The following is a 121,896-nucleotide window of genomic DNA, read 5'->3' on the forward strand; positions in this document are numbered from 1 at the left end:
GCGTTTTCACGCAAACAAACCACACGCATAACAACGGGTGCGACCCGGGCGCGAAAATTGGGACCCCACCGTGATAGAAGAGCCGGAAAAAAATATGCCCACTTGGTGGCTCCGATAAACAATAACACGGTGGCGTAATGTGGCCCTTCACGGGGCTAAATATGCCACCTGCCACCTAGATTTCGGAATGGATGGGCCGAAATTGAACGCTCAAATCATATCCGTGCAAAATCCTACTGGGTGGGAAATGGCGACAAAGACAATGTTACGACACCGCCAGAGGACACCACCGAGAGCGCTATCGCTTTCGGAGTGTGAAAGATGCACACGCACGCGAAAACAATGCTCCCGCGGCTGACGGTGCGTAAGTCAGCGACAGCAATGCACCTGGCGGTAGGTTGTTTTACCAGCCGTTGGGTTGGCTTGTTTTCCCTCTCTCTCACACACACGACCGTCGCATGCACCGAGTCGGAACGCGTATGCAGCTCGAAAAATTGTTTGCATATTATTTCTGCAGCCATCAACACACCCCAAAAAGGCGTACGCAGAGAGCAGAGTCTATTTACAGTCGGGCGTGTGCTAATTGTTTCTGTAAACGTTTTCACTCATTGCGTGTGTTTTTTTTTGTCTACGACTGGCCGGTTTAAGGCTGCTACCTGTTCAGTAGCTGCCACGGTGCATCTGCCACCGTGTGTGTGTGTTTGAAGGAGAAAAAATGATCCGATTACGAGGAAAATCGAGGGAAAACTTAAATGAGGGCCCTTATTCAGATGTTTTGTTTTTTCCTTTGTATGTACAGTCTAGGAAATGAGTTATCAAAAATGCTGCTCGCAATAATATGAATTCTACGAAACGAGCGCTTTTCCCAGATGGGGAATAAAACAACCCACACAGACACATGCATATCCGCACGCGTAGAAACGCGGGGTTTACGCCCTATTCACTCGTTTTGTTTTTCATTTTCAGAGAAAACCCTCTAGAACCGCCAGTGCGTTCATTGCCCTCTGCAGTGACACTTGTCCCCGGAAAGGATCGGTTCTTCCGCACCGATTAGGGGTTGAAAAACGCACCCTCCGAGCCGCCACACGGAACAGCGCAGCCCGTACACGTGCTGTGCATAATGCAGTTTCCGCCCGTTTCCGTGGCCAGCCAGCAACAATCCTTACCGCCTTGCAGCCAGACAGCGCGCTGCACCAGGAGGGATGAATAGACACCCTTTGCGCTCGTTCTACACGTTGTTGCTCTCTCGCTCTAGCGCGTGGTCCTTTGCGCGAACGCGCGTAGGGGAGGAACGTGAACGCGCAACTGCACTCTCCCTAGTCCTGGCACGGTCGGCCCAACGACGAGAATGCGCCGTACGTCGGGATGTGATTTAATGATTGCAATTGCCGTGCGGAACGCAACGAACCGGAACCAATACCAAAACCGACCGACCGCCGGTTCAACCCGAAGGGCACAAGGGTTGCCTGTCTCTCTCTCTCTCTCTCTCTCTCTCTCTCTCTCGCTCGCTCTTTTCGGAGGCATTTACGCTTTCCCTTTCGCTGCGAGGACGACGTCAGCCGGTGGACGCACTGCAGGCCGGTGCAACGCGTCCGGCAGGACCTGCAGGATCTTGCCGTGCGCTCGAAACAACACAACAAAAAGGGGATGGCATCCTCGGCACCCTACCGCGTGTCGGGTGAAAGTGAAAGTTATGCCCTGCGCTACCTAACGGCGGTTTATCGCCGGCAGCCAAACGAGGGTCCGAAGCCAAAGGACTCGAATGGCACCCGCGGGGAAAGCAAAGTTCACTGACCAGCAGCTAGCGCTTTGGGTGGGAGCATGTGAAGAACTCGGCGGTCGCACGTAAACGAGCGCGCGCGAGAACAAATTTTCACCCCAAAACCATAGCCTACTGGCGACCGTTCGTTGGTTTCGATCGCCTGCGTCCAATTTTTCAGCCCATTTTAGCCCTCACCGTGGAAACGCAATTGGCTTTGGAAAACTGCAGCACACAATTTGTTATTCGTCTTTTTTTCTATTGTTGTTGTTGCTGTTGCTTCGCATCCTGCCGTTGTTTTCATTAGCATTAGCTGCTTTATTTTTTGCTTCCAACATATAACTGCTCCGATCAACCCTTCGCGAGCGAGCAACCTTCTTGCACCGGGTGGAAAAGCGACAAAAAAAATTAGTCCAATTCATATGCAAATCGCGCTGCGCTGCGACGCGGAAATGAAACGAACGTCCGCGGTAGTTTGGGGAAAGAAAAACGCACGAAAGAAATGCTCGCGGAAAAACCCCCCGAAAAGACGGAAGACGGCAGCAAACAAACGACGCACCGAAGGGAAAGCACGGCAAAATCACGCGAACCGCACGCGGTGATGGAAGAGAAGAAATAGGAATGAACACACACACACACAGAAGAAAAAAAACCTCCCAAACCAAACCGGAAACCGGATTAACGATGCGTGTTTCAGAACACAGAAGCCTCCAGGCCACGGGCAAGGCCGGCTTGCCGTAAGGAAGCAAAGCGAAGCTCCTTCGTTAGCCCTCACCGTGCGTGAAAGGTTTGTGTGCGTGTGATGGTTGCTTTTGTTTGATTTAATTTTCGCCGCCCTAGCCGGCGTGGCAGGAAATTAGAATATGAATTCTGATGTCACGCCAGTTGCCTTCGGTTGCGGCAAAAGAAGGAATTAGACGCCGGCCCAATTTGCGCACGGATTGCATTTCCGGCGTGGCGCTAGCGCAAGTGGCCGCAGAGGTTAGCCCGTCATAGAGCTCCCGGGCTTATCGGATAAGATTGTATCGCCTTGAAGGTTAGCTGCGAAGACAAACCGGCTACTGGTTTGCGCGAAAGGATGCTAATGGTTTTTTTTCTTCCTCCCCGGTGCAACAGCGAGGTGACGCGAAGCGCGCTTGCGATGTAAACAAATACGCTTTATTAAGCACCTCTGTTGGGTGTTCGTATAAATGGCTCGCGGCGCCATCACAGAACACAAAATAGTTTGGCAACAGATTTCACGCCCCGGACCGTTTTGGCACACGAAAATGAAGGCTTTAAATTCCCCCACCGGCAGTGGCGTTGCGTTTTGCGTATCGAAGCGATTATTTGAATGTTTGTTTCATTTTATCACTCTCTCCACCGTACATTCTCTCTCTCGCTTTCTCTGGATTCTTCTCTTTCATTCTCGAATTATGTTTGCTTTGTGCATAATTAAAAATTCACCCGAATCCCCGCCATTCTATGCGCCTCTGCGTTTGCTCAAGTGATTTCATTTCTTTTCCCATTTTATGTTTATGCTCCTCTTTTTCTTCCTCCTTCTCTTCTGCTTCTTCGGCAACCCATTATACTCCAGCCCCAAGTACGACTCGTTGTTGTTTGGAGTGTTTCGTTTCGTTTGTCCAAACGCACCACGCCAACCCTGCTGCTGCTGCTGCTGCTGCTGCACACAGTCCACTGCCCTGTCCCAGGCGTCCGAAAATCGACGAAAATTGCATAACTACCGCCTAACAAACTACCACCCATCCCTGGCACCCACACCCCCCCAATAAGGGAAACGGCACGTCCGCTGACCTCGACGTGACGCATAAACATTTCGCGAGGGCGGCCGATACACCGTGTTATGATTTGTTGATTTCGGTGTCTCCCTTCTTGTCGTTTTGTTTTAGGTGCGCTTTTTTTGGTTGTTTTTTTTTCGGGACGCGTTCGAAACTCACCCACCTTTCCGCTTCCCCACAAAACCCGACACTTGCGTACCTACCTCTAAAACGTCGACGAGTTGTTGCAGCTGCGATGCGCTTTTCTGCGTTGTTGATGAACGGCCCGCGATCGTGGCACACTTTTTTAATGCGCTCTCGCTTCGATCGTGATCGATCACGGTGCACTAGCGCTTTAGCCACTCGTACACGTACACACACGCACGCACACAAGCACACACGCGAACGCACGTACACGGCCACGCACACACGCGCACGAGGTTGTTATGTGAAACAAACTAAACGAAAAACTCCGCTCCGAAAGGGTTGACAATTTTGAGGCCCAAATCGAGGCTAAACTAGGCGCGCGCGTGCTATCTGCTTTTGTGCGCTTTCGCCCTCTCTCTTTCTCTCTCTCTCTCTCTTTCGCTCCTGCTTTCTATGCTTTTCCGGAAAATACCACGATGGTTGGGGGTGTGGATCGGATGCACTCCGGGTGTTTGAATGCACCTCGCAAGGATATCTAGCTCACGATAGCACGATCGTGTAGATGAAAGATGGCTATGGATACCTTCCTTTCTTTACTTTTCCTTTTCCTTTCCTTACTTTTTGTTTACGCCGAAAGTGTTAATTTTGAATAAAACGCAATGCGAACGAAAGGTTCTCACCCTAAGCCTCACATGTGCGGTTTTTGTTCGTTCGCCACGGGGCGAAAATTCACGTCGATCTTGCAGGGGAAAATAGTTCACACCGTTCGTCGAATCAGATGTCTGTCACCTCAATTCACCTCAATTTTCACTGCCCAGGTTTGTTTCTCTGCTTTTCTTTTCTTCTCTCACTTCGTTGGCTGCACTACTTTTTTTTTGCTAATTTTTATTTTCTTGCTCCCTTTCGATGCACTCGAACTTTTGAATTTTACTCACACCTCACGCTTTGCCCGAAAATTACGCCAAAAAGGAGGGAAAAACCGAAAATCCCGCGCGGTGTTTCTAGTCGACAAAAATCGGCAGTCCACGCTCGTCACTACACCGGGTTCATCGCGCTATGATCCCGCGCTTGGCCACCTTGAATCGGTGTATCCTTATTACCACCACCGTGGCCCGTTACCCGTGACCACTGGGGACAGTCCTTGGCGCGTCGTTGCACCCGGTTCCATGCAATTCTGCTGCATCTCGGTGATCCCACGCGTACAACCGCGTCGCTCAAACCGTACGCTCGTTGCGCCAATTTTATGCCGCACCACTGCACTGGGAAGACGTTCGTTTTCGGAACCACCTAGCTCGGTGCTTATGGGTATCGATTTCCGAATGCTTCACGCGGACACTTGCGATGATGGCGTTCTGTAGCAGTGGAACAACACACGGTTGGGAAAACAAAAGGTGCTCCCTCAAACGCGTGGTGGCGTTGCGGGGCTAAAATGGACAATTTCGAACTAAACACAATCTCCAAACGGTGGTACAACGCGCACCCGGAAGTGGCTCGTTCACGCTAGCCCAAACTAGTGCACTTTTGCCTGGTCAAACTTCCGTCAAACCGCGGGATGAACTGGCGAGTGTTTTAATGCGTTGTTTTTTCTTCCTTTTTTGTTTTGCAAAACTTCGTTACAATTTTGTCGCGCCCTCGGGTCGAGAATTTGAATTTCACTTCGTATGACACGATTTTTTTTGTTTGCTTCGTTTGATTTGATTTTTGCCTTACACCGGAACGATCAGTCGAATTGTGTGATAAATGAAGCTCCAAAGAAGTGGGCCGAAACGTTTTCTTTTTTGTAAACAAAACGCAAAAAGCTTATCGAAAGAGTGTTGCGACCGAACCGGGACTTTACTTTACTTCGTTTGCCTTGGTTGTGTGGATGCGGGTATGTGTGTGTGTGTGGGGTGGGAGGATGTGGAAGTTGGGTGTTTTTTTTTCTCTTAATTTTGCTTGCAGACTTGTCCGAAAAAGTTTGGATTTTTTGGGGGATTTGCCGAAAAAAGATGCACCCTCACATAGCTGGCGCGCTTTGGCCTCGCAGTTCCATTCGAGGGTTGCGAACGCGTTCACACCTGCCGGGACACTGCCGGCGTTCGTCTGACCGGGAAGTTCCCGCGCTGTTCGCCACGTTCGGGCGTATGCACTAATCCACCATCACTGCACTGCATCGGGGCGACCTCGAACTCGCGCGATTTATTTTTCCGTTTTTGTAACTTTTCCTGCGTGTTTTTTTTTGTTTTGTGTATTTTGTTTGCTTTCGCTCGTTGTGGGTTTTTTATTCCCTTTTCGCGGTTCACCAGCCACGTTCGGGGCTATGCAAAATTTGTGCGCTGGCTGCAACTGGGCTGCACCAGCACCGCGCTCGACGCTCGAGTCACTTCGAATGGTTGGCCACCGTAGCGACGATGCACCGCGGCGAATCCTTGCAATGCACTCGGCCGCTCAGCACGAGCCTGCTGGCCGATCGCTACACTGCACCACTGCACCGCTGCACTGCACCACGCGTTGCATCTACCTGCCCGGTTGGAGCGAGATAGCGCACACTTCACTGCACGCAACGAGAACCGGGAGAAAAGCGTTTATTTATCTTCCTTCTTTTTGTTCACACTTTTGCGCTTATTTTTTTTTTTTGTATGTTGCTTCGCTCCTGCTGATGCTGCTGCTACTGCACACGAGGTGCAGCGAATTTTTCCCGATTACTCCTTGCTCTCGCTCGCTGATTTTCTTTCCTTTCGCTTTTTGCTGCTCCTACCTCACCATGTGTGTGTACGAGAAGTTTTTCCTTCCAGCTCACAGCACTTCCTGCCACACACTGTTCACTTGCACGCGCACTCTCTCTCGCTTTCTCTCTATCTGGCTTGCTCTCTGTTCCGCACTGCAGTTCCCGCACTTCCTATTGTTTCGGCCTGCGGCTTTTCCCGCTCGCGAAGGGACGGAAAATGCTCGCTTTTCCAGGCGCTGCGCCTCCGCTAGCAAGCGCTTGCCGGGTGGGTTTTTGGTCCTCCCTTCCGAGCTTCCTGCACGATGGTAACCGCAAGCCGGGGAAAAAGTAGAGAAAAATGGAAAAGAAACAAAAAAAACAATCGATTAGAACATTGGCCGGAATGGATCGTTTCACTGCATCGCGAAATTATGTGAGTTGGGCTTTTGGACATTCCTCCTCTAAGGATAGAGTGGTTGCAATTTTTCTTCTTGTCTTCTTCTTCTTCTTCTTGCATCACAGGGTGCAAAACCCGCACCTTGCACTTTGTCAATTTTTTGGTGACTTATCAGCAAATTTAACGAAAAAAAAATAACGAAAGAAAAAACTAATGAATGAAACAAGCACAAAACGGGCCCATCAATTTAGTGCCACCTCTTTACGTGTAAAAAGCAGTGTTTTTCTTTTCACAATCGGCTCGCTCTCGTGGCTTCATATGCCATTTTCACTTTCTTGCACCATTGTTTTGGGGCACTTTAAAAAAAACCCCCATTAATTGCACTTATTTGTCCCCGCAAAACACACAAACACACAAGCCGTGGCACCGTGGCAGAAACGATGAGTTTTCCCTCGATTTTCGCTACCGTCCGTGCTGCAACTCGCCAACTCTAGTAACACCGCACAGGTTTCGGTGCGTACACTTGCGCCAGCGATCAACGGTGCAATCGTTTCACGCGAACCGTTACACGCAACAGCAGCAGAAAAACCATAAGAAAAGCCACACTTCCGCCTACTGATCTTACCAGAAAACAGCCAAAATTGCGCTTCTTTTTGCACGCAGCTCTCGTGGAAAACAGTGCACCGGGGATGCGTTTTTGGGGGGTGCGCTTTTGCTTCCTGTTGCCGTTTGTGGTTGTTGTTGAATGTTTCCGGAGAAAATGCGAATCTCTACCGCCACTCTGGTATACGTTTAACGTGTTTTTTTTTCTTTTCGCCAAGCACCAAGGTCCTGCACCGATTCCAGGGGTTTTGTGTGTTTCCGCGGGTCAGCGTTAAAAGCGGCAGCACGTACTGCCGTAACCCGGTTTCTCGTATCGCGCTTCGAAAAAGTAAAGTCGCCCTCACGGACCGCCGCCGCCGAATTTCTGTATGTTGCAGCTCTCGCGCGCGCACTCTGTGCCCAGTCTCCGCGGTTTTCGGTGCGGTGTTAGTTTGTTGTTTGATGACGACGATGCTCGACGCGCTCTCGAGCACCTTCCAAAAAAGCCTGCCTAGCCGAACAAAAGCCGAACGGAGACGAACGTGAAAAGTCTAGCGCTGCGTTTTTCGGGGGTCCCGCCAGCGGAGGGCGCGCGGCCGGTCCCACAACATACCCAAAAAACCCGCGGCCATGGTCCCCTTGCGCTGTCCGTGTGTTGGTTTCCGAGGACGGTTTAGTTGCGTTGCTGGTTTTATTTTTTTTCTTTTCGTTTTTTTTTTTGGGATTCCGTCCTTGTGTGAGTGAGTGCGTTGCTGAATGCTGCTGCTGCTGCCACTGCCACTGCCACTGCTGTTGCTGCTGCTGCTGCGTTACCACCCCATTTGCAGCCCTTTCCGGCGCTAACAACCACCCCTTCGGATCGTGCTTTCTCGCTTTGCTATGCGCGCTCTCTCTCTCTCTCTCACGTACGTGGGTCACTCGCCGCCTCGAAACCTGCATCGATGTTGGGCACGCAATCTCCTTCCTTCCCCTCCCCCCTCCCTCCCACCCCTTGACACCCTTTACGAACATCGGTGGAAGCGAGATGGAACCAAAAAACATCCCCCCACCCAGATGTGGGTTGCTTTTTCGGGTTGCCTAGCTCAGGCGAAGGGAGTGTGCGAGTGAGAAAGCACACCACCGTAGTGAGAACGGGATAGAAAGAGAGCGCGCTGGCAATGCAAACCGCACATAATTTTTGGGAGTTTGTGCATCTCGCTTGCACCACGAGGCGATGCTGCTCTGACGCACGCGCGCTCGCGCACACACACACGTAAGGGTCTCGTGAGATCCTGCCGGTGATCCGCAACCCCGTCCGCTAACCCTGCCGCACTGACACACACACACACACGCACGCAAGTCCGAAAGGGGTGGCTTGAAAGAGATGCAGCAACAACACACACGCAACGCAATCGCACCCCTTCGAAGCGCCGCATGTATTGCGTGCGTACGGCCAAAAAGTGCGTTCGCGCGTGCGAGCGAGACCGAGGCGTGAGTGCACCGTGGCATTTCGCTTTCATCTAAGCAAGCGCGCGCTGGTGCTGTCTCAGTTTTCGATGGGGTGTTTTCTAATCGCTTCCTAGAACAAGGCGCACGCAAGCACCGGCCTCAGGACAGATGGTTCGACGCCTGGTTGAATGTTGTGCAATTTTTCCAACCAAATCCTGAATATCAATATTTCCGGGGAAATGGTTGGTTTTTCGATTATTTTTATCTTTTTCGATAAGTACTTTGCACAAGAATGCATTTATGAAATGTACCCATATATCAGTTTGAACTTTCCATTTTTTCATGAAAAACTAATAAGCAGTTCAATAATTGATTTACAACCGGAATTTTATGCATGATTTCACGCACAACACACTTAGAATAGTGAAATCAGATTGCTATTTTAGATTTTTTAAAGAAACTTATAAATTAATAAAATAAATTCGGCAAAATTAATTCGATCACATATTTGAAATTTTCAATTTTTTTAACTCATAATATTTTCTGCTTTACATTTTTTTTTTCAATCAATCATTTTTTTTAGAATAAAACCTATCAAATAATCTGCTTTGGCATCATATCATCAAACGATCCCAAATTTAACACCACCAGCAGACCCACAGTGCACCCGTTGTTCGGTCAAGGTTGGCGTGAGTACCCTCGAAAATCAGCCGAAATTTCATTTGACCATGAGCGAAGGAGGCCTTCCCCACTACGCGTGGACCACGCAAGGGTCGCCAAGAGTGCCCTGAATTTTCCCCTACTGCCCGTACTGCTGTTACTGCTGCTATTGCTGCGTGGCGACCGAAAGGGGAGCTGCAAACGACGCGAACGCACGCAAATTGCACAACCACCACCCCTTTGCGCGGGAACGGCACTCACGCCGGGTGAGTGCGGCCTGTGAACTGCCGAAAATCGCGCCTGCCTATGTATTTTCCGCTGGTGGTGCAGTTTTTTTATTCACTCTGCCATCCCTCACCCGTATTACAACTCGACGTCAGAGGTTGCGCGAGAGCAGGACGGCAACAGCGCAAATGCAGGCGCCTGGTGCTTCATGCGAGTCACTCTCCACCAACGTCAAGCACACCAGCACGGTGCACAACTACAGCTGCATGAGAGTTGCGATCTACGCACTACCTAGCCACCGTAGCTGCGTTGCCGTAGCTGCGTCATCTCACCGCAGCCCACCCCCGCTTCCGTCTTATTTACGGCCATTTTTCCGTGGCCATAAATTTCGCCAGCAGCCTGCTTAATTTCGGTACGCTTCACTCCACCACCATGCTAACCTACCAGCGTGGCACCCTACCAGTGCGCCTAACTAATACTAGTTTTGGCGTTCCAATCAACCCCGATCTTTTGCCGCCCCAGCACCATTGGGGGTTGTTTTTTGGCAGGAACCTCTGCCGCGTTTCCACCACGCAGGCCGTTCGCACGATGGTGCACATTCTCGTTTGCGTGTGTAGCCTAGCGACCATTTTGGGCGCCGCAAGGAGCTCGCACCAGCAATCCCCCACGGGTCCTTTTCCATCGTGGTATCGGGGCTCGCTCGAAGGGATGATTCGCCATTCGCTAGCATAACAATTGCATTCGATACCAACCGATTGCAACGAGGGCGCAACTGCGCGCGTTCACTTGCGCCGTACGTGCAGAGGGTGAAAAAACAAACCCGCTCCATTTCGGTGCGTGTGCGTAATACGCACTTTCGCACACAACCGCCGGTGCAGTGTCCTTGCGGGTGTCTGTACACGCACACGCACGGTTGCCATTGCGCGCGGGCTTGCATCAGCAGCATGGAGCGCGTACGCGGAAGCGCGTGGCAAAGCGCAACCGCTCTCAGCTGCGTTCAGCAAACGCTCACGCGTACCAGCGAGTGTGCGTACGAGCTCGAGCTGAGTGGTGAGTGATCGAAAAATTGCGTGAGCTACGCTCCACGGCCACCGGGGGTGAGTTTGTAACTCAGCATGCAAGGGGTGTAGTGAGTGCCACGGGTGATGAGTACATGCGTGAGTGCGTTATGTAGCGGAGCTCGGGCTAGGGTAGTTTTTGGCTGGTTTAGGGGTGATTTTTTTTTTAATTTTTTTTAGAATTTTAGCAAAAATGACACAGATTAAAATTTTCACAGATATTTGAAAGGCATTATGTAAATGTTATTATTGAATGAATTGAGGTTTAAGTATGACCCTCTGTGAACCGTGGCTAGTCAATACGAAGTACTAAGCTCATTAAAGCATTCTAACACACGATAACACGATATTCAATTACTGTCCCATCCGGCGGTCGAAAGGTCGAGTTACTAATGCGATTAAAAATGGATTGATTTTAATCATCTCTCCAATGTCTTCAACGCACGCACACACGCCCTCGCAAGCTTTCCCGTTTGGCGATAGGTAATCGTGAAGGTGAAGAGTTTCGGTTCTTCGATCCCTGTAAGAAATACCACCCCTCCCCAGCACCAAACGATTTGTTTAGCAATGATTCCAACTCCATGTTCGTCCGAGCCGCGGCTACGCACCCGCACGATAAGAAGGCGTCGAAACGCATCGCAACCCAGCGTGGGCAAGGGCCGTGTGCGTTTACGCATCTTATCGGTCGTTTTTGGGTCAGGCAATCAACCGTAACACGACGTGCGATGGGCACGGTTTCATGCGTACGATTCCTGGTTATTTTGTTGGGCTGCGGAATGAAAAACAATTTTTTCTTTCGAGCAATCGAATCCCGTCTCGGTTACGATGGTTTCTATTTTACTCTTTCACTACGGTTCCAAATGGTCTGGAGCTAGTGCTCTAACGTAGGAAAATAAATATATTTCGCGATGTTTTTCAAACATTTATCAAAAAAGACGATCAAAAGAAGTAAATAGTACAGATCAGACTATAGCAGTCATTTGAACAGTGGAAGAAAATTATAAAACACTGTTCCCCAACATTGGTTTAGCCCTTTAAGAGCTCCTTTAGAGGTCCTCTCTCTAATTTCAACTATCAAAGAGCTTTAATTGGGTACACAAAATGGTAGGCTCAACGAAAAAATCAAAGATCAACTATGCTGCAACTCCAAGACTAAACCATATTTATTTCCCACAAAATCTCATTTTCTAACGTATTCTCTCACCTCCATTCAATGCAACCTTTTGGCACATTCGCAGGCTCACAAAACGCCAAAAAAGCATTCCTCCGAACAAACAACCAACAGTGGTAGAAGCAAACAAAAAAAAATCCACACAGTGCGTTCACATCGGAGACCGGGGACTTTAGATTCTCGGTGCTATCTCTCGGACGAGCTCTGCTCCAAACCATTCCCGACGTCAGCTCCACGTCAACTCCTTTGATAGATTTTTCGTTTCGTTCCCAGCACACGCAAACGCACACACCCCACTCTCGCCCGTCCTTTTGGAGGAAGCTGGCCCATTGACTTCCACTAGAGTGGACCTGAACGAGCGAAACCAACCCTTGGGTTGTCGCAAAAGCCTAACAAACGGTGACGGCGATGCGTACGACGGTGCGTTCGGTGTGCGTAAGACGGTCGAGCGCTTGACGATGGTGCGATTTCGAATGACGATGGCAACAACTTGGCGACTACGACGACGACGACGACGACGACGAGGGCACGGGTGATGCAAGTGAACGTTAGAGTAGCGAGCGAACGGGCCTCAATAGTGCTTGTTTGCAGACGGGGGAGGGTTTAGAATGTCAAGCCTTTTACCACAAATAATTAGTGCGCTCTCGAGAAGCACCCATTATCTGCGCGGGAAATTATATAATAAATCAAAGCCGCGTTGCGTTGGGCTTCTTTTGGTGTTCTTTCCCCATCGGCGAGCGTTATATAATGCTGCATAGCGCTTTAGAGGCATGTTCTTCCGCTATTAGGAAGCTTGTCTGAATAAAGCTCGACTATGTACCATTTCGGCGCTGTATTTGGTGATTTAAACTCATAAGGAACTACCACTAAATGTTACTCATAAATTCTTATTTGTAGCTGATTTGTAGCTTTCAAAAAAAACTCCATAAAATGGCAGCTGAGTAATCGAAATCTTCATCACCAGTTAACTTTAAAGCCCTTCGTGTTCGACCCAAAAATGCCTCAAACTCCGAATATCTGCTTCCGTTCGTTTCTTCAAGCTGCCAGGAAATGCCACACACCAAAAACCGCGTTCACCTAAAGGGCCCAGTAATCGATTAAACGTCACTAGCGTATCATTAGAGACGTACGGCAGCGATGTGGCACAACGCGGGGCACACGAAACGATGCCTGGAAACAACTGCAAGCCTTCGAATTGGTTTGGCAAAATTTGGCAAACACTCCCACCCCGCCTGGGGCCTCTAGTTGGCATGGCATGAGGAAGAAGAAGAAAAAAACGAAGCCCGGACTCCAAAATCGCACAAACCGATCGGCAGGCAATGATTAAAAGCGAACAGCGAGCCTCCCGAACGACGCGCAAAACCTGGCCGGAAGTGGTTGTCCTGGCGCACCCGGCGCCGTGCCCAGATTATGGTGCGGCCGAAAACGCCACAACGGTAAATAAATAAAATCCCCGAAACCGAAGAAACGAAAGAGCGCAGCGATCGGTGCACGACTCGGGGCAGCATTTAGTTTTTCAAGTTCCTTTTTCCCCCATCGGTAGGTAGACCTTCGCCGCCGCTAATGTCACTGCCAGTCGAAAAGCGGCACTTCCCGTTTCACTGCCACGGGACACAAAACCTTCCTGCCGATGTTGGCGATTTATTCTCTTTTTCTTTCGCACATTCACTCTCTCTCTCTCTCGCACTCTCACTCGTAGAACCTCCTCAAGGAAGAACGTAGCAACGGGCAAAAATTTCTAATTTGTCGAAAATTCTTCTAACGCACGACCGATCAACCCCATAAGCCGTTCTAGATTGATTGTTTAGATGAGGCCTGGCGAAGGAGAGCGCCAGCCTGCCGGCTATCCAACCGGCCCCCAGTGCTGGGGGGGCGGAAGGTCCTTCCGGCTGGCTTTCGGCAAATCAATCGACCTCCGTGAAGTCGGCCGTGGCTGGGGTGGGCTGTGAGTTTCCGGATGCAGGAATGTTTCCAATAACCGAGCAGCTATCTGCCACCCTCGCCTCTAGAGGACGAACAGGACTTGAGCAAGGTGACGGTAAATGAGGCTCAGATTGCCCCCTGTCTCTCCATATCCTTCTCCAACCAACCCACCCGTTCGGTAGTGTTGCGCTTTTTGGTGTAAGTGAGAGTTTTCGAAAGTTTCAATCAAATTACGCAAGTAAGAGCGACGGTCGTCTAGGGCGCTAGGGTGGAGGAGCTCGCAGTTTGATTGAATTGAACCGAACGCCATCGTTGCCAGGTGTCCTGAAGCTGGGGGCAGGGGCGTCGTAGGAGACGCACGGCAAACTGCCAGAAGGTTTGCTAGTTTAATAAGGATTCGGCTACAGAATTCAAACGACGCGCACTCCTGTCCCGGTGCTCGAGTTTTTAAGCCGGCGAATTGGTGAAATCGATTATCAATTTGGAATTTTCTTTTCCCGAAGAGGAAGGTTTGGGGTGCTCTGGAAAACACGCGTCACGGTCGATCGGTTGGTCGGACGGGAGTGAAAGTGGAAAAGGAGCTTTAGTGAGAAAAAAAAAGCATACACATAATTCCATCAATCAATTTCCACCCGTTTCAAACGCACGCGTTCGCGTCTGCGTAAGTGCTGATGGGCGGCTTATGGGATTACGCGATATGAACCCATTAGGTTTAATTTCAAGCGCCGCTCAATTTCAGCTTCCTCCCTATGAGCTATCGTATCGAATCGTATGCACTCCACGCGCGTGTTGAAGGTGTTCCGAATATCGCGTCGAAAACAGTCCATACGCTAATGAGAAGCAAATACTGGCAAATCAAATACGTCCTTCTAATCGTCATGATTGCTTGAAAAATCACAGCAAAACAGAACGCCGTGCTACGCGGTTCGAACGCGAGAGTGAATCATTGCCATCTCGCCCGCCGGCGTCCATCATGAGCCAGGATTTGATTCGTGGGGTGCTATTAATTGTGTCGAAATAAATTTAGAACGATGCTCCCGTCCCATGCTACCGGGTGCGTTCTGTTGGGGCTTTTCCCCGAAGCCTTTCCCCGAGCGGCAAGACGAGGAGAAACAAAGAAAAACCTTTCATCGGGAAGCATCCCTCTCCCGCACTACGATACGGGCGTAATCTATTTTGCTACACTAATCCAAAGATTCCGGCAGAAGGAACTGGGTAGTGGCTGGAAGCGGAAAACACTATTAATAGACTCTCGGACTCGATGAATTCGGATGCCCCTTGCTGGCGGTGTGAAGCGAAAACAGCAGCTCTAATCGTTTATCCCGACCTCTCCCAAATTCTACATTCTTTTCTTTCCCATGCCAATGCAAGCTGAAGGGTTTGCTTCTTTTGAGCAGAGAAAAAGAGTAAAATAAAACTCGCTGTTTTTTCTCACCCATGTTTCGAGCTACTGTTTTGAGGTTAGGATAATATCTCCTATGCATTATTTAAAGCAAATTTTAAGCGTAACGTTTACTATTCCCACAAATAATAAGCTTTTTCCCCCCGAAAACACATTTTGGCGCGAAAAGTGCTACTTCCCTACTTGCAATTTGAAACGCCGATCGCTCACCATATGAGCCACCAGGCGTCTCCATCGCACCACATCGATCCTCGTTGGCGCGATCGTTTCAGCTGGTGCCGCGGCATCGGCAACGAATTAACGTGCTTTGGTGGTGGCACTATTTTTAAAACATCTGCGTAAGGGGACGCAACGAGCGTTGCTCGCTTTCATATGCGTGTAAACCCCACACACAACCACCCAAAATTGTGACTTTTTCCGTTCCTTTTTCGCTATGCTACCTAATCGCTTCAGCAGTGCGTTGACCGCAAAATTTGCGCATTCTCAGCCATCCCACACACATTCGCGGCTGTCGGTGGTGCAGGTTTTAAGCGTTTTTGTTTTTGTTGTCTACTATTCACGATCTTTAGCATACAAAAAAAACAAAATGATCCTGTTCGCGATCTTTCTGACCACGCTGTTTGGAAGCTAGCTTGACGTTTTTCTCTTCATTCCACCATTATTGCTTAATCGTTGACACCCTTTTAGGGGGTTCAGCGTTCTGCTCTGCGTTCTGAATGGGGCCACTGCCAATTCCCGGCTGCTCCAACACCATCGATCGACGCACGCGATCCGCGATACGATCGTGCTGCTGACGTGGCGCGAAGATGCTGCTCGCTCGTAGCATAGCATACAGAGTTTGACAGAGTTCTCGCAGCATAGCATGCTGCGGTCACTAAACATAGCTGGCAACAGCTCGTAAATGATCCCCGCCGTCCACCATTCCAATCGCCGACCACCATCCGATCGCGTATCGTGCGTGCCTTCTGCTTGGCGGCTGCGTTGCGCATCGGTCCCGGGGTGCGTTTCCGTTGCGCAATGTGATATTTTTAACCAATAAACCCATCACGGAAACGACGCACCACGGAGTATCCGTAACTGACCACACACCGGGCTTGGTTGGGTGGTTTTGTTTTTGGCATTCTTCATTAGGTGTACGCTTTCGGCGTGAGCAATGAATCTTAAATAATCTTTTTCTTTTTGTCATTTCAAACATGATGTACTAAACGAATTAAAAGCTTCTTCCTGGAACAAGGACAAAGAAACCTCGCACCAACGGTCCCTATGAACTCTGAATTTTACTTTGCTTGCAGAAACTACGAACAACGGAGCAAAAAAAAACAGAGTCCCAAATCAGGTGCGCTGCCTCCGGTTCCGTGCTTGCGTCTCCGTTCGTTCGTTATCATAAATTTCAGAAGCACCAACCCGTGCTCGGTAGCGCGTACGCGTGTTCCCGTGGGTCCGGCTGGGCCCCTCGCTGCAGCATTGTATTGTATAATTTAATAACCTGCAATTAGCATCATACGATGCGCGGGTGGCGAACCGGGAAGGGCTAATAAATTAGATGGATTCCAGATATGATAGCTCGCACTGGGCGAACGATTCGCGATCTACCACCCAACGATTTCCACCCACCAGGCACACGTCATCGTGGTTCTCTCTCTCTCTCACTCTCTCTCTTTACGCACACACCCTGTTGTCGAGTGTCTAGTGGCGGTTATTATTTAATTTGTACCTCAACCGGCCGAGCACCGACAAAAAGGGCGCCATCTTCCGCCGCAATGGGTGTGTTTCGGCTTGACGACGCGCATCGCGCAATAAAAACCTGCGTGGTGGCCACCTACGAACGCCCCGTCGAGTGGTATCGGCACTTAACCTTCAAAATGGAAGTTCACGGCAGCGAAGGGCTTGAATCGGCGCCGTTAGTGCGATAGAGAGAGAGAGCGAGCGAGCGAGCGAGAGAAAGAATGAGATGGCGTGAGGGCCGTGGCAAAATGGCCCTCGCTAGACCACACACTATTTTTAAGGTTGCTGCTCGCAAACAATCTTGCCCGGCAGGTTTTCTGCTTCTCTTGCCACCTACCACTGCGATCACCCAGCCGCCCCGTATCTCTACGATATTTGCTTGTCCGCGACTCTCCGCTCCTCAAGCAACCCACCCATTTTTGGCTGGGCCCTTTTTGGCGGAGTTATTTTTTTTTTCCCCGCGGAGTGCGTATACGCAACCGAAACACCGAACGCACCGAAGTGTGCAACTGAAACCGGTCCGCTCGGGAATCGCTGGAAGCTGATTCCATCCGCTGTGGAGCCGGCACCGCAAAACCTGGCAACGCTGCATCTAATCTGCCCGCCGTGATCGTCATCTGGCGATCCTCGGGGCGTGAAGATCCGGATTAAAAAAAAAAAAAAGGGGCAACCGATGGTGCGGACAAACAGGTTCGCCAACGCAGCGAAACGTGCGTACACGCCGACGACGACGTCGTCGAGTCGAGGATCTAGTCCCTAGGCGTTGTAGGTTTGTCGTTTATTATTTTTTTCTTTCGCTCTAGCTCTCCTTCCAGCGCGCCTGGCATTCTAAGGGGTATTCTATTGCGTGTGCGTGTTCATGTTTTTTTTTTCTTCTCAACTTCTTCTTGCTTTTCCTCAATGCCTTAGGTCCCAAAGGAACGCGAGATGCGGTTTTTTGGGCAGCTGGCAGTCCGAACTAGAAACCGCCTCCCAGGGGACTAGGCCACCCTTGGCCTGGACCGAAACCCGAGCGCCGGCATTCGGTGATCCTCATTTCCGGCCGGTTCGCTTGTTTTCCCCAAACCACCCTTACGTGGAGGGAGAGCAAGAGCAAGAACAAGAAGAGCAAACCTTACGCATTACGCAACGGGGTTCGGAACCGGACGGCATCAGCAAAAAAAAACTAAAAACAGGCTGCCAAAACGAAAACCAAACACAAAAAGGGGATACCAAGAGTCGCGGGACCGAGAAGAGAAAAAAAAAGCAACACATTGTGCGTCCACGCAGAAAGGCCGAAAGCAAACGCACCCGGAATGGATTGGGATTGATAATAAATGGAATGGAGCCGAATAGACACAGAGTGTGAGAGAGAGAGAGAGATCGAGAGAGTCCCACCGCAGATGGAGAAAATGGGAAACTTGGCCGAACCGGACAAAAAACGCACAAAGTCCCCCTTCATAGAACGGCCGATAATAAACCACCCTCCCCCACTCCCAAAGGCACCCAACGTCCTTCCACCCTTAGATTAGCTTAGAACAGAGAAGCCAAAAAAAAAACAACGAATTAAATAAATGCTAAAAACCGAACAAGCTCAACCGATCGGGCGGGAGGCGATCGTGGTCGAGAATTTGGTATTCATTAGAGACCGAACCCGAAAACGGCCGAAAGGGAAGCCGATATTTGACCATAACTGGCGCTGCTACCGCCCGCAGAACCGATCGGAAATGTTCTCAACGTGTCCCTTCCCAATTTTGCCCTTCCATCGCGCGGCAAGGCAAATTGGTGGCAAAATACAGCCAACGAAAAAAAAAAAACTAAGCATCTAAGTTTGGTTTGTGGGCGATCGCGTTAAGGGATGCTTCTTACGCCGGCCATTCGCGACCCTGGTGCTACACGTGGCCCAACGGCGACGACTTTGGCTTTGGACGAACACGGGCCAGCGTGACCTCGCGGGCGATAATCGGCTGTAAATTACATATCGCAGTCGCGGCCACGATAGCCTTGACTTTGACGCTGGTGCGTGCTTTAGCGCGGTGTGAGCGGAGATGCGACCAGCGAGGCTCGTTGTTAAGCCCTTTCCGTCTCGAGTCGTGGGCTCACGGAGCGGCCATAAGGGCGCTCATTAGTATGGGAAACGGATGTGCGCATCGTCATCCGGGCGGACCTCGGCTGACGACAGGCACATTTTGCTTATCGTTTGTCCATCGAACCAGCGAAGAGCTCGATGAAGGGCCCTTTTTACACGGCAACAACCGCAAAACCCCGGGCGTTGATATTTTCATTTTCATCACGTGTATTAGGGATTCGCGGTGAACACAAACGACACAAGCAGATCGTTCGAGGATCGTATGAATGACATTCTTTTCGTTAATTGAGCCTCGCAGATGATTCTAATCACTGAAACCGAGCCTAATTATGCCCTGAGTATCCGTTTCCTTTTGCTAGAGATAGAGAGGCTCATAAAGGGTACGGAATTTGCGGAGAGCTAGCATTATTTATGAATTTCATTTACTTCGCCAACCGAAACGTGTCTAACGATCGTTAATCGTCTGTAGGTCATGATGTATGAATCTGAAGGTTTTGTGGCAAACTACTACATCTTCTTATCGTGCTTTTTCTTCTCTCTAGTCATATTAAAGTGTTTTAAAATTAATTTAAAATCAAATATTAAGCTATTAATTAGCCTCTTGATCAAAACGTTACTAAGCGCACTGACTGAAACTTTCAAAGATCGCTCGATATCATCTTGCTTTGCAATGATTTTCGAATTATGACCGAGTTTATCATCCCCGCAACCGTACATTCTTGGCGTCCTCCATCGTGGTGGGCATCGTTCAATTGCGTAAAACAAACCCCCACAGCCCGCCTCAGCTGCATTATCGCATGGGACACCGACTGCTAACGGCATACGCTTCTCGCATTAGCCCTCCCGAAGCAAAAAGAAAAAGAAACACTCGGCCGGACCCAGGCCTAAACGAGGCAAACAAAAACATTAACATTTAAAAATATTTCACCTATCATTGAATAAAACCGCGGCTGCCGGCACCCGCCGGGTTGCACCCGCCGCAGAATCACCGTCGGTCGCGGCTCGACAAGCGAAACGGCCACGCAACCGAACGTAGGAGGCTTCCCGTGGCGTTTGTTTTCATTTTTTTTTTCGCTTCTTCTCCTCTTTTCGGGGTGCGTTGCGTTACGCACCGGTCAACGAAAAATTTATTGGCACCCAGCTCAACCCACCCCCACGTTCCAAGCCCCTCCCCCCCCTCCCTCCCGTTTACGCACCGCAGCTGAAGCCGATGCGCGAAGTCGGCGTGGCACGCAAAAAAACTCACCCATACGCAGCCGGTCACACAGCGCAGCGCAGATGTCGCTGCAAAGTTTCAGCGGCACTGAGCGGCCTGAGAAAGTCAAACGCACAAACGCACCCCCTTTGAAAACCTCCCGTACCATCAACCCTCAGCTAACCTCACCCAAAGCAGTGCTCGACGACAAAACGCAATCCAACCCGCGCGCAAGCGGACAGAGGACGCGCAATCGAACACACGCGCACGCCGGTTCCAAGATGTTTTACTAATCAGCTTCCAAGTGTGGGGGCGAGATTGGAGGGTGGTGTGGCTGAGCCGCGGGACGTTGCGTGCGGTGGCGCGAGTGTGCGTGCGTACGCACTGCGAAACGCACGCACTACGCCAACGGCGCAGAACACGGCCCACCGGTCGCGGCTTTTTCGGCTGCCCCGAAAGCAGTGCAGATCATAGGAAAAGAGCAGCATTTATCTTCTTTTTATCGCCCCTGCTCTCGCCTGTGGTCGTGGGCTGTCTCCGTCTTGCTTACCCAAAAAAAAAAACCCACGCTCGTGCGTCCTTTCTTTTCTATCGCATTTTTAACTATTTTTTTGGCCATACATCTCTTGCGCGGTGCAAACTATTGCCCGCGCGGTGCGTAGGAATGTGCGTGCACGAGCTTCGCGACCGCGTTGTTGGCGCAACCGGTTGAGGGATGGGGGTTTCTTTTCCGTTTTTTTTGCCTTCTTTTTATTGCCCACCCTCGGGAAAAGGGACCGCAGGACCGGCCGGGGACCGGGGTGGCGAAATAGACGGCCGCACTCGCGAACAAGAGGCGAGACGCATCGCGACGCATAGGCGCGCCGAGAAGTGGCCTTTCCTGTGTGTTGCCCGGCCCGTTGAATCTCAATCTCGCGAGCTGAAGACACAAAAAAAAACAGCACACCAAATCAAACGAACAAACCAGTCCCCCTATCCTATTTCGGCGGGAATGATTTTCGAAACCGCAGGTTTGCTTTGACGGATGCGAACCGAGCACGGCGATCGGAAGGGTGATGGTGGTGGTGGTGGTCGCGGTAAGTCACTTGACAGGTTTGGCCGATGTTCTGGCTAGTTTCGGTGTCCCCGGCAGGCAAGGAGATGAAAAGTTCTACCCCCCGGTGTCCCCAGGTGCCTTAGATAAGGCTTAGAAGTAGCACCGCACCGACGCGTTTAGCGTCGCGTGAAAACCTTCGTCGTGAATGGCGCTCGATCAAACGGAATCGATAGCCCTAATTTTGGGTGATTTATGATGTAAGACTAGCGTTTCATTTACATTCCTAATCCCTGCGGGTACTAGGGTGTAGGGCTGTTTGGGAAGGGACCCATTTTACGACCGAACGTACACTTTGGTGGTGTTGTTCTCAAAATTCAACATGAAAACGATCATCCAAGCAGTCTAGCATTTGGGGTTCTATCCTTGGACCTGGCCATTTTGTCAAAGCACTCTGCTCTACTGACACGATAAACTCTGCAAAAGGATACCTTTGGGGAATGGTATCGACTGCTAGACAATGTCTCTCACCTAGATCTAGTCTTCAAATTTGTGGTGTGATTCTCTGTGAGCAACCGTATTCTCAGACACCTACTGTTGGATGCGCTGGTGTAGGGATTAATTCTGGCCAGCTATATCTCAACCTTGATGGTCTACGCGCTGATCGTAGTACTCGCACCCAAACCAAAGACCTTGAGGTGGCACACCACGAGCTCGCATTGTGTGTAAGCTCAGCTCAGTGCTCGGGATAATATATGAGCTTGTGCAGCTGTTCAACGCGTCCCATGGCGCTCTGGCGTATGTGCACCATGGCCGTTTGCCTCCCAGTCCAAGAACCAGGAAGTAGACATCATCATCACCATCATCATCATTTGGTAACCTTCAGTGACGGAGTGGTGCCATTCCGTCCGGTGTACCATTACGGTAGAACTGCACACCGATGTGGTCCACGGCCACTGGTCATGCATTGTCTACTAGAGCCACCAAAAAAAACCCTCGAATCCCCTACTTCTTCGTCTTGCGCGTCGTCCCGCGAAGGAGGAAGGAAACCGTTTCTAACTGATTGAGCCTTGAGAATGCTCGTCGGTGCTATCACACCAACACACGATCGCCACTGCGCGATGAGGAATGTTGGAACTACCAGCAGTACTAATACGTCCACGGTTTTGCAGTTGCTCTCTGCAAACGTTGGAGTCAACCCGCTCCACTGGAGATGTGGAGTTGTGGACGTGTACTTCGCCTGAGGCTGCATGTGAGCTCCAACTATCGGAACCATGTACAGTACTACGCCAAAATGATCGGCACTCTGTGTACTGCAGCAGTACATGGCGAGAAATCGCACTGATGATGAGTTCATCGCGCATCATCAGCGCCAGTTTTCACTGACCACCTCCTTACCTTGGTGACCCGCGATCGGTCCATTCGAATCGGATTGGGTCACGCACATCGTACGCACAAGTCGCGCCTTTGTGGTCGTAAGTGCGTACGATGCGTCTTTGCGTCCATTGCGTACACGCACCCTCACGCACGTCGGTGAGTGACGGTTGCGCGAGTTCCTCGTTTGAAAACGCGGCAGAGCTCAACTCGGAGCGATTTTGGGGGATCGGGCCTATCAGCTCCATGACACCCGCCATTGGACTGTGTTTGTACGGGCGTGCGTACGCCTCTACGGTGATCTGATTTGACTTTCGTGTAGCTCAAACCCTTCACTAGACCGATGCTTCATCAAATTTGCTGTAGGTTGGCCGTACGAACCTAGCATTGCGAGGCCCTCTGGGCTCCCCAACAAACTTCCCATCGCAGAGTGGCATGGCGCGTTTCGAGGTGGGCTCCCAAAATTTGCTGCACTGTTGCCAACCGTCCGTTTGCCCACCGCTGATGCGAGATGCGACGTCAGCTGCAAAAAAGTGGCATTCACAGGAAACTTTACGTCCTCCACCGCCGGCCTGGACATCCCCTTATCCGCCACAGTTTGGACTTGCAGGGACAGTTCCTCGGTTTCCGAGGGGTGTGTGGGGTAATGGAGGGGCACGGAAGGGTGCAGGAGGTGGCCTGTAGCGTAGCCAGTAGAGTGGGGAGCATTTTTAACCTTGAAAAATACTTCACTCACACCAGCTCACACAACTTGCAGGCATCGTGGTCGTGCGATCGCTAGGCGAACCTAGCACATTTTTGTCGACAAAACCTCCACGTACGAGGGAACAGGGGGTTGGGTTGGTGCCAAGCGGTTGGCCAAAGTGCGCCATACTGCACATGCCTTGCGGGGAAACGGTAGTGTCCAGGGTGGGCATGGAAGTCCACCAAAGTCTTCCGCAAGTTTTTGTCTATTTGAACGTCAGACTGCGCCACCAGAAGACTCTGGCGACTTCCTGCAGTCATGGCGTCGTTCGAAGACTTCACATGATGCAGAATCGCAGGTTGGCCGAGGGGAGGAAGAAAATGGTAGTTGAGCGGGGCGAGCTGGGGCTGACATTTGTGTATACACATCTGCACACGCACTACGGCAGTTTTCTAATCGCAATATTAGATCGACCGCCGAATCGGACCCACGTATACCATGATCCGATGTACTTTTGAAGCGTACCATGTGGGTTCTCGGAGTTTTTCGGGGTGCGTGGTGTGGCTTTGGACGCATCCAGCCACGGAAGGGGTGCCAGGGTGGCAGTCCCCCCGAGGGTGGAGTGGAACTGCGTAAACTAGATGTGTTGGTGCGTACGCTGGGGCGTGTGTAAATTTTGTGGATGCGTTCGAATAGGGGCCTCTCGAATGGTACGGAGGTTTGGAGCTGTGAAGGAACTCTGGTGGTGTTCGTATCAACATGCGCCCGGTGTTGGTCTGAAATCAGCCGAAAATAATAACCCATGACACCGCTGCAATTAACGCATTGTGGTGGTCTTTTCAAGGTCACAGATAACTTCGGATGTAACAATGCCTTTCCTGTCTCGCGCATGAAGGGGGTTTTTGCGTGGTCCGCTTGAATTCCACCAGCAGGGTGCAGTAGTTCTACTGGAACTGCTGTTAATGTACAGCTTATATAAGCGAAATTCAGCCAATGCAACATGGAACATGAAAGTGTATTGTAGTACAGAAAGGGGAACTCCCATAGAACTTGGGGAATTTAACATATTTTATAGATTGATCCCAATTTTAGAGACTCGTCGTTAGTGATCACCTAGCCGAGACTAGATTTCGTTAATGTTTTACAGCCTCATGTACTGGAATTGCATAATTACGTAATGATCAGTAGCTTCCGAGTACGTAACAACCCACAAACACAGAAATCTTGGGAGAACCCATGACGTCTTACAAAATTCAGCAGAAAAACCTGAAGAACTTCGAAGACCCGACCGTGGAATAGCTCAAGTTCACATTCTAGCTGGCTAATGCCACAGTAAATCTTCGCTGCTCACACGCTTGCACACAATTTCAAGGTTGAACGTGGTGTTATTCTAACTTGACAACCATTCCACCCACCTGGCTCCCTCTCCCAGTAATTCCACTCCACCTCTGGCATCTTCATCTGACGCACTTTTTACGCATCGCATCGCGAGCTTGGCCAAGATGTTGCTGCAGAACGGCAGAAGATCTTCCCAATCGCAGCAACCATTGGATGTGTCATGCCGTTTTGTACACCAGAAGTAGCAGCCTACTTGGCTTGGCATACTCTTGGTAAACCTCCCCTCTAGGGGAACACTAACGCACAACCTGTCAAAATGCCGCTACATCCAAGACAGCCGGGACGGACGGACGGAAAAAAATACCAACCGGACTTTTAGCACCACATTACGGTACGCACCGACGAGAGGACGAACCTTTGGGCCTGTTGCAGATGCGTGTGGGAACGCATTTTATTTTTAAAAACCAACCTCGTTTTTTGTTGTTGTTGTTGTTGAGTGCGTTCACGGGTGCGTGCGTTTACCAAACGCAAGCGCACCGCGCATCGTTCCAAGGTCAGCGGTCTGATGACCGACCCAGGGTCAATCGTGACTTTTGGTGAGCTGGTGCTCAGTTGGATGGTGGTATTGTTCCTCAGGGAGCTGGTGGTGTAGGTATTTTTATTACCCTTTTTATTACCAACGCAGCATAACCTGAAGCAGGTCTCATTTTCTTTGTAGGTTGCTCATAGATTACCGATTAAAATGTCTGATTTCTATTTTTTGATATGATTGAATTTTAATACATCTCTTATATGCAAACCAATATGATCCTGGAACAAGAACTGTACTTATTTTTCTCGTTTTATGGTAAGAACTAGCTCTACCAAATGTTTGGAAGTATCTTTTAAAGAGATTTTTTTTGTCCAGGAATGATCTGATGGTAGGTATGCCGAATCGTTCGACCAGAAGCAGAACACGGGTATTTGCTATTGGTATGATTGATTTTGATGACAGATTTTTAGTACTTTTATTTCGATCGACATTGTTTTTATGCTCAGTAAAACCATACCAACAGGCGCGTAATGTTTCCAGCCATTTAACCCGGAAATAATCCAATCGCCTAGGGATGCCCCCGCCTGTAGCTTCCACACGCGTAAGAGGCACTTTTTCTCCATCAACGACCAGTAAGTGAATGATTTTATCCACAACCCTTGCCTCCCCCCAAGGCACCTCAAGCGATAGTTTGCGAAACGTTCACCCCGAAGCACCCCTTCTCTGCCACCCTTCCACCCTCTGCCACCCTTCCCGCTGGGGCGCTCGTAAATTCCATATTTATTGTCATCATAACCGTCCCTTCGATACGTGTATCCCCCCCCCCCCCCACCCCGGCCTAGTTCAGTGCAGCTTTACGGAAAGTTCACGGTCAGGGTCACCCTTTGGCCTCGCGCGAGTTCACTTACGTGTGGGAGAAAACAACGAAAAGAGCGAAAATGAAAATGGACACCCTTCGTTTCTCTCATCGTACCCCCCCCCCCCCACCTTCCCACACGGCCAGCGTAATGACAGCCGAATTAGATTCCACCAGCAAAAATGGCGCGAATCCATGGAGACTTCCGTTTTCTCGGGTTTAGTGTGGTGGCATTTAGTTTTGCCCTTCGCTCCTGGGTTTTTTTCCCTTTCGCTATCGTCCTTTCCGGGTGTTTGGCGTGATAACATCGAGAGCGTTGGCTTGCGATGACGACGTACGACGCCGCTAATTCGGTTGCCCTGGCAACTGGCTCTCGTCTCATCCGCTTCGTTTCAAACCAATCCCCGCAGTACGCCTGCTGAGGTTCTCGCGTTGTCGGAACATATTTTACGCACGGCAGGCAAGGACACACGCATTAAGCGCATCCCAATGGGGGTAGATGGGGGAAACCGGCTAAGTGGAAAAAAGGCGAAAAAAATGGGGTAGAAGAAGAGGGTGAGAAACAAAAAATCCTCCCACACGGATGTGTTCCCGAAGCGAAGGATGCAGGCCTAGGAAAGGAGCAAATCTAATGAAAGCAGTGGGGGAAGGGCGACCCATCGGGTCACTAACCAACTGACCTTGAATACAGGTTGCAAGGAGCAATGACCATGGGAAGGATTTCGAGCCGAACAAACAAGCGACCGCCAACCGACCGCCGCATAAAGCGCACCGAAAGAAAAAGGCGATAAAAAAGCATCACACGCAACAAAGACCCGAGGCAACGAAGACGACACCGTGCGTAGCAACCGCAGCAGCCCCTAGGTTTTTGGGAAAACACATCCTAAGGCGGCGGTCCTAGGACGGCGTAGAAAGGACGCGCACCAATGGTGGAATGCGGACCGCGGCCAGCATTACGCCGCTGCGTAGGTACTCAATGTTTAAGATATTTGCAAACAATAGACCGGTACCGATGGTCGGGCGCACTTTCCTTTCCATTCGCTTGCTTTCCGTTCGGGCTGGTGTCTTTCTTCCACCCGACCCGCCAAACCACTGCGTACGGCTGCCATTCATTTCGCGCACAATGAAAGGATAACGCACCGAGAGAGGAGGAAGGAAATGATTCAACGCGAGAGAAAGAAAGAAAGAAGAAAACAAACTCCCCAGCGCTGCAAACAGACCGCTGCCGGCGCGATGGGTAGCACTGGTAGAGCGGGAAAAATGCAAAAATGCTTTCTAGCGTCATTAGTTTGCGCTTCGCACGCACATGTTTGTCGGTTGGATTGCGTTTCCTGTGTTTTCGGCCACGCGTTTCAACGCAGGGTTTGGGATGCTGCTTTTTTGTGCTATTTTTTGCTTCTGCTTCTTATCTACTTATAGAACGCGTTCATAGAATAGGGATGCTCTTTTCTACTGGTGCTTCTATTCCATCACAATTCGCATACTTTCTTCTTTATGAAGAACATTTCATCGCTGCTTTTCGGCACATTGCGCGCGCGTGGGAATATTTTATGTTTGCTAACGCGAATTCTGCCGTTGCCGTATGTGAAAATAATTCGAAAAAAGAGCATTTAGTTTGATTAACAGCAAATCAATTTAACTTGCCGGAATCCTGAATGGGTTTTAAGCATGTAAGCTGTTCCAGTTGGCTCGTGCAATGACTTATAGTCCAATGTATCACGGGTTGTTTCATAATGTCCTTAACATTTAGCCCTTTTTAAACCTCATCCCGAGCATTTAGTGCTGCAAAATTAAAGAAATCTGTTCAACATCCTCAACTGGACGTCCGCTACTCTATACGCTACCTCATCTTTCCCCACCACTCGCCATCGTGCGTATTAAATTAAAGTGCTTTAATAGCATTTCGGCTCATATTGATTCCTACCATTATACCGCCAAACAGGACTCACTCACTCGTCCCCGTATCGGTTGCGATGGACGACGAAGCCACACCGGACGCACCTTGTATCGTCCGCATCATTCCGGATCACCTTGCGCCGCCATCTGGTGTCCTGTCCACAGGTAAGGACCTTCCGGCTTCATCCGCGCCACATCCTCATCCCCGTGTGTTATCAGGTTTCAGGGTTGACCCTCGTTAAATTTATTTTTCTACTCCAGCCGCCCAGTCGCACTGTACATAAACTTTTTTTTTTAAATTCCCCCCTGGTTCGTGCGTGCGTATGTGTCCCCTTTCCAGCTAGCGTACGCATTTTGGAGTGCCGGCGAAAAAAAAGGGAAATAAATAAAAGCGATCACCAAACGCCAAACCTGGCACACGTGAAGAACCACTTCGGCACGGGCACCAAGGACCCGAACCGGAACGTGCGCCGGTGCGAGTTTTCAATTAAGATGACAAACGCGCCCGCGACTAGACGGACGAATGGAGCGATTTTTCCTCCGATTCTGCCATCGTTCCGTTTTGGGGGGAGAAAAATTGGACGACAGGTTTTTGCAGGTCGAATGATTTGATGTGATTTTCGCAAACACGCTCACACACACCCGCGCGCGCGCGCGCACACAAGGATGGACAAAAAATTGCCATCCTCACGTGCGGTGAGGTGCGAGCTCCCACGAGCACTAGGCGTCTCCATTAGGCGTCCCACCACGGTGGGAGTGAAACTTCACTTCCGGCGCGTCGAGGTACCGAGGCTTTTTCCGCGAAGTGATTGCAGCCAACAAATCGGGAAACGAAAACGTACCCCCGAATCCGTTCACATCACCGTCGCGAACGATGATTTACGGTCGAAACGCAACAGACAGATCGAACGTTATGAGTTATGGGCGAGGTGACGTGTAATGGCTTCGGACGATGAGGTGGGCAAGAAGTGAAGGAAACGGTCCGCTTCGGTAGCTACCACTCGGCTGCGGCCATAATCGATCCATCCGGGAATGGACGAACGAACGAACGGGAACCCCCTGGTTCCAGCGGGGAGCTAAATTCAATTTCGGAACACGGCCGTACGCAGGGCGATATTTCAAACGACCCGAACGCACAGAGCATGAAAAGTGCAGTCTCATGACAAAACTCCCTCCCACAAAGTATCGGGGGAACGATGGGGAGAAAAACTGCACCAGAACGGCCGAGCAGGTCGGGGTGATTGTATAATGGCCATCAATAAAATAAATTGAATAGTTTCTACGACAGCTTTAGTATTCATTGGCAATGCGGCGGCGAAAGTGACACGACAATTCAATAGCGCAATACACCGGAGAAAATTGCAAATAATTATGTTTTGTCTTACTAATTGAAACGAATCGTGACTTACCGTTTCCTTTTCATACACAAGGTGAAAGTAAGTTATCATTGGCTTACCATAAAAGAAATCCTTACAAATCGCTATGAATTTACTGATTTATACGTGAGTGAAATGAGTTTCAAACGTTATGGTTAATACTTATATTGATGCAATATTGGCTTAAAATGTTTCTTCAAAGCATAGAAAAAACTGAATTTGTAATGAAGCAGAAAGTTTCTTCCAATAGCAAAGCCATCGTGGAGTTACGCACGTTTTTCGTCCTTTCCTAATTAGAACTTAATTTAAAAGGACCTACACGCATCGGTTGGATCGGAAACCCCCTGCGCTAGGAAATGATCAACCCAATGGCCAAAAAACAACCGCACCCTTTGAAGCCCAAAAAACATCCGTACGGGGTAGCTTTAGACATAAATTTCCTGCCGCCAGGTACGGAGCCGGAATCGATGGCTTCCCTGGCGCCACTCAACCCAGGCCCTCCAACATTGTGCGTGCGGTCATCGTCGTCATGATTGCAAATTCTACTCCCCAAAACGGCTCAAGACCCCTCGAATCTATCGTCGAAATCGACCCCAGGAAATTCCTAGAATTCGCACTGGCGCTTCTACAGCGTGTACGTTCCCTTTTTTTTTCATCGCGTTGAGCCGCTAAGCCACCACTCATGCACGCACCGGACCGGCAGTGTGGCGTTGCTCTAAAGCACCCCGATTGGTAACAATAAAAACCACATGTTAATTAGCTGCACGGTCCGCAAACCGAGGTGGAGCCTGAAGCTTGGGTTTTTGGGAGCGCGCGCGGTTAAAAACCCACCATCGCAGGCTTGCTCTAGCCCTCCTAATGGACCTCCTTGGATTCGGCCACAAATTCATGTTTTTTACACGCACACACACACACTGACCACCGGCACTGGGGTGCCCTCTTCGAGCGCTTGCAGCCCATGGCACGCACATGTTTTGAATACCGAGCACCAAAAAAGCGGACCTCGCCAGTGATGACCGAGACGCGTTTGCCCATTTCTCTGCCCAGCGCAGGAAAACGAAGAACGCAACCCCGTACGCAATGTGCGTGTTCTCTGGCCTTCCTTTGCTTGCTCCTTTGTGTGTCCTCTGTTTTCCGCTCCCCGTGGAGAACCCAAGGAGAATGGCAGGGTCATCGACCTAGCTGGAGAAACCTTTTTTTCTTGGTGAATGTTACACCGCCACCGAGCAGGATCTCCAAACCGATCCTGTGGTTGGGGTTTGCCCCACGCGCGAAGGCTTCCCTTCCATCGGCAGATTATCTTACAACGTGGCCCTTTACCACGCAAGATCGCAGCCATGCGTCAATCGATCAAAATGTCCGCTTTTTTTTTGCGGTCGACCCTCCCTCGGGGTTGAGGTTGTGACGATTTATGGCAACCCGATGGCAGCGAGGATCCACGCACAGCCATATCCGTGGTGCGTAATTTTAGTGCGTTGTCCTAATGATGAGCCCGGAAAAAAAACCCTCCAATCGTCCCTTTCCGAGAGGACGATGGGCATCGTGTTTCCAGGAACTGGATGTGTTCGGACGAACGTAAAAAATTACGCACCCCTCGAAAGGCAAAAGGAAACCCTTTGCTTTGGGGAGTGACTTCCTGGAACTTGAAGCTACAGGAAGGACCGAAGCGGAACATGTTGTGGGAGAAAAAAAACACAACATAAAACAAAGGTAAATGATAGTTTTTTCGGGCCTTCATAGGAGCCCTAAAAAGGATCACTTCAGTGATCGCGGCTCCGTTCTGGGCGATTATGCGTAAGGTCCTTTGCGAATCAGGTAAGACATTAATTTAATGAATGTGCGGTTGGGTCCTTCAGCAAGCTTATGTGATATTCTCTCACGATCACGGCTTGGTGAACAGACTTTGAATGCCCTGTGATCAGTTCCAATTGTAAATTTACTTTGTTTCGATTAGCATTACGTCATTCTGGCTCGTTGAGACAAAAACAATATCGAATAGTACCGAATGGTGCTATAATTTGAACATGCCGAAGCAGTTACATGCAAAAGCTCTCCGAATACCTTTTATCAACAGAAAATGTAATTTCATTGCATAATGCCGTTCGAAAACACTCGGATATTCGATTGCAGTCGTGCATTAGAAATCAAAATGGTTGCTTTTTCGTTCGATTGTATTGCTACCTAAGTTACCTTAATCGATGACTCGTTGTCACTTCCGAAATGTCGTAGAGCTGTAACTGGTTCTCCCTAACACTTTAAAATGCACAATTTAGAGCGGATTATCAGTTTGATACACAAGAAAAAAAAACGTTTCAACGTGATCGAGTTTTTTGTCGCCTTGACGCACTATTCTAATCTCTCCGCGGCAACTAATTTTGGAAACGTATAAAATGGTTGCATTCAGCCAACATTTGGCTGCGAATGGCTAGAAATTGGCTCGACCCGATAACAAACACATCATCTCAACGGTGTAGAACGCCAGCAGCAACAACAGCAGCAACACCAACAGCAACATGAAGAACAATAAGAAGAGCAACTCCCGCGAACGCATCCGTACGCGTGTGATCTCCCACTGGGCTGGATCGTGGTGTGTGAGGGTTTCGGTGGCCACACACAACTACGCACCGGAATACCAACCCTCCCCCCCCCCTCCCACTCCGGGAAATGGATCGCGAACGCATTCGCAACCCGCGAAGACGCAACGGGGGCTGACGGTACACGCACACAGCGGCGCGTCACGCATTCGGAACGCATTTGCGCCCCGACGCGATTAGGGCCGATGGACCGGGGGCCAGCGTAAGGGTTGCGAGGGCCAAAAACCCTGAGGGGCCCAAACTCCACGAACAAGTTGATGGCGTCGGGCGACGCTAATAGGCCGATGCCGTGCGGATGTGTTGAAGGTTGCGGAACCGAGCGGCCGCGCGCGCGCGAGGGTTTTGTCAGGAAGGGTTTGCGGGAGCACGGAGCGCAAGTTGCTTAGAAATAGGAAAAAGAGCAGCAGCAGCAGCAGCAGCAGTGAAGAGGAAGAACAAGATGTACCCATTCGGAGGGTTCGAGCTGCGCGCGCACCACTATACGCACACGCATACACTTTTGATAACGAAATCGCACAATCTGACGCGTGTGTGTTCTTCTTTTTTTCGTGCGTTTTTTCTTTCTAGAGGGTCGGCATTTTTTTTTTCGTTACACTCGGTATTATTATTTTTCGTCTATTTAACAACCCCGCGCGATCGCCCCGCCCTCACCATCCCCCCCCCAACAGGCCATCGGTCATTTGACGGCGATGATAGGTTCACGCGGTCTATGCGGTTTGGGGGCTTCTTGATCGCATCTTTGCCCTTTTTTTTTGTCGATTTGGTTGGTTGTTTTCGCGCATTTTTCGTTTGCAACGGGGTGCGTTTTGGTGGTCACCCCGTCCCCCACAAAATGGCTGCCATCCCGCGGCTGACAATCGATGGCTGCCGGAGCTATGCGTTCCAGAAATTGGTGGAATAAATTAAATTTCACCACTAATTTGGTTTGGATATTTTATCAGGCATGGGGGAGCGTATCTGTGGTTATTTTTTGACAAATTTATTGTTATACATAGATTATATAGATTATGTCCACTCTTTCGATAGGCTCTTTAAATTATGCTATTCTCATAACCATTTTTCACTTCATAACGGATTGAGAAAATATATTTCAATCTTGTTTGTTTCTCATTTTATAAAATTTTGCATCTAATCCACATCTGTGAAAAAAAATAGTCAAAGTTTATACTACTTTATTTTTTAATTATTTTCATCAACACCACTCTTAACACCTTTCGTCCGACGTAGTAGATTGCTTGCGCAAACCGAGCTGATTTCCATGTCGCTAAAATGTTTCGCAACGATTTTTCCCCTCCATCATTCCCAGCCATCTGCAGCCGGCAGTTATTTTTGCAACAAGTTCAAGTTCATCCCACCACGGCCTTATCATTTTTGCAAGGATTTTGCGAATGGAAAAGGGGACAAACCCGCCATCATCGCTCCCCGTCACGACCCCAAACCCGCGCGGAGTGAAACGACCACAATAATTCACAAAAGTACACCGACCCAGTTGACTACCGCGAACGCCTGGTGCAGCTTTCGGTGCCGTAAGCTCTCAATCCACCCCAACCCACCGTGAATGGGGCACATTTTCTTGCCCCATTTCACCCAACCATCTCTGCGCACTGCATCCGCCAAACGATGGCAACGGACCAACACCCGAGGTAAATAAACTCCACTCGTGCGGCCAATCGGGCACGGTGGCAGGAAGGCAAAAACAACCCACGGGACGAAGTCCCTGAAAAACAACCCCCTGACCCACACGCAAACACACACACATAGCCCACCCTTTGCGTAGCGCAAATAATTGCGCTTTTCAACCCGTAAGCAGCAGTTGCACTAGCGAGTTAGAGAAAATAACCACACGAAACGCACACGCACATGAACCGGTGGCGGTTGCGAAATCGAAAACCGACGCAAAATACTAGCGCGAATTTTAATTCCGCTCTTTTCGCTGGTTTTGTTTGGTTGTTTATTTCTCTGGCCCTCTCCTCCGTCTATCTGTCCCGTTCCATGGCGCCTCGTTCGCTCACGCCAGGCCACAATCGTCACCGTCACATGACGCAATGCGCGCCAGGACACATGTGTGTATGAGGGGTTGTTTTTTCTCTCGGCTGCTGCTTCTTCTGCTTCTTCTTCTTCTTGCGCTTCTTATCAGCCCACCCTCCACCGGGTTTGCGAATGGTACCATTTCGCGGAAACTAGGTGATGTGGGGTCGCCACAGCGATAGGGAGCCAGTCGCGTACCCCAACCCGGTGGTAAGCTCTTGGAGCCATTGAGGAAATTGGGGTTGCTTTTGTTTGCATTCGAAAGAGTGCAATCAACCCGGGTGCCTACTGCCAGTTGAATGACTGATAACGCGCTTCAAATTCGCGCAATTCCCCTGCCCCATGGGTGCGAGCCGTGCGAATTGGAGCCCTTTATTCCAGGGGTCGTGTATCAATCGGATCAGTGCACGCAATTCGGGACGGTCTTCGGGAAGTTAGCTGCGCAGGGTGGCTTTTGACAGGCGCATCAAATTGTGAGCGCCACAAGGTGCAAGAAAACAATGTTCGTAATGTACTGCGTAGTATGCAATTTACGATGATGTTGAAGAAAAAAAAAGGCAACTCATGCTACCAGCTGAAACGGAATAGACAAAACAACCGAGCTAGCCTGCAGCCGGTGCGTTTTCTATCTTATCTAAATCCGAGCATTCCAAAGAGCGGTTCGTTGTGCAAAAGCAACCATTTTTTGTGGATAGAAAACCTACGACTTAGTGCGTTTTACACGCATGCATTGAGGTTTTCGTTTTTTTTAACTAAATTTAATACTCCAAAATAATTGAATTCGATTTCGAAATATCCGTCATTGGGCGAAACGAGAATTGCAATGAGGATTTACTCACCAGCTCCGATCCGTAGAGCTCAGACTGTGAAAACCAACCGAACCGCTTGGCTTCAAAAACCATGGCTGAGTATTTGTCAAACCGAAAAAAATAGAACGACTTCTTAATCACGTTCTAAAACGCACATCCAATGGCAAAGAAATCGGGGACACTTGCGCATCCAAACGCATTGCCACGTAATCTATTAATACGTTCGTTCTGGCGGGGAGATTTGCTTTTTACGCTTGTTTGTGAGCTGGTTAGAACCCCCGCACCAAGTCCATTTCGTTGTTGTGTACGTTCAATTCGTACCATTAATTCGGCTATCAATTAGAGCGTCTGCGATGCGTTACGTCGGAATTCAGCAGCACTAGAAAGCCGCCACCCGACGATCAGTTAAAGAGCAATAAGAACCTCGGTGCTAGAAAATCCGTCTACAACGCACGCAAACGGTCATGCCCTGGTTGATTCTTTTTTGTGTGTAATATTTCAACATTCTATTTTTTTTTGTGTCGCTTCACGTTCGTATTCTTAGCAAAGCTTTGTGTCATCGCCAAAGCCTGTCCCAAATGGCTGCGCTAGCGAAGCGCAAACAAATCTCACCCAATAGATATATTTTTACCCTGCGTGGCATCTGACAAACCGCAACCTAGCTGAGCCTAGACCTTCTTCAAGTTCGTCCATCAACCTGTTCCTACTCGAGATCGGTGCAACTAACACCAACACACCCGACAACTGGTTTCCCCGGTCCTCCGGTGCGTGTACACGGACACGCACCACGATCGTACGCACCGTGACCAGCGACGATCGCGCCGCGTTGGTTGCGTTTCGCATTGAGGAACGCGGGTTTCTTGGCGTTACTCTTCTTAGCTCCCAACGCGCGATGAACAGCATTTTGTTTGCCCGAAGGCAACAAGACAAAGCTAGAGAAGCTAGAGCAAAAAAAATACCTGGGAAGGAAGAAAAAGAACACACAACTAATCTACGCGCCCGCGAGCTCGTCTACGCACCACAGACAAATCAGCTGCAGACGCGAAGGTCATCGAATAGCTGCCGCGCGGAAATTCTCGTTCGCTTTGGCTCGGTGCGTTGCGGACGAGCTCGCGTACCACCGATCTTGCGTAGATTAAATGAATTCAAATTGATCGAATGACCCATTTGTGGCCAATTTCCATGCGCTCTTGTATGGTAAGCTACAGCCACGGACCGAAGCGACTGCGTGGCGTGTAGGAAACGAACCTCGCAATTAACTGCGGTGCTGAGCAGGGGGTGAAAAATAAAAAAAGCGGAGTCACTGTAAAGTGATGGAATAAAAAATAAACCAAGACATCGTTCATGTTTTGTACGCGACGTGTCTTCAATTTTTTGGATGCAAATTTAAGAAAAATATCACTACATTGAATTGCGCGCCGATGGAGACGCCCAGTACTTTGAAGAAAATATGTTCATGTTATATTTTTGGGTATTATTAATATTTTGATTGCGAAAAAAATTAAAAAATAACAATTTTACTTTATAATATATGTTCACAATACTTCTATATTACAAAAGGATTCCTTTTAAAAAATGTTTTTTTAATTTATTTTACGCATTGTAAAGTATATAAGTATGTAACTCATTAACTCTTTCAAATCCCAATTTTTTATACTCACATTTGTTACATATTTGTTTCATAAAAAAAATCAAAAACAAGCTTTTGTAAAAACTGGTTAATGTATCAATTTAAAATACTTTTTGAGAAGCTATTGCTAAATATGAAGTGGCTTTATTAATGTTAGTTTTTCATTATTGTTCGTGAAACAAGCGTTTTTGTTAAAGTCAAAAGAGAAGCTTCCTTGCTTTAATCGTAGCTGTGAAAAATGACCAATTTCCTCTCTCCTAATGTCATCAAACCTAGCTCTCTAATTCAAAAATTCTTGCACAAAATCACACTGCCACCACGCAATGCGTCTGTGCCAGCGCAACGTTCGCTAAGCGCTCAATTTGCGACCCAAGCCAGCGCAGATCTGAACGCAACCCGACAGTTTGCCAAACTCTGGCCACTCTGCGTACGCACCTCACCGCGTGCTTAGGATGTCGCGCAACAAAACCCCATCCGCGTTGCGTTGTTGCGCGAACGATAAGTTCGAGAGATTGAATGGAGCTAGCGCTAGGCCGGTCGGTAAAATAGACGAGCAGGACGAGCTCGGTTGGGGTCTCTTTTTCTCTCTCACTCACTCAAGGGATGAAGAGGGTCCGACGGGGTGGGGTTTTTCTAATTCGCACACGCACACCCGCTCGAATAGCTCATGAGGCGTATGGCGCGGGGGCATGTGTTAGCGGCGTTGATTAGAATTTGTGTACCCTCCAGCTGAGAAAGTGTGCGAGCCGGTTTGAAGTAAAAAGTGTTGAGGGTAGGCTCGAAAAAAACAACCCCCATCCACAACTCGTGTGTGCGAAAAGAAGGCAACCCGGGATGAACAAACAGTGGGCAAGCACTGGGAAGTGAGAGAGAGAGAGAGAGAGAAAGAGAGCTCGTGTTGAGGCGAATTTTTGGGGGGTAGAGAAGAATTTGTCTACAAAACTGCAGCTGTATGCGTGCGTAGGTTTCGCGTTTAGAAAGCAATCTTTTTAAACCCATCCAAAAGAACAGACCACCGATCGATGGGTGAGAGAGAAAAATTACGAACAAAAAAACACGTTGCTAGCAAAAACAGCAAGAGTGGAGCAAAAATGAAGCAGCAGCAAAAAAAAACAACGAACACCATCGTGATGAACTTCCTTTTTCGTCTTCTTCTTCGTTTTTCGCTGTTGATGCTCCCACTCGCATCGCGGTTTGGGTTGCATTTAGGAATGGGATACGATGGGGCCGACCAGGAGGGGGAGGGGGAAATCGTCCAGAATGGCAGCAAATTGGGAGGCAGCGTAGAGCAAAGAAAACAATCTAAACGAAATACCAACCCAACGCAACCCCTGGAATAGAGCCACACCAAATGGGACCCCACGATGGGCGGCAAATTGCAAGTGGGAGCAATTTTTCACCACGACCGCAGATCAGCTGCAAATTATGTTTACGAAACACCCACGAAAACCCTTAGCTGAGGGTGTTTCGTATGAGAAGGGAAATGGTTTCAAACAACGAAAAAAAAGCGACACGTAATATTTTGCCCTCTTCCGGTCACGGAAACGAACGCAAAAATTTCCAGCACAGTAGGCCAAATCCTCAAGCGCTAAGCAACGCGCCCTTTCGTGAACGCCGGAAAAAAAGCAAGCAAAGAAAAGCACCCAAAAACCCCACCACCATCAGCGCTTCGGTTTGTGTGTTGCTGTTTTGGGGCATGGATCTTTTTCGCTTCCTCTTCCACGCCCGATGATAACGCAAACGCAACGTATCGTACGCCTTACAGTACGTTTTGCTGAAAGGAAGAAAAAAAAAACAAGTATAACAAACCTCACGACGAAAAAGACGACCTGCAGCGGTCGGTCATTCACCCCCAGGGGACTCTGGGGTTTGCAAACGCGCCCGTCACTGCAATGCTGCGGGGTTTTTTCGCGCTGGGATGGTGTTACGTTCGCTTTTGTGCCCCCACCCGCCACCCGTGGGTGGTGGATGAGGTGTATGGGAGGAAAATGAGTGGAGCCCCCTTGGCTCGAGCCCGCAAGGCTTATTACTCTTACTTCAAGGGCGGTACCAACCTGATGGTCTCTCGCTGATCAGTGCATTCCCCGAGTGACGCGAGATACGAAATCGTTCAAGGTTACCTTCCTCATCATCTCCCCCTGCACCCCTCTACACGCGAGGGGGTGGTGGAGGTGCATGGGGGGGGGGGGTGGAAACAAAAGGGGTTGAGATTGCCAAAAGCCAAAGCTTTTCCCTACCCTTTTTCCACCCACCTTACCGGATGGCAATTGCTGCAAAATGCAGAAAGATTGAAGTCTTTAACTCGCTGCCTCACTTCGCTATCTCGCTTTATTTTCCTATCTCTGCCTCTCTCTCTCTCTCTCTCTCTGTTTCTTTCCTCGTCTAAACTTCTAAGACTTCTTTTGCGACTTCGTACGCTATCCTCTAGCCGGCCAAGTGTTGATCGATGTGGTGGTGAATGAGCACACCCCATACCTCCACCGACCACCAGCAATTCAAGAATCTCGTCTCCCCTCATCTCACCCTCCCCCCCTCACACCCAAAAGCCCATGCGATCGTGCTTCTAAACAACGAAACATCCCGAAACGGGCCGAGAGCGCTTAGAACGCGCGTTTCTCGCATCTTTGTGCAGTTTTAGTTTTTTTTACTAGTATTTTTATTATTATTACATATCCCCCCATTCTCTCTCTTTCACTCTCTCTCTCTCTCTCCCTCACTCTCTCTCTCTTTCGCTCTCATATCTGCTTTGGCTGGTGGAATAAAGTCGCTTAGACCTAGACAAACGCAGCAGCATTAGATCCGGTCCGGACGATCCCGTGAGTGCCTCCATTCCCATCCCACCAGCGCGCGCCCGTGTGTGTGTGTGTGTGTATTGGACGGGGGTTCGTTAGCGATCTTTCTCTTTTTTGGCGATCGTACCCCGGGGTTGGATTTTTGGCTTGCGTTGCCTAATAGCATGGCCACGCTCGCATGCATGGGAGCGACTAGAACAGCATAGCGCATAGGCGAAAGCGAGAGAGCGAGAGAGAGCACGCGCTAGAGTTCTAGAACTCCATCGCAAAACTATCGAACCTCCCTCCTCCCACCTGACCCCACCCACTCCACTCTCCCGGTCGTCCATTCAACCAACCACTGCAGGAGGTAGCGCGGCCGGCCACCGTCAACAGTTTAGTGCTGGCTGGCTTTTAATGGTCATTTCAAGGACTTTATGCAACGACCAATGACCGCAGCTGACGTCGGATCGGGCTTGGGCGTCATCGTGCCGCGTCCGATCACACGAACCGGACCCCACCGGGTTCGCCCCCGGGCCGAGTTTAGCCCTAAAGTGCGTGCCACGATAAGAATGCTTGAGGCAGTTTGTCAGGGGAGGAAATGGAACCGAAAAAAAAAATAGTGAGAAAAAAAAAATAATAATAAATCCACCAACAGGCACCCGAGTGCGAACAAGATCGAATCGCACTGATAATCGTGTGTTTGGGGGTGGTTGGGTGAGTCGCTCCCTGGCGAGGAAAACTCAAAATGGGCATTTCACCTACCGCCGTATGCCCGGCGCTTAGCAGCACTCGAGGAAAGGCACGGCAAACGCACGGAAGGAAAACTGCACGAACGGGCGGCAAAAATTTACGCTTCCAAAACTACCGGAGCGCACGAATTACGCAAATGTCCGGCCACGCTAGCACCGATTTGCTTTGGCTCGCTATTGTCGTTGGTTTTTTTTCGTTTTTCGCTCCATTTTTACTTTCATTTATTATTTCTTTTTCTTTTCACCTGCCCATTTCAGCCCTCCGGTAGGGCCACCCTTCAGAATGAATAATCGCAATCGTAAACGCAATCCGTGCGGTTTTTTCTCCCACTTTTTTTTGTTGCTATTGCTCGCGTTTCTTTCAAAGGGCACCGGCCCTGTTCCCGTTTCGGATCGCTGCGATTGGGCTGCGAATTTTGCGTGCAGCCATTTGCACCGGTGGCAGCAGCAACAGCAGCTAACCAGCTGGGTTTGCGATAAGCACCGCAAGTAAACGAGCCCACGGCCAACCACACACGCACACACAAACACTCACCAGTGGCCACATAAATCACCTCCATCAATTGGGCAGTGGCCCTCCCGTGTGAAGGTAGGACCGATCGTGGCGAGAAAGGAAATTTATTCGCCCAAAAACTCACCAAAAGAAAGAACGAAGCGGGTTGGTTAAAAAGACGGATGATGGCGGCAGGCAGGTTTATCGGGCCCGAAACGTAAGCGAACCTTATCACGCGGTCCGGTATGCGTATCGGAGGCTCACTCTTTTAAGTGCAGCAATTTTATGAACCGCCCCCGCGTGGAAAACTCCATTTTAATACATCCGATCGATGCTGCACCTTCCAGATTTGGCCGGAACTGGCATTCGAAAAGCTGGAAAGAAAGAGAGAAAGAGAGAAGGCGAGTGATAAAAAAATGACGCATTTATCTGCACTTTCGATGGGGCGAAATTTGCGCCCCCCCACAGCACCGATTGAAGTGCGCCGCTCATTAATCATCAATAAGTACCGAATAATAATAGGTAAAGGGAAAACACACAGGAGTCCACAAACCGGCTGCTTAGAATGTCCGGCAACGGTTCCCCCCACCGACCGCGGTCATTTGCATTATATTACGCAACGCGCATCGTATCGCGCCCAAGCATCTACTGGGGGCATTCAACAATGTTTCCTTGGGCGGCTTTCGGAGCACGAAAATCATGCGCAACGCCGGCTGCATGGCATGGCCGTTTGCGAACGAGAAAAAACTCCAGCAGAACCAACGCTCACGTCAAGGGAAAAGGGAGCGCGAGAAGAGAAAAAAAAACGCCTCATAATAAAAACAACCAAGAAGTTCCTCGAAGAACCCACCTCGGGGTGGGTCCTTTTTCCCACCAGGGTGCGCGACATTGGACCACCCACTCATTATGCGTATGCGGCCGCCGCGTGGCAGCGGTGGCGCAGTGTAACGACCAGTGTTCCCGATGCGTGCAGCAAACGTCGTCCGGTGAACGAAATTGGGCTATAAATTATTTCGCCCTTGGGGCGACGTGAGGAAGCGGACGGGCACGGGAGCACAAAAAAATCCATACCTCGCGCGCTAACCCCGGCACCCGGAGTGGAGTTGGGTGGGGGTGGAAAAATGCGAATGTAAAGCTGCTGCATGCGTGCGAACGAAAGAGAGAGAGAGAGAGAAAGAGAGTGATAAAAAGCACACACACACACACAAAACAGTAACCCATTATCATGATTTGGGCACATAGAGCGCCTTCTTCCACCCGCTACTTGGTGGAACCTTCACGTGCATGTGTCGTATGGATTGGAAAGTTGGTGGAATTGAAACGTGCGAGCTATGAGTGTCGTGGGTAAAATACGATGCTCTCGGTAAATCGAACGCGACTAAGGATAATGGAAAAGAAAGGACACAGAACCACAGCTGTTTCCCTGTACAAGAACCTTTGAAATGAGCTTCCTGAGAGCTGGCATTCGATGACAAGTGTTATCACTTGAATTAGCTAATCATTTTTCTCTTTAGCTATGCAGCAGGCTATGATGAAGTTGTAGACATTTGATCAGGGTCATCCTTGATCCTTACTCGTATGTCAACCCTTAATCTTGATGCATCATTTGTTCAGCTTCGTTGTATTGATAATGAATTTCACTTGTCCTTGATATTTCTGATTAATACTCTATTTTTAGCTTTAGTTGACACTTCAGCAATATAGCAGCTTTTACAGCAGAATTGAAAAAATAAACAAACATATTAAAACCACGGTGTTGTCTGATTAAATGCTCGATCGAGATCGATAACCTACCAAACATTAACGGGAACCAAAACCCACAGCCTGCAAACGCGTTCCCGTCACTTTTCAGCCCACCTGATCCTCACACACACACACATTCTGGCTTGTATTTTTTTCTTTCACATTTTTTTCTTCATCCCTTTCCTCCATAGCCACCATCCCCGAGCCGGCCGATTAATTGCAAAACCCGGCAACCCGGTTGGGGAATCGGGCAATCGGGCTTCAGCACCCAAAACACGCGGCACCCGTTGGTGGGGGCTGGGTTTCGACCCGCGGAACGTTTCATCATCATTCGCCTCAAATTTTCACCTCACCGACTCCCTTCCCCCTCCCCCCCGCCACTCTTTCCCGCGTCTCCCTAGACGGGGACCTTCTTGAATTGCAAATTGTAGAATAAATATTAGTTTTACTATTCTCGGAAGTTATCCGCCCAGTGGGTCATAGCTCGGTCGGTGTATTTTCTGTGCCATATTTTTACGTGCGTTCGTTTCAACCCCGTTTCACTCCACACACCCACCCCTCCCACCGCCACCCAAGGGGACCCGCCCCTATGCTATCGTTGGAACGGGGTTTGGGGCTAAGCGGGGCCCGTGAAATTTGCGCGCCTCACTCACCTCATCCAGAATGTTTTTGCTGCCTCACCCGTGGCGTAAGGAAAACGAAAACGACCCATTCAAAACGGGCTGAAAAAGGAGAGAAGGGGGATCGGGTGGAGGGGGAGTGAGGATAAAAATGCGAATACACACGCAGCAAAACTGCTCGATGCCTAAAATATGCCTCCCCGTACAGTTCCCGGGGGCCAAACTAACATGCACCGTGTAATTATGTTTTCCTCACCCCCATCGATCACGTGGTGGGCGTATGGGGTAAGGAAGGAGTGGGAGGGGAGGGGGGGGGGCGTATATTTCGTTTCCATGTGCCCTTCCCGTTCCCGGACAAGGACGAAGCACAGTTGTAAAGGGGGCTTTGTTTTTCCTTGGCAAAAAAACAAAAAACAAAAAACAAACAAAGCACATTTCTGGGGAATAATACGCCGTGATCTAATTCCAGAACGATGGCACACCGCGTGATCGTGTGTGATCGGCCTAGAATGCAGATTTGCAGTGAAGCTCTCTGTCGCATGCCACAGCTGGAGGCACCATTTTTTTTAACCATGTTTTTTGGGAGGGACAATTCGTAAAAAATGTATATTTCCACACGAAAAGTTGTTATTCAAATTCATCCCGAACCGTCATCGCCGGACATCATCGCTAGGCTCCGGGTCCAAGTCCTTGCCGTGCCGCGTCAAATAACGAACCGGTGGCATAAATTAGCGCCCCCTCCCCGCTCATCGGTTTTGGCTACCCCAGTGGCCAGCGTTTTTCGGTGCCGCACCACCAACGCACGAAAGAAAGCCGTTCCGAGAGCGAAAAACGCGAACGCAAACGGAACGAAACCACACCGTTCGTGAACGCACGGGGACGAACAATTTCGCTACCGTCGGGCACCGGTTCTGGTTCGAAATGCAAATGGCCACATCCGGTCACAGGACGTAGCGGACGCACCAACGCCCACCCCGTACCGTAAGGAACCCCGTGCTTTTAACCCCACCACTTTTGGGGGCGTTTTGCGAGGCGCTATCTCGCTCTACCCGCGCACCGGAAACCAAACGGACCGCGACCGCGACGATGGAAAGGGATCGTAAGGTGCGTTCCCGGAGAGAGAGAGAGAGAGAAAAAAATGGCTCACTTTCCACCGCTCCGTCCGATGGTCCGTGCTTTCACTTTCACATCCCCCTTCGCAGCAGGACAACCGAAGGGACACGATCGGTACGCCGCTTGCAGGTATTATTAAATCTTATATCCTTTAATTATGCCGTCCAGCATGCGAAGGGCAACAGCGGAACTGGCCCCGGGTGAGCCCGCTTTGCGTGATTCGCTCCCGAAACGCACTCGCGTACGCGTCCGGTCGCCCGCGTGCAAATGCGTGTACCCAAAGTTGCTACATCCGGTCGAAAAGGGAGCGTGCGTAGGGAACCCCGGAATGGTGGGTGGGTGGATTATTGAAAGATTTAACCGGGGCCATATTTTTTGCGCTCTTTCTCGCTCTTTCTCCTTCGGGCTTCTGACGGTTACAGCTCCATCGCAAAACGCACATCAAGGAGCAACCGAATTATGAGCTAAAATACGACAGGTGAAAAACATCCCCCATGGGAAGCCTGGAAATTCAGCACCCACGCAAGCACCGGGATTTCGTGCATTTAATTAAACGTACGTCGTTACACTTTTCGCGGCTCAGATTCGTATGCAAGTCCGGGAAACTCGTGGTGCGCGCTGAAGCATAATTTAGTGCTTCACCATTTGCATTTCTATGTCCTCCTGCAGGTTTTCGCGATTGAACTCGTCTAAACTTGTACGCATTTTCACCGACGACGCCGGGTGGTATCTGATTTTCATCCCTTCCTTTCGAACCATCCAACATTCCAACCTGTCGCTTTGGATCGGTCGAGTTTGCTCCTTCAAGCATCCTTCCAAATAGAAGCCTTTTCCTTTTGCGCCCTCCCCGGGGTTAATGAGAAGCAATAACTTAGGGCGCGTAATGTGCGGTTGTTGTGTTGTACGCTAGATCGTTACATGTTTCAGGTGACTAGCGTTGGTCATGCTAGTTTTTACAGTGAACGAAATGATTCATAAATTCTTCTGAATGGCACTCGCTTACATGGAGGAGCTATTCATATTGCTATGTTGTAAAGGACGATATAAACAGGCAGCTAGAATAGGTTTTTACACGCAAAAGTAAACCACCTAACCATAAGCGGTAACACAAAAAAAACTGAACTATTTTCCGTATTTTAGTAAAATAAAAGCTATCTTTTTTGTAACATTAAACTGATCCACTGGCGGTGTAGATGCGAAATAACGACTGTTTTAGCGTAAAAAGGATAACAAACTATGCAAAGCGTTGTCCGATATCAGACATAAGTGCACTTTTGTTTCTTCTCAATGGATTCCAAACAGCAATATCGATAATTCAACTCACCGATTGCAATCTGCCCGTCCAGCCAACGTGGAGAAGGTGGACATTGCCCAGATTCCTCCATGGCGCCATTTGCTATAAATTGCTCCCACTTTTTTCAAACGACCTACGGGACATATCGACCAAATGCTGCACTATTTACGAGCACCAAACCCTTAGCCGCTCTTTCCTTGGGAGAGCATTTCCTCACGCATGCATCAATATATGGGTTTTAATGTTTGAAAAATAAAACTCACCCACACGGGTTTCCAGGAACCCACCCTGTGGAACGCATTTCCATGATTCATGGTGGGACCTGTATACCGGACCTGCAGAATATTAGCTCCATTATCATCGTTCCAGCGCAGTGGTTTATCGGTTGTTTGGGGTGGTTTCGTCCTTTTCAAATCACCAGCCCTTCAGACAGTATCGGGTGGTGCCCTCTGCTAGGACATGGAATTTCCGTAGTATGAAAATTGCAGCGATTTGTGATACCGAAAGAAAATGGTCGTACCATTCTCCCGGGCCGTAGCTTCGTAATTTGAATAGAAAGCAATAAAAGTCAAGCGACTACTAATGAAACGAGTATAAAATATGAACTAGGATTCTGCTCGATAGATGGTGGCTCGAAAGATTATCTTTTATTATTTTGCTTCACAGAAAGACATTTTCATCATAACAAAAACACAAGACATTGCAGCCATTTTGATGCAATTGTTATAATTAAAAAGAGAATTGTAGATTGAATGTAAAACTATATTGACACTAGCATAGCATAACTATACTGACACTAACATTCTGCGCTCCGTTTTCTGTGGCGCTCCTTATCAAATGTGAGCAATATTCATTCATGAAGATTATACAACAGCTGCCTGTATTATTTTGCTTTTAATTTCTACTACCCTAACCCTATGGCTGTACGTCAGCGTTCGGCAACCTGACACATATGGAAAGCTTTCGATTGTTGATTTATATGCATTACACCCAAGCCAAACAAAAACATAAAATCTTTGCTCTTCCACTTTTTTCAAATCCATCCAGGTAAATAACTTGATTTCGAAAGTATTCTGTACAGTCCACATCTACATTTTTTAAATTCACATTCTGCCTTTTACGACCTATGTATTTCCAAGAAAATTAAGTGGCTGAGTTGGCAACAAAGCTGCTGATAATTTCTCTCATTCATCATTTAATCGTTCACCCGATCATACTTTCAAATTGATGTGACAAAACTTGTATTGATGATCTATCTATCTATCGTAACAATTTGTATCGATAAGCAAAAAAAATCGAGAAAATTGCTTTTCGTGATTTTTTGAGAGGTGTTTTCACAACGTCCGGTACTAGACTTTGCTGAAAAAAATTATGCAATAATATAGCAGCAAAGACCGGCAGTATCTCATATAAATCACACCCCATACCTCAAATGAACTATTCCATTAAATTCAACTTTGATCAAGAAAAGGATTTTTAGCTTTTTGTGCTAAAAAGCTTACCGATCGCTGCCATTAATATTGCTGATGGGAATACCCCAAGCGTGAATGAATATTCAAATTCCAGCTACACGCTTCCGACTGAATGCCGTCCAATGGGAGCAGCATTGCCCAATCGCTCACAGCGGCACAGAGATAACGCGTTATGCTTGCGTTTCTTGACCGACAGCATACTTTTCCGACACCATCCCACCCCAATTCTGCCCCTTTTTCCCACGACTGGCCCACAAAAGCCCGCGGGTTGACCACCGCACCGCTTATCTTATCAACTGCAATTCGCGCTCGACGCTCCACCGGCAGCGCTGATGGACGTCAACTTTGCACGCACTTCCGCATTCTGCCCGGAGCGGCAACGTAGCACGGCCCTTCAACCGAGGCCATCCCCTTTTTCGGTGTGCCTGCTGCACGCGCACGCACGAACGCTCGCCCTTTGCGTGGCCCTTTGCTCGTCTCGCACCACCCACTTCGCTTCCACGGAAATTACATCGATATCAGACCCCGACCTTGGAAACCGACACAAGTTTTACGAGCTTTACAAGCAAGCTATTCTTCTTTTTTATGTTTTTTTTTTGGGTGTCTTTTTTTTCTCGTTTTGATAGCTCCACGCCTACCCCCATTCCAACTCGGTTCTAGAAAAGCAAACTCGACGCTAACGAGCTGCCACCATCATCGATAGGGACCGCGAGGAAGGGCCTACTACTACGCTTGTAAAGCGTGTTACAAATTCGCGGGCGATGTAACTGTGGAGCCGTAACGTTACGTGCGCATTTTCTAACCTCAACAGCCCACGTGCTCCACGTGGACGGTTTTACTTGTTGCGATGGTGACGCGTCAGCGTTACCCACCCTGTAACGGCTTGTAACAGCCCGCGAATTGACCGTGGCCCAATGCTAACCGGTTCCGCGAGCGGGTGGTGAACGGCAAGATGGTCGAATCTCGATCGACTTGAGCCCTATTTCCTGCGTACGCACGCATGTTTCCGCATCTGGTGGGGAGGGCATTGCTTTGCGTTCGTTAAAATTCATTCCTACGCACGATTTGGTGGACGGTGGAGGTGAACAAAAAAAAACACCCTACCTTCCATCTGATGCACCTATGGAGGAAATCGTTCGCAGCATCGACGAGCCGTAACCCTTCGATGCGGGAGTGGGAGCTCACAAACACCGACACCAACATGACCGTGGAAGCCCTTCAGCCATCTCGGCACCTTGACATTAACGCAAGCGAACGTGCTCCCCAAAAACGCTGGTGCGTACGAATTTGGATTAGCTTTGGGCGCATTTTCATGGACGCACCGTTTGCTCTCGGTCTTCTTTTTGGTATCACGTAACCAGCCCTGGTGCAACAGTATTGTAAAGGCCGCTCGCGCTACTGAAGGTCACGCTGCGTCATCAAACGCATCGGTGCGTAAGCGCGCCCGAAACGCAGCTAAGCCGGCGCTACGCCAGTACAATACGCACCCGAAACTAGTTTCGTGCGTTTGACATTGGAGGTGGTTTTGAATGTCGCTGGGTGCGCGGTGTCAAGCCCAAATCGAACCACCAACCTGCAACGAGCTAAGCTAACGGGGGTCCCTTTCACAAAACAAAGGGGGGTGCTGTGTTTTTAGGTCTTTAGCATAAAATGTGATCCATTCGGAAGGGCTATTTTTGGGCACGTGGCGATAAATGGTTGAGTTTTGAGTGCCCGTATCTATCACGCGTTGATTGTGGGAGGTGGATTCATCCAAATGGCTTTAAAGTTTTATTTTTTAAGGTTCTGTTTTCCAGATGCAATATAAAAGATCCAATACATAATGTGGTTTTAATGCTGTTTTAATCGACCTCCTTTAGCTGTTTGAATACTCGAGGAAAACAATCATAACCAGTAAACTCTCTAATGAAGAACATTTTTTAGAACAGTAAATTCAACCTGATACACATGCCCTTTGGCATCTTCAGCATCTCTGCACGTCAACTCAGGTTTGTGGCTTTTTTTTTACCCTTCTTTATGCCTCGGATGCACCTTACCGTGGCGCCATGGAAAGTAAAATTTGAGACCCGTGCAAACCCTGTGCAGGTATTTGAAAATAAAAACAGTGTGGATTAGCACAAAAAAAAACCATGCACAGTTTCTAAACCCCTTCCAAACACACTGGCTAGTTCGCGCACCCATAAATCAGCGATGGTTTTTCTCTCCCCAATTCCCGGTATCACTCTCGGCACTGATGAAACGAACGATGAAAACGAAACTATGGAACATTTTAGCGAAAAGCAAAAGTAGCCGAAAAAGGTTCCCGAAAACAAACCCACGGCCCGGGCCAGCAGGTGAAGAAGATGAACAGAATGTAGAAAACTCGCTGTGATGGACGAGTTGCGCATCGCAGTTGACCTTGAAATCGACTTCGTCTATGCGACCGCCTAGATTCACCCCGTGCATGTACGGTTTCCTAGGGAACGCTTCTGAGGGGCATTGCGTTTTTTTTCTTTCTCTGCTTCCCTGCGTTTTCGGGATCGATCCGGGTTGCAAACGAAACCGATAGTTTTATCCCTCAGCTATGCAGTTTCCCCCAGTTTGCGGCTAGTTCAAGGTGATTTATTTTCGGATCAAAATGTTAGCCCTTCCACTGGATTTGCGCCGCCTTTTGCTCGATGCCAAAGTTATGCGAAGGTCTAGAGCGAGCAGCCGAACGAAGAAGGACCCCAAAATGGGCCGGAACTTGTGCTGCATTATTTGAAATATTCACGCTCACCATGCAAATGTTGCCAAGTTAAAAGTAGCAAAAAATTCATGTCTCATCAAAGCGCAACATAATGAATAGCAAATCTACCGCTCATAGAGACAGCGTTGCTCCCGCTCCAAAGAGTTCTGCACCTTCTTGCGAGATGGAACCTGAGCCGTGGCAGCATCAGCAAAATTCGTCGTGATTCGTTAGCCAGCCTTTCCATGAAACGATAAACATGCGCATAACCACACACACTCCCGCAGCCGAGATGGAACTGATGGAAGGAGCGAGCGAGAGGAAAAAATAAAATAAAACGCACAAAATTGCCGAGTGCAATGAAATCGCCTATGTTGATGACCCAGTTCAAGGATTTTGCCGCACGCCCATGAATATGTATGCTGCTGCGGCAGCTGCCACGCACGGTTCCGGCTAATGCTGGCACCGCTAGAGTCATTCGGTTTGAGGTGGAGGATATGTTGATGCTCCAGCGATCCCCCCCACGGTCCCGATGCTACTCACTAGCATGCTAGCAACACCCTGCACAAATTACGCTGTAGTGTACGGGGCTGTTAGTTGCTTCTACATACGCTTATGCTAGACCAGATGATGGCGCAGGTAGCGAGGCAAATAGTGCAATATTCCCGGAAATTATGCTATGCTCTCGTGCAATAAATGCTTTAAGATTAAGGTTTAAGTTTCTGTTTCAATATGTCTATGTCTGCAATATGTTTACTTGTCGAGCTTTTCAACGAACAAAATGGCAAAAGGGGAAAATTGTTACACAAAAAGCATCAGATCAAAGTCAAGCAAATTGTTTTTTTTTTGCTATGAATAATGCATCATTTGTAGCAATATTTTCACCTAAAATATGTTCACGCACATTGCTTTCAGTGTCCATTAACAAATGTAATTTAAACTCTTGCAGCAGCACACGCTCGTTGAAAGGTGAAATGTACGAAATAAATCTCAAAGTGAGCTGTAAACAAAATATGTAAATCATGTACACCTTCACCAGCGGCTAGAATAACGCCATGAGCTGCAGGTAGATCGAGGTTCGATAAGCATTTCCGCTAGTTTCGCATTTTTCACCGCCTAACGATCGTCACAAACAACGCTCTTGATGAACCCTGGCCCGTGTTGCTTGCATTGCAAAGACGGGTTGATATCCCGGAGCGAAGGAGCTACAAAACCCCAAACGGAAAGCCCGCACATACACACACACACACACACCACCCAGAGTGATCGTGCAGGGGTAATATCAAAACCCATCGCATACGAAAAAGACGCATCCGCAAGCCCATGACCACGAAAACTCGTCGGAAGGTCAAACCAGTGTAGAAATGGCACCCTCCAGGGGTGGTGCTGGGAAAAGCGTTGGAGCAGCATGGGCCAGGAAGGGACACCGACCTCCCCCCTCTCCAGGCGTGTGCCAATCACAGTGTTCCCGCAAACATTTCGCATCCCCCACCCCGTTGGGTGACTCGACAGCTCCCAAAAGCGAACGAAAACTCCACTGCAATCCACCCAAACCACTCCACCGGCGATGCGCTCCCAAAATTCGCCATCGCCTACTACGCTTCCCATCAACCCGTTCCACGATCGTCAAGGAGATCACGGCACGGGAAAAGGTGGTTCGCAAAATGCTAGTGCAAAAATGGGCGAAACAAAAAAACACAACACCCCACCCGCGGCCGGTCAGTTCCGGGCCTTCGCACCGTGAATTGGGCGAAGAAAACCCATCGGTGAGAAGAAAACTCACAACCCCACCAACCAACCATCATGGCCTGCTGCTGTTGCTGCTGCAGAAGAAGTGAAGTTGCCATTTTTTGCAACGGCCTAGAGATACACTTCTGCGGACGGCATCGTCTCTAGGATAGTCATATCCGGAGGTTTCCCGTGGGCGCTCGAGGGTGGAAACCGCGAGCGAGGCTTAAATGACGAAGCAGCTTGCGCGGATGCTCGCTAGACCCAACCAGCAACACCAACAGCAACACCAACAACAACAGCAACGGCCAAAAAAAAACAGGCGACCCCCCAAAACTCCCCCTAGAGCGCGATCCCCACGCAAACCTACGGACGCCCGAAAACTGCCGAATTCCCGCGTGCGTCGGTAGGCGTGCGAAGCGAATGGGCACAGCCAGAATCCGAAAATTATTAAATCATTCTAATGCTATGCTCGCAGCGGGGCGTTTTCTTCTTCGCGTGCCGTGCTTCTTCACCGTTCGCGTTTCTTTTTCGATCTAGCCTCGTCCCCCTTCGACCCCTTCCTCTCGGGGGAGAGCCCTTCTAGCTCTAGCTTCTAGTTCTAGCTGCCCTCTGGCCGCGTGGTTTCGCGCTAAGCAACGCGTTCCACGTTGCGGTTGCTGCGTTTGGTTCGAGCGCTGCGTTGCGCTTTGCCATGCGTGTTGCTCTGCGCTCGCCTCGGTTGCGTTTTCGCGTTCGCGTTCGCGTTGCCCATTTTGTCTAGTTTTCTAAGGTTTGTTTTCGTCTTCGTTTTGGACTTTGCGCCTTCTTCGCGCAACTTATTCGCCCCGCGCTTGGCGTTTGTTCTGGCGTTTTCGCGTCCTACCTCGTCGCCGCGTGGGTCCTTCGCTTTGTGGCCGTGCTCATTTTGTAGTGCTTTTTATGTGTTTTCTTCGCTTCCCTTTTTTTTCGCCATTTTCTAGCCCTCCACCTTTTTTTTTTTTGAATCCGCAAAGGGGTGATGTGTGTATGTTTTTCATGTCGCGCGTTCTCTCTTGCTTCTCGCTTTATCTCTCTCACATTCACCAGCTCCTCGCTCCTCGGGTTTATTGTAATGTTTTTCGTTGGTTCATTTTTCACTTCACCGGCCACACTTGCCGGCCTTTCGGCACCACCACCCCACCCGGGGGGGGGGCCAAGTGGCACCTGCAAATGTTCTGTTCATTTGCCTATTCTCGTGCTTCGTTTCTTTTCTTGTTTCTTCCTTGCCGAGGGCATGCTCCAGCAACCTACCACACCCGGGTGGCAGCGTTCCAGCAGGAAGGGAAGCGAAATCGTTAGCGCAGCGAGTCAACTCGACGGTGTTGCCGACAGCCAGCCTCCGGCTTCTTCCAGCTCCAGGTTATGCCATTGCGCATTTTCGCCCTCGAGATGTACTTCTTTCGCTTCCTTCTCGATGAATTCCGGCACCTTCACCGCCGGCGTGATTGCAGCGTTGCAGCTTCTTGGGCGTCTTTTTCCCTGCGGAATCGTGTGACGGTGCCTAGCGTTAATTATTGTCCGCCCTAGCGCAGCGAGTGGCCGAGCAACGAACGTCGGGAAACGATCGCAGGCAGAGAAAATGTATGCAAATTTCGTTGCCTAGCAAAAAAAATAAACTCTTGAAAATGGAACTATGAAAAGCCGAACAGACCGGAAAGCGCTCACATGTTCCCCGAAAAAAAAGCTCCTAATGTTGCAATAAACTCTCGGCAACTATCTACCAATTCGTCTTCGATGGTAATAAAAAAGCACTAAGCGTGTAGGAAGCTTAAGATTTGGCTATGATAGATTCAAACGTTGCTGCTTCACATTGTAGCGCTTTACCAGGCTTGAGAGAGATGTTTGAATGCAACTTTTGCTGATCCTTTGAAATAGAAACACACAAAAAAATACGAAACATTCTTTTCCGCATATCGAGCTGATAGATTAAAATTTCGACTACCCACTGACCAGGCGCTTGAGGCTTCAGGTTTTTTCTTTCTTTTGTTTGGCCGAACCAGTTGCCAAACCTTTCTTTGACTATCTTTCTCCAACTCCAACGAAATTCTAGCTGCCCAGCGATCGAACGGCGAGTGATTTTATGTCGCCCGAATCCGACGCCGAACCGATCGGCTGCTGTAAATCTTTCTGACGGAATTCCGATTTTATGACGCCCCGAATTTACGAGCCTCACGAAGAAAACCCCTAGTTCCCTTCTCGTAATCCCATTGAGACACGGATTCCGAGGTACCAAACCGCCACCAATCGCTTTTCGGCCGGCGGAAACGATGCAAATCGTTTTTGTGGTGAAAGTGTTTTACGAGCTGGCTCTTTCGCCCCCGTTCGCCTCCTTCGCCGGCCGTGTGCAGGACACTCGACCCCGAATGGGAGGAAGTCCGTTTAATTCCACTTTACAGCTCCGGTGCCAAATTTTAGAACTGAAGATTTCATTAGAACACCCCACGGCACCATTCTGCTCTCTATTCGATGACGAGTTTTGATTCCTATGATTTATAGTTGAATTAGGAGGTGCTGCTTTTGTGGGTCCAGCGCTTTTCGCGCTTTTCGATCTGCGTCTTTTTTATCCTTTTGCTTTTTTTCTCACTCTCTCTCTCTCTCTCTCTCTCTCACTCTCTTTCTTGCGATCAGCACTCCTGGAACGTCCTAGCATGCTGGTGACGTTGACCTCGCCGGGTTTTTGGGGGTGTTTCTTTTCAAGAATGACATCCGTCATTTTTGTTTGTCTATTTTTTTCCGAAACCTCTTTCAGCTTTTTCTCCGCTCAACCCGGTGGAGATCGACGTGCAGTACGTTGTGGCTCTCGGTTCACCAAGCCACCCACCCACCGATCACCCAGCAGCCACCACCTGAACTTGACATTCGGCGAAACGGGGAGAAACGTCCACCATATCGTCGAATGTAATCAACTCCCCCGAGCGTCGGCTTCATCCCGTCACCGTGGCGTATCTTAGGCTGCAAATCTCCCTCCCAGGTTGATGCCGGGAGGCTCAAGCAACTCTAATCTTTTCCTTCTCCCTATCGTCTAGGCGCAGCAAAAATAGAATAGAAGAGAGCGAAGAGAAAGAAAAAAAAAACAACCTCGTCATCCCGCGAAAAGCGCATAAAAGCGAACGAGCGCAACCCGCGGGCAGGACGCGTAGAACGCGTACGGCCGGCTCGTTAGTCCGTCCACGCGAACATAAAAGAATGCTGCCGTTGGTGCCGTTGCATGGTGGAAGCGAACGAGCATCGGACACAGCATAGTAAATCTCGCCTCCCTCCCAGCAACAACAAAAAAAAACAGCCCCCACCGATGAGATGACCCGATCCTTTCGCGGATTCACGCGTGCTGAAGATCGGTCGCCCGTGATCTCGAGGGGCGAGCGAATGTGAACGACCTCTCGCGGAATGGAGTTGGATAAACTTTGCCGCCACCACGGCGAGTCAAAAGTTCGCAGCCAGAAATTGCGCGAAACCCCCTTTCGGCCAGGAACGGCGAGGGCCGGGAAGCCTCGCTGCCGTCCATCAAAAGCGGTGAACTCGTCCCACGGACCGCGAAAACAAGCGCGCTTGCATCGGCCATCTCGCGTCTCGTCGTACTTACGGGCGACTGTCGATCGATCTGGCAACCTGTAGGTGTGGTTGGGGGATTCATTTTAGTTTTGCTCGTTTTTTTTTTTCCTTCACATGTACTCCTTGCTGGCTTTCGGCATTCATTTACCATCAGTCATGCCACCTCCATATGAGCCCACTCTCTCTGTCTATCTTTGCCACCCGGGTGATGGAATGCAGGGGTGAAGCTCGTGAAAAACGGCCAGTTTTGCGCACCATCATACGATTGATTTGAAGGCGGTAGGTTTCTCTACCTCAATCGAATGATATTTTCTTCAGCAAATTCAGCAAGCTTTACACGAGCTGCATGATCCTAGTTACATCTACAAACGAAAAGAGACGCATTGCTTGGTGACTATTATTTCTTTCTATTGATCTGTTCTCGCTCTGTTCCACCGCTGGCTAAAGATCAAGCTCTATGAATGCACAATTAAAAAGCTGTAAAATTGTAGCTTAGCTGTGACAAGAAGCCTAATGCGCCCCACCTCAATTCGCTATGATGTGTAAGCGGTATAAAATCAATTAAAGTATCACCTCGGCGATTACCATGCACGTGACTATTTTGCAAAAAAACAAAAACTCGTTTCCTGGCGTGCCAAGCCATATGGTCCCAAAAACCCAGCTCAAGAGGTTTGGTCGCTTTTTCGCATTAGCATTAGAATAAGTATGAATTGCTCAAAGAAAGCGCGTACCGTTATTGGGCAAACAATCCGGCTGAGATATGTGCAACGGTTGAAAGAGGCGCGGCCCTTCGGAGCTGTTGACTTACCGAACCGCAAACAGCACACGCAGCAGAAGGCATTTGTCACAGTTTGACGATTCGCAGGCCCGCACGTCGAACAGGCCGGGTATGTTTCGAATGCTGTTTGCCGTTTACCGTGCGAAGACACAAAAAAAACGAGCTCACGTTTGGTTCGCAAGTTTTATAAGGACTGGGGAAACCTGTCCAGCCATCGATCGCACGGCTACTGTGTTTCATTATGAAATAGCAAAAGGCCCTCCCGAAGCTGGAGAGCTCACCCTCCCCGAAAGGTGGGTGGAAAAATAGAGAGTGCGAACAACAACAAGAAAAAAAAACGCACCACTTTCTGTGATTGACATTTTTAATTTCCTGTACACGCCAACGCGGCTTCGAGATGCGATCGGGCTTGGAACTGCGTGGTGCCACACACCGATTTTGCCGGTGCTTTTTGATGTCGTACCATGGAGCGAGTCCTTCCCTGTTTTTCGCCGAAGGAAACACAAACACACAGGCTCACAAACGGAGGACCGTGTGGGCATGTCCTGCAACAGCCGGGTGGCGAACGTGCGTGGTGTGCATTTTCCTTAAAACCAGGGGAAAAAAACTGTGCAGTTCTCCAAACCAGGACGTCAACCGAGATGACTAAATGGGAAACGTGGGATGACTTTCGATTTTGGTCGTTCACTCGGTTGGTCGTTTGGTGGGGCGTTGCAACACTGCAATTTTAAAACACCCGCACTGCGGCACACTGGAGCTAGGAAAAGGACACAGGTGGTTGAAATTAAATTTGTTCAGTTAAGACTCGTCTGTACGTTTCGCTTTCGTTTAGCTTTAATCAACTCGTTTAACTGTTCATTTTTACATTTGTTAGCCGATTTATCTCAACCATAAACCTTTGACAAATCGCGAGACTACTCAGGGCAATTATGGCCACCCATTTTAGGCCTATACTACGACAGTTCCGTAACAAATTATGATTGATTCCGGGGACATATTTTGCACAGATCAATTTTTTGGATGTTTTTTGCCAATCAAAAATGCACCGCGCTATTGGGCTGCTTTCAATTACGCATCATCGCGCACGGTAACAGATTGCAGTAGAGCGTAAATTGCCGGTCAAATGGAACCGAATTTTCGATCAGTCTGCGACACGCCTACACACCGTTGGACGGAAAGGGATACTAGAGTGAGAAAATTGAATCTCAGTTGCATCGCGCCAAACGGTACGAGCAGTGATTTATGACGCCGATGACTGATAACCGGTGGGGAAGCAATGTGTTCGATTTGAAAGACGCAGTTTCGGGAGTGGAAATTTAAATTTTCATGCCATGAAAAAACCATAGAGTGCACGATATATTACAAAAATAAGTACATATTACTAACATAACGTAGTGATCGATAAATTGGACTTTAAAATAGATTACCCTTTTCGTTTACTGAACGTTTTAAGATCTTTCTAAATACAAATTGAAGTATCATAAGTCAAAAAAAATCATATCGCATTTCGTACCGCAAAACTTTACCGAATGATGTGAAAATTGTGCGTAAAAGACATTTTTCTACCAGCTACCAGGCTGCTCCATCGCATGCACGAAAGCAAATGCGCCAACGCAACGCCACGTCAAACACCCAAGTAGGCGACGCACGATTTGCAAACAGAACCAGAAAAAAAAACACTCAACCAAACCTCGCAACACACAACAAGGTCATTGACATCGCGCTCGACCACCGCGGGCCGCGTTTCCCGGGCTCTATCTATCGCTCTCAAAAGGCCACCCTGCCTGCCACATGCACATGTTCGCCTGCCGTCATCATCCACTGCACGCTAATAATTCCATCAACCCTGTGCCACTGCATCACGGGCTGCGGCCTGGGTCAGCTAGGCCTAAGCAAGCGAACAAACATCAACAAAATGGCATAGAGAGCGCGCACGAAAATAAAAGAGAAAAAAAAGGCAAGAATAATCGCAAAGCAAAACCCACCAACATCGCGAGCGGGCGAATAAATAACAAGTGGCCCGAAACACGCGATCGCGCGCGCGAATGGTGCGCGCGTTTTCCGCCCCGGGAACGCATCTAATGCAAAAATGCGACCGCACACGATGTGGTGGATGGGGGGAGTGCTCCCAGAGGTGGCGGGGGGGGGAGGGGTGGGACATCGTGCAAGATACGAAAGCGCTCTCGAGAACGAGCAAAAAAGAAGTAGAGGGCGAACGTAAATAACAGAAAAAAAAATAAAGACCTTAGAAGAAATTGCGCCCCTTCCCAACGCTGCGGGGTCATTGAACCGGTCCTAAACAGCCGGGTTGCACACAGTCGCAGCAGCAGCGGGTGCAGAACGAAGAACAAGCGCGAACGAGAGAGAGAGAGAGAAAGAGAGATAACAACAGCAACAGCAAATGGGCAGCAAACCGCATGCTGATAGGCTGCAGGCGTGTGTGCATGTGAGCTGCAAACTGCGCCCAACCGGCGGCCGAAATAGAAAATTTAGAAATCGTGAGTGAGCGCCAACCAATGGAAGAAAAAACATATAAAAAGAAGACGCACATACACACCAGCACTGGGAGTTTGGGCAAATGTGGACACAACTGGGCGGAAGGAATTGGTGTGGCGAGATAACGTCCCGGAAGAGCCAAGACGGTCCGGAATCCGGAGAAACTGCATACAGACCCGAAGGGGTGGCTGGGAGGGTGGTTTTGGGGCGGTGGGGGAGGGGGGGCGTTAGTTAGTTGCGTTGTTTGATCTGCTCCCTTGCTTCGTGGTCGCGAATTCGCGGGCTCATTTATTAGCGCGTTCTTCTTTGCGGCCCGCTGGGTGGTTCGAACGAAGGAACCAACTGCCCTGCAAGATGCCTGGAGCGAATCAAAGCCACCCCAAACTTGCCGCATTGATTGTTTTTTTTTTGTTTATGTTTTTTGTTACCCCCAGATCCCTTTGCACGTCCGTTCGTATAATTTGCAGAAGGAAACGATCGTTCATAATTTCGAAACCGGATCGGAACCGGTGATGCTGGTAATTATGCTGCTTTCAATTTCAAGCACTTGTCTACGTATTAGTCCCGTGCAGGGATTAAACCAGTCGAAAATGACCCACCCAAAAGGTGATCAAATGAACCTAGTCCAACAAGTTTAGCGCAATGACTCAAACATCTCATACATGGTATGTTTGTACGTCAACTCATGCCACTAACGCAGCATCAGCGCACCCGAAGATCGTGTGCTTTTTTTTCTCTCTCTCCCCATTCTGCCCGATCCAAAGCAAAATAAACAAATCCTACACCGACGACGAGCCAGCGAACGAAACGTAACATGATGCAGGGGTTATGATGTGTGTGGCAGGCCCCAAAAAGAGAAACCTCCCACCCGATCGTCAATGATGTAACTATCCGGATCGGACTGGATCGTCAACCCTGGCCTGGGGCCTGCCAGCGGGCGTGTTTCCCGGTTGGCGAAAATCGACGGCGAAAAATCCGCAACACGCGATGGTTGATGCGTGGGGTTTTCGGGTTTCTGCGCGTTCTGCGTCAAGCTTCCAACCTCCCAACTACTTGGGTGTAGCTAGGGCAGAAAAAAAAAATTGCACAAAAAATGGATACCATGCAATTGCACGACCGGCCGCCCACCGGCACTGGTAGGGGGTTGCGCACCCTGGAATCCATCTCAAGCGTCACGGGGGCGTGTATGTGTGTGTGTGTGTGTACGTGTGTGCGGGTCATGTGCGCTGGTGAAGTTAAGGAGATTAGAAATTTACGCTGATGAGATGGCGAGTGTGCAGAGATGCAGAGGAGTTAGCAAATAGAGCTAGAAAAGGAGAGAGAGAGTGCGAGAGCGAGATGGCTTCACTCAGCTCGCTAGGTAAGTAGAAGCAAAAATCGCATACTCACCCCGTCCCGGTTGGGGTCAATGGCACCGCGGCCAGCTAGCGAGATGGCATTTTATTTTTTGGTCATATTGCCGTTTATGCGACTGGGGGTCCCTTTCTTTATTTTTTTTCCTCATTTTTTGCTTCTTCACCCGCGTTCGCGATTTTCTCAGCAAGGGCTTGCCGGGAATGGGTGTGAATATGGTGCGCGAAGGCACGATCGTTTCCGTTTGCAGATTCGCACCAACGTTATGCTTTTCTGCTTTATCTTACCATGCAAATGAAGGTGAAGAAGAAAGCTCAAGTTGCGAATTCGCCTCCACTCTTCTAGCCAAAGTTTTTCATATTTCATTTAGCGATTGTAAAAAAAAAGTGGCCAATATACATATGGGGTTTATATGGTTTTTAGCAATATTATTGTCGTTATTGACATGTCGTTAAATAACTGACATTAAAAATAAAAAACGTCACTTATTTATGAACAAAACCTCTAAATCCACTGACTAAAAAATAATATCTTTATTTTCTGCATGCATCTTTAATGCATGCAAAAGCGCTATCGAAATAAAAAACTTGCAATAGAATGTGCTACATAATCTAGTGAAAAATGTCTCTTTGCAAACACAAACGCCTCTAAATGTACCCCCACGTGGCATGTGGCTAGCTTGACCATTCCCTTCAACTACGACGCAAGACGCTTCAGCCAGATGCCTTCGAAGGGCTTTAGAAACATGCAGGCAAGCAAGCAGCAAAAAAATGAAGAACAAAAAAACACCACACCGCACCTTAACGCACAAACATCCCCTGCAACGATCGGGAACTGCCGAACCGAATGGTCTCTTGAAAATCCATCAACGCCACGAGAACGATTACAAACCGGGCTGTGCGTGTGTATTTTTTTGCTTCTTCTACTCCTCTTTTGGTTATAGCTGAATAAATTAAATTCTGCAACATTACTCAACCACACTCCTGGGCGCTGCCGGCACCAATTCAAGGGCCCAGCGATAGCCCTAGTCTAGTTCTAGCAGACTGCCCCCGGGAAACGACGCGAGGGTCATTCGTAGCCGAAAGAGCACATGCTCTTGCAGATGACCGCGTCGTTAAAAAGAAACCGAACCTCTTCGGTAGGGACACCACATGCCCAAGGCGCTTGACCAACTGCACGGAACACGTTCCATTCGAGGCAGTTGACGCTAAGGAAACTGACGAACAAGCGTCCGTGGGTCGTCATTTTTTTTTTGCTACATTCCATTTGTGTTGTTCCTCAAGATAATAGGAACGAAAGAAACAAAATAATGCTAGATGAAAGAGACCCTAGAGTACGTGCATACAAAACACTCTCTATGCCACTCTTCTATATCCGTGAGTTTTAAGGAAGCGCTTTTCTCAATTTTAAACACGCTTTCAATGCAACGCGCAAACAAAGGTGTTATAAAATTAAAGCATGTGAAGAATTATCCACGAGGTGTACAAGTGCATGATAAATTGCCCCCCACTGTGTTGGCTCGACCAGCTTCGTAATCCCGTGCGCTAATGGCGCCATCAGGGGCATTAAAATCATATTCCCCCTAGAATGCACCCACTGCTGCGGGCGGACCGCTTCGGTGATTAACGTGCTCACCACACGTGCTTTAATAATGAACAATTTAAAACGATTTATGTGCGAACTGCGAGCGAAACCCGCGCCAAACTGCGCCCAATGCGTCCCGTTTTTCGCCTTGTTTGCACATGCCGCCATAAGCTGCCGGTCTCGCCGGCGGAATCGCTGTTAGCGCAGGCTGTTGCCCGCAGTTTGGTTTGCATGCGTTGCTTGCAAGGTGAGCTAATACCTATGTTGTGCGTTGGGATGCTCGGCTTGCCCAAAATGTCTACCGTTGCCATGGTAACCTGCGACCATTTAACACGATGCAGTAACAGTGTGGCAGCTCCTTCTTGATACAGCAGTAGGCTTTAGGTTTTTTGATGAACTTTTTCTCAAGTGGATCCCGACACATTTGAGGTTAAATTTTGCTATCTCTTTAACGCAACGGAGATTCAAATTATTCAACTCAAATTAAAGAACATAGATCTAAGCAGTCGAAAAAGATGAAAATTTTTTTAGTTTTCTTAAACGAGTAATAAATGACAAATCTCTCATTAAATAAAGTAATGTAATTAAAAAATAAACTTCTTCACGACTTACATTTACACGTTTAAGATCTTTTTGACTTTACTTATCATAACTTCCAATGAGCGTTACCTCATGTAGTTCTACTTCAAAAGCATCCTTAACAGCACCTCATCGCCACTCCCAGACCACGTTCTGAGTGCAATTCTAACGACATGACAATTTTTCCAATCAAGCGACATAAACGGCCTCGCGCTGCACAATACGCTTCCGCTTCTTCGCGGGTGGGCGAAATTTCCTTTTATGTGACAGTAATTAACTGTTATTAAAAACATGTTACGCACTTCATCAGTGTAATTAACTTCACTTTGGGCTCGAGGGAGCTTTCATCCTTCGTCCTGCACCCTGCGCACCGTTACGAAACGCACCGCGCGGTTCTTCGATGTGCGGAGTGCAGAAACGCGCCTCATATTGAAGGTGAATAAAATAAGAAAAAAATATATGCGTACGTTGGTGATCCTGAGGAAAATAGACCCGTCGGAGCAGCTCCCGACGCGCTTCACAATTTCACTGCCGCTACATGGTGATTCTCGTTTTTCGCCGAAATTAAGGAAGAAAGCTTTCACCAAACCCAACGCCCCAAATCACCGATCCTCACCGCCAACGGTGGGCGCGCTCGTTTAGTTTTATTTTCCCTCCCGTGCAGGCGGAAAAACATGCGGTCTGAAGGCCGTGATTACGGTTCACGCGGGGGAGGTTTCGTCATTCGCCGATTGCACGCAAATGCGAACGGCGTGTCACGCAAGGGTTATTACAACCGCCTCCGGCCGCCTTTAAGGCACATTACGAGCCCGCTTTGCGGGCGGCCAAAGAGTGGAAATAATTTTTCATTTGTATGTGCGTAACGCCACCGTTCGACGGCACCGATCGAGGGCGTTCTCGAGGGCCTTCCACCCGCTCCGGTGCCTTGAAGTGGGTGTTGGAAAGAAGAATTGTGTGTTTCATTCGAAGCTAACACTTTTAATTGGTGGTGGCATTATGACGGGCGAGCATGACACCGTCATGGGGCCAGGTTCGGTGCCATGTGTGCTTACGAATTTACCGAGAATAACGTGTTTACCGTGGAAGCACCGTGATGGGTTGGGCAGGGAAATCGATTTCGTGCGCTGACGATCGGTTTCACTTTCATCGCGCCACCCAAACCGCGCATCACCGGGCGGGCGGTCCTTTCAAGCGAAAGGCCCACCTTTCGGCGAGGCACACGAATTACACGCAAGAAACTGCTCAACCCGTCGTGAAGGTGCGCGAAGGTGGAGAAAACTCCGCACCGGCACGGTTTCCGTCGGTTGCCCCGGGTTGCCCGGGGACGTGCGTTTCCTGGGCGATTTTCCGTCCGCAAATTACGTCAATGCAGCTCAAGGCAACTCCACGGTCGGTCGAGTTCGGTGCCCTGCTCGGGTATGGGGCTTGTGGCACCTGTCCACTTGCGTTTCGATCACCGTGTGCCATTAAACAACCGGCGGAATCTGGGCGGTGGTGCAATCAATTCACCGGAAGTACGACACCCTGCAATGATCTCCGTGCGAACGAACGGGCACATTTTCCATCCATGCGTACGGAGGCGCACTCGTCCGTGACCGCTCACGTCACGATCGTGGAGCGACTCCTTTGCCTGGCTGACGAAAGCCTAGGTGGAGAAGCTTTAAGAGCATGAAGAGTGTTTCGAGGTCCTGTAGGAAACAGAACAAGCTGTTTCACATTATTAAAGATAACAATCGTGGTTTTTTGCTTATACTAGGTAAAATTTGGCCCGGTTGCAGGATTGCGTATTTGTATTATATTTACGAAAGCTTTTGTGTGCATGGAAAAGGAGCGTTCGCTACTTGTCATGGTCAGCCCAAGACCGTAGCAGTGCAATCAAACGAAACGATGCAAAAAGATGCAGATCATTTTGAGTCTGAGTAGCTACCTAAACACTAAAAACAGATGCTTTTACTGTCCTGGTTTCATCAGAACATCGACCGACAGGTAATTCTAATCCTCATTGGAAAGACACGCCAGTACCGCGTGCTTGACGTCAATATCATCTAGTTAACTGGCGAAAATATGGTTCTACAAACAAAAACTACATTGCAGTTACTGTTACTGTTTCAGTTATCGGTAAATGATGCAATCGTAATGATCCCGTTATGCATAAAGAAATGCGTATTTAGCTATCTGTTAGGGTTGGCTATTCGATCGTGTTAAGTTGGTATAGCATCTCGTATTTGTGAATCATCTGGTTTTCAAGGCAATGTTTTTGTCTCGTTTGTAAAGCACAATCTCTGCGTTCTCGCATTTGCGTGCTTTAGCGAAGAGGATTGAGTTGTTTGTACATCGGTAGTGTGAGAATCTAAAATAAAGTTCGATGTTTAGCAGATATACTACATGATCTGTGGAACTCCTAGCACAACGCACGAAGCAACCATCGATCATCACCATAGTAACAAAATACGAAGCACCCCAACATGCACGGAGCGTGAAAAAGACAAAAAGCTTAAAGCTATACCCAAGATATCCTACCAACTATTTTTTTCTGCAGGCAATGCGTCGAAGCTCACTCACTAAACACCTCACTTGTTTGCTAACTGGCTTGCTCGGTCGTACACTCGCAAGGCTTCTTTTTCTTTGCGAAATAGGATGTAGCCTACTATATTTGAACACTCCACAGAGTCACTTCTAATATATTCAAAGGTTAACCACTTCTTTATAGGCTATTTCTTTGTAGAATCACATGCCTTTCAGTAAAATACACTAGATAAAACCGTCCACTTCGAGCAGCAGCGATTGTAAGCACTCGCCAGGCAACTGGATTGTTTTGATTTGGCATGCTTTGTTTTGATTTTGCATTGGCGCTCGTTTTCCAGCGTGTCATCTCCCTCACAAAGCGTTACGCGAACTGTCACCCTTAAGAACGTTTATATATAGATGCTACGCATAAAATGCTGCCTTTTATCGTTTTTCATGACGCATTTATGTAATCTTTTTTGAATTTTGAAGGCTTGATGAAGTGATGAAGACATGCTTATCACGAATATTATGTTACACGGCTGGAAAAGGACCTTCCCTTCTGCTAAATTCATGCAATTTCGGCACTTAAGCAAAAAAAAATCAAGATAAACCGTTGCAAAACCTGTTCCGTGGTTGATTTGCAGCTTAAATATGCAACCGGCGCAAGAACCCACCGCGGCGAACCGTTTCCTCGATCCAAGGCGGGAAGCTTCACAACGGAAGGATAACTGGCACCGCATTTCGCGCGCATTTTCTCACGACCCAAAATTGCACCTCTCGGTCACCATACGAAGGCTTTTTCGCTTTTTATAACAGCAAGTACCTGGCTTTGTGCATGCCGCATCAAAAAGGTCCTGGGAGGAGACATAAAAAAAACAGATCGTTTTGCATTCGTATACACGGGTACGCCAAAAAAAATGGTGAGGCAGTCGAGCAAAAAAAAAAAGATCATATACCCCTCGAAAAGTGTACGAGGACAAAAGGAAATCCGCGAGTCCTGTGGTATCGTTGCCAATTCCTTGAATTCCTGTTCCACGCAGTCCGTTTCCTGCAATGCGACGCTTACCTAAAACCGTGAGAATATTATGCATGGAAGGACATAAAAGTGAAAGTGAAAGGACGAGCCGGGATGGATTGAACAATACTAGCTATTTTTTCAAGCTCATGTTGCTGATATGCTTTCGAGATCTCAATGGACATTCGCAATTAGTTTTCAATTATGAAATGATGCTTCCAAACCGAAACCAAGGCCCGCAAATCCTTACGGAACCGATACCCTGGCGGCAGTACAACATCAAACAATTTTTCCCAATATTAATTTCCACGATTTTTTCGCTCGGTTTAACCGGGTTTCCCGGTGCGTTTTCATTTGTTCCACACTCAAATGGCCGTGACGAGACGAGAATGGATCAGCAATGGGAGCAGCAAAAAAACCGGTTCCGTTTCGCTAATGCGATACGGTGGAAAAAATACCGTGAATCCTTATCGGATGTGTCCCCGTAGGCATGGGGAGGCATCATTTTGCCATCGATTTTTAACGATATGTACAACGTACGATGCTGTTTTTTTTTTTCTCAATAATTATAATTTTATTCATTATCCGCACATATCCCGCACACGGTCACTAATGAGTGGAAAAGCTTTCTTTTCTACACTGGCGTCCATCCGCGAACGCTCGCGCTGGTGACCATGTGCAGCCCATAAAAAAGGTCCAGCATTTGTAAGGATGACTGGAAAAGAACCGTCGGTGAAAAAAGACCACTCAAACCAAATCCACACCACCCGCGAATGGACAAAACAATCGCCGGGTGCCGATGAAAGACCGGAACCATTTCGATTCGATTAGAAAGGGGATGATTCGCTTTGTTTTTTGTTTGTATTTGTTTTTGTTTTATCAGTCCTGTTTGGCCAGCCCGCCAAAATCGGTGGATATTCGTTTCATGTTTCATCAACCGTAACCATTATTATTATCCTACCGAGCGTCCTGCTAAGCTCCCCCTTCGGTGGTTCTCTCCAACCCTTCGGTGACAAGAGCATTCGCGCATCGGAAAAAGGGAAAGAAAAAACAAAGAACAATCACCATTGAAGTGTCTGAAAAAGGATCAATCCCAATCCGCTGCCCAAAACCGCCGGACAGCCGCACAAACCGCGGAAAAGCGGAAAAACAAATGAATCGCTGTTGCGTTCGCCTTTTTTTTTGCTTTCTTTGCAGCCTTCCATACTCCGCTGGCTCTCCGTTCGTTCGTTCACTAATTTTCCCGCACGCGAGCGAGTAATAATTCGACGCGCATTGAATATCGGCACCGGCTCGATACGCTTCCGCGCGGAATGAACAGCCGGAAATTGCTTCAATCATAGCCGCGAGCTCAAAACCCCAACGGTTGCTGAAGGTTTATGTCGAAAGCGAGAGAAAGGCTGTGTACTGTTTTCGGTTTTCCTTGGCCCCGGAAACGGATCGAATGTCCGGCCGGTGTGCATTCAGGCGATCGCACCAGATGCCAACGGTGTGTAGCGTAATGGCGATTTACTTCACGTTTACAATTTATCTACTTGCCTTTCAACCGTCCGCTAGAAACAGGAGTTTGCTCTAAAAAAGGGGAGGCCATAAGCGATGAAACCGTGGCGTGACTTTGTAGCTGATTTGCATAAGAAGCACTCTCGAGGAAGCGCTCAATCTGGCCCCGGATCAAGTGCAATTGAAGGCGATTGCGCGAAACGAGAACGTCGAGTGTCATCTGCTATCATGCGGTGTGGACAAGCAAGGGATGTTTATGTTGAAACAACCGAATGTAACGGATATGCTCTACTTTTGTTTCCTCTGATTTGAATCACCTTTCGCGGGATAGTTTGATCCAAAGAGTAAACTTCTCAAATGAAATCATGCAAGTCAATCCTATTATGATTCTACTTTTACGCACACACTAAAGCCATAAACAATAAGAAAAATACCATAACATTAAGATAACTTCTCTCTCTCTATCAACGTTTTAAATATGGCCTCATAAAACACTAGCTTACTTAGGGAGGCCAGGAATCGATCGGCCAAAAGAACGGCTCATCATTATTGCTTGCTCCAGGCGGGCCGTACACATAAATCCACCAACCACCCACTACATAGCTCGAGCCACCTGCCCCAACCCCAACCCCCCCACCCCCACCCCCTCGGCTACGCGCAATTGACAACGCGTCCTTATCGTAATTGGAAGGCGTTCGGGTGGCGTTCCCGAGCGCATCTCGCGCACAAACGTGCGTTTCCCGTGCTGGACCGTTTTTCTTCGTTTTGGGCAACGCATCACGGTCGTAATTATGTGTCGTTTCACTTTCGCCCTCACCGCGGGAGATCGGTGCCAGGTGCCAGTCCCCCAGCTCGATGCCCTTTCGGTAACGGTTTCGTTTGGAAGCGCAGTTGTTGGGCTCAGAACGGACAATCGCAGCTACCAACACGTGCCCGACGTGAGTGTCTTGATGGCACTCAGGAGCACCGTGGGTACATAGCACTTTTCCGGCTCGTCCTCGACGTCCTCGTTGTCGTTGTTGGGGGTGGGAAAAACGGCTCTGGCGGAAGATTGAGACGTTTGTCCCGTGCAAGGGATGCAAGGAGCGCAGCCTGGAAGGCGCAGGAGATCGAGAAAAGTGAAAGTCCCCAAACCGGAGCAGGCATGATATAAGAGCGCCGGAACCGGCGGGAGCATCAGCAAACTTTCCGCTATGCGTTATTGTTCGCTCGAGTGGAAGCGGATGTGGCGGAAGGAGCCCTGCCGCCCCGAGGGGCACGCACGCACACTTGTAGTTATATACATTTTAATGATTTTTGAAGTACCATAGGAGATGATTTTCCCGGCCTCGGTTGCCGTCGTCGTCGTCGAGCGCCTCGAGAACCTCAACCCCCGGGAAAAAGGGATGCGCCGGCTGCGCACGGTCTGAAGAAAACCCACCACGCTCTCTTTCTCTCTTTCTCTTTCTTTCTCTCTCTCTCTCTCTCTTTCTGCACCATGCTGCTGACTCAGGACAATCAGGATGCCCGCCCCAAACAACCGGTGTCAGGCTGCTGGACGTCCTTCGGTGAAACATGAGCGAATGCTCTCGATTGAACGAGGCTTCGAGATTTCTGCCCATGTACGTGCCCCCTCCGTGGGTGAGGCAGGAAAACCGCCCCACAAAAAAAGGGACAGCCGGACGTTTAGCCATTGTTCGATGAGCGGGTGACACGGGCGCACACACCTTTATGGCACGAACTAGCTCACCCCCACGTAGGAGCCCCGAAACGTCAGCCTAAGCCCGCTTATCTACTGATTTGCCGAAATTTATCTGGTGCGGGATGAATTTTCGAAGCCCTTCTGCCACCCACCCCTCCTCTGCATGGTGTCCTCCTTCGTGTCGCCACTGGCAACACCGCTAATCCTTTCTTCCAACCCGCGCCACGTACATAGCCCGCGAGGATGCAGGATAGGGTGCCGGGTTGCGAGCAGCAGCGATTAGAAAGGCACTTCTCCGGGCGGAAGTAAATACTGCGCACCACCTTCGTAACCGTGCCCACCCCCACGGTTGTCCTTTATGTAGTTTTTAAATCCCAACCTCCGGCCGATTGTTTCGCCCGATCGGAAACGGCTACGAAGCGCGCGCACACCACAGAGGGTCACGATTGGGAAATAGTTCGCGCTGTCCGGGCGGTGATAAATTATATACCCGGCACCCGCCCGTTGCGTTGACCGAGCGGACGAAAAATTAGGTGGGAAATTGTCGCTCGGAAAGGGTAGATAAAAAATGAAAAATAAAGCCGAAGACGTCACCCACCCACCGCCGGGTTGGTGATGCGCTCCCGTGAAGAATGGCTTCGTTTTTGCTTTGATTAAAATGATGAGCACACTTCAGCCGAACGCCGAAACGCGGGTTTTGCGGGAGATTAATTCGATTAAATTCACCGCCACCGTTCACCCTGTTTTTGGTGGTGGGTAACTTTGCTGCCATTCTAGCGGTTCCTTTCGCTCTTGATTAGTTTGGGCGACTAATTGGATTCCGAAGAGGTTCGCTTCGGCAGGAAGACGGATTAAGCACTCAAACGGGATTTGTAAACGCAAGGACTCAGAGCAATCGCAGTAGCACTGGTTTTTTGGATGCATCGAACCTACCAGAAAACGTGTTCTCGCTTTTCCAACAGAAAGTGGACGATTTTCCGTAGACAACGGCGCACAATTTAATCATACGTAAAAACGATCGAAGGACAATGCATGAAAGAAAGAAAAATACTCGAAAATCGGAACATCTCGGGCTCTCGAGAAAAATCCACTTCCATTAGCGGGCCGGTTGCAGTGAACGGTCCACCGGTGACATGTTGCTAGAACCGTCGCTATATGCTGTTGATTTCATCTAAAGTTTTTCACCTACCATCTCCTTCCATCGTACACACCGTTCGGCCCTTCCAGCCGGTCCGGCGTGTACATTATTTTCCACCGAAATGTATCTGGAACATCCTTCAAGCGTACATCCGCTTGGCACTCGTCGTCCTCGCCGATTCCGTGTCCTTTTTTTCCTCCAACCAGAACGATCGTACCGCGAAAAGGGCCACGGCATGCGACAGCAGCCAGGACTTATCGTGGTGAGGGAAAATAGAGTGAAACCGGTGGGAAGCCAGCCAGCTTCGCTAACTTTCCGGCACATCTACTTGAGCCGTACCATCGTGCCATCTTACTCGTGAGCCCGCCTGAACGTCTCTGCTTGAGCGTGCTGGCTCTGCATTTTCTGTCTCGCTTTCGTCGCCCTTTTTGCCACCCCTGCTCACCGGAGGGTGGCTCGTCCCGAGTGGCAGCCTACTCACCTACTAAGCTTCTCTCTTCCCAGCGCGGTGTCGTCCTACCCGGGCGCAACATCCTGGCCGCTGGTGACCCACATAATACGCGCACCCTCGCAGGATGCACAGCGGCACCGGCGGCATCGCTGAAAACCTGCGTTTCCTTGTCGTTCGCTGGCCGTGGCCGTTTCCTGCCCCGGGAAAAGGAAAAGTAGGAAATTCGACCCCCGACTCCGTGCGCCTTCGTTATCGTGACCGGAATCGTCTCGAGCGGCCGAACCTGGGGGAGGTGGGGGGTTTGCTCAAATAAGTGTACACAATGGGTTGTGCCGGAGCGGATATTAAGGTAAGAAAAATCTGAATGCGTTAATTTGCGTTGTTGGGTTAGTTGGTGGGTGAGAAATTAAACGATGCTTCTACGAAAATTAGCGTTCCTCGTTTTTCTCATTCGAGGCATTTTTATTCTCAATTTTCCTAAGCACCAGTAAAAAACTGCTTCTTTCGATGTTAAAAATTTAAGTACATTCGGGTTGATGATTGTAAATTTATTATTGGGAAAAAATAGAAACCGGTTTTTCTCCTTCATCATTATTCTTCTTCCGATATAACAAATAATGTTATTCGCCAAATTTCACAATCTTTTGAAAATTATTTAAATCATATGGGACTAATAAAAGTTAAAAACCTACTTAAATTGCAAAATTTCTCTAAAACATGTATTTAGAAATTTAAGACATTATAGCGATAAAACTCTAGTTTAAATAAAAAATTCCATCCTTTACTGTGACTGTATTAGAACTATTTACTAGTACTATTAGATACTAGTTTAATTTCAAATTATTTATTTATAACTGAAATTAATGAAAACTAATAAATAATATTGGAAAAACAGTGATTCTGCAGACCAGCTGTCAACCACGGACAACTTACTCTCTCTCTCTCGCTTTTTTTCCAAACACTCACCAAAATCAGGAACGAAAAATTCCCACACGCAACTCCAACGGCTCGGCATCACACACTAGCCCAGCCAAAGCGGCTGCCCATAGTTCTGCCGGCGCGCAACGGGAGAAATAAAACAACGTACGCCGCGTCCGCGCGCACGATGCGAAAAACGATGACAGTTTTATCGAGCAACCTCCTCCCCGGGCGCCACACCATCCGCAACAATAACAATCATCCAGCAACGCTCACGTTGGCGGACGAGAAACTCGCCGACGACGAACGCAGGACGAACTTCTCGAAAAACCCACCCAACCAACCATCCGGCCACCCACCGACCCGGCACCGGTCGAGCAGCATCCGCGGGCGCGCTAACGGCGAAACGAGAGCCCTGAGTTTTCCCGCGCGTCCTGTGCAATTTTCCGATGGGAAAAGTTTCGTACCCTCTGCTGCTGCTGCTGCTGCTGCTGTTGTCGGTGCCGGTACCGGTGTTGCTGCAGCACGCGGCGCTCGTCCTGGGTGTTTTGGGGGAGGGGGGGGGGGAGGGGAGGGAACTCGGTGGGTGGAGCTGTCCCCTGGTCGTCGTCCTCGCCTTCTTGCACGCCAGCCGGGACAGCGCTAGACAACGAGCGCCTTGGGAACCAACCCGTACTGGAGAACGTCTTCGGCCGGAAGTTGTTGGAGGTGCGTGTGCGTGGGAGGATGGGAAGAGAAGACGCAACCGGGTGGGTGGGTGGACGGGTGGAGAGACATTTTTCATTTCCTGCTCCAACGTCACTACCGAAACAGCGAAAGTGAAACTAGCTCCCCCAAGGAAAGAGGTTAGCGCATGAAAGAGAGCGAGAGAGCGAGAGAGAGAGAGAGAATGAAAGGAAAAGTGAGCTTGGTTGAAGGGACGACGACGACGGCAAAGTGGGGGAGCTTGTGCAAGCGGGAAAAGCTTGGCTCAGAAAGAGTGAGACAGAGAGAGAATCGGGAGGTGGGGGGAGGGGGAAGCTTTTCCGAAGGACGCCCCACCACCCGCGCATCCATGCAACCACCCACCGAGCGATGGATGGCGCCAAAAAGTTCACTTTCACTTTCTCACGTTCCGTGTCGGATGCCCTTCGGGGGATTCTGGAGACGAACCCACCACCCACCCACTCCCCCTCCACTTGATCCCCCTAGCCCTCCCTTGCCCCTCCTCAATCGCCCGTGTACGCACACGCACACACACACACACCCACCCGAAGGACACACCGCTCTCACTTTCGCAGCTCGCTTTTCTCGCCACCGCCCGAGGGGTAGCGTGTGAAGGGGCTGCTTTCTTATGTATTTTCTCGACAGACCCCCTTCCGCTGGGTGCGCGCTTTCTCCGTGTCCTGCGTAGGTGTGTGTGGGTGTGTGAGCGATTGCTTGCTCGCGCTGTATGTAGCGAGACGGCGGCCTGACGACGACGCTCTGTGCAGTGGGAAAGCATTCGGTGCGCCGGTGTGGAATGCAGGAACCACCGAACCAGCTGGATGGGATGGGAGCTTCTCCCACCACAATCCCACCCACCCCCCCCCCCTCCCCCACCGCACCCCTCCCCCAACGGCAGCGGGTTGGATGTAGTTCGGTAGGTCGCCAACGAAACCGGTCGCCTGCCGGGTTTGGCCCCGGTGGTTAAGCGAAATTTCGAAGACTATAAATTTTCCTCGCAACATACATTTTAACCGAGCCAGCAAAAAAAACTCATGGGGAGCCCTTGCCGAAGGGGTGCAGTGGGTGCGCGGGTGGCATTCGCTCGAGCGCAGGTGAAGGAAATCATCTATCGGGAGGACGAGGGACCCCCTAGAGAGAGAGAGAAAGAAAGAGAGAGAGTGACCGTGTGTGTGTGTGTGTGAAAGAGAGCGAGACCACAGTGAGTGAGAACGAGAGAGGAAAAAGGACCTCGAGCCCGGTGTCGTGTTGGCGTGTTGGCAATAAGATGAAATCCTTCGAACGGCCGGAAGCGTTTGCAGCGGGTGGTCGGTTGGTTGGTCGGGCGAAATGAAAATGCACACGCGAAAAAACACTCGCTCGCTCGCTCACACACTTGCCCGCCGGCTGTGCGCGTTGCCTTCGAGAGCGGGTTAGTCGGTCGAGCACGTACCCGTCGACTTTGGTGGGGAGATCGAGCACGGTACGAGGGAACGCCGGAGGCACAAGGACATCCGGAAGCGTGAAAGGACGCACGCGGGTGGCCGGGTGTAGAGGTCGCCGGATCAACGATTTTGTCTGGAATTTTCCGGTCGCCCGAAAAGGCAATAAAAACGGATTCGCTGCCTCACCCTGTAATGGGGATATAATTCAATGCAACTGTGGGATGTGGCGTAATTTCGGCTCCGGCAGGATGCTTTTCGGGACTGTTCCCGTTTCTGTGTCAAACAATACGAAAGCGAGATAGAGGGAGAGGGAGAGCGAATGCGCAAGATGGATAGATTTAAAGGTGCCGTCAGCTTGTTGTGTCCGGGGTTGGCATAATGAATTGGTGAATATTAACGATACGCTGGCTGCAAACGTTCGTGGGTATAAACAGGTTTTTATAAACTACGGCAAAAAAGGTGGTTAATCTCAAATTAAACTGCTACCAAAAATGTTATGTTTATTATCAAGACTTACGCCACAGTAGTTGTAAGAAAGCACGCTTTGCGAGTTGTGCTTAGACTTTAAAACAAATATTATCACTATAAATCAATGAGTAATCCTTTCCATGTCCCGTATGATTAGCTCTATGCCAAAGTGGCTAATTGTTAGCAAATTGGTTGCAGCATTTTAGGCGCACTCAGTTGCATGTCCTTAAAACTGGCGTTAAGGTTATCGCGCTCTTAAGGACAACCCGCACGCGAAACGGTTGTTCACAATTTTACACCCACCGCCCGACAACCCCTACGACAGGAGCAATTTTACATTAAAGCACAATTACGCGCTCCGCTTAGCGAAATTAGCCCGACACAGGGCACACTTGGCGAAACGGCGCAAATCGGCCACCATTACGCCAGTTAGCGCAGCAGCAAGGACGCGTGTGGTAGTTACGGCTCTAGCTGTGTACTTTTTCGTCGGTGTTTGCATGTGGTACAGCCAGCAGCCACTGGCACACACCACTGACACAGTTCCCTTGCAGCGGCGTTCATTTTCCCAAAAGGATTGCTCATCTCGTCCCTACCGCCAGCGTCGCTCTTTAACCAGCATCCCGAATTTTTCCCGCTCGTCCTGTGAATTTCACTACCCTTCGCCTCATTGCACCACACGCAGGACAAAAACCGAACGCACCCCCACGCCACCATCGAACCCCGGCCATGCCCCGGGTATCGCGTGGTAGAATGAAAATTCCGGTTCCACCGCAACCCCTGAAAACTAATTTTCAAGAGTGAATAGGCAAAGTAGGCCCTGCCTGCCTACCACGCGGCCTCGATGCAGCCTCCACCAGCGAAGCCTTACCAATACAATCGTTTGCACATGAAATTTTAAACAACTTTCACTACTGCCGCCACACTGCCACCGCCACCAACCAACCGACGCAGCCGCCTGCGCTTCGGGAGGAAAAATCATTTTTTCAAACCCCAACCGGTTTTCGCCCAAATACACCCTTTCGCCAGCCACACACACACACACACACCAACACGGATGCCTCTGAAGCCACTCGAAGCGGTGCCGTCGTCAGCGTCTGAAAGCCTTCGAGGCACGGAAATTTGTCCCACCCCGTTTTTCCGGGCACGGGCTCCATCCCCGTAGGGCTTAGCGCACGGTTCGCATGGTTACCATGGTGCCCGTGTGGCAATAGTGAGCTAGTTGAAGGTTCGGTTTTGAAGAGGCCTCCCGGCCTGCTTAGAGAACCCGACCCACAGCCGGTTGCAGCGTTTGATAGAATATTTATCTGGCTTTGCTAAGCTCGCTAGTGATTCCCCGATGCCGCACGCGCGTTGCCGAATCCTGGAACACCCGGGACAGGAAGCCACCCCCAAAATGCAGCCTCGTCCTTTACGGGGAGCACACGGTTCTAAGCTTACAATTTATTAACAATTTATGCAGCGTGCAAAAATGGAAAATCTTATGAAAAATTCCTTCCCTGCTAACCTTGAGCCAAATGTGCCCTTGTCCGGCTCAAGGGGGCCTTCGTCCTGGCGTGTGAAATTTCAGACCCGAAAAGCCCACCTAAACCTGCTGCCCGGAAAATAGCCTTGCGTTCCAGCAGGGCGTATGTGAAACCGGGAACGAAAGAAAAAGAGAGAGAGAGCGAGACTCATAGTAGAGCTGAAAACTTGAAAAACACTTAATCGAGGCGAAAGAAACGGGAATGCCGAATGGCCCAGAACCGAAGCTTTTTGGGCGATGGAAGGCGAACCGATACGGCTGGGCCGTCGAATGCCACCCAGTCGAAGGTGGGGACCGTCGATCGGAAACTTTAGTTTGCTGATCTTTCATTCTTCCCTCGGGGATTCCATGGCATGGTTTCCCGGCGGTGATTTTCCCGTACGGAACCGAAAGCACTTGAAGGAAGCAGGCGAATGGAGGCAAAAGCTGAAGTAAAAAAAAAACTTCGCCGAAATGGTTTCACAAAGTGCGAAGAAAAACAAACCAACCAGACTCGTAAGCCTTTTTTCTCGTTACTTAGCACCTCTCTCTGGGGGGGTTGGTTTTCTGGGAATCGAACGCCGAGAGACGGTGGTTGCCTTGCAGAGTAAAGAAAAAAAAACCACTCATCCACCCGGGAGCGAGCGATTGAGCCACTGGCCGATAGATTCTCTGGCAAGCTGCAACCCGTGGACGCTCGCTTTTCCAGGAGCTGCGCTCTTTCGGTTGTGGGCGAGCCGAGAGGTTTGTTTACGCTCAAAACATCCTTTTGCCGTAGTGCGAAGACCTAAGCGAATTCGAAACGCCACTATTGCTCCTAAGCAACCATATATTGTGCAGCCGGTGGAGGATGTTTACGAGCGCACGACAGCATCGCTATTAAATAATCAATGGTCGCACTTGGCACGGGTTGCTCTAAAATGACTAACCCTTGCCATTTTTATCGACCCCTGAACAACGATTGTAGAGAGCACGGGTTGTGGTGGGAGATTTGGTTAAAAAACAATGACGCTTTGTCGTGGCATTGGGTAGCATTAGCTGATTTCATGCGATCTTGCTCAGGTGTACATAATGCATGCACTTTTTTCGGTGAAAACTAACCAAAACTTCTTGCATAACCATGCCATTAAAAGTCAAAGTTTACTCCATCTTTTTGAACCTAGCTATAAGAATTCGGACATTATTTTTCAACTAATACGCTATGTCATTCATGGTTTATCTCTTCAATATGTGTAAAACAAGCAGTTAATGATAACAGTCTTAGATAGCTTTACTTTTCTCCTGATATAATGTGGAGCTGGATAGGCCTTTATCATTATCGATACGCTGGTAACTTTTCAAATGCTGTAAAACGCCTTTATTTACAGCAAAACTTGATCGGAACGTTGAACAGACGTACAAAACGATGATACAAACAGGTTGATGCGATGTCTTTGGTTGGCACAGAAACATAACTCGCCGTCCTAGGAAAATTATACGCCTACATCGCTGCAATGCCGTGTGTGCAATAACTACGTCGCTACGCACCTACGTCCTTTTTTGTTTCTGAGCGATCCTTTTGCAGACTCGCTACGACTTGTCAGCTGCAAAGCGTGGCACATTTTACATCGCATTTTCGTTCGTTTGGTTGCAGCATCTTGGAGAGCATTCTGGTACAAAACTGGTAAGAAACAAAACAACACCACAAAAAATAAGTACATCTTGAAGGGACTCAACGGCACAAAAAGAGCAAACAACTGAAGCCCACCCATTCCAAGTGGCTGAGCGTGCCATCCCGCACTTCACCTGGTGTAATGGCAGTTCCAAAGCATCCGTATGATACGGTGCTTCGAGCGAAAATGAAGCAAAAGTAGATCAACCCCTGCGTGCGATTCTTTCCGGTTCACCATTCGGTGGAACTGTCGCAGGCCTTGAGCAGCAAAGCCCTGCTGAGACAAGGTCCACCCAATTTCGATCCCCTTCTTGCCCACACAGTCCCCAGTGGCGTCCCGCAACAGCGTGCGATCGGAAAGAAAAATCCATCCTTGAGAGCACCAACCTTGCGCATTCCCTAGTACTTCCATTAGCGTGCCAGCCCAGCGTCCGACGAGCCCAGCACAAGGAGTTCCCTTCCGTACGGCTTGTACGCCGGGTGAACCTGCTGTCGTGCACAGTTTTTGCCGTCCTTTCCTGCCCACAGTGTGCCCTCTCCGGCAGGGTTTCCTCAGTTCCAGCGAAAGCCTTTTCGGTGGCGGGGGAAAAACCTTCGCGGGTGCACCTTCGACATCGGGCACGGCGTGGAAAACCGGCGGAAAAGTCGTCGACGAGGCTGTTTTCGGTATTATTTTTCTAACTCGCTTGATTTATCGCTACACTACTCGCCCACGAGCCCGGCAGCCTCGGCTGTTGCTCGGCACTTTTTGGTGCAGGAAACGGCCCATTTTTTGCCGCTGACGATGCCACCACACGGTACGGTTGCCTACATTCGGGCGGAATGGCAGGAAATTCGTTGCAGAGCGAAGCGCGAACGGCGTGCCCGATCGGTATCGCGCCGTCCGAAAATGGAACTATGCCTAGCGCAATAGGGGAATAAATTTAAACAACAACATGCCTGCCCCGTTCTCTCACCCAACTCCCTTCTCTCCACCCTGACACCCCTCCTAGCGGAAGCGTATTAGAATGGCTGATAAAACTTTTCCTCGTGCCCGCATCTGCGTTCCACCGGGGCTACTGCGTGCTCGACAGCCATACTGTGTCACGAGCGAGACTACATTTGGGAATGGCAACGAATCGTGGGAGTGAAGAAAATGTTCGGCATATTTCAGATACATTCACTAATTTTAACAGATTTTTGTAAAGTGCATGTTTGAAACACTTTAGTATCGAGCTGTGTTATGTAATGTCCTATAATATATCCTGCACTTTTACAACGGTTCCGGGAGCAGCAATTGGTTTTGAAAATTCTGTAGCCACCGTTTGGATGGTAATAGGTATTTCAGCTAATTAATGGACTAAGAGATAAGAAACAGGTTTTAATGTGGCAAAACATTCGAGTGAGCACTTGCCTACACCATTAACGCCTGAAACATGTCTGGAGAGTGTGCAGCCAAGTTGGTTGAACGGTTTTAACCACGAAATTAGAGAGCTATGATAATCTAACGTGAGAATGAGCTATGGTAGGTAATTTAGGAATAATTTGACACTTTTCTTACCCTCTGTTAAACAACGCAAACAATTAAGAATGCATCAAAAATCCTGGTGGCATTCGATTCATATTACAAAAAATAAACCCTGTGTAACAGCTGAAGTATTATTTATAGTGATAAATTCAATCAATTGTTTAAGCATTCATACAACTGTAACAGTAAAACATTGGGGACATATAAAATACTAAACTGAATAAATAAGAGTTAACCATTAAATAACAATAAGAGTTAATAAAAAAAATATCATAGAGACCTTCAGGTGTATTACATGCATACGCCACGCAGGGACTCTGTTTCTTTCCTATATTATGATCCGTACCGTTAGCGAGGTGTTAATCTATTCTCAATAACAAATCAAACTGCACGCTCTCACATTACATCTTTAATAACCCAAAAAAGGACCCAATTATCACCGCAGTTCAACATTGCAAGCTCACATATAGTTGTCGGACAAACGAATGCTCACCATGAAGCGTATAACGGTTTCCTCGTTTAGCACGCCCGATATCACCATCTTCCACAGCCCGTACGCCATCGATTCGGGCAACACCTCCGTTTTGAACTCCTCGTCCTGCACGAGCATGTTCCGCTGCGAAACAGGACAATCGTCCGTCATGGGTATGTTCACGATATCTGCGATGACCGTCGCGTAGCTTTCGTGCACATTTTTGATGAATTCACAGAAACCACTCGTCGGCAGATGCATCGGGTAGTGCTGGAACTGCTGATTGCCGAGTCGGCTGTGAAACACATCACTACTGAACTGGTTCCAAGACGAGAGAAAGAGCGTGATAAAAGGATAGAAGCATCTAGTTCACGAGGTTCGGAAGACTTTTCACCAACCCATACTACTCACCACCAGCGAATCGTTTAAATCCTGCTTCACGTAGATCGTCCCGTTGAGCGTCATCATGGTGCGGTTGTACTTTCGCACACGTAAATCAAGCTCAATGTACTCCTCGCCGAAAAACTGCTCGAAACGCTCGTACATCGCCTTCGAACCAATTGCCTGCTCGATGGTGGCAGCCGCCACGATCAGTGCGATGCAGTGCAGCCGAGTCAGCATCGTGTCACTAAATGTCACGTTGGTGGTCGCTTTCCGACATCATATAGTGCGATCGTTCCCAACTAGCGTGCGATATCAGCCCTGCATCTCGACGGTACAATGTTAACAAACGGATACCACAGCCAGCGATTGCAACTAAGCTCGTTACGTGCGTATTGGGGATTTCTTTTTATTCTCATGCCACATAACATGGCAAAGCTATCAGCGACATCTCGAATCTCCATTGCACCCGTTCATGGTGCATAATGATCTTGCTCATATCGGTGTGCTTGCATTATGAATGCTCGCATTGTCAAATTACAATTTACATCATCTTGATGCTGTTGGCAAATTAATTCCATCTTCCGGGTTTGTTCACAATGGGCGTGCTGTTACCGAGGTGTAAGTTTTGTTCTAATTAACATTATCGGAATTCACGTTTCAATTCGTTTTTTTGATAACATAAAACGTGCTTTTGTAGTTGTTGCAAATGTGTTTTTATTTATTATGTTTTGATGTGCCTAAAAAGGATCTCATTGTTAGCCGTCACCCGAAGAAGTCCTTCTCGTGCACATGCAGCACCATCTGATACCGGAGCTTATCCTCCTCGTCCACGCGCCCGGTAATGACCATTTTCCACAGGCCCGTGGGAAAAACGGGTGGTATCGTGGACGAGGGAAACACCTTGTCCAGTATGTACACTTCTCGCGCCTTAATCGGACACTCGTCCGGTTGTGGTCCGTTCACGATGTCCACCAGGTGTTTGCCGTACGCGGCGTGTAGATTACGGACGAACTCACAAAACCCAGCCGTGGGAAGTTTGGCGGGATAGTGATTGAACTGCTGGTTCCCGAGCCGACTGTGGAAGAGATCGGTGTAGAGCTGGACAATCAGGCGAGTAGGCGGTTAGTGATTAAAGCCCATCGGCAGTAGCGAACCCCGGCAAGGTCTAACCTTCAGATTATCGCCCATCGGTTGCCGTATGTAAATCGTTCCGTTCAGTGTCGACATTGTGCGGTTGAATTTGCGCACGCGCAGGCTCATATCGCAAATGTCGAAGCCACTGAACTGCTCGAACTGCTCGAATAGCACTTCCTGCGATAAGAGCCCACCAACCTGCAGGACTATCCACCCGAGCAGCATTCGCGCCATTCGTACCGTATTCATCACGTGCACTTAGGTAAACTACCCACGTTGCTGGACTACCACCGCGTGATGGAGACGCCTGATGAAACTACACTAAGCAACAACAAGTTTGAATGTGTAAAACGCTTTACTGTTTATTGCAAATCAGAGTACGATCGCCTGTGGTAACGGTAGTTTATTGCAGCCTGCATTGATAACCATCGGAGCTGAAAATGTTGGACAACTGCACACGCAACGCTGATTCTATCGAGCAGGCGCAACAATTTATATAAACCCTTACCGAGCGCATGACCGTAAGCGTATACACTATCACGCGTACCGGTGGCTTGTCTGCAACACTGACATGCAGCCCGTTTGGTTTTTACTCGCGCTGGCTGCTGCCGTTTCCCTCCAGGCCAGGGAAATCGTTTTCGAGAAGTTCGATCAACTATCCGGAACCGATCTGTACGGCAGCACGCTGCGGGTTCGCAAGTACAACCGCACGATGATGGTGATAAACGGGACGTTAGCGGTGAAGAAGAAGCTCAACAATAGTATTGTGGTCGGTGACGTGCTTTCCTGTGCACGTTTACATGATTGTTTGCTGTTTAGTATGTCATCTCTCTCTCTCTCTCTATCTTTCTTCCAATTGCTACCAGATATCGACGGATCTGTTTCATAGTAGCCGCGGGAACCAGCAGTTCAACCACTATCCCGGCCGGCTACCAACCAAAGGAGTGTGCGAGTTCCTCGAAGACTTCTACGAAGAGTACAATGGGTTTCTCGAGGGTCTAGTGAACATACCACCCAAGGGCTCATGTCCTATCGTCCCGCGCGAGGTGTATATTCTGAATAAGGTCTTTCCGGTGTTGGCTATTCATTCGTACATGCCGCTAGGGCTTTGGAAGATGCTTCTGATCAACCGACTGAACTCGGTTGAGGTGGCGCGGTTTGAAATTATCTTCAAAATAAAAAGTGACTTATTTTCGTAACGAGCAAATTGTTAGCTGTGTAGTTATGCATAATAAAGAAAAAATGATGCAATGAATACAACACAACAGAAACGAGGTATTCAAATTATATACTTTAAGTAATAGTATGATGATGTTCTCTCAGATCTGAATTTAGGGCGAATATATCAACTGTGTACATCATATGGCTGATGATCACAGATGATTTGTTTTATTTATGATGATCGCAGGTGGCTTTGTTACGATTATCGTGTAGTCGAACTGTCGAAGCGGTTTAAATGAATGTTCAAATAGATACAAATAAAAGAATAAAAGATAGTTTACAGTACGCTAGCCTTTTGCTAGATACGTAGTAAATAACGTTTAGATTTCACCCAACAATTAAAGAGTGGTTTCATATTTTATTCGCGTGCCTGCGAATCACTTGCTAAAATTAAGTTGTTTTCTTCCCGTACCGGGTGCTTGATCATTTGTTGCACGCGATTGAAAGGCTTTCACGAAATGGTTAAAAGAGACGATTGAATGTTTTCCGTATTAGTTAGATCCCAGCCTTCTGTTCTGAGTGTACCACTATGTTGCGCGTTTGGTTTTTAGTAGCACTAGTCGTTGGATCGCTGCAAGGATTAGAGGTTGTATTTGAAAAGATTGAACAGCTGTCAGGTTTCGATATCTACGATAGCACGCTTCGGGTCCGCAAGTACAATCGCACGACGACTACACTCAACGGCACTTTTACTTTGTTAACGCCTGTCGATAACAGCTATATAGTCGGTGATCTTTCTATTTGTAAACATCCCAGCAAAGGTCTTTGGCGTTGAATTTTCAAATTTTGCTTTCCAAAACTTAACAGGTATCAACCGATCTGTACCACAGCAGCCGTGGCAACCAGCAATTTAACCACTATCCGATGAAGCTACCAACTAAACGGCTGTGCGATTTTCTCGAAGGCATTTACGATGAATACTATGAGTACATTGCTGACATCGTCAACCTACCCGAGAAAGGTGAATGTCCCATCATGCCACGAGCGGGTCACATCCTTAACAAAGTATTCCCAACCAAAGCCGTTCCTAAATTTGCACCGAAAGGACTATGGAAAGTGTTTGTTATCCAAGCGCTCGAAGACGTTGAGGTTTCGCGCTTTGAGTTGATCCTCAAGGTGCACAATGATTTATTCTGAAAATGAGTTTGCCTGCGATACTGTTTATATAAATGCTTCTAGACAAAATAAACTTGAAGAGATCTACCATACAACAGACACGTTTGTCGATTGTTTGATGAAGCTGTAGAAAAAAACCAAAAGAAGCTTGGAAAGGTGCGAGATTCGAAAAAAAAGAGTAAACGGAGGTTAGAATAAACGCACGAGAAAATCCATGGAATATTTATTTTTTACATTCAAACGGGCATTGTTGATCAAATTTATTACAGATTAAGTTATTCCTCTCGGTTTGTTTTCAATATTCATGTATTCCACAAATCTATTCAACAGCTTTAGCGATTATAGAATATTTTATGATTTCAGAGCCACGTAGCGAACCTCGTATCACCGCTTTCCACAGACCATTTCTCAGCAATCCTGATGGCCAGACTTCGTCGGGAAATTCCATATCGTATACATGGATCTCACGTGGTGCTACAGGACATTCGTTCGGTTTCGGTGTGTTAATGAAGCGTTTAACCGTGTTGGGGTACGATTTGTGCACATTATTAATGGCCTCACATAATCCCGCTGTCGGTAGTTTTATGGGCAGATGGTTGAACTGTTGATTGCCCAGGCGGCTGTAGAACATATCGAATGTAAACTGTGAAGCACAATCGCAGCATTAGTTATAAAAGCAGTCAAAGGTGTGAGCTGTGCACACATTTTTTTTAAAATATATATACTATGTAGCTGTTGTCGGTTTCCTGAAGCATGTGGACGGTACCATTTAACACTGTCGTCGTTCGATTGTACTTGCGGACGCGCAAATCAAACCTAAAATACTCCTGTCCTAGCGATTGCTCAAAGCTCTCGAAGTGAAGCTTTATTCCAAACGCCTGGAAGAAGCTACAACCCAACACAAGTAACAATATGATCGTCATTTCCGATCGTTGTCTCTATCGTACTGTGCCTTTGCGGAGATCGCTACTTGTTATTTATAAATTTGTGTACTCATGTGAGTTGGTGGAAACGTGATCGACTACATTAACACAGGCTGTTATGTGAGTGAGTAGAAACGTGATCGACTTCACACAAACAGGATGCCACAATCTTGTCGAAATGTAACTGTTACATTCATGCGATCACGTGTAGATGATGCTTGCTATACATAAATCTTTCGTTTTTCCCGAAAATAATGGCACTTCCTTGTATAATGTATAATTTTGTAAAATGTATAATAATGATTTATTCCCCGGAGCATGTTTTAAAATAAATAAATCAAATCTAAATAATGCAAACAGTTGCAGATCAACCCGTAACGAGATACTAGGGATTATGATTTAACATGACCCTACCCATTCACATTACCATTCAAATTTACATAAAAATAAAAAAGAAGTATAACAATACTATGGAACAAGATGTTCAAGGGCTAATGAAATAACACTAAAGTTGTCTAAATTTATTTCAAACGTAACGAAGAATCGAGCACTTTTTTAACAACTACAACTTTTTAAACAGCAGTTTTACAATTGAGGAATCGTTGTCGTAGTCATTACTATGCCTACTCGTCTGTGTGACGTATTTCAGGTTCTTTAGTCTGGTCAGTTCGCACCAACGTTACTCAATCATCGGCCACTTTGGAAATTAAGTTGTAACGAATAATTTCATTACCTCGCAGATAACCATGAATTATCGCTTTCCATAGCCCTTTTCTCTTCAGTGTAGCTGGCACAACTTGGTTCGGATATTCCAGGTCAAGCAAGTGTACTTCTCGAATGCTAATGGGACATTCGCCTTCTTTCAGTGGGTTAATGAAGTAATCCATTACGTCCGGGTAGAACTTGTACACATTATCGATAAAGTCACACATTCCTCTTGTGGGCAGGTGTATAGGCAGATGGCTAAACTGCTGATTTCCCAGTCGACTGTAGAAAATGTCGAACGAAAACTGTAATGCACAATAATCACCAAAATATTAGCTATGAAAAAGACAAACTGCACAACAGCTTATTGTGCACAACATTTGCGTACTATTAATTCATTGCCGAACTCATGGAAGATGAAGATGGTACCATTCAGCACAGGCGTCGTTCGGTTGTACTTGCGGACGCGAAAATTAAACCACATTTTATCCTGTCCTACGGTCTGCTCGAAGCTTTCGAAGTAGCTCTTTACCCCTAACGCTGGGAAGAAGCCACAGCCCAGCACAAATAACAACATGATCGTCATATCCGATCATGACAACCGATAGAGACAACCGATCCGATAGAGACAACATACTGAGCCATTGCGGAGATCGCTACTTGCTATTTATTGTTTCATGTCGTCAGATCAGCAAAAACGCGATCGTTTAAATTTACACAGAATGCCATTGAAATCAATACACATATCTGATCGATTTCAAACAGGATGTGACGATCTTGTTAAGACTTCAAATAAAATGAAAATGTGTTTCTTTTCGAAAAATTAAATTATTCTTTATTTCGTTTCTGGCAATAGTGTTTTTAAATTACTAAAAACAACAGAAACAATAGAAATAGTAATAGATTAACTCTTTACGGAGCCATACACAGTATGATTTAAATTGGAGCTTTAAAACTCCATCGTTAATGTATAATAAACTCACAAAGAATAAAAAATTACTAAAAAAATACAAAAGCTCAAATTTCCAAGAAAGTGCAATTGAAACAACCGTAAAAATATCTATATTTATTTGTACCGTAACGGAGAATCGAGAATAGTATTACATTTACGATAAACAACATTTCTGAACATGTACTTGCTGGTATATGTTGTCGTCTTCGCTATCCTTACTTTCCTCTGGCACGTGTTTAGAGGATCATATCAGAAAGCAAGATTATAAATTTGCTTCACTCAATCATCGGTCGCTTTGGCAATTGTGGTGTACTGTATAACTTCGTTTCCATCTTGCCAACCGTGCACCACCGTTTTCCATAGTCCTTTTCGTTGAAATACGGTTGGAATAATATGGCTGGGATATTCTAGATCCAAAACGTGAATTTCTCGGCGTTTGACGGGACACTCTCCTGCTGGCGGTGAATTGATAAAGTATTTTACTACCTCCGGGTAGAATTTGTTAATATTATCCATGAAATCGCACAGCCCACTCGTCGGTAGCTTTATAGGCAGATGATTGTACTGCTGATTTCCCAGTCGGCTGTAGTATACGTCGAGTGAAAACTGAAATGCACAGTAGTAACATAGTATCAAACATGAAGCAAGTAAACTGCCCAACGGCTGGTTGTAATATATGTACTATCAAATTGTTGTCGAACTCATTGTAAAGGTAGATGGTACCATTCAACACTGCCGTGGTTCGATTGAACTTGCGAACACGTATATCACAAAAACAAACATCCTGTCCTATGACCTGCTCGAAACTATCATAGTGCAGCTTCACTCCAAACGCTGAGAAGAAGCTGCAACCAAGCAAAAACAACAATATGATCGTCATTTCCAAGCGTTGTATACTGAATAATTGCGGAGACCGCTACGTATTATTTATAAGTGGTGTTCTCATGTGAGTTGGCAGAAACGTGATCGACTATGTTCAAACAGGATTTCATGTAAGTGAGTAGAAACGTGATCGACACAAACAAGATGCTTATCGAAACTTTCTTATCCAAACGTAACAACATTGCTAACGCTACCGATAATTATGAACACGTGCGTCTAAATGAAAACTCTAATCTCACCAAAAAAGGAACCCATGGTTTCTGTATTTAATTTGAGTAAGGTTTTACAATAAATAATATCATCAAGCACAACAAACCCATCAGCAGATCAGAATATACAATACATCACAATATCACAATATACAATATATAGTGGATTAGGATTGAAATTTAAATCAAAAATTTACAGCAACAAAAAATCAATCTTTCAAAAAAGTGCTGTTAAAACTAATATAAAAATTTCTATATTTATAGTCCGTAAGTAAAAGAGAACCACAGATAGTTTTACAATTGAAAAAACAACTCTTTCAAATTACTGATAGTTGTGGTCACCTTCGCTATCTTTTCTTGCCACGTATCCTTTTTCTGGCTTCTTTGGACTTGGCAGTTAGCAAAGCGTTACACCAGTTTTACTCAATCATCGGTCGCTTTTGCCACTATGATATATTGCATTATTTCTGTATCATTCAGCCAACCACGTATTACGGCTTTCCATAGCCCTTTTCTCTGCAGTACCGTAGGCAAAACATGGTTGGGAAACTCCAGGTCAAACAAGTGTATTTCTCGAAGACTGATGGGACATTCGCCTTCTTTCGCTTTGTTGATAAAGCGGTTTACTATATCCGGGTAGAATTGGTACGCATTATCGACGAAGTCGCACATTCCTCTTGTCGGAAGATGTAGAGGCAGCTGGTTAAACTGTTGATTTCCCAGTCGACTGTAGTACACGTCAAGCGAAAACTGAAAAGCACAATAGTGGCAAGGTATTAGCCATTAAATGAACAAACTGAACAACAGTTCATTATAACGTATGTACTACTAAATCGTTGCCAAACTCCTTTAACACGAAAAGGGTACCATTCAACACTGTCGTCGTTCGGTTGTACTTGCGGGCTCGAAACTTGAAAACATAATACTCCTGTCCGAAGGATTGCTCAAAGCTTTCGAAATGAAGCTTTACTCCAAATACTAGAGAGAAGCTGCAGCTCAACGTAAGTAATGATATGAACATCATTTTCATTCGTTATCTCAATCATACTGAGCCATTTACGAGCATCGGCATTGCTATTTATAGTTTCGTGAGCAAGGGCGAGCAAAAAAGTGATCGGCTACATCCATACAGGATAAGTGAATAGAAACGTGATCGACCCAACTCACGCAATATGGGACAGTCTTATCAAAATATTCGAGCATTACTCTTGCTGGCGATATTAACGATCATGTGCAGCTTGTCAAATCTCAATTCTACTTGTCTACCAAAGTTGTACTCATTGTTGCTGTATTTGTTTAAAATAAAAATTTGAAATAAATAAAATCACAGCATAATATAACGGGGCTATGGCAACATATGTCAGATCCTGCAATACTATAATGATAATGAATATGCAATGAATATGCATATGCAATGAATGATAAATTAAAATTGTCAACTTAACTATTGGCCACTATTAGTAAAACTTCTCAATTAGTCTCAAAAGAACATTCCAAGCGTCAGGAAAAGGATATGTCATAAGAAAGATAGAAAAGCAAAAAATGCAAAAAATAACACAACCGGAAAGAAAGGTGTTGTTGTATCAAAAACATCACCTTTAAAAAATATATTTTGAACCTAATGAAAAAGATTTATAATTTGAAAATAATCGCATCTATTTGTAGTCTTTTTTGCTATCAATCATCGGTCGCTTTGACAGTTGTAGTGTACTGAATAATCTCGTTTCCATTTAGCCAACCGTGCACCACCGCTTTCCATAGTCCTTTTCTTTGCAGTACAGAAGGAACAACTTGGCTGGGATACTCCAGGTCAAACACGTGTACTTCCCGAAACCTGATGGGACATTCGCCTGCTGGCGGTGCGTTGACGAAATATGCCACTATCTCCGGGTAGAATTTGTGCAAATTATCAAGAAATTCACACAACCCACTAGTCGGTAGATGTATAGGCAGATGGTTAAACTGCTGATTTCCCAGCCGACTGTAGTATACGTTGAGCGAAAACTGAAATACACAAACTGTATTAGCTATAAAGTGGGTAAACTGCACACCAGTTTATTGTAATATATGTACCACTAATTCGTTTCCGCACTCCTGTATAATGTAGATGGTTCCATTTATCACTGAAGCCGTTCGGTTGTACTTGCGGACGCGTAAATCAAACACATAATACTCCTGTCCTAGTGTCTGCTCGAAGCCTTCGTAATGCAGCTTTATTCCAAACGCTAGAAAGAAGCTGCAGCTCAATGCAAGCAACAAAATGAACGTCATTTTCGATCGTTGACTCATTTGTACTGTCCCATTTGCGGGAATCGTTAGCTGTTATTAACAATATCGTATAACCATACGGGCTGGCAAAAACGTGATCGACTTCATCCAAACAGGATGTCACAATCTTATCGAAACATAACAGCATCACTAATGCTGTCAATACATGCGAACACGTGCAGCTGGTTAAATCTTAACTCTATATTTTCACCATAAATGTAGTCATTGTTTCTATATTTTTTTGGAAAACGCTTTAGCATAAATAAAACAGACACAATAAACATAATAGAAAACTCAAGACGGACTTCAATTGACCTTAACATATAAGCAAGCACTATCAGCAAACCGTTGGTTATTTCCAAAACGTGTTCGATATTTAAGTGTTTGTTGCATTTTTCCAGGGTAAAAATTAGGTTCATCCGCATTAACACATGCGTGAGCCAGCCAATATTAAACGAGTATTACACGTAAAATTGTAAGATATATACAAATAAGATACAGTAGCATCGAAAGTTTAATTTATTTCAAGGATATTCGTTTCCATCCGCCTTATTCAGTCATCAGTCACTTTCAAGATCACTACGAATCTCAATACCTCATTACCATACAGCATACATCGCACCACCACCTTCCACAGTCCTTTCCGGAAAACTCCTGGTGGCCACTTTATCGTGGGAAACTCTGCATCGCGAACGTACATTTCCCGCAGCTGGACGGGACATTCATGTGGGGGTGGAAAGTTATCGACAACTTTTAGCATCTCCGGGTACGACAGTTGCAAATCGGTGATAAAATCACACACACCCGCTTCGGGCAGCTTCATCGGCAGGTGATTGAACTGCTGGTTCCCAAGCCGACTGTAGAATACATCAGCCACGTACTAAAACACGATCGCAACTGTAACATTAACCAGGCGCAGAAGCAATTCAACCGAAGTATTACCTTTTGATCGTTGATACCTTCCTGTCGTGTATAGACGGTACCGTTCAAAACTGCCGTTGTTCTGTTGTACTTACGAACGCGAACATCGCACCACATAATGTCCTGCCCATGGGTTTGCTCAAAGCTATCGAAATGTATCTTTATACCAAACACGGGCAAGCTGGAACAGCTTAGGATAAGCAGTAATAAAATCATCGCTATAGCTAAAGCGTTACGTGCAATCACGCGTAAGTCATACTGAACAATTATACACTGCAGCTCCCAGTATTTATCGAACAGAGAGTGGCACAAAAAGTACACCCTTAAAACGTGACCCACATTACATCTATCTAGGATAAGCAAATCGTGTGCAATCATAGTGCTTTTGTATGTTTTTGTAATGGCAGGGTGAGCGTATGTATGAATAGGACTTATATTAGACACGGATGATTTTGTAAAATAGTGTTTTTGTTACACACACGCCACTTTGGCATCGAGCTGCATGAAAATATATATCAATAACCGCCAATGCAGCACTTGTAACAACATAAACTTTACTCTTTGCCTCTCAATGATAACAATTCATTAGTAAAAACAAAGCTATTCTAAATGTAAAAGCTTTCCGTTTAATTTCATGTATGGACACTCTCTTTAAAAACAATAAAAACAATGAATTTAAAATTTTGTTTTATCTTCTGAGAAGATGTGCGATAAGTGTATTGGTAGGTGGTGTTGATAGTAAATCTAAGATATTTAATCATCATTGTTCATATGTTATGTTATATTCATATAAAAAAAGTACGATAAATCTGATTAGACATAACTTAACATGTGTACCCTTTCTGGAATTCTACTCATTAACGCACCTCCCAGACGTTTTTATCTGAGCTATATTTATTATACATTGAACTGATCAAGTTTTGAATTCAATTTAACTTTATATATTGTATCTTGATTCTAACGCGGGCTTTGAAAATTAAAGCTAGTATTACCTGGTTGGATTGATGCACCGTGTTAGTCAGTTGCTATGCCCTAGCGAAACGTGTAGTCAATCATTGGTCGCTTTAGCGATTAAAGTGTACCTAATGATTTCGTTACCGTTCAACGAACATCGTACCACTCCTTTCCAAAGACCTTGTTTCCGCATTCCCATTGGCCATACTTCGTTAGGAAACTCCATGTCAAACACGTGCATTTCTCGGACAGAGATAGGGCATTCGTCTTCTTTCGGTGTGTTGATTACGAGTTTCACGATCTCCGGGTATTGTTTGTGGAGATGTTTGAAAGAGTCACACAGCCCTGCAGTCGGCAGTTTGATTGGGAGATGGTTAAACTGCTGATTGCCTAACCGACTGTAGAATATGTCGAGCGAAAACTGTGAAGAACCACACATTATTAGTCGTTAGACGGACCTACGGATAGTTGGTCTCAAACTATTTGGCATATTTACAATAAAGTCATTGCCGATCTCCTTGATCAAATGTGCGGTGCCATTCAGCACCGTTGTCGTTCGGTTGTACTTACGAACACGCACATCACACAACATGTATTCTTGACCTAAGGATTGGTCGAAGCTTTCGAAGTGAATTTTTATTGCAAACACTTGAAAGAAATTGAAAATCAGCACACCTATCTCTAATATTTTCATTATTATTTGTTAGTTTTGCCTTCCTGTTCAATTTCACGTTTCAATCTCATTTACCGGTCGTGCGATCCGCTGGTTAGTATTTATATTATCGTGTAATAATAGGAGGCAGTAGCTGCATTATCCATTTCCTCTGGTCGCGTGTCACAATCGACAGGACTTTCATCAGTGCTCTTGATACGTCCGAATACATGTTAAAAATCTATCATCGTGTAAATATCTGGAGGATGGATTTTCACCAAAAAAAAACCTGATCGTTTTCTGATTTTTTTCAAATGGCTTCGACTGCAAATCAGTTTTAAAAAACTACATGCATGTCAATGAGCGTTAGTCGATGTATTTTCTATTTACGAACGATATGGAACTAAATTAGATGTGCTGTAAGTAAATAATAAAAATGTGAAAAGAAACTCAATAACTCATTAATGTAAGAACATTCCATTGTAGCTACAACAAATATCATAAATAATACAAATTTTTGGAAAATACAGAAACTGACAAAGCAAAATAGTGTAAAAAACGATCGATTTTACGAACGAAATTTGCTCGTTATCCTGTTTTTTACATCAAAGGCAATTATTTGATAAACTATTAAAAAATTTACTAGCTGTTATTGTTTGTAAGACCAAATTTGATAAACCAAAACAATAATATGAAAATTAAATAATGATCAACTGATCAACTACTGCACAGTATCTGTTTTAGATAGCCGGTTGAAAATACCCTAAATTTTCACCCCCAGTTTCAAAATAATCCGTTTGTAATGTTTTTCAAATATCGTTAGTGACTGTTTTAATGCACATTATTCAATCCTCAGTCACTTTCAAGATCACGTCGAATCTCAACACTTCGTTACCAAACAGTACACATCGCACCACCACCTTCCACAACCCTTTCCGGACAACTCCTGGTGGCCACTTCATCGTAGGAAATTCTGCATCATTTACATACATCTGGCGCTGCAAAACAGGACATTGATGTGGGGGTGGAAAGTTATCGACAACCTGTACCATCTCAGGATACGTGAGCTGCAAGTTAGTGATAAATTCACAAACACCCGCAGTTGGCAGCTTAATCGGCAGGTGATTGTACTGCTGATTCCCAAGCCGACTGTAAAATGCATCGGCCATGAACTGAGAGAAAATAGCAACAACTTAGTCAGGTGGGAAAATTTGCTTCAAAAATAGTATACCTTGTAATCGTCGGTGCCTTCTTTTACCACATGGATGGTACCGTTCAAAACTGTCGTTGTTCGGTTGTACTTGCGGACGCGTAAATCACACCACATAACGTCCTTTCCCAGAGATTGCTCGAAGCTCTCGAAGTGTATCTTTACTCCAAACGCCGGTAAGCTGGAACAGCTAAGGAACAATAGTAATAGAATCATCGTTGCAGGAATGTGCTACATGCGGTAGCACAGAAGGCTTACTGAGCTGTTATACATTACACCGGCCGATATTTATAAATTTCACGCCAAGTTTGCTCTCAAAACGTGATCAACATTGTAACCATTTCAATTTACTTTGAACATGCTTGTGCATACTGTATGCTTATTAGTGATATACTTCAATAGGAATGTGTGTTTGAAGCCCATAATGTGCAAAAGTGTTAGCATGAAGCCTACAAACGAATTTCTCTCAGCGTACCCTTGCATGCTGTTAGAATATAACACTTATTCACAAGCACGTGACATACGTATCTGATTAGATCAATCTAATTTTTCTTCCCTCTTTTCACATGCAACTATGTGGGGTTCCGATGCAAGGTTAGGAGTGGAATTTGGGATTAGTTTGAGTTCATCACAGGTTCGGCCCCGGAACAAGTGCACCATGCTGCTCACCCGGATAGCGCTAACCCTCTCACTAGCCATTATGAAGCTGCAAGCATTAGAAATTACATTTGAAAGTATTGAGCATATTGCTGGATTCGACATCTTCACCAGTACGCTGCGAGTTCGCAAGTACAACCGTACAACGACCACCCTCAACGGAACGTTGTCGTTGCGAACGACTATTGATAATAATTTTACGGTACTAGTTCTCAAAGGTGAGTTTATAAGCTGTTTTCTATGCTAACCGCATTTCCCTTGCATCATCGTCCCCCAACAGGTGAAGACCGAGCTGTACCACAGCAGCTTAGGGAATCAACAGTACAACCACTATCCGATGAAATTACCTACCCAGCGGCTCTGTGATTTCGTCTCGAGTCTCCATGATGAGTACGGTGCGCACATCACCGCCATTCGTAATATCCCGAAAAAAGGAGAGTGTCCAATCGCTCCACGAGAAGTATTCGTTCGTGATATGGAGTTTCCGAGCAAAGCGGTTCCTCCTTTTTTTCCTAAAGGTCTATGGAAAGTGTTTATCATCGACACCCTCTATAATGTCGAGGTGGTTCGGTTCGAAATGATCCTCAAAGTGTACAGTGATTCGTTTCTCTAACATTTCCACGAACTATGTGCACGCATATGAAGTATTGCATAAACAAACGAGGACCTATATGCTTCTGATGCCTCCTTTATTTTAATATCACAAAAAATAGAGCGAAATGTAGCACCAGATTTGTTGTTTTTGAAGTACGAGAAGCTTGTGAACTATAAAAATGATTATCATAATCATCATTTCAAACATCCTTTACTTAATCTACTCTGAGGCGAACTTCGCATCACTGCCTGTTACAGGCCCCTTCGAAAAACTGCTGGTGAAAGCTTCATCAACCGCGCCAAGACGAGGCATCCCTAAGCGGGTGGAAAATTATCGATCACTTGTATATTTGGCATCAGCTTATGGCCTATGGGTATCATGAGTATAGTTGGATTGGGATGAACCGTTCTTACTGAAGAAGTGTACCCAAAAACATCATTTCAAACAACGGCTAGTATTGTGTAACATCTTCCTCTTTTTACGAGGATTTACTTTATATAAAATTAATGCTCTGTCTGTCCTGAACTTAACACTACCCAGAATCATTGTGAGTATGTAGAAAGAAAAAACCACATTTCATAGAGCATATTTCTCTCATCATACCCTTGCATGTGGCTAATGTAAAATATCTATTAACAAGCGCGTGACATCTGATCTGTTTTATTTAGTTGTTTTATCTTTACCTTTTTTTTAAGAGAAATTGTGTTGACGATGGATTGCGACGCTAGGAATAGATTTCCAGTTTAGTTTCAGTTCATTATTCATTTGGTAATACAACAAGCTCCACCATGCTGCTCACCTGGATAACACTATCCTTTTCACTAGCCTTTGTGGCGCTGCAAGCATTAGAAATTACATTTGAAAGTATTGAACTCTCAACGGAACATTGCCAATACGAACGAATATTGATAATAATTTTACGGCACTAGTTCTCAAAGGTGAGTTTATTAGCTGTTTTCTATGCTAACCGCATTTCCCTTGCATCATCCACCCCCAACAGGTGAGAACAGAACTTTACCACAGCAGCTTAGGGAATCAACAGTTTACTTAGCGATAAGGTACTAAGCGATATTATATATTAGGTACAGTTACTAAACGATATTATATATTAGGTATCCCGTTTAATCGGCACACGCAACATGAAAAACTCACTATGATCAATGATTCTCACTATCTCACATTCATCTCGCTGTGCAATTTTACATTCGCAGGGTACATTAGAATACAGCTAATATGAGCTCACTATCAACTATAGAATCAATTTAGTACTGCACTACTACGAAACTACGAGGCAAACTATACAAAAAATTTTTAAAATGTCCTCAGCCAACTGAAAATACATTTTTTTGACAAAATTTATAAGTCTCTCTCATTTATGATTTCTTCTTATAATAGCGTATTGTCTGTAAATTCAAATGAATTTGAAGTCATTTTTAAAGCTTGAAATTTTAGCTAATTAATTAATTATGATGCGACCGACAGGCAGCTCATTTATCTGTTCATGCTATTGCACTTTGTATCATTCGGCCATCGTCTATCATCGTAATTGTTGAAATTGAGGTCGACCGAACGATGTGAGGTTTTTTCATAATTTGCTAAGTAACGTTCCATTGGTATTTCTTCTCGACTCTCGAGTTGCGATTTTGACTCACTGACAAATGTATGATCCGTCGTGTAACGAGAGACATTAACATCAATATCTGTAGTACATTCCCTGGGTAAATAACTGTTTCCATCTTTCAAATGTGCTTGATCGTCGAAGGCATTTTCGTCATAGCTGATGGACTTAAGCGAGAGCCTAGCTGATCTTCTTAAACACTTCTGCTTTTTTGCTGGTTGGTGCAACTCCAACCCATCGTCATTATTACACTGTTCTGCAACACAAACTTCAGGTAATGCAATGGATTCATCTTCGATCTGTCGTAGAACGTATTGGATATTGTCACTGGTGTCCGTTTCATTTGAAATCAGTGTTGAATCCGAATTATCCATGTTCAGTTTGTATTCTTCATAAGACTCGCTACTTATCAGATCATTGTTGAACCACATCTCTTCATTTTCTGTGTATTCTGAAACGAATACTTCGTCATTTTGAATGCCATCTGGGTCTGGCAGGGCTGCGTGGGATTGAATTGGACTAATTGTTGATTCGGTGTTCAATGCACAATTAGATAGAGATAGTCCCCCATTGTGACTGCTATTATTATCATCATTTCCTTCACAATCAGCTGCAGTGGTTTTCAGCTTGTGCAAATACTTTTCGAGTAGTTTATTTTGGTTAGTCTGGACCAGCAAGCTATACTCGTAGATGTACCATACGGTTGAGGTGCATGTGTGACACACAAGCAATGGCAAATCCTTCTCGAACAACGTCTATAACAAAATGGTGGAGAAAAACAGTATATATTGCTTCTAACATTGCACCTAACATAGTGCAAAATATGTACACCAATCACCTGGAACGTAAAGATACGGTCGATCGCGATGCGTAAAGAAGCCTCCAATATGGAAGAGCATTCATCGTGGGGATTCAGTTCCTTGAAGCAGAATCGACACGTTACGTATCTCATTGTTGCAGCTAGAAAGCACCTCACGTGGCAGGTGGTTTAACTATTTTAAGTACGTCGTTCAAAATTCAGCTCAATAAAATCTAGTCTTAAGCATTCAGCACTAATAAATCGTAAAGGGAAGAACCCAAGTAACGTTTACTGATGGCTGAAAGGTCCTTGTTTCTAGAATCTTGCAATGAAAAAAATGTCTTGTACACTTCTCGGAACTAGATTGAAGATAAACTGGCAAATTTTACCTTGAAATAAATCTATCTAGATCTAGTACGGCAAAATACACCGAAATAATCAACGGCCTTAGCAATGTATCACAACTACACCCACTTAAAAGGTTCTTAGCTAGTCTCACTTATCTCTTACTCTCCATTATTTTTTGTAAGCCTGCTACAAGCATACCGCTTAACATATACACATTCATTGCTCATACTACATCACGTTTTGAGACAAACTTTTACATGAATTTATCCACGGAATAAAATGTGATAAGCACATGCCAATGCAATTCAAAGGGTCAGCCTTTATTTTTGAATAAAAATATAGTTTAATTGATTTTTTACGAGAAGAATGAAATTAGTAGTATAGTTACATATTATTGCATCATATATCAGATATTACATAAAACTTTATTATTTATAGTTTAGTTTTATAAGGACATTTAGGCAAATAAATTACTTAAAAACGCTTCATTCTGCATTTGACAGCACATTTGTGTTTGACATCTGCAAACGCTTAACAAACGCATGCCGTATAAACGTTCTCTAAGGAGAGGAAATTTGACACACCGACTTGGTAACCACAAGAGTGAAGAAAAATCCGTGCGTGTCCGTTTCGGGAGACCAAATCCGTTTTTCGCTGTTGCTCCCGCTGAAGATCCGCGACCCGACGATGCTTACCAACCTCGTTAAGCTGTCCGCCGTCCGCGGTGTGTCGCAGTCCGTAACCAACGGGCTGAAACCCGCCGTAGCTGGTGCCGCAAAGGTGGAAAGCAAATCTGCGACCGCTGCAGGTCAGATTCCTATCGTATCCGCCGGGGCTGGCTTGCCGAGCAGCAATGTGCGAGTGGTTTCGGGCGTCACAGGTTAATACTTTCATTAGTGATCATATCGATCAAAGCCCCCCAAAATTGCGATCTATTTCGTGTGTTGCATAATTGTTCTTTGTAGAAGGACATGGGTCGGTTTTTGACAGTTCCGTACGGTGTGGATCGTTCGAACAACAATCGGTTGCGAATCTTGCGTTATGTAATGCAATCGCAGTTCGCCAGGTGGAAAAAATGCCAAAAATATCACTTTTACTTGTCGAAATGTGAGAATTACGTCTGCTGGACTATAATACAGTCCATTTCTAGAGTTGGTCTTCGTTAAAATCGTTTTAGAGAGTAGACATGGCCTACGCTTTGTCTCCCGTATGTACCAAAACAAACCGAAAAAGCCCCTACGGAACTGTCAAAGTTCGATGGCATGTGCAAGATGCCTATTGAGATGAACCGCCAAGTACATTTCGGTCCCTTTCTTTTCGTTTGCAGGAGCAACACAAATCCGATGCGCCCACACCGACATCCGAGTGCCGGACTTCTCCGACTACCGCCGTGAGCAGGTGAAGCGCCCGAACTCGAAGAACGATAGCGCCGATGAACGGGCCGCATTCACGTACCTCATGGTCGGAGGTAAGTACGAGCTAGAAAGCAAAAGCCCTTCGGGGAGCCAACACAACCCATGGCTGACCATTTTCCTTTCCTTTAAGGTGCCGCTGTGTCGACCGCGTACGTCGCCAAGTCGCTCGTCTCGACATTCATTTCCTCGATGAGCGCTTCCGCCGATGTGTTGGCCATGTCAAAGATCGAAATCAAGCTCGCCGATATCCCTGAGGGCAAATCGATGACTTTCAAGTGGCGCGGTAAGCCCCTGTTCATCCGCCATCGTACGGCGCAAGAGATCGATTCCGAACAGTCGGTCGCTGTCGCTACCCTGCGTGATCCCCAGAATGACGCCGTAAGTAGCTGCCAATGGGGATGCTGAAATGAATTAGATCCTCCCCCCAGATTCTGCACGTAGACAGATTCATGCTGACCTTTTTTTTTGCTTTTCTGCTATTCTCGCCCGCAGGAGCGTGTCCAGAAGCCGGAATGGCTCGTCGTGATTGGTGTGTGCACGCATCTTGGTTGCGTCCCAATCGCAAATGCTGGTGATTTCGGTGGCTACTACTGTCCGTGCCACGGTTCCCACTACGACGCGTCCGGTCGCATCCGCAAGGGACCGGCTCCGTTGAACCTGGAGGTGCCATTCTACGAGTTCCCGGAGGAGGGTTTGCTTGTTGTCGGTTAAAACCCTTCCCCCCGTATGGCTCGATCGTGTTTGCAAGGCAAACCACCTCCCTCCTTCTGATAAGTAGTGAAGAATGTATCAATCGCAGAAAGGCAATACCCCGGCAAACGCTTTTGTCGAATCAACATACTAACGAGGAATATGCTCTACGAAGGCCTCTAGCACACTACCCGAGTGTAAGTATTTAAAATTCAATCCAACCGACGAGAATGAATGCGCCCAGATCGGCAAGAGGCTACCAACCAACGGCAGCGTTAGCAAACCAAAACCAATTTATTGATAGTAGAACAATTGCGGCGGTCTGGGCAATAAATTGATTGGTATAATAACGTTCATGTTCAGCATGTCTACGTGACGAGTAATGCGATAATTCCGAAAAAAACAGCCAATCGGCATTCAATCGGTTTGGATGATTGATATCTTTATTTCCAGCCATCCATCTATACGTAAAACAATTTACTCCAGAGAAAATTATCCATTTGTCTGTAGTTTGATTTGATTTTCACATGAATACATGCTAATCATCCGACGCTATCGCAAGGTGGCCAAGATTTCCCTGTGACGCATCGCACAGCATTGGCACCAGCACCCGTTTGTACAAATCATCCTGCTCGCCGTGGGTAACGCGCAATATCTTCGCCGCCTGTTGCAGGTGCTTGAGGGCTTCCGCAAAGTAGCACTGGTACAGCTGCAGCTTACCGATCTTGAGAAGCGTCAGCGCGATATGCGGATGGAAGGGGCTGTAGTACTTCCGGAATCCGTCCAAAAGCCGCAACGCGTACCCAGTCGCTTCGGACCATTTTTCCAGCTCCAGCGCACTGTCCATCGCATTTTCCAGCGTTTTGATGTGGTACACGTTGTAGCGGTGCAGTACATTCTCTTGCTTCTTCAAACACAACCGACTAACGTCGAGATCTGTTGCTTAAAGACAAACAAAACCCAACAGCAAGTTAAACAATCACTCAGAGATTTTGCGACGACGTGGGGTGTCCCAATTGATCTTACATGATACATTCTTCATTTGAGCGAGATGATCCTTGGTGAATGTGCTGATGTCCTGAAACGTTTCTCGATCGACCTCGGTGATGGGAGTCTTGCAGGCAGGACACCGCACGAGCGCCGTATCGTCCATATCGATCGGTTCTTGACAGCCCTCCAGCGAACAAGCGGCCGCATTCGTGACCTTGTGCTCCTGTTCATCCTGACAGCGGGCGCATCGGCATCGGAAGTAGTACCGCTCGGAAAGCTGATCTCGCCGCGTTTCCGTCGTGTCGATCAGGTCGATGTAGGAGATGAACAGCTGGCCGAAATCAAGCTCAGCCTGGGAATAGTCCTCCAGTAGACGCAGTTGTAGGGTTTCACCGACAAATGAAACCATCACGTTCGGCCGGCAGCTGTGATCTATGATAGAAGCCCCGAGGTACATGCCCGTGCCGATGGTGTTCAGTTCACTGTCCAGAACGTTGAAGGTGTTAATGCACATCTAACCGGAGAAGTAAGTTTCTGTTAAGCCTGTGTGTATGTAAGCTTATGTACCGGTAAAGATCGTCCGCACCTTGCCGTAAATTCGGAGTAGCTCCGGTTTCTTCGGGGTAATCGATTCGTCTAGCAATCGCTGCAGGACCACGACCAATGTCCCAAAGTGCTCCATCCGCTTGGGATCTTGACGAATGTCTTCTTCATCTGTACCCGAGAAAAGCGTTAAGGAAAGAATGGAAAATTATACTCCAAATCTGTTACGCGTTACAAATCTACATGCACGGTGGCAGGGTTTAATCGTCAGTCAATTGTTATTAACGCTTGACTGCGACACCCCCTCCCCACGTTTTTCGGCTTTATTGCGAGCCCGTGTAACCTCTTTCCGCGTTTGAATGCCAAACGCTGGTGCATGTGGCGTTCACAGAACGAGAGTAAGTGCAAAGGACATTAGTGTCGAAAACAAAACACAAAACAACGAGAGCTAATGCTTAACATCAATTTGGGCGTACTGAGTAGGTGTAATGTTGCCAATTGAACAATGAACGAAGGCACACATTTGTTCGTTGTAGCATTAGCAGTCTGGGGAAAATCAAGCAAACAAACATCAACACAATTATCCTCTCACTTTAGTGACACATCTTAATGATGATACAGCTGGTTCGGGAATGTATCATCAAGGTTTTACAGATGTATGTTATCAAGGTACTAGAAAGAGAAAAAAAAGGAACGAAAACACAAAAATGAACGGAATAGGAGTTTTTGCCAGCAAGATGGCAAATGAAAGGGCACGCCTTTTGATGCAAAAATCACTCGTCTCTATGATGGGCTTGAAAACTTTTGAATTATATACAAACGGGCATTATTCATTTGATAGCAAAGCAAACGTTCATAAACTACCTTTACTTGTTCGAGGAGGTTTCACGACTCGTCTACGGAACGACGCAATGAAATGCTCGGAGAGGTGAGATGAATATGTAACCTTAACGCCTTCACCAGGAAGGAAGCTCACAAAATCCGGATGATCGCTCAGCATAGGAATGGATCATCGCAAAGAAACCAGGCGCCTTTTCAAAAGCGGCTACATACTTACGTGGCATAAGGTCGGCAAATTTTCGGTAGAACTTGGATGTGTAGTATCCCTTGTGAGTATCACCTCCCTTTCGGAGGCGCCGTACGATCCGTGACATCATCATGGCAGCAGACGGGACGAGCAAACCCGCTGGTAGAGCCTTCAACTTTTCACACTCCTCCTTATGATCGGGCCATGCTTCCTTCTGGCAGGTTCGGCCACAGTACCGCAAGTAGAGACAGCTTGAACACTTCATCACTTTAGTCCTGAAAATCGTAAAAAAATGTATTTATGTTACGAGACGCTTTTACAGCCATCCAATCACACAGAAAACTTACTCCTTTAGGCATCGATCACATCTTTTATCGCGATACCGTGGATCCAGCACGTAGGCGAACGGTTTCTCCTGCAGAATCACATCACCCTTACGATAGACGGCTTTGTTCATGGTGCTGGCGGATCGGACTACGCCAAACCGATCGACAACGCGACCAGTGGGTAAATGAAAATGTTTCTAATTAGAGCTCGCCCGCCGCAACTACAATCGCTCGCGCTTCCGCCTCACGCAACCGGTGTCAACCGTTTTTGATAATGTTCTAATTGTTGTTCGACGAGTTGATGGTTTAAAAATAACGTAACTACCAGCGACCTACCGATGTTGGCGACCTACCGACAGCAGCGCTGGAACAGCACGAATGAAGTTTGGGTCAGGTGGGTTCGAAAAACAGGTCCAACGAGCGGACAGCGAGATGCATAAATATAACATACTAACCAAGATGGATGGCTATTTTTAGTAGTACCTTTTTTTTTAACTAGCCATGCATACGTAACATTGTTGTTACCTTTTCAGTTACCTCTTTCTACGGTTTACAATGCCGCCGAACATCCAATTAATGGCCATCGGAATGCCAAAGAAAGAATTTACACCTCGCTTTAGATAAATATAACAGAATGGAAATTTCAAATAATCAGTTTTTGGAATACTCTTCAAGTTTTCTTAGGCGGTTACATTATTCAATGTTTACAGCCAACAGCTGTCGTGTATTTTTGTTGATTTTGAAATGATCTAGAGAAGATTGGTTTTAAATTCACTATAAACCTTGATTAAAAGAAAATTAACATTTAACTAATTGCATTTCAAATGTATAAATTACACTAATGGTAGCTGCTGGAGTATTTTAAAATACATTTGAACATTCAGCATAATTATCGTACAAAAGACAAATCGTATCGTTATTATCGTACAAAAGACACCAATTTGGAAATGTTTTGCTGTCGTTGATCTATCTATACCTTGGTTTAATGTAAAAATGCGCGCTTTTTAAGACATCAGAAAGCTGTACCAACGCACAAATTGGTTTTCGTTTCGTTTTGTAAAAATACTGCCAGATCTCAATGGATATGGATTTACACGACTTCGGACTGGATTACAACGAAGGTATTATAGAATCGAGCGATGAAGAGGAGTGTAACGATGGCGAAATCGATGGTGCTGGTAACGACGGACAATCCGTCCCGTCCAAACCCATTTCGGTCGCTCTCAAGAAAAGTGCCGTGCGCAGATCCAGAAACGTACTGACCGAAGAGACACTGTGTGGTCCGCGAGGAATAGTTGCGCTAAGAAGCTACTTCAAGGGTTTCAAATTTCGCGGAAGAGGCCACGAGCTGGATGATCTCACCAGGATGTTGAAGCGGTACGAGCTGTGGGCTCACCGTTTGTGTCCCCAGTTACACTTCGACGATTGCATTGATAGGATCTCGAAGCTCGGTGAAAAGAAATCGGTCCAGATGTACATGAACAAATACCGCATGAAACAGTTGCATAAGGAACTGGCAGAGGCCGACGCTCTACATGCGGACTTAAGGGTTGACGATGGAAACCAATTGAATCAACCGCTGGATCCGCTTGATAGCATGCTCGATGAACAGATTGCACTCTCGCGGGGCCGTTCATCGTATGCCAACACATCCGGCATTGGGAATTTGGACAACAGTGCCTTCGACGCAGTGAGGAACGAATCTACCCATCAAGCTCCAGGATCCAGCAAGTCGCTCGTGGACGATGCGGACAACTCTTCAGCCAAATCACCGCCGCTGAATGAGGAGCAACGGGCCAAAATTGCTGCAAACCGATTGAAGGCAATGGAGCTGCGTAAAGCTCGACTTCTTGCTCAATCTCAAAATGTAGAATAATGTCAAACGGCAGAAGATTTAAGAATACATGTTTGATTACATTTTCAACAGTTCATTTTTAGGATTTACATGTTTGTCTCGTTAAAACGAGACGTCTTATCAATACCGAGAAGTAGGCTTATGTAGATAAAATTACGTCCTAATGCGTACGCTTGCTTAGTACGTAACGCATCTATTCGGCAGACTTCGCCTCGCTTTCTGTAGCTGACTTTTTGTCCTTTTCCACGGTGTCCTTCTTCACCGGTGGTTCATCTTTCTTGCTCTGCTCATCGTCCCTGTTGTCTCGCTTTCGCTTGTGTCCGGAGTGGTTGTTGCGGTTGTTAAATCCACGGTTTCCTCTACCCTTGCCCTTCGCGAATGCTTTACGTTTGGCCTGTTCCTCCGCTACTTTCTTGAGGTACTCGGTTTCCCTTTCCTCCACGAGCAGGTCAGCCGACACTTCTGAATCATCGATTTTTATCTGTAACCAAAAAAAAAGGTTCAAAACGTGTCACAGGACGTTCGGCAGCGCAGCTTCAGCCGCCCGACGCGTACCTTTTTGTCCGTTAGCTTCTCGAGAAACTGTTTGCCCGCATCTTGCTTGTTGAAGCGGACGTAACCGCTGCTGTCGCCCATTTGAAAATCGATGTAAGCAAACTCTAGGGTATCGTCTAATGCGCGAATCGCTTCCTTCATCGTTTCACGGGTAGTTTCTTTGCCCAGCCCTTCCAGAAAAACGCACGCACCGGTAGGTAGCTGCGAAAGATGAGCGTTGTTGGTTTCCTCCTTCTTGCGCCGTCGCTGTTCAATTTTTTCCGCACGCTCTTTTAATTCAGTGCGCTTCATTTCGTAGTAGTCGTTTTGCATCTTGCAAATCAGCTCCTTGCCCTTGTACTTGAGCGGTTGCTGACCCAAAAACTTTTCGCACTGTTCCGTGTTGGTGAAGGAGACAAACACGCTGCCCTTGAACAGGTACTTCTTGGACGGTTTGTCGAGATACTTTCGCATCACGATGTTTGTCACTTTGTCATATGGTTGGAAAAACTCGACCAACTCGCTCAAAGTGGTGCCATCCTGGGGCGCGAATCCCTTCACGTACACCGTGCGAGCGTACAGCTCCTTGCGCGTTGCCTCGTTCATCTCCGGCAGCGGACGTTCCGGATGACGGCGCAGCTTCTCGCGATCTTCGCTGACCTCGATCAAACCTTCGTCGGACTTAGCGATCGCATCCGCGATTACCACCTTATCCTCGCTGAGGGCCTTCAGGCGCTTGAACGTAAGCAGCACATCCAGCGGCACCCAACCATCGTCCTTCGTGATTTGATCCTTCATGAATTTATCTTTACCCAAGTTAGCATCTCCAAAATAGTACTCAAGCTGGCGAATGATGGCTGCGTCTGTCGCAGACAGGGCGTTATTTTCATCATTCTCGGCTTTCTTCACATCCGTAACAGCGGATGATTGTACCTCCGTTTCGGTCATTGTGCGGCTCTAGAAAGTACGACAAGTCAGTATGTTAGGTTAGACGTGTAACTACCGGGAAAAATCGATGCTCGCTTTTTGCATAGTGTGAAGCAAGGTCTAATGTTTCGTTTATGATTATAGTTACCTTTTAACTACTGAACAGCACTTAACAGGTGTGTAAAATTTCCCTATGTAAGCAAAACGCTTTTGCCGAAAGTTTACCGCACGTGTTATTTCCCGAAGCGTCAACAAGACAGTAGAGTTATTTAAAGTAAAACTCGGGCATGAGGGCATGGAAATGACACTTTCCTTGGAAGGAATTCTCAAGATTCGTAAAGCTGTAAATAATACAAAAAAAACTCGTTAAATGCATTAAATTGCTGAAAAATATGCTAATTTTATTTCTTGCGTATATCATTTTGCTATCTTAGGACCTATTACATTTAAGGGCTATTGAAATCTTAAAACTAATTCGAAACAAAACCTACAGCATTTTTGTCTAATCACAACTATCGTTACCTTGATGAACATGCTGTCAGTCTGCCATGTGCGACTGTCATCATCGCGAACATGTGTGTCTATTTACATTTTTGTTCACGATAAGTTTTGTGGCCGACATCAGTTTTCATTTAAATAACCATCATGGATGATTGTTTACGGTCGGTAACGCTGCCTAGCTTGAGATTCCGCAACAAACGAATGTGCCAGGAGCAAGTTAAATCGCGTACAAAATCGTTGTACGAAGGTATGTCGTCGGTCAAGAGTGGCAAGTACGCTATCGATCACAACACCTAACGATGGCTTGTTTCTTCACCATGTCTAGATACCACAAATATTGGTGTTCGCATGCTTGCCAAACTGGGATGGTCGGAGGGTAAAGGACTTGGTAAACTTGAAGATGGAATACAGGATCCTATCCAGCTTAAACAAAATCGAGAATCCAAAGGAATGGGTTTTATTGGCAAGCTGGATGATGAATGGACTCAGCACGATGCACAATTTAACGCGCTGCTCAACCGGTTAAACGGAGTGGAAGGAGACGTTTCGACCGAAAGTAATGTCGAACTCGATCCTAAGGCTAATTTGCAATCTCTTGAGGAACATTCGAAGAAATCGCGTGCCAGAGTACATTACAAAAAGTTCACACGTGGCAAGGACTTGAGCCAAGTGAACGACAAGGATCTGGCAAATATCTTCGGAAAACGTTCCCTTGCGGAGGTAAACAAAGCCCCTGAGGCTACGGAAGAAGACGCTTCCCGGGCTGAAAGCGAGGAGGAAATAGAACCCGAGAGGCCCATTATGGGTTTATCAACGATCAAATCCAACTTATCGTACCAAGAATATTTTAAGCAAAAAATGGTGCAAAAACAATCCACTGCTGAGCCAGCATCAGAAGAACCGTGCCTATCAGATTTGGGAAAAGCAAAAAAGAAGAAAAGCAAAAAGAATCGCTCGGAAGTTGGAGTTGAGGATCACTCAATGTCACCAGAAGCGGTCAGCAGGGCGGAAGGCGAAGCAGAAGAACAGCCTGAGAGACCAATTATGGGTTTGACAACGATTAAGTCAAACTTATCGTACCAAGAATATTTTAAGCAAAAAATGATGCAAAAACAATCGACGTCTGAGCCAGCTTCGGAAGAACCGTGTTTATCAGATTCGGGAAAATCGAAAAAGAAGAAAAGCAAAAAGGATCGCACAGAAATTGAACAGGAATGTCAGCCGATGTCAGCAGAGGAGGTATCTGCTGCAGAGATAAAGCCCAAGAAAGCAAAACGGAAAAGGCAGGAGGTGGTCGAAACAGAGGAAACCAACTCCATGGAGGCGATGGAAGCAGAATCATTGGAGGTTCCCAAGAAAAAGAAAAAATCTAAAAAACAGGATCCCGAAAATGAGGTGAGCGTTTCTGTTGAAGATGTAGAAGTACTGCAAGACGATTTAGCTGTGGTAGAGAACGGAATAACAGAGAAGCTTAGGAAGAAGAAAAACTCGAAAAAGAACAAGCAAGATTTAGAAGAAGAAATAGTCGATGAAATGGTGCCAAATGACTCTCACGTAGATGTTACAAACGAGATGAATGAGGTAGCCTCAGTAAGCAAGAAGTCTAAAAAATCTAAAAAGAATAAAGGGGAAAAATCCAGCTCTGAAGTTGAGACCAACTCAAACAGCGATGCCCAGCAGGGCAAGGACGAATGCCACGAAACAGACGGTAAGGATAATACAGCAGATACACTACCACAAGCCGACTCGGCCGAATGCCTAGAGGCAGAGGAACCGACGTGTAAGGTGAAAGTAGCTGTGCTGAAGTACCTCGACGAAAGCCGTTTCCTTGGGTCTAACTTTGGCAATATTATTGGTTACAGCTTGACTGAGGATGTGAAGCTTGTTATCAACAATTGTGGTCGAATGACAGGATTGCGAGACAAAAAGGAGCAAAACCATAAAACTTTTAGAAAGCCACGGATAGGACAATAAAAGTCGTAAGAAAATTACCTTTATCTGTTATCTTTTAATACCGTTATCGATACACTGTAAAACACCAGCACTAAAATTCTAGTTGCGAATTCCAAACTCACCCGGTCGGGGAGTGATGCGGCAACGAATCCTTGAAAATGAAAGATTTTGCACACACGCCAGAAATGAAAGAGCGATTGCCTTCGTGCAACCGCACGTGATCGTACAGGGAGTATTTGTCCCGGAATGCCATCCCGCACCGTGCACACTGGTGCTGTTGCGTGCGATAGGGTCGCTGCTGTTGGGCAATTAAAATTCGATGAGTTTTGTATAACCGGTGGCAAACATCACACGTAAATTTGGCGCCATCCGTTGGATGTGTTTTCAACGGTCGGTGTATAATACGTTTGCGATGACTGTTGAGTTCGCGACGATCCTCAAATTGATTGGAAGATGTTAAACATGCTTCATTTTTGCAGGACGCATTCAAATTTGGAAAGGATTTGTTTTCTGCTTCGCTAGGAGATGTTAATGAAATTATTTTGATTACTTTGGGTAGTGCTTTTTCATGAGAACTACGTGTTAATGGTGACATATGTCCTTTCGTCACTTTTTCCCATATTCGTCACTTTTGCCCATAATTTCGCAGTTTTGTGATACAATTACATCAACATGCAAGCGTCTAAAAGCCCATTTTCCCATACCTCGCATGGCATATAAGGATGGCCTTCGTTAACGATTAATTATAATTGAATTGAAAAAAAGGATATAGCATGGAAGTCAAGCAGAATCGCAATTCGACTTACTACTTGGCCGATACAGACGTTCAGGATGTGTTCAAGTGAAATGCAGTTGATGTGCCCGTCTATTCGATGGCACGTGCCACTAAAACGAGAGCCACAAATTCTACAGCAACTGTTTATATATATTCAATCATCAATAGGATTCTATGACTGTTATTTTTGTTTTATTTTATCCTTTTTTATGATAATTGGGAAAAAGGACGAACAACTGCATCCTTATGACGTAGAAACGGAAATGGGTTTCTGTTTATTTTTCATTTTAGACAGTAAAAAAGTTAAAATTGTGTGATTTGAAAATATTCTTGATCTTTTGAATCAGATGTTATTAAAATAATATGCTCTCATCATGCATTTCCATGAGATTTAATCTATGGAACCGAGTTTGAAATTCAAATCTATATCAACCTTGGCTCATAACCAAACCCGTTCAATGACAGCATCACGGTCATCGCTAAATTTGGCGCCGTTGTCATACCAAAATCATTGCCGGCGTTCTACCTGTGTTTGTTTCTGCTCGGTTTTGATGCCAAACAAGTCACGAAAGTATGTGCGAGAAGCTAATAGTGTTTTAAAATGTCCTTAGCGAACTCTGTGATGAAAGTGCGATAAAGTGTCTTAGGAATGTGTTAAGGGTAAACGCTGCATTCGTTTCTTGCCTTACCACTCCACGCGTTGTGGTGTCCTGGATCCTGAGGCGAAACCGTAGCATTCGGTTTAAATACTCGTTACAACGAGTAATGCAGACGGGGAAAAGTACTCTGTAGAAATGATCTCGTTTAAATACATCCCTTTTTCGACCATCGTGCTTGCGTGCATGCTGTTGATGGACGCATGCTGGGCAAAAGAAGCCGATAGCAAGAAAGGAGGCGGTAAGTACTGCTAGGTTGAGGTGCGGTTCCTTTTGCTGGACTTGTTAAAAAAAAATATCTTGCTAACCTTGTACACCATCTTGCAGTAACGTTCCTGGAACCGGGACGCGTCCTGACGTACACGCCAGACGAATGGAGCATATACAAGCCGGGGCTTGTGATTTACTGTTACCCGGGACAACCACCGACGTTACCGAATGTATTCTGCACCGTCTCGATTCGCATGCAGTGTGACCACGAAAATTTCAACCAGTACCCGGGAAGCGTTCCGGCCGAAGTCGAGAAACACTGGCGCGATGATCAGAGTTTGTTCAGCTTCAACGTGTTCGCCTCACGCAAACGAAGACAGGTTGAGCTGGAACCGTTCAATCAGAGCTGTCTCGGCGTCGTCTCCGCCGGAAAGTACGACATCGAGGTGGTACTGAACCGGTTCGATCTGTGGCGTGTGGGGATGCTCATGTTCGGCGTGATGCTGTTCTTCACCGCGCAACCGATGAGCCAAAACCCGCTGTTCTACTACACCGGGGGCATTCTGATTGGGCTGACTTCCTTTGCCCTGGCGCTGGTGTATATGTTCAGCAAGCTGATGCCATACCGTCCCCTCATGGTGGGTGTGATGGTCGGAGGCTGGACGCTCGGATTTTACGGCATGCAGATACTGTACGAAAACTTGCGGCTCATCTTCGTGCTCTACCAGCACTACGTGTTCTGGTACTTGGCCGTGGTGGGCACCATCAGCTTTCTAGTGTGTTATCGTCTCGGTCCACCTATGAACCACCGCAGCAAGCAGGTCATCCAATGGACCCTCCAGCTGATCGGACTCACGATGGTGTTCTTCTGTAGCTACCAGCGGACGTTCTCGACAGGGCTGGTACTAGTCGTTATGGCGGTATACTGGCACGCCGCCCCGTTAAGCGTGATTCGATGGATTGGTGGCCGTTTCCGGAGTCGCTTTCCCGGTCGCCGCCGCTTACTGACAGTGGATGAGTTTGATGAAATGGGGCGGGTTGAAACGGACCGGGCTCTTAACGAGTTGCGCGAGTACTGCCGCAGTCCGGAGTGCAAGCAGTGGACAACCATGATGAGGTTGCGCGATCCGGTGCGGTTTGCATCCTTCGTCGAGGGCACACCACACGTGCTAGACGACGAGTGCTTCGAGTACGACAGTATCCATTCGACGCGCAGTGATCACGACTCGGAAGATCTGATGGACTCCAGCGAGGAAGAGGCCGACTGAGCTGAATGGACAAACTGGTGAGCAAAACCACCCAATGAACCCCGTCAAATTGGAATCTAAAATAAAATAATAACCTGAAGCGTAAAATGAAGAAAAAAATCACAATAACATCACCTCTTACGTGTGCAGTTTGCTTTTAAACAAAAGGTTGAAAATGAGATCGTAAAAAATACTCAAAGCAGGATTTATTTATGCAGGTATTCTTTCGCAAAAATTATGGATAAAGTAGATTACCTTTTCAAGTCAAAATCCAGGATCGCCAAAGGAAGTAAGCCTACACGGCGTTGCTAATATACGGTTCACAATGCGATCGCTTCAGTTTTAGATAATTCATGTGCCACCTTGCTGCTTACAACAAACCTCGTTAGTTGTACCAAACAAGTAGAGCCTGCAAGAGACTTAAAGACTTTCCTGTTACGAGAATCATTTCGAGAGAGGTAAATATCAACAGTCAATTAGATGCTGTTAATATCCTGTTTCCGATGTGATGAGTTGCGATCACCCGCTGGTGAAAACCCAATTCAATGTAAAAATGGAATTTAGTTAATAAAACAAAGTTGTGTGTAGTAACAAGATATATGTCACGAAATGAGAGTTAGTCAATCAATTAAAATAGAATAACATAAAAATAGTTCCTGAAGTTATAGATTGTTTTGAGTAACAGAAACATATTCCTCTGCGCAAGTACGCGGTGTTTGTACTGCGCGATCTCGAAGAAAATTTTAATGATAATCAACCCTTGAGCATGATCAGTGCTGCAATACCAATCCGTTAAATGTGTCTGAACCGCTTTTAGATCAACATGCTAAATGGAAAAGAGTGTTTTTACATCGTTACACCGCAGAAGTAGTGTTTTTCCCCCATCTACAAAGCGTATAGCCAGCCCAACGATCGTTTCGTAAAACATGCGCTCTTTCTCTCTATCGCTCCCTGCAGCAACTCCGTGGTGTTCGAAGTTATTTTACCCTCGTTGCGATCCCCTTCGAAACACAAGGGGTATGTTTATCTGTTTTATCAGCCAACTCTCCCTTTACCTTCCTCCCTCTAGGTGTTCGGGCGTCTGGCATCCGATCGCCGTATCTCCCCACCCACGCTTCCCATACGAGCATACTGCTTATGCTGCAGTGAGGTGAGTGAGTTACGAAACAGTGCTTCCTAGCATGTCGCCAGCAGCATGAAGGCACGATCGAACATGTATGCTCCAAAGCAGTGGTCTCTTGCTTGCTTGGGAGCGCAAAAGCATCACACGGTGTAAGGGTGTGCTGTGTGTGTGTGTGTGTGCGTGTTTCAGGTGTGGAACGGCGGGGATTTCGCTCGATGGCTGTAAACAAAGGCACGATCATCGCGGTGATCGCGCTCTCACGAGCCCCCACGTTTTAAAGCCCACCAGCTAGCCGTCTCGCTCGCACCACCCTATCATGGCGATCGTGCGCACGTACGGGCACGGAGAGGAAAAATGTTATCACTTCCTTTTTATCGGCATTATTTCGAAGCCTTTGTTTCGGTTCAAGCTGGTGCGCTTTTTTTGTTTTGTTTTGCTTGGTTTTCGTTCTCTCCCTCTTCTGCGTGGGGATCGGTTTACTGAGAAGGGTTCTTTTTTTTTGTTTCCTCGAAACGCGACCCGCCTGACGAAGGACTATGCTGCCGTACAATGTTGCAAGATGCGCTTGTGGCTTAAACCGTGAATTTTATTGAAACACCCCTCGGCGACACGATTTTTAATTGATCGCCGTGCAAACTGTTGAAAATTTTGGAACTTTCCAACGACCAGCGCTAGCAGGTAAGTTTATTGTTACTACAATTCAACATAGATTCTACTGTCAGCTGAAAATAAGCCAGAAGAATGGTTTCAGCTGATGATAACATCTATTTCAATCTTCTTAAGATTTTTAAATCATTTTGGAGTATAAATTTTAGCTTGTAACTGATGGAAAAGATAAAAATTGTGTTTTAAAAATGTCCTTCTGACTGTTCGAATAATTATTTTATTAATTTTCTAAACCAATGCTTATCAAATAAATGTAAACTGATTTGTGTTAATGTGTAAGGCGTGCGTTGGCCATTTTGTAAAGCCAAACGAAAAAATGCCCAATTTTAAATAAAAAAAACGTGATATGCAACAAAAACCTTTTGGTTATTTATTTCTAAAAATAATTCCTTTATCGTATCATTCAATCCAACATCAATTTGGGCCTTTATGATGCAGAAATCAAATACATGGGGCAGTGTTCCTTTTTATTTTTGGCAATTTACCTAACCAACTTGCCTACAATCTAATGATAAAACATTCATAACAATCCGCCATGAACGCATTGTTTTATTATTGACCGCTTGCGCCCCACAGTGGGGCAGCTTCGATATGTCCCAGCGAGCATTCCGACGCGTGCCATCTCGCTCTCACCATGCTCGGTCGCTCGGTTGAACAACGTTCGGATTGCACACGCGGGCTCTCTCGCTCTACCGCGCACGGGCGCCCCGCACGTGCCATCTCGCTCGCACGGAAACCCGATCGGCGCTCCGAAAAAGACGAGAATTTGGACGCACACTAGGACATCGCGCTCTCTGCCGGGCAAAATGCGCTCGCAGTACATTTCATTCAACCGATCTGTTAGCACGTGGTGCGCGCCGTGTCGCGCTCGTTCGTCCGTTTGTTCGCAATTCTCGTCCGCGCCGTGTGTTGTTCACGCGTTCAATTCTCTGGTCTGTTGCCGTCTTTTATCCGTTCATTTTCATTGCTCTTCCCCCTCCTCCCTTCCACCCTTTTTACCCTTCTTCTTGCTCCTGCAACCCTTTCCGTCTGGCCGCTCTTCGGTTTTCTCTCCGCTCCGCCGCTCGAGTGGGGTTGTCCTTTTCACTCTAACCGGTGTGACAGTACGTACGCATCCGTGTACCTGGTTGCTTTCGCACTCACAATTACCACTCGTGGACGTCCCCAACCATGCGTCCTTCTTCTCTTCCACCCTGTGCTACCCTCCTTCCTGTCGCTTTTCCCCCTCCTCCTCCCCCAAGGAACCAATTGTTTTCTCGTCCGTGCCCGCTCTCGCACACCTGGGCCTGCCAGCGCAATCTCCTTCTCTCTCGGTCTCTCTCTCTTTCACGCACGCCGCATTATGTCTGTTGTTTTCGTTCGGCGTTTTCGAATTGTCAGTGATTTTACTTTTACCTGGCCCGCGTTGCACCCGTGAGACATAAGCCCCATGCCGGAACCCTTTTGCGTGAAGCTGGCAGTCGTGGGCTAAGAACACTTGCACTCGACCAGTTTATCATAGGGCCTCGACTTTTTGTTTTGTTCCTGTGCCTGGACCGTTTCGTGTTCTTCCTGTGGGTTTGCCGGTAGAAAAGCGGAACGATTTGTGCTTTGAATTATGTTTGGCGTTCATTGGAAGTATGATTAAAGAGCCGTATTGTCACCCAACCGCGAGATGTTATTTTAATCGTGAAGAAAAAGCCATTCCCCCTTCTCTGACGTGCGTGTGTTGTGTGGCTTCCGGCGTGCGTGTGTGAACCACCGGCCATTACCGTATCGCTTCCATCGGGCTAATCTCATTAGATCGCGATGGCAATCCAGCGGCTTATCGGCGGCCATTTGCAAGGCGGCAGTCTGGTTGACGGGAAGTGCAAAGGTGTCAGTGCCCGCATATATCCTTGCGGAATGGATGTTGTGTTCCGGCCATATTTTATATCGTCTACTGCCCGTTGAAAAAAAGTGCATTTTTTATCATTTGTTTTTGCTCGATCAGAGCCGCCGCGATAGATTATTTTGCAATCGAAGCATACTGCGAAACAGTCGTCGCAGGTTAATTGCTTTAGAGTGACTTTAGTTTCTCAACTCAGCCCGGGGCAGTTTGGATTTGTATCGAGATTTTGCTTATCGAAATGCGGCAGTGTGTTTTTTGCTTAAAAATCCGTAAAAGATCGCGTGTACTATGGACTTTGAGTGAGCTATATTGACTATTATATCGGTTTGTGCTAGAACTTTGAACTGGAATGTGCGTGTGCGATATCTTTTTGGTGTTTGCTCAATCAGAACCTGCGCGACAGATTATTTGCAATCGAAGCATGCTGCAAAGTTGTCATCCGCTTGTCAATTGCTTAAGAGTGACTTTAGTTTATCAGTTTCGTGCGAAGGAGTTAAGTGTGTACCAAGATTTTGCGTGTGTCTGAAGCTGTGCGTTAGCATTCAATCAATTTAATTTCTCATCGCCCATGTATTACTCGAGTAAAATGTAACAGTGTGTTTTTTTGCTGTAACAACCGCGAAAGATCGCTTAAACTTACGGACTTTGAGTGAGGCGTGCATGCTATTATATTCGCTTATATCAGGAACGGGAGTGCCTACGAAAACCCGTTGCTCCGTTTCGTGTGCGTGTGTGATTGCCGTGCACGAAATGTCACCGGAATAGCGATTCGCATTTTGTCGGATATATGAAGTGTCAGAACCGGCGATAAGTCAAAATCACAAGCCAGTGCTTTTCGAATGTCGGCATGTTGAAAACCCTCATCCGGCAAAACCCGGTATCAAGACCTTGAAAACCGATGGTATGCACGTTTCGGTTCGATGGTTACCGGGGGCATGTGTGAAGGATTCCCTTATGTGTTTGTGTAGGAAACAGCGCACAAAAAAGGCAGACAACTAACACACGGCGTACGCGTCCCTTTCGCGATGGTGAATCGGAAACTAATGTCCATCCCGTCCATCCTTCCGCTCAGCCAGCTCACCTTCTTTTCCGCAAAGGTAAGCAATCGGATTTTCATCAATTTCCCATCGCGCAGTAGTTCGTTGGTATCTAAATCTTCAAATCAAAGGACGATGTTTACGCTCCATCAAAGCACACCTTGATTAGGACGGGTATCGCAGAACGGTTGTGTGAAGCAGAGGCTGCTTCCTAAATTCCGAATGCATAAAACACAAATGGAGAGCACTTTTGGAGTGTTATTCAGGGGGGAATGAAGAGGCGCGAGTGAGAGAACGAGAGCTAGTGAGAGAGAGAGAGAGAGAGAGAGAGTGAGATGCACGTTACATGCCGCCGGGAATGTCGTGAACGAGTTTATTCCACCCGCGTTTCATTGCAGACGCGCAGAACGAGAGAGAGAGCAGCCGCGTGACAGAGATAGCCGAGCAACGAGTGTAAGCGAGATAGAAAGAGAGCTAGACCGTTGAGAGACACCCGGCGCTTTCTCTTCTCGCGCCGTGGTGGAAATCGGCTCTTGCGATGTGTTTTCTCTCTTTCTCGCTCGCGCGCACGTCAAACGGGGACCCTCTGTCTCTTGGTTTTCCTTCTCGCTCTTTCCCACGGGTGATAATGGTGTGTCGTTGATCTTCACTGCATCTAAAAAGCCCCACGCAGCAAAACCAAGAGATAGTGTTGGATATTGATAGAAAAATAAAGAAGAGATGCTCGTTCTCGGCGGCTCGTGCAACCCCACAGATCCCTTTTGTGGATGCCATGAGGTGGGGGGAAGGGGGAGGATTTCAGTTCTAAACCTTCATCCCTTCACGTTTGCGCTCTCTTTCTAGCGTTCATCGCGGTCTCTCTCACACTCTCACTCGCATCAACGCTGTCTGGTTGGGTATCCCTTCTTTCGGTTGCTTGTTTTATCTACAATCATCGTCCGAAAATAGCTCCACCGAATCGAAAGGGAGAAGCTGAAGCGCAAGGAGGAACGAAAAAAAGGCAACCCCCACAAACACACACACGCGCGCGCGTCCGGGCGCACGTGCACGCACAATAATTAACCCCCACCGGGAAGAAGCAGACGTGATAGGACAACTGGCGCGCCGGTTTCTATAGCGGCAGGTTCGGGACACAACCCGCGCGTTTTCGTCCTAGACGGGCGCGTGAGCCGGCCGTTTTGTATGCGTGGTTCTTTGATTGTGGTGTGGGACGGTGACTGGTCGGTTTTTCCGTCTACCGCACGGCTGGCGGGCGTACGCACGTTTTTGTGTGTATGCATGCATGTATGTATGGGTATGCATGTATGTATGACTAGGTTTGGGGAATCCAATGTGTGTTCTCGCGTTCGTGGAAAAGCAACGCTTTTGTTTGTCCCGTGGCTCCTTGGCGTCACACGACCCGTGTCTGCATGAAAGGGGCCAGCATTAGAATGCAAGCGACACCTGCACTGGGAAGTGTATGTGTGCATGTGGATTGTTTTGTGTCTCGTAGGGGTGGACAAGTGCTGGAAGGGCCATTCCTTCATGGGGGAGTTTTTCGTCTCTTTTCCCTTGTACGTATTTTTCCTCGGTTCGTTTGATTCGTTTGGGATATTGAGCTGGTTCGATTTTTCAAGGTTAGAAAACCAGAGGTACGATGGATTATTCACCACCAGTGTGTGGGTAGACGGATGATAAGGCAGCAAGTGTCTGGAATTACGTCAATAGTGTATGGCCAGGAGGAAGAAACGAAATTCAAGCGTTAGATCGCTGCATCATGCTTTCGTTTGGTGGTTTTTTGGAATGAACGAAGGAAACGCTCTCGCGGAAAGGCAATCAATATCAAGCCTTATTTTTATCCCTTTCTGACCCCCCCCACCATCTTTGACGCAATCAACTCAACCAATAAATTGTTCCGGTTTTCATTCGCTTTTCGTCGAATTAAACTGTGATCGGAAAATGTAATTGTTTTTCTAGGGTTGAATCGAAAGGAAGGCAAAATGAAGGGTGCTTATCATTGCGACATCAGCACCTATTAATGGGGCCATTATTGATATTGTTCTTTAAACGAAGGTTCCGTCCAGTTGCCGCATCAATTAAAAATCGTTTAAAATGCATTCCAGCAAATGCATAGGGCCACTTTACACCTGGGGTTTAATAAAAAACGAGAGCGAAACAATTGATACTGTAAGGGTATATGTGGTTGAATTGTGGCAGAACGTTTGCAGCGGTGTGTGAGGTTTTATTATGTTTTTTAATCAAAGAATTGCGGTTGTTGGTCGGCTCTTTGTAAGCCTGTGGTTGGTTTAATCATAATTCAATTTCGTAGTCAGAAAGACACACTTTTTGATTAAACTCAAACATGCTAGGCGTATTTAAGAATTTAATAAAAAATATATACCTTCAGCTAAAAAAAAAACAAAGCTAATATTATTAATTTTAGGTATCAAGAGATATAAACGTTAAAATATATCACTAGAATGTCTATTGAAGCTGAGTATTGCGACTTTTCGAAAAGGCATCAAGCAACAACCCCCAAGACTATTCGCCCTAGCGGTGATGGATGAGTATGATGGAAATTTTACGAACAACCACCCACACGTATTCACTTAACGCCCGCAGCTCTTATCGGCGGTATTCGATTGGACGTCTCGGGCATTCTCGTGTTGTCCACTCGTAATGGTCCCGCGCTGTATATGGACCAGTCCCTTGGGGCCGCGACCCAACCAATGGGGACACACACACACACGGGCAAGGGTGGGAGGGAAAACATTTTAAAAAGCACCACCCCCGGCACTTCACCAACACGCACCCTTAACGCACGCACGAACGAGGGTTGCCTGCTGATAAGATAAGGATGTCTGCCGTGTCGCAGCTCGCATACTGGCGGATACACACACATACACGGAACAGGCCGGATTGTAATTATTTATGGGCAGAACGTGAGCTATCCGGTCCAGGGGGGAGGGGTGGCTAAAGAACCCCTCGAACGCAAGGATTGGCGCATAGCTCGGCTCCATTGGCATTGGAACATTTTTATCTTATCTGGAGACTAGTTCGCGTTTTTTTATTCGTTCTTTTCTTTTTGCTTGCTCGTTTCGCGTTGCTACAGTTTCTGAGCCGAACCATTTGGTGGTAGCCATTTTATGTTTTTGAGCTCGGCTTCGCCGGTGACCTCTGAGTGCATGTCGTTCATTTGCTGATTGGTGTTTTTTTTCATCGAGATATTTCTACAAAATAGCAAATTCTAGCAACGGCAAACACGCGCGTACGGTATTTTTGCTTGGCAAATCCACAAATTAGCTCTACAAAAGCTTGAATTGAGCCGGTTGCAAGCGAAGGGTTGCTATTAAATCACCTCCCCATCACGGAGAATGTCGCAGCCTTCTTCGCAGAGAGGATTATTTGAGTTTCACGGCGTGCTGAAAGCCATTTTCCATCCCCAAAAACACCACACATAGACTGGCTTCCATCTGCCACGATGGCCAGTCGTAAAAGCGGCAATAGCAACAAAAAAAGTAAGCCAAAATATTCCCCAGACAACGAATGTCAAAAACCTCCGCTGAAACGTGCCATATGTTTGCATGAGTTTGACGCAAGCGACGAAAATCACGCCCAGCACACCAACCAATAGATCATGCTCAACCATATATGCTGCATCTTTTTTTTCTCTCTCGTCCAACCGTGTGTTGTGTGTAAGTAGAGGGTAGGTTGTTCAACCGACAAAATGTGCGCCTGTGTGTGCGTGTCTGTATGTGCGCTTGGCGAATTGTTAATGACTTCACTTCAGGTGAGATTAGCCGATAAAACGTGGAATTTTGAGCACCCGTTCGCTGCCACAAGACGCATTTTGGTGCCTCGGATTTACTCGAAGGGAAGCATGTTTTTTTGCGTCTAAGCCCTTCCGCGCGAAATCGCATTCCACCGCCACCGTCGTTTATTTCGATCCGCGCTTCGATAGAGTTTTGTTTTCACTCGCCATTATGTGAACCTCCTTGGGCAAGTGGGTACGGGCGAAAGAGGAGCGTGGCGGTGTGTGATAGCGTGTCGTGATGGAACTCACGATCCTTGGGACCTTCTCTTCCGTGGCATGCTGGCAAACGCAACCGGGGCACAACCGGTCCCTAGCAACATTGCGTGCTAATTGGTACTCTAAAGGGCCAAAAGGACCTGCAAACAAAGCGAAAAAAGGAGGACGAAATAAAAGCGAACATTGTTAGCAACACAGCACACACGACGACGCCGGCTTTGTGGCGTGTTCGTGGCCGTCATCGGTTGGGTGCTGCCACCGAGAGGACGACGATGACGGTGGCGATATCCTTATGAATCATTATCAGCAGCTCCATCACTGACGCCACGGCATCGGCGCTGCAGTGGAGGGGGATGAGAAGATGGGCATGAGCTGTAGGGGGTGAATATTTGAAGGAGAGCACCACCGGGCCGAGATGGTTGGGAAGGTTGTGTGATTAGGAAAAGTTTTTGCACAACGACTTTTTCGAAGGCTATCCTGCGGGGCCCGTGTGGTGCTGGCGCGCAGCAAGGATGGGGTGTTTCAAAAGAAAGAGAAAAGCGACAGGGAACGAATGAAGGAAGGTCGAGTCCTCCCGGTGTTCTGGTGTGTTCCTGTGTCAGGGGAGGTGTCGCACGGCGAATTAAAGCAAATTATTCAGATGAGCGAGTTGCTGGCAGAGTTGTTGCCCGGTTTGTGCGGTTTGGGAGTGGAAGGCTCCTTCGAAAGGCTTACGGCTGCAGAAGTACCGCAGTATTTTCGGCAGGCAGTCTTTATGAAGCGCCCTGGTTTAAGCGATTTCAAATTTTTTGGCAGAAGTACTGAGCGGTTGTTATCATTAGCAGCGAAGGATTGCTTGCGAATGTTGTCACGATAACGAGTTGATTATTTTCTTCGCATTGCCAGGCAACTAATCTTCTTGAGCTTATTAAAATTTAAGCTTACTTAACCTTTGGTATTTGCCGTAAGATATCATGCAAAATTGAAAGAACTCTTGTAAATTTTTTTGGCATAATTTAGGCTTTAACTTCACTAAGTGTTGTAAGTAAATAAGTTGAGTTTAAGAGATTTTCTTCTTGATCATGTTGGTTTTCGGAAAGAAAAATCCAGTTTAAGGGCAAATTGTACGACGATATCCTTGATACCAGCTTGTGCCCATCCATTATCCCCACACGATGAAGAATCTTGTACTTGTTATTCTCTATTCCAATCTGCTGCATCATGTAACCCTGGTGGGAGCGATAGTAGAGGATCGGCTGGATTACGAACAAAGAAATTGCTTTTTTTTTGACAAATCAATACGCTTACTCAAATCTCTGGCGTGAATGTAAGATAAGTTGTAGAAAATCGCCCCTAATCAGGTCTCATCCCTCGCAAAAAGACGAAGGTATTAGCCGATGATTCGATTTTTGCTCTGCCCTCTGTTGCGACCGAAATCCACCAAACATCCCTTTGTGACCGGAACGCAAAACTCCCAAACGCCACAACACATTGTCTTTCTCTCTCGCTCTTTTTCACTCCCTTTCTCTCTCTTGTTTTCCTTCAGGGGGGTCATCAACGTCCAACCGTTTTGTTTGCAAGTTGTCTGAGAAGTTGCGCCTGTGTCTTTTTATGTTTTATTTGTTCCTACCCCTTCGTTCCTAGCGACTGCACATCCACGCTTCACGGGGCACGATCAAAGGGCACATACAACCGGGATCGCACCCCACCCTCGCGCACCGAACCGAGCATTGTGAGACAAGTACGGGTCGGCTATGTTGTTTTTTTTTTCTCTTCGTATTAGTTGAATGTTTCGGTTGCCGCCGGTTTTTTTTCGCTACTCCCCCACCAAGTCTGGCTCATCGTTGCCATTTTATTCATGTGCCATTTTCATCCAAATGCAAATGAATAAATTGTTGCGTTGCAACCGCGATGCGGGTGGGGCGAACGAGAGATAGAGAGCATAAGAGAGAGTGACAGATCGTTTCAGATGGCGCAAAAGAGAAGCCCACGGGTGGGGTGGTGTCATACTATGCTTTCATTCTAATGGAGGTTTGAAGTAGCTGATGAATAATCATCTTAATCAGCGAACGGATGAATGATTCCAGCATGCTAGTGCATTTGGTGGATTTCCAGGAATCGGCTTGGCCACGGTTAGGAGCCCAATTAGTCAGAGGTCTGTGATCTGTATTAAAATACTTCATACACAACAATGTCAGGTCCCAATGTTCTGGGAATCATTTGTCACACATTGCAATACAAATAGAATTCAAGGTACATTAAACGATCTAATGTTTTGAATGTTATCTTTTATAGTGGGTATCAATTGCAGTTCTAGAGAGTCTTTTTATTCCACACAATAAAAATAATCCATAATAAAAATCCACAAAAACCCAAAAATTATGGAGTTAATCTCTTACAGATCTTCTGCTGTTTTAATGGTTTTGTACAAAACAGGTCCCAGAATGTAGTCTTAGATAAATCATGATGCTTTAAAGCAGTCACAGGAATGACACTTTGTAATATTGTTTTAAATAACAAAACCCAAATTGGCTTGATTTTTGAACACAAAAGTAAAGAACGCAGTTTCCCCCAAATTAACGCCACGGTGCATAGGGATTTTCCGACCGTTCCACGTCTCACGGTGTGTTTACCCGAACCCGACGCCGCTCGCCGGTGTGTTCTACTTTCGATGGATTTGTTTTCATTTCGCCACATTTCACCACATCAAGGCGAGATTAACGGCGTGCTGGACGCGAGCGAGAGGAGGATGTTCCAAAAATAATTCCACCCTGCCCTATTCTCGGCTACCAATACCAAAGCCCTGTGGGATATCACCCCTAGGTAAGGGGGGTGAGTGCGTGTCCCCCAGCCTCCCTTCCATCGTCCCTTAGTGGGGTGGTTCACGCAACTATCACCCGCACGTTTGCGTCGTCACGCTGGAGAGAACTTGGCCCTCGGAATGGGTTCTTTGTTGTCACGCGTGCACGCTGGCGACTGGAGCGGGATTTAGGGAGGTCCCTTTGGCGAGCACCCTCTGGTCGATAGCGGTCTTTTGGGAAACAAAAACGACGATCGTGTGCCATTGCGAAGTGCGATCATGCGCTTTGGTGTGCTCTCCGTCGAAATGGCGGGCGATGGACGCGATCGTGACTGGAATGAATCGATCGCGCGTGAACTGTGGAGGTCCGATAGTGGGGATGAAATTTTTTTTTTTAATTTCGACTGGGGTTTATATCAACCCACACTAACACAAACTCGCACTTTAGGGGTAGCGACTTTTGCCCGCCAGCGAATGAGTGGTGGATTGCAAGGGAATGATTAAACGGTGCGACCGTGGAGATAAACAACGGCGAACAGAAGGGGGATACAAAAAAAAACGCGCAGAAAGAACCATTCAAAGCCGCCATTTGATAGTATCGCGCTCGCCCCGGGAGTGGATGCGAGAAGTTTGTTGGGATTTAATTCGTGCGCGGGTATGCGTGTGCATGTGGAGATTAAAAAAAGGTGCTGGATAGTTTTTGAAACACATTCGGGGTACGGTAGAAATCGAACCAACCGACGAGGCGAATGTTTTATCTAACCTTTAACAACGTTTTCTTTCCTTCTGCGCCTCCTCTGGCGCAACACGCGAGAGAAGAGATAAATGAGGGGCTCTTTTTCGTTCACTATCTTATTGCAATCCGCTGTATCAGCGCGCTGTTCGT

The 121,896-nt window shown here is 47.2% G+C and overlaps 11 protein-coding genes and 1 long non-coding RNA gene across 12 annotated transcripts; 5 read left to right on the top strand and 7 right to left on the bottom strand.

Annotated features, from left to right (window-relative positions):
• Positions 1-5,802: 5,802 nt before the first annotated feature.
• LOC128727163 (uncharacterized) lies at positions 5,803-7,832 on the bottom strand. The gene is made up of 2 exons (XR_008410835.1): positions 7,372-7,832; positions 5,803-6,665 (listed from the first exon to the last, which is right to left on the bottom strand). It is a non-coding gene; the product is annotated as an uncharacterized LOC128727163 (long non-coding RNA).
• Positions 7,833-78,317: 70,485 nt separating this feature from the next.
• LOC128723872 (uncharacterized) lies at positions 78,318-78,950 on the bottom strand. The gene is made up of 2 exons (XM_053817639.1): positions 78,741-78,950; positions 78,318-78,647 (listed from the first exon to the last, which is right to left on the bottom strand). Exons 1-2 carry the CDS (start codon positions 78,948-78,950, stop codon positions 78,318-78,320), a joined length of 540 nt encoding a protein of 179 aa, XP_053673614.1.
• Positions 78,951-79,475: 525 nt separating this feature from the next.
• On the bottom strand, positions 79,476-80,018 carry LOC128726835 (uncharacterized). Its single transcript, XM_053820670.1, has 2 exons — positions 79,884-80,018; positions 79,476-79,811 (listed from the first exon to the last, which is right to left on the bottom strand). Exons 1-2 carry the CDS (start codon positions 79,971-79,973, stop codon positions 79,476-79,478), a joined length of 426 nt encoding a protein of 141 aa, XP_053676645.1. The 5' UTR covers positions 79,974-80,018.
• A 1,579-nt stretch (positions 80,019-81,597) lies between these two features.
• On the top strand, positions 81,598-82,205 carry LOC128723873 (uncharacterized). The gene is made up of 2 exons (XM_053817640.1): positions 81,598-81,792; positions 81,876-82,205. The coding sequence occupies exons 1-2, from the start codon at positions 81,598-81,600 to the stop codon at positions 82,203-82,205; spliced, it is 525 nt and encodes a 174-aa protein (XP_053673615.1).
• Positions 82,206-85,043: 2,838 nt separating this feature from the next.
• Positions 85,044-85,644, bottom strand: LOC128723874 (uncharacterized). The gene is made up of 2 exons (XM_053817641.1): positions 85,447-85,644; positions 85,044-85,370 (listed from the first exon to the last, which is right to left on the bottom strand). The coding sequence occupies exons 1-2, from the start codon at positions 85,642-85,644 to the stop codon at positions 85,044-85,046; spliced, it is 525 nt and encodes a 174-aa protein (XP_053673616.1).
• Positions 85,645-87,532: 1,888 nt separating this feature from the next.
• On the bottom strand, positions 87,533-88,126 carry LOC128723875 (uncharacterized). The gene is made up of 2 exons (XM_053817642.1): positions 87,929-88,126; positions 87,533-87,859 (listed from the first exon to the last, which is right to left on the bottom strand). The coding sequence occupies exons 1-2, from the start codon at positions 88,124-88,126 to the stop codon at positions 87,533-87,535; spliced, it is 525 nt and encodes a 174-aa protein (XP_053673617.1).
• Positions 88,127-96,480: 8,354 nt separating this feature from the next.
• LOC128727333 (cytochrome b-c1 complex subunit Rieske, mitochondrial) lies at positions 96,481-98,331 on the top strand. The gene is made up of 4 exons (XM_053821232.1): positions 96,481-96,757; positions 97,205-97,345; positions 97,423-97,670; positions 97,785-98,331. The coding sequence occupies exons 1-4, from the start codon at positions 96,565-96,567 to the stop codon at positions 98,001-98,003; spliced, it is 801 nt and encodes a 266-aa protein (XP_053677207.1). The 5' UTR covers positions 96,481-96,564; the 3' UTR covers positions 98,004-98,331.
• A 138-nt stretch (positions 98,332-98,469) lies between these two features.
• On the bottom strand, positions 98,470-100,999 carry LOC128725321 (histone-lysine N-methyltransferase SMYD3). The gene is made up of 5 exons (XM_053819053.1): positions 100,890-100,999; positions 100,573-100,817; positions 99,559-99,686; positions 99,009-99,486; positions 98,470-98,924 (listed from the first exon to the last, which is right to left on the bottom strand). Exons 1-5 carry the CDS (start codon positions 100,997-100,999, stop codon positions 98,521-98,523), a joined length of 1,365 nt encoding a protein of 454 aa, XP_053675028.1. The 3' UTR covers positions 98,470-98,520.
• Positions 101,000-101,946: 947 nt separating this feature from the next.
• Positions 101,947-102,744, top strand: LOC128723876 (protein TIPIN homolog). Its single transcript, XM_053817643.1, has one exon. It carries the CDS (start codon positions 101,947-101,949, stop codon positions 102,742-102,744), a length of 798 nt encoding a protein of 265 aa, XP_053673618.1.
• A 120-nt stretch (positions 102,745-102,864) lies between these two features.
• Positions 102,865-104,375, bottom strand: LOC128723717 (la protein homolog). The gene is made up of 3 exons (XM_053817483.1): positions 104,333-104,375; positions 103,279-104,214; positions 102,865-103,204 (listed from the first exon to the last, which is right to left on the bottom strand). The coding sequence occupies exons 2-3, from the start codon at positions 104,203-104,205 to the stop codon at positions 102,917-102,919; spliced, it is 1,215 nt and encodes a 404-aa protein (XP_053673458.1). The 5' UTR covers positions 104,206-104,214; positions 104,333-104,375; the 3' UTR covers positions 102,865-102,916.
• Positions 104,376-104,829: 454 nt separating this feature from the next.
• LOC128725112 (PIN2/TERF1-interacting telomerase inhibitor 1) lies at positions 104,830-106,662 on the top strand. The gene is made up of 3 exons (XM_053818832.1): positions 104,830-104,932; positions 105,011-106,470; positions 106,548-106,662. The coding sequence occupies exons 1-3, from the start codon at positions 104,830-104,832 to the stop codon at positions 106,554-106,556; spliced, it is 1,572 nt and encodes a 523-aa protein (XP_053674807.1). The 3' UTR covers positions 106,557-106,662.
• A 1,602-nt stretch (positions 106,663-108,264) lies between these two features.
• Positions 108,265-109,794, top strand: LOC128723878 (nuclear envelope integral membrane protein-like). The gene is made up of 2 exons (XM_053817644.1): positions 108,265-108,310; positions 108,397-109,794. The coding sequence occupies exons 1-2, from the start codon at positions 108,265-108,267 to the stop codon at positions 109,545-109,547; spliced, it is 1,197 nt and encodes a 398-aa protein (XP_053673619.1). The 3' UTR covers positions 109,548-109,794.
• Positions 109,795-121,896: the final 12,102 nt, after the last annotated feature.

This window comes from Anopheles nili, chromosome 3, assembly GCF_943737925.1.
Source record: "Anopheles nili chromosome 3, idAnoNiliSN_F5_01, whole genome shotgun sequence".
NCBI lineage: Eukaryota > Metazoa > Arthropoda > Insecta > Diptera > Culicidae > Anopheles > Anopheles nili.

Coding starts and splice junctions, on each gene's coding strand:
- LOC128723872 (XM_053817639.1), bottom strand. CDS start 78,950: ATGCTGACTCGGCTGCACTGCATCGCACTGATCGTGGCGGCTGCCACC. Junction 78,648..78,740: donor ATTTAAACGATTCGCTGGTG/GTGAGTAGTATG, acceptor TCTTGGAACCAG/TTCAGTAGTGATGTGTTTCA.
- LOC128726835 (XM_053820670.1), bottom strand. CDS start 79,973: ATGAGCCTGCGCGTGCGCAAATTCAACCGCACAATGTCGACACTGAAC. Junction 79,812..79,883: donor CGATGGGCGATAATCTGAAG/GTTAGACCTTGC, acceptor CTGATTGTCCAG/CTCTACACCGATCTCTTCCA.
- LOC128723873 (XM_053817640.1), top strand. CDS start 81,598: ATGTTGCGCGTTTGGTTTTTAGTAGCACTAGTCGTTGGATCGCTGCAA. Junction 81,793..81,875: donor CTGTCGATAACAGCTATATA/GTCGGTGATCTT, acceptor AAAACTTAACAG/GTATCAACCGATCTGTACCA.
- LOC128723874 (XM_053817641.1), bottom strand. CDS start 85,644: ATGACGATCATATTGTTGTTTTTGCTTGGTTGCAGCTTCTTCTCAGCG. Junction 85,371..85,446: donor AGTTCGACAACAATTTGATA/GTACATATATTA, acceptor TGTGCATTTCAG/TTTTCACTCGACGTATACTA.
- LOC128723875 (XM_053817642.1), bottom strand. CDS start 88,126: ATGACGTTCATTTTGTTGCTTGCATTGAGCTGCAGCTTCTTTCTAGCG. Junction 87,860..87,928: donor AGTGCGGAAACGAATTAGTG/GTACATATATTA, acceptor TGTGTATTTCAG/TTTTCGCTCAACGTATACTA.
- LOC128727333 (XM_053821232.1), top strand. CDS start 96,565: ATGCTTACCAACCTCGTTAAGCTGTCCGCCGTCCGCGGTGTGTCGCAG. Junction 96,758..97,204: donor AGTGGTTTCGGGCGTCACAG/GTTAATACTTTC, acceptor TTTCGTTTGCAG/GAGCAACACAAATCCGATGC. Junction 97,671..97,784: donor GTGATCCCCAGAATGACGCC/GTAAGTAGCTGC, acceptor TCTCGCCCGCAG/GAGCGTGTCCAGAAGCCGGA.
- LOC128725321 (XM_053819053.1), bottom strand. CDS start 100,999: ATGAACAAAGCCGTCTATCGTAAGGGTGATGTGATTCTGCAGGAGAAA. Junction 100,818..100,889: donor TGTGATCGATGCCTAAAGGA/GTAAGTTTTCTG, acceptor TACGATTTTCAG/GACTAAAGTGATGAAGTGTT. Junction 99,487..99,558: donor TACTCCGAATTTACGGCAAG/GTGCGGACGATC, acceptor TTCTCCGGTTAG/ATGTGCATTAACACCTTCAA.
- LOC128723876 (XM_053817643.1), top strand. CDS start 101,947: ATGGATATGGATTTACACGACTTCGGACTGGATTACAACGAAGGTATT.
- LOC128723717 (XM_053817483.1), bottom strand. CDS start 104,205: ATGACCGAAACGGAGGTACAATCATCCGCTGTTACGGATGTGAAGAAA. Junction 103,205..103,278: donor AGAAGCTAACGGACAAAAAG/GTACGCGTCGGG, acceptor TTTTGGTTACAG/ATAAAAATCGATGATTCAGA.
- LOC128725112 (XM_053818832.1), top strand. CDS start 104,830: ATGGATGATTGTTTACGGTCGGTAACGCTGCCTAGCTTGAGATTCCGC. Junction 104,933..105,010: donor TACAAAATCGTTGTACGAAG/GTATGTCGTCGG, acceptor CACCATGTCTAG/ATACCACAAATATTGGTGTT.
- LOC128723878 (XM_053817644.1), top strand. CDS start 108,265: ATGGACGCATGCTGGGCAAAAGAAGCCGATAGCAAGAAAGGAGGCG. Junction 108,311..108,396: donor CGATAGCAAGAAAGGAGGCG/GTAAGTACTGCT, acceptor ACCATCTTGCAG/TAACGTTCCTGGAACCGGGA.